The sequence below is a fragment of the Buteo buteo genome, chromosome 11, assembly GCF_964188355.1.
Source record: "Buteo buteo chromosome 11, bButBut1.hap1.1, whole genome shotgun sequence".
Lineage (NCBI taxonomy): Eukaryota > Metazoa > Chordata > Aves > Accipitriformes > Accipitridae > Buteo > Buteo buteo.
In genome coordinates this window covers 26007103-26129831 of record NC_134181.1, presented here as the reverse complement: position 1 = coordinate 26129831, position 122729 = coordinate 26007103, and the positions used below count along the sequence as shown (strand labels likewise).

The following is a 122729-nucleotide window of genomic DNA, read 5'->3' as shown; positions in this document are numbered from 1 at the left end:
AGAAAGCCCCAGGTCTCGGCTCCCTCCCCCCCGTACCTGCAGGTGGGGAGCGGGGTCCCCTCCGGTCCTCGACCTGCAGCCAGGGCTTTTGGGATAAGGATGGCGGGAGGGTGGTGGTAGTGGGTGTCCCGGGGGGGTCCCCACTGCTGGGGGGGGTGAGGGGGCGTGGTGGAGCGCGGGGTTAAGCCCCACTGGCATCTCCCCCAGATTCGGTGGTCGGTGGGGTCATGCACAGCCCAGGTGACCCCCGGGCCTGGGGGGGGGGGTTACCATGCCCCCAACTGCCCCTCTGCACCCAGGCATGAGCACAGCCAGGCCGGTGGGGCGGGGTGGGGGAAAAGGACGAGACTTCACCCTGGCAGAGGTGCCCCCAAAGGGGTAACAGCCTGCTGGGGTCATGGTCCTGCTCCCACCTTTGTGCCAGGCCGGGCTGGTTTTTTTTGGGGGGGGGGGGGGGGGGGAGAAGGATGTGTGTGTGAACAAGCGACTCCCTGTGGTCCTTGGATCCCCTGACCGATGAAAACTGAGTCCGTCACCCAGGTGTGGCTCTGTCCTCCAGTGTGTCTGGGTGGACAGCCCACCCATGACCCTTGTGGTGAAGGTGTCTGGGCTTGGCCCAGGAACAGGTCACAGCATATAGAAGCCCCTGACCCTCTGCTGCACTGGGCTGGGTGGGAGCACCTGGAAGATCCCCCCCCCCTCCAGCCCATCTCCCAGCTCCCCAGGGACAAGGGATGCACTGGGAGCAAACAGGGGTGGGGGGACACACACGGGGACAGCAGCTCAGCACACACCTGCAGACCACTGCAGAGAGGGAGCTGGGGGGGCTGGAAAGGACAAACTGTGCCCCATGCAAGCCCCTGCACTAGGTGTGGGGGTCTCTTATGGAGGGAGGGGTCTCTTAGGGCCCAGTGCTCTGGAGCAGCACCATCCCCTCACCCAGCAGGACCCATGGGAAGGAGCCTGGCAGCATGGGTGCTGGGGGGGGGGGGGGGGGGCAGCAGCACCCCCACCTGCTCCAGAGGGAAGGACCCCCAATCACCCGTATGCCCCCACGGGCCAGGAACCCCCACGCAGAGCGCCCCGCAAAGCCAGTCTCTCCATTGGGCGAGGGGGAGACCGGGAAGCGTGGGACGCCCGACACCCTCCACGCGTGGAGAAGCCCACAGCGGGGGCACACCACCTGCCCGGAACAGCCTAGCCGGACCGCCCGACGCTTTATATCAATGAGCGAGGGTGGGAACCGACCGGGCCCGCCCCCCCTCACGCTGCCCAATGGCGTGAGGCGCTCTCCTCCCGGCGCACGCCATTGGTCGGATTTAAATGGCTTGTTTTCCCTTAATGGAGAGGAGGGTTTGGGAGGGGCGATGGGGCGTGCCTGGCCAGGCCAGGCCGGTGGGATCCTGCCCTGTCTGAGCCCTGACGCAGCTCAGCCCATGTGTGTTAGGTCCCTTTGGGTCACCTCCCTGCCGCCGTGGTGCCCCATAAAGCCGAGGCACCAGGTAGGGGGTGTCCGGCAACATCCTCTCCACAGCATCCAGAAATGCATGGTCCAGGCTGAGCTCGGTGAGAGCCGCTGGGTGAGGAAGAAGGGAGGGAAAGGGCAGCCAGAGCTGTAAGCTGGAACACAGAGCTTGGGGCACCTCGGGAGGGACCCCCCACACACAGTCTGGCCAGCTTCTCCCTCCTTTTTTTATCAAGTGTCATAGCTCTCGTGGAGGAGCCCATCTAGGAGCCATCGTTGTGGTTCCTGCTCTGGGGTGCTCCACGCAGCTCAGCTCAGCTCAACCAGTGACCTTTGTCCAACCGTGTATTTTCCTACCTCTCAGCTGGGCTCCATGCTGCAGGTGTCACTGGGAAGCCCAGCTCCAGCCTATTCCCTGGGGTGGCTTGAGCAGCCTCAGGGCTGCTCCAGCTCTCTCTCTCTGTCTCCACCTACGAAATGGCAAGGAGACACAATGCTGCATCCTGCGCTGGCCGTGGAGACTTGAGGGAGGGGGATCCCAGTCTGTGCTGGTCCCCTGGGTCCTGGCACAGCTGGGGGGGGGGTCAGTGCCCCCCCTTTTTACATGGCTCAATGGGCTGTGTGAGTCACTGAAGCAGCCTTGAGGTATAACCTTGGGAGTGCAGGAGCTGTGGCCAAGTTTGGGACCTTGTGACCCAGCAGGGCTTGGGGATCGCTGCCGGGTATGGGCCCCCTCTGGTCTCCCTTCCCCCTGCAGCCAGCTGCCCTGGGCCGTCCTCTCGCTCCCGCTCCGACTCCAGGAGTGATTAATGGTCCCTCAGAGCTCATTCCTGGCCAGCTGGGGTTGCTGGAGCCTCCCTGCCATCTGGGAAAGGGCCGCATTGTTCCACCTTGTGATTTACAGGGATGGTCCCCTCCCTCTGCACCCTGCTCTCAGGACAGAAGAGCCTGCCCGGCTCTGCAAGGTGCCCAGCCCCATCCCATGTGGAGCACCTGGTATCAGCAGTGCACAAGGTGCTGGGTGCTTCCCATCCATCTCCTGGGGATGAAGGACTCCCAGAACCAGCTCTGTCTTGTCTTGTTCTTGGAAATTACCTTCTACAGAGCAGGGAAGACCCAGGGCCCTTGCAAAGTCCTCATACACCTCCCTGAGCAAAGTGGGGAGCAGTTATGTCCCCTCACACCTGCCAGACCCCTCTCCTTGCCCAGAGCTGACCCATCACCCTACACACTAACAACCGGACTCCAGACAGGTCCAACACCCATTGGTCCCAAGGTGTCACAGCTGGGCTTCCCGCTCTGCAGGGAGGGGGGCAGAGACTCTGGGCAGATAACTCTGGAGATTAGGAGTCCTAGAAAGCAGGGTGGCTAGCCTCTCCCTGCCCTGGGCTATGCAGGCTGCTGGTAATCTCACCAGACCCTCCTTGGCCCACTGGCCCTCGTCTCTCAGTGCCACGTGCTGCGGACCCTTGCTTGGGGTGGACGACGACTCACGGGTCCCAAACTGTCCCTGCTGCATGCTCTTGCCACGCTGCTGTCCCGACAGGCTCTTTATCTCTGCCATGCGATTGCTGGCACGAGGCATCTGATGGCTCATGAGCTCCTGCTCCATGTCTCGAAGGAAGGGATCAGATCCCACCGGCTTTACCTAGTGAGCAAGTCGGCCTGTTTGGGCCAGGGTCTGCCTCTCCCAGTTGCCTGTCTCTGATCAGCATCACAGCCTCAGGGGACCCTTGTGCTCTAAATCAAGCACGAAAGAGCATTTAAAACGATGGGTCATGGAAGATGCTTTTGGGATCGTCCCACATATGCGCATGGGTGCCTTTTTGCCTTTGTCCCTTGTGTCGGTCCCAGTCCCAGCCCTGCCTGAGAGCTTCAGTGGGGTTTGGGTCACTTTGCAGGGGACAGGGATGCTCTAGGGATGGGGTCCCCAGCCTGGGGAGTGACAGGGGTCTGGCATGAGCATGCAGGGCCCCGTCCCAGGGACCCAGCAGATGGCACTGCCGCCTCGTGTAGGCGAGCTGGGGACACAGCTGCTGCCCACGGTGACATCCCCTGGGGACCAGGGCACACGCAGGCAACCTGGCCCTGGGGCAGCAGGCTGAAACAAGGGGTGTCCTTCCCCTTTCCCAACCCGGGGGGTCACATCCTGTCCCGGCTACTCCTTTTTGGGGGGAGGAAGGGACGTGGAAGGGGCCTAGCAGTCGTCTCCACCTTGTTGTCCCCAGGGCAGGGACACAGAAATGCCACCGGGCAGAAGCAGCTGAGCAGTTTCATGCATGTCTCTCTATCTGCACCGTCAGGACTATTTTCCATGGGTATTTTTCAAATGAAAAGCTACTGTGAAACACTTTTCATGAACACACCTACATGTGCACTGGGACCGGTGTCCTCCAGCGGCCAGGGGAGGGATGGGGAGATGGAGCTGTGTATAGGGAAGGAGAGAGAGAGAAGGAAATAGCTGTGGGAATAGGGAAAGAGTTGTGAAGTGTCTAGCAAAATGCTCAGGGAGGTAGAGGAGAAGCCGAGCTGCCTGTTACCCTGCCTGCCCACAAGCACAAAGAACAGGCAAGGGACCCAATCTGTCGGAGATGACAGCAAGGCCAGAACCAGCATCTAAATTAGCATGAAGTGTTTCCATTGTGTGAGGCACAATGAGGACCATATGTCAGGGCCAGGGTTGGCAGCCGGGAACAACGGCCCCGCAGAGGTTTGGGAGCCGCCGCTGTGGAGCTTGTGCTGCCCTAACCCGATTACCACCTCCTGGAGAGTGGGTGGCCAGGGGTGGGATGGAGATGGCCGCCCCACACAAACCTCCGCGCTGGAGGCTGGTACCAGAGGGACTGGGAGAAGAGCTGAGTCTGGATGCAGGCGGCGGAGACACGGTGCATCCCAAGGGGTGAACACCGGAGAGAAATCCCTGAGCTGGGACAAAAAGGGGCCCTGGGAGGGCTGAGGTCTCCCAAGGTCCTCTCCTGTGCCCCACCAGCCACTATTGCCCCTGCAGCCTGGTGCAAAGTTTCCCCGCTTCCTTCCCCTGCTCCCTCCCCCATGTTTATTATTTCCCCTTTGACGCATCTCTGCTGAGCCGAGCTGCAGCCGAGGCCAATTGATTATATGAAGAAATTTGGAGCAAGTCGGCGAACAGCTGCAACCTGCCCCTAGGGACACGCGGGATCGGCGCAGACAAAAGAGACGAGCCGCAAACTTGCTTCCCCACGTAGCTCGGGGTGGGCCGAGGAAGTGGGGAGAGTGCTAGGGGCTCACAGGGGAGAGGGCTGGGGGACATGGAGAAGGGAATCCCAGGGGCTCTGGAGGCAGAGGTTCATGGTCAAGTGACGGGTGACTTTGGAGCCAGGGCTGTGCTGATTTCCCAGGGGTACGCAGGAGAGAGAAGGTGGTTTACTGGGTGTGTTTGGAGATGCTGATGTCTGAACCAGATGTCCTCATCCCTCTGCTGTCACCAGAGGGACTGGGCCATTTGGGGTCTGCTTGTCCCAGCAAGCCCAAGCTGGGCTCAAACGGCGACTGCAGACCTGGGGAAAGCCAAAGACACAGTGTGCGCCCTGGTTCTGAGCAAGCCCGAGCCCGGCTGGTGCTGGTAGGATTCTTCGAGTGCCAAGAGGACATGTCCTGGTCCCTTGGCCGGAGCGGTGGGTGATGGCCTCCCTCCCCCTGCCTCCTTTCACAGGCACGGCTGCAGCCATCAACTACTGCATGGGGAATCCACCACCACTGCCAAACAGCACAAGGAAGAGATGGTTAAAAACAAGATTAAAAAAAAAAAAAAAAAAAAAAGAAAGAAAAAGGGAAGCCGGGCACTCCAAGTTCAAGATCTCTCTTTTGCTGGCAGTTTAATTCATTTCCCCCTCCCCAACTTCCTTGTGAACTCATAAATAATAAATCCTTGCACAGTCTGAACAGCCAAGACAAACACACACTGGGGCACACTGTGTACAAGGGTGGGTTGGTTGGTTTTCTGCTGCGGTTATTATTTTTTGTTTGTTTGTTTTCTAGTTTTCCTTTCCCAAAAGTGCACAACACAGCAAATAAATAATAACATTTATCAATAAATTAATTCAATAAATATCCTTGTGGCACAGAGACATGGCTGGTGAGTGGAGGGGAAGGGTGGGCTGCCCTGCTCTGTTTTGCTCTGCCACTGCTCTGCTGAGCAGTGCAGTGACGGGGGAGCCGGCTGCGGGGTCCACTGCTCTGGCCCTCGGGGATCCCACATTCACTGGCGAGTCCTTGCGAGACAGAGGTAGCGATCATTCTCCCTGCTTTTATGGGGGGGGCGGGGAATGAGGTATGGAGCGAGGCATCGCTGGGAGCTGGCAGCAGACACAGGGGTGGGATGGAGCCAGGAGGTTTGCAAGGTCCAGGAAGCCCACCTGGGGCTCCCAGGGCTCGGACACCTGGCATGGGCAGTGGCCAACACCTGGGGAGGGCAAAAAGCAGAGGGTGGGACCCCGCAGGGCAGCGCTGCTGGGACCCTCTGCTCCAGCTCTGGGGGTTTGCTGGTGTTTGCAGGACATCGCACTGACCCTCTCACCACGACTGTTTCATCTCTGGCACACCAAGTCCATCTCCCCCAGTACCTACCCTGTGGGCCGGACCACTGCCCATCTCCCCTGAACGAGGAGCAGCCCCAACCCCTTCCCCGTGGGCCAGGCTGTGGCTCTGTTCCCGGCCTCGAGCGTTGGCTCTAAGCACAGCCAGTGGTTTCTGCAAGGTCCTGGTCCCCTGCCCGGGCTCTGCCTGTGCTCTTGCCACTGCCAGTGCAAAATTAACTCTTAAAACAAACACACACCCATAAAACAAGGCAAAACATTCACTCTTGCAATGAGCTTTACCCAGCCTCAGCATGCCCTTGCTGGAGAAAAGGCTGCTCGGCTCTGCTTTCCCTTCCCACTCCCCTCCCTCTCCCAAAGTGCTGATCCACATTAGGGGGGGCTGGGGAGAGCCCCAGCTGCTGGAAACTGGGCAAAGGGGCTGTGCCTGCCTCCTTCCCTTTCCAACCCCACTGCCCTGCGAGCTGCAGGTAAAGTGCAGTTTACCCCAGCAGAGCGCGTGCTGTGAAAGGTCATGCTGCACCAGTGCCGTACTGGTGTAAACCGGGGGACCTCTGGCACCCTGGGGGTAAGCCTCTCTGCACATGAGCCCCGCCAGCACCAGTTGCACTGCAGAGGTGGGGGAGCTGAGCGCTGGTGCCCACTTGTTCTGGGGCATGTGCCACGCTTGTGACCCACTCAGGCCTTTTTCACCAGGAGCACTGAACGGGAGACAGAGGAATAGTGGGGAGGAGGGATGAAGTGCTGCATGGGGACGTCTGGTGCCCCGGGGTTGTTGTGTCTGTCGGTGCAATGGGTCAGGCCAGGGGAGCTTCACACTCGTCGTGCACTAGTGCAAAGGAGGGTCAGGCAGCAAAGCCTGGGATGCACAGGTCTGGGGAGCAGAGTGCTGAGCTTCAGGGAGACCAGATGTGTGATGGAGGGGCTTGGAGAGACCCCGGGTGCTGCTCCAGCCTGGCCAGCTCTGCTCCGGGCACCTTGCGGGCAGCACAGTGAGTGAGAACACTTCTCTGCTCTGTCTCGAGGGGAACCAGCTGCTGTCATCTGTGGAAAGCGTGGCCAGGTCCTGCCAGGTCTGCAACACAATTTGTTCTTCTTTTTGGGGTGCGAAAAGCCTGGGCAAACACAGAAGAGCTGCTCTGTGCCCAAGGATGCTCCTGGGCTGTGCTCCCTCTGCGGAGAAGATAGTCCTGACGTGGGCCTTTAAGTGACCAGCACAATGCCAGGGGCAGAACAGCAGCAAACAGACAAAATGCCCAGACTGGCCGTGCCGGTGGGGCGGCCGGTGGCAGAAGGCGGAGGCAGACAGATGGACAAGAGTCCAGCGCTGCTTGGTGCTGCAGTGTTTCACAGGTCCATTTTTTTGTGGCTTGTATAAAAGAGGTGACACACACAGACTTGGGCTCAGTGGCTCCTGCTATGGGTAAGCGAGGGGACGCGGCAGACACACTGACGGATGCAGGCTCAGGATCCCTTAGGCAGCATCAGTGGGATGCGCAGCAGAAGGACAGACAGAAGTTGGGAGTGTACACGGCCAGCACAGGCTTCAGGCAGCAGATCCAGCAGGACAGACAGATGGCTGATGGACCAAACATCCAGCCTGTCTCAGGCAGGATGGAAAGACAGACAGATGTGGGCTTGGTGATGGGGAAATATAGAACATAGTTCAGATAGGGGGTAGAGCAGACAGCTGGGGACTTGGTCCATTTGAACAGATGGATGAACACAGGCACAGCATTTTGGATGCCCAACATGTGGTTCAGGTCGTAGATGGACAGACGGACTTGAGCTTTTGGCTCAGATGCCCAGCACATGGTTCAGGTAGGAGATGTGGCAGACAGACAGACGGACGCAGGTTGGGCGGCTCAGACATCCAGCACATGGTTCAGGTAGGAGATGTAGCAAATGGCCAGGCGGAGAATCTCAATCTTGGAGAGCTTCTTGTCCGGTGGCAGGGTGGGCAGCAGCTTCCGCAGCTCAGCAAAGGCCATGTTGAAGGCTTCAACGCGGATGCGCTCCCGCGTGGCGTGGGCTGTCCGGTATTTGGCCGTGGCACGCCGCCGGCGCCTACGCTCTTCCCGACTCAGGTGCTGCAGGTCTTTCTTCACAGCCTCACCCGGCTCAGCTATCCGGGACTGAGCACACAAGCCAACGCCACCGGCGTCCTCCACGCTGCCTGCGCGGCCGCCACCACAGTCGCTGAAGACAGATTCGGACTCGGAGTGTGTCGGGGGCAGGTCGATCTCTGTCTGGTCTGAATTGAGCATCATCTTCGCAGAAGAGGGGTGGACAGACAGATGGATGCTTCAGAGATATGGTATGTCAGGAGGACACACTGACCCAGGCAGTACGTCAAAGCAAAACTGCTCTACTTTAAAGGAAGGGTCTCTGGCTCACAGCAAGCCCCTGGTTATTCTCCTCCTCTTCCTCCTCATCACACACAGTCTCCGCAAGGGAATTTCAAAATTTTCCCTTTTCTCTGGAGAACCAGTTGGGCGGGCAACAACTTTCACAATAAATAATGTAAGAAAGATGGCAGGATGCATATAAATAAAATAAATAAATAAATAAATATCCTCTGCGTCCACGTGTGCACAGAGACTGTGGGCTCTTCCGTGCAGCTGTGGCAGGACCCAGTTTCAGAGCTGTCAGGTGTCAAAGCCGAACTCCTCCTGCGTGCTCTAGAAAACAGAAGCACAGGGGCTCTCAGTATTGCCCAGCTCCTGGCAGACACAAGAGACATAGCTAGAGAGCACGGCTGTTTGCTCCACCTGCCCTGCAGCGTTGGCCCCAGCCGGAGCAGGGCACAGCCTGTCCTCGATGGGATGGGCTGGGGCTCTGGGTCCCCAGTCATGGACAGTGGAGAGGGAGCCTTTGGGGTGGCTCCGGGAGAAGGTGGAAGCCATTTCTCCGGGCTCTCCAGAGAGATGACAGGTGGTGGATGAGCGAAGGGGAAAAACAGACTGCAGGGGCGAGAGAAAGGGGGGCTTATTGTATACTAAATGAGCCCGTATGTCATGGATCCTGGCACCCCCCAACATATGGAACCCAACACAGCTGCTTTGCTTGATGTGTCCAAATAGACGCTGGCTCCCCGCTCCCTCTGGGATGCTGTGCCACCGGCCAGGAAAGCTGCCTCTCCTCTCCCTTCTCCTCCCCCCCACTGCCTTCCCTGCGAGGCTCCGGCATGGGTGCCCCAGGCCTGCACAGATGCCTCCGGCACCCCAGGAGCAGGTCTGGGAAAGGCAGGTCTTGCCGAAGGCGCATCTTCCCCGCGGGCAGGGGAAGGGCTGGGGTGGAGCAGGGGAAGGGAAACAAACTTCAGATGGGGAAACGTTGCTGCTGGAAGAGTCGGCAGCCTGGCTGGGAAGCCAGCCAGCCAGAGATGTACAACATATTACCTCTCTCAGGCCTGACAAGCTTGTAATGAGCCATATGACTGAGAAACGGAAACTAAACGAATATGGACAGGCAACGACTGGGAAGAAATAGTCCACATCCCGTTTTAAAAGACTGGCGGGGGGCAGAGCCCTTGATGTGTGTTTGCAGAAACACTGCCCAAGAAAGACAAGGAACCCCTTAAGCATGTATAGCAATGTCTGCACAGTTCCTCTGACTCCCCCCTCCCCAACATAGGTGGCTGCTTCTTTGCATGCTTACACAAACACACATGTACACACGCAGATACACATATACACACAGACATATTTCCCAGCACATATGTGCAAATGTTCCCAGTCAAAAACTCCTCTGTGAGAATGCCACATCCATTTATGCACAGTAACTTACACCCACGCTCATAAATCTACCCTAAGTTAGGCATCTCTGTGTACACACACACTCACCCTTGCACTGCGATATTCAGATTTCACAAAAAAAAATAAATTAACCTGGACTTTTTTTGCTATAACACAAAACCTTTCAGCTATGCATGAGAGTACAAGTAAACCATTCAAATCCTAAATAAAAAGTTACTCCTGTGAAGCCCTTAGTCTGGAGATGATGGAAGGGCTGATGGAAACGTGGCTTTTAGGATCTGTGGAAATGCCCTCTCAAGGCTTTGAGCTTGCAATAAGCTGCACTGTCCTTAAGAGTACGGCTGAGTTTGGTTTTGTGTTTAACTTGCTCTCCCTGTGATCAGCTTCAGAGACAAACCATCCAGGGACCAAGAACCACAACCAACGCAAGAGAGTGTATCTCAAGTTCCTGAATTAGCCACATCTGCTGTAGCTGTCCTCTATAGCCTTGACTCCTGCACCTTGTTTAGCCTTCTCCGTTCCCCTCCTGCTCTAATTCTTTTTCCTTCTGCTCTTGTCCCCTTCCTGCACACCCGGGACCTCCTTTCTGGTGCTCGACGATGGAGGGAGCAGTCCTGCCCTGCTGGCTGCTCTGCCCTCAGGAGCAGCATGTCCGTGGGCAAACACCACCCAAAGCAAATCTGTGCATGGCTGGTGAGCCAGGGCAGCCCTTCATGGCCAGCTCGAGGCTTGTTGCCACAGCCCTGATGTTCCCCTGCATGCTGGTGGTGCCACCCTGCTCCCACTCACAATAGCCGTCCCTGGAGCGTTGCTCCCAGCCACAGCAGCTCCCCGCAGCAGGGCAGGACTGCTGCTCCAGCCATGAGTGCAAGCTCCGGAGACACTGCAGCCGGGCCGGGAGAAAGACGGAAGGTTGACTCTGGGGTTGGACATGTGCCACAGCAGCTCTGCACTTTCAGCATCTTGGCTGTGGTGAGAGGTGGGTGCATGGACATCCAGATCATGCTCAGGTGTGCAGCTCTGCACCTGTGTGCACAGCTTCTCTTTAAATACTCTTCCCCCCTGCTCTTAGGGATGGGGAACTGCATTTAATCTCTTGCACAGCTTCTCCGCTCTTCTGTCTCCCTCTTATCCAGGTGCTGCTGCTCTGAAAACAACGGGCCTGTTCTCCTCTTGCTCTGCAAACTCAGGTGCTGCCTCATCTGACTGGGGCTATGCCGGAGGTGCAGTCCATGTGCGGGTGAGCCACCCTGGCAAGAAACTGCAGAGCAGCTCTGCTGCCTCCTGGCCCCATTGCTTCAGCACAGGGCAGGGAAGGAGATAAACAATTGCCTTCTGTCCCCTCCTGGGACACCAGCACTGAGGCACAAGCGTGTTACTTCATCCTGCAGTAGGGGAAGCTGCAAAAACTCCTTCTCCTTGGGCAGATGGGGATGGCAACCTGGCTCAGGAACAGCCTGGGAACCGCTCACCAGTCTGCTGTGGTCTGCAGAGCGCACAGGCTGTGGGACACATTGCTGTCCCTGTCTCAGCATCCTTGTGAGTGAATTTAAGGTGTATCAAACATGGCAGGCAGGAGTCCTGCACGGGGGTCTGTATTCTCAGTTGCAGAAGGATGTCGGCAGGAGATGCCTGACCATTTGCATGAAGACAAGTTTCAGTACTGGACCCAAATAAACTCCTTATCCCACTCCTCCTTTGCTGGGTTAGTCCAGTCCTCAAAAAGCTTTTCCTTTGCATGGGTGACTTGTGCTCTGAGAGGCTCTTTTTCACTCTTTCCTTCAGATGAACTGTAAACTGCCATCTTCCTAAATTCATCTACTGCAAGGACCTCTGTTACACCTACACTTGCTCCAGTCCTACCTTCAGCAAAACCCCAGTAATGCTTAAACCCCCAATGGGAAGCAATGCTTCCCATCTCCTCGCTTGCCCTTCAGAGCAGTGGTCTAACCATTTTTGAAGACTCCCTGGCCATGCAAAGTGTGTCTGGGACCCACTTTCAGGCCATCTGAATGGAGGTTCCTTTTCTTTTTCCTGATCAGATATCCCCCATGCCACCGCTGAGCCCAAAGTGAAGGAAGCGCACGCAGGTTTGTGCGCTAAACCTTGCACCGAGGTCAAGCCCCCTGCCCGGGAGAGCCTGCGGCTTTGTGCGGAGGGCTATCCTCCCACACAGACCACTTGCCATCCCTCTCCCCACCTGCCACACTTCCATTTCAGCAGCATCAAACCTCGCAGCAGCATCCAGGAGCGCTGCTCACCCATCCCCAGGACAGCCACCTTACCCCCAAGCCGATGACCATTCCCGGGCTCCAGCTTTTCTCTTCCAGCAGAATGAAGCTCAAGTAATCCAGGGAGGGAGGAACCGCTTGGCTCATCCATCCATTGAGGAGGCAGAAAGTTTCCCTAGGTGTGCACGGTGTCCTGCTCTGCGGGATAGACCTGGGGGGTCAGGGGGAACCCTGGCAGCCTTGGGGCCCAGGCATGCTACTCCTTGGGCAGGAGCGCAAGCAGGCCACCGCACATTGAGATGGACACCCCAAGGAGGCATGTGCCCCATACGCTATATATACACCCCAGCCTCGCACGCCGGGTCCGACCCCGGCCGCCTCATTGGCCGCTCCGGTGCTCCCCCCCTCATAAATATTAAAGTCAAGAGAGGGGATGCCATTGGCTGTGCGGGAGGTTGGAGCCCCCGGGAGAGGAGGGAGGTGGAGGTTGGATGTGGTCCTGGAGGGTGGATGGAGGTGGTGGGCTGGGAGGGAGGGAGGGAGGGAGGGAGGGAGGAGGGTGGGGGTGCTCCGGGAGAAGGCGACATCTGTTCTCCATGCATATTTCATAAAGGAGAAATAGAGAGATGGGAGCGAACGTGGAAAGGGGAGAGGGAGAGACAGGCAGGCAGGCAAGTCCCTGCGCTGGGGGGGACGAAGAGCAGTGTCTGCAGAAGAAGTGGGACCAACAGCACAGCCTTCCCAGTGGCTCTCACCGGTGTGCAGCCCCCGCAGCCATGGCGTGGGTGTGTGTGGGAGCTGGCCTGTGTGTCCGTGCTGTGCTGGCATAGATGCGTGTCCGTGTGCACGCAGCTGCATGATGCACGGGTCTGCAGGCGCGTGTGTGGGGCGGGTGAGCACTGGTGGGTGCCCGGACCATGGACAGCCTCTCCCAGACAGGTTCTGCCAGCAGCAACAACTATCCCACAGGTCCTGCTTGTGAGCTGCTGTAAAATTCACCTGTAGTAAAGTTTGGTGAGGAAAGAGAAAGAAAGTGAAAGAAAGAGGTACCAAGAATACACAGGTATTGCTTTGAAACACTGATCCTCTATTTAATCATGAAACAATGATCTCCTTTGTGGGTTAGACTTGGTTTCTGCCTCTCACCCTTCTCCAATTTCAAATTATCTTGTTAAACTCTGTCCCGAGAAAATCAGCTCTAGTTTGTCCTCATTATCAGTAAACTCCCTGCTCTGAAATCCCCGCGTCCCCCACCCCATGCATACATATCTGTGTGTGTCCTCCCAGACCTTCCTGCAGCTTGCTTGCTGGAGTCTCCCACGTTCATCTTCTCCTTCCACCGAGTGCTGGAGGTTATAGCCCCCCCTCACCTCCCTCCCAGGCCCTGGGGTCTGGTTCCCCCTCCCCTGCATGGCAGGTGAAGCCCAGGTGATGGGCGTTTGCACCTGGGTGGACTCCAGCCCGTGGCACAGATCAGCAGATGGTCTCAGAGTTTGCAGGGCGAGTGGCGGATGAGGCAGAGGGATCAGGTGGCAGTGAGAAGCCTGCCTCACCATTGCTATGGCACCGATTATAAAACAATATTCGCCTAATGAGCTCGTGGCAATAGCCACATCCGCCCTGAGACTAACATGCGCACGATGCACAGCATGCCTGGATAATACACTGGATGCAATGCACGTCATGCATCTATCACATGCACGTCCTGTGCACACTTCTCACGCACAAATTACTCCTCTCTCACATGCGGACACACAAGCAGCACATAGACGTCCACACAGGCACGCACACCCTTCCCCAACCCCTTTCAGCCCCATTGTGTGCCCCCATATCCCCCTGCCCATGCACACGCGTCCCCCTCCTCCCTCGCTGCAGCGCTCCGCCTGGGCCCCCCATCTCCCCCGAGAAGCCTGATGGGCTGTTTGTATTTATTTCTCGCTCTGTGCTCCCTGCCCCTCCTCTGTTCCCATCTTGCCTGCCCACCCCCAGGGCCAGCTCCTCTCCCCCTGCCAGGACGCCAGCAGGGCCCCACCTCTCTCCGCAGCTGATGCTGCGCTGCTCCGGGCATCCTGCCGGGCCGGGCTCGGGGAGGAGGGGAGGGAAGGAGCGGAGCTGGCTGCCGGAGCCTCCCCACTGGGGATGCCAGGCCCGATCTGTGCTGGCCTCACAGCCATTGCAGCGTGCAGCATCCAGGCGAGCGGGCAGGTTTCGGCTCCCTTCAGCGGGCTTCCACTCAAGTTCTTCCCTCAAGTCGAGGCATTGGCAGATCCATCCTCCCACCCCGGATCCTTGCAGTTCTCTTGGGGAGTGATGCACAGCGCTCTGTGGGGACACGGACTGCCCCGCTTACCCCCAAGGCAGGGGACACTAACTGGGGACAGCCCTCTCTGCTCGGCTGCAGTGACACAAGCACAACGCCTGCTCCCAGCAGCCAAGGTCCCCTTCCCATAACACAGTCACCTTAACTCTGCCCTGGGATGAGGAAGACTTTCAGACTTCCTCCTCCTGCAGGTAAGAGCTGAGATTGCAAAGGCCCCTTCATCTGTCAGCATCCAAATTTTGCACTGCCAGGAGGGAGGATTTCATCTGGGGATGTCCCTCAGCTTAGAAAATGGTTGTTCTTTGTACCCGAGAAGTGTCAAGGGGCAGGACGCAGCCCTGATGCTGTGTTGCACGGCCTTGCAGAGCTGACTGGCTCATGGAGGACAAGACAAACACCAGCAGGGCTGTGCTGGGGAGCAGAGGAAGATGAAGCTATAGCCACAGGTCTCATGGGAGCGTGACGACAGACCAAGAAACTCAAGACCCTTCCCTTGCAATCGAAGCCAATATTCCCCCCCATAGCTGCAATCCTCCCTGGTGCCTGCTCAGAGCCTGCAGCCCATGGAAGCTGCCATGATCCCGGGGATTTTGGCTGCTGCCTCATTCTCTACCTCCTTGGCAAGAGCTTCTGAGCTTCAAATATCCTAAGGCTGGCAAAAAACTGATGAGATTTTGGGGAGGGAGAACAAGAGACCCTCTGGCTTTGTTCTTCACCTCTGAGTTTCCCGACTTCCTGGCTGGCAAAAACTGGTATTCCTTGTCAAAACCAACCAGGTTTCTTAATCGCAGGAGCCCACAAGCTGGAGCCTGCAGAAAACCCTTGTTTCCTCTGAATTCCTGGGCCTCCCTTTCAACACAGCGTTCAAGAAGAAAGAGGGTGGTGAACACCAGTGGGAGCACCGCCAACTTTTAAAAATCTCTTGATATCTTCAGCTTGACCTATGAGGCTGCTGGACCCAGGTGGGTCCATTGTGGCATTTCCATCCAAGGGGATGAAGCCCTCCAGGACTTGCCCACCTTGACCCACAAGGTTCAGGGATTGGCTGCAGAGAGAGGAGCTGTGGCACAGGGTCAGGGGGACCTGAGCTGGGCTTGCTGCTCCAGGCCTCCTGCGTGCGTGCAGGGAGGGCACGGCGAGGTATGAAAAGAGACTAGAAGAGGCAGCATTTGGCAGGAGATGAGGCGACATATTGTACAAAGCCACTGGGGACCACACTGGCCTGGGCTTGTCGGGGAAAACAGGCAGCTTTAACCCTTGTGCTGCTGGAGCAGAACCAGCTGGAGTTTTGTAACTTTTATACAGTGAGGGGCTGCATGTCCAAACAATGGGTTGGAGACCTGGAAGAAGATCCCAGCCACAACTCACAGATGCTGGAAAGACAGAGTCCCTGGGGGCATTACTACTCCTGCCCATCAACTGGTACCTTCAGGCACATGGTGGGACTGCGCCCCATCTCTCCAGCAAGGACCCTCTGCCGAACAAAAGGTGCTGGGCTCCGCTGTGTTCCTGTGACCACCCAGCTGCTCATTCATGGCAAAGTCTTCTCTGGCAGACCTGCCTTTTTGGACCATTCCCTGCAGCCAAGCCATCAGAGATCCTGTAGCATCCACAGTGTCGCCTTTGGTGCCATTATACTTTGTCCAGACATGCACAAGTGCAGTTTGTGGAGGGGGCAGGTGCCAGCTCCATCATGTCTGGTTTGCAGCATGCTCTTGCAACTAATGGCTGCAGCCCAGGCTGGCTGTGAAGGTTCAGACACTCTGCACAGATGGCGCAAGACCTCGCCGACCACACTGCAATGCTCAGCCGGGTGATGCTCCAGCTACCAGACTCTTTGCAGACAGTGAGAGGGAAGCAGAGCTATTTGGATCGATGCTACAGAAGCACCTGGGCAGCCTGTTAATCTTCACTCAGGGTGATGATGACCTGCAAAGCCAGGGCTCAAGGCCTTTTTGGGCAAGGATGTTAGAACACGCAAATGCATGTGCACGTGCAGGCTGTCTATGCAAGCTGTGTGTGCACAACTGTGCGTGCATGTGCAAACTTGGGCTGCAGAGTACACGTGCATGCGGGTAGGTGGCTGAGCAAGGTCCAGCACCCCTCAGCACATGTGTTTGCACACACCCCCATGTTTACTTGTGCATGTGCCTAACTAATAACAGAAGGCCCCTGATCTGCACAGCTCTCCCCACACCCTGGGCACGCTTGCCTGGCTAGTGACAGAAGCTCTCGGCTCCGATAGCCCCTCTCCTCGCCTTTGTCTCCCTGGCTTTTATGGAGTGCAGGTTTTGTGAGCGGTCGGTGACAGACGGCCCCGGTGCTCGATAACTAGACAATCTGTCACCACCACCACTGACAGCTTTCACAAGGAGCCCCTTTCCTTTCATCCTTCCCGGTTCCCTTCGCCTCTGCTTGTCCCCCTTCCACACGTGCTCTCTGGCTTTGTTCCCCCCTAAAAGCCAAATAGCGACAGAAGCTCCTGATCATAATATTGCTCTAATCGAGTCTGTCATAATCGGATCCAATCTAATTATGTCCAGATCCCTCTCTTCTCCTGACTCTCTATTGCCTGTCCATCTGTCCCTCTCTTCCCTTCCAGTCTTTGTGTCCATCCATCTGTTATCTGCAGGCCTTTCTCCCTTCCCATCATCTCCCTGGGCCCCTGCCCCATTCACAGCGTGGCCGCCCCAGACCTTTCCTCCAGTGGCTCCCTCTCCAATCCATCTCTCTTAAAGGCCTCTCCATCAATCCATTTAGCAGCAGCTCCCTGCCTCCTCTAGCCCATCTGCTTCTCCCTTTCTGCTGGCTGCAAGATGCAGAGATGCTGTTTTGTTTGTATGTCGATCTTGATTAGCCCCAGAAACCTCACTGTTAAAGCTGTGCTGGCACTGGGGAAAGATCACCTGGGTAGCAGAGAGCTGTAGGTCCTAAGCAGCATCCTCCATCCCTGCCTCACCCTCTACCTCCTCTGAGCAATTGCACCACACACAAGTGCTCAGGCTGGACAGGCCGGTGAACGAGGCTGGAGATAAAATGACAGGGCCCCAGGAACACAAGGCCACACAAGGCAGGCTGGGGAAGACCAAGCTTGAATCATTATCTCCCCAAACTACCCTCCTTTTTCTCTAGCTCTGGTATTTTTCCTCCAGGGATGCATGCAACTGACTGGATGACGGACAGACGGATGGACAGACATGCAGGCGCGGTGGTGGCGAGATTTGACTGGATGTTCTTGCTGCACGCAGAGAGAGGACAAGGTTGAGCAGAGCTGGGGCAGACAGCTGCAATGGTACCCAGTGTAGGATCCAGGTAGCCAGGTATCAGTGTGTCGTGGATTTGGGGCGTGGGGTCACTCCAGGGTCTTCTGTGCCTTTCCCAGCAGCAGTGGGTGCTGGTCTCTGTCAGAGACAAGGGAGGCGGCAGAGATGGACCCTGGGCATTATCCAGTCTGGCAATTCCCACACTCCTAGTTGTAGTAGTCAGACCCTGATTTTAAACACATGTTGGACTTGGATGCCTGCTGGGTGCCAGCCAATGGCCCTTGCTTGCTGCGATAGTTATCCTGAGGTAAGCTGACTTCCTTCCTTCAGCTGGACCTCATTGCTGCTCATAGGTAGGACACAGAAAGCAGTTGTCAATGATCATGGCAGCAGGACTACTGGAAAGGGACCATAGGCTACAGGACAGAGCACTGGACTGGGACACAGGACTCAATGTATCCTTTAGACAGCACCATCACACAAAGGCTCCATTACGTCTGTATCCACTTTATTGGTCCATGGACCAAAGACCTGCCAGTCTACATAGGCAAAGGATAGGCTCAGGCCCATTCCACAGACACTTGAGGCACAGGGCACACAAAGCTCAGATGTCTTTAAAGTATTCAGCACAGACAGATCTAGAGCAGTTTTGAATGCATGCAGAGGAGTAGCTCTTGGGGCAGGTAGCAGGTTTTCTCCACGTATTTATCTGGGAGTTAAAGCTAAATGCTCTCCCTTGAATAATCCATGCCTAAGCAATTGTCACTTGTGAAAACAGGGTCTGGTTGTTTGTATATGCCTTAAAGCAGTATGTAGAGCAAGACCTCAGTCTCTCTAAATCTTGAGCCAGATATCAGGCAGGCAATAGCCTGACTGGAAGCTGAACCCAGCCACACTGCAATACTGACTGTCAGGGAGAAGTGAAGGGGATGAACGACAGTCCTATCAAGGCCATCTGTGGGACAGCTCGACTCCAGCAAGCTGCAGCCACTGCTGCTGGGTTCCAGTGCTGGGAACAGGAGAGGCAGCAGAAGCTGGGAAGACTGGTGAGGAAAGGATGCTACATGGGGAGCAGAAGTGTTATCTCAAGTAAGAGAAAGAGCGACTTCTTAGAGAAGTGACAGAGAGCATGGCAGTACTAATACTGCTCTGCGATGTCTCAAGCTCTGGCCCAGCCTGAATAAGGCAATGGTAGCTATACCTATAGCTCACCCAACGAACTCTCCTGCCCTTTGTCAGAAAGCCTCTTTCTTTGGTCTCCAAAAATCAATCCTTTTACCCCCACAGTGGGCTTCATCTCTATTTTAGCTGCTGACAAAAGGTAGAAAACAACTTATTTAAGACACCAATTTTTTCTTCCCGTCTCCACTGCTTCCTTCTCCCAGAAGCCAAACAGCCCTGGCTTTGTTCTGGGTATTAATTAACTTTCCTGCCTCTTAATATTCCAGAGTCATAAAGTTCCCAGGAGCTGGAAGGCTGGGTGCTAAGAAAACACACATTTCCTCTCCTTTCTCCTTGTCTCATTGACTGTCACCCCCATATGCCTCCCCCCTCAGGGCACAAGGGCAGCTGCAAACCCTCCTCTCTGGGCTCAGCCCCAGCCCTCTGCCTCCTGGGAGGCAGCTGAGTTCAGAGGTCAAGAGAGTCAGTGGCATCTTCTTTTTGTGCAGAAATCCCTGGTAGAGTTGCATGGGGAGAGAGGAGAGGAAACTGATGCTTGCAAATTATGTGTGTGCATGAACGGGGGAGTGTGTGTCTCAGCAAGATGCCTGGGGGCTCTACAGCAGAGAGAGCATGTGCCAGCTGCCCTCCTCAGCAAGGGGAGTCAGGGGCTGCCCAAAAAACCTAGTCTGGGATTTGATATAGGCTGGAGGTGGTTTGGGGTAATTCAAGCACTATCTCAGTACCAGAGGCATGGGTGAGAGTGCCATGGAGAGGCTGCAGGGTTATCAGTAAGGACAGGACTTCTCATGGATCCATGCAAGGCAAGGTACAGGCATGAAGCTAATTTTGGAGGACAGTCACTGACAGTCAGGAGAAAAGTGAAGCAGAGATATCCCTGGGTTTCTACTCCTGGCTTGACACCTTGTAGCCAAAAGAGCCAGCAGCAGGTAGTGAATTACTTCTCTCCAAGTACAACAGGAAAGGTGGTTCCAGTGTCCGGTTGATCTTCTCCAGGGCTGTCCTGGCAGCACCAGACTCACTGCAGCTGGGTGTGGGGAGGAGATGGGAATAGGCTCAGAGCTGCAGCCTTTACCTCCAAGGGCAAAACACAGTGCAAGGTGCAGACAGGCAACTGCCCCTGGGAGCAGCTGCCCAAGCCTTCGCTGGCGTCAACGGCCTGTTTATTTTGAGGAGCAGTTCAGCAAGACTTGCTAGAAGTTGCATCACTTCTTTTTCCCCTGGCAGAGGGCTGCAGAACTTGCTTCTTCCAGGCTCCATCTCTTAAGGGTGAATCTGCCCTTGGCTGCTCAGCCACTTTCTCTTTTCTTCCCTCCTTCTTTGGCCAAGCATTGAGCAGGGGACAAAACTTGCAGAACCCCTGTCCCACTAAACTGGCAGAATAACTGACCTGCTGAACTCAGTGCCTAAAAGGTGCCAAAGATGCCAAGTGCTTGGACAGAACTCAAAGCTGTCCAGCATCTATAAGTGTCAGGAAAAACTGGTTAGACCAGGAATGATGTAAACAACCTCAAAATGTAGTAGTTCTGGAAGAAATTCAAGTACTCATGCTTTGGAGCAACAAGCCAAAGTGTTAAGAGTCAGAAAAGATCATTTTCCCAGTACCTGAACTTGATTGTGATGCTGAACTGAAATGGACTGAGCTTTTGTCTCCTCTGCTGACTGTGCTAGAGAGATGGTAACCTTTGTCAGCTGGGAGAGTATCTTAAATCAATGCAGCAAGGTTTGCCAGGAGAAATCTGTCAAAGCCAGAAAACAGCTATGTATCTCTAGAGCATTCCTGTGAATTGTTTCTCAGCTGGACTATGTCCTCCAGGACCAGCTACGACAGATGCAAGTGGTGCTTGCTGCATCCCTTCCCTAGACCAAGAGGCAGCCAGGGGTACTCTGCTGTGAGCTGCTGCTTCAAAGACAACCAGACACAGAGCAGGAAAGTTGTTTGCTTTCCATATGTTTTGCATAATTTCCCATGCAAACTTTTCTAATTATCAAAGCAAATGGGCTTTGAATGGGGGAATTCTCATTCATGTCAGCCTACCTCAAAGAAGGCCGTACCACCAGCTTTGCACTGTCACCCAGCACAACTTAGACTCTACCTTATTTAGCCAGCACACTTCAAAATACACACAGTTGTTCCTCAGAACTCAATAATTTTGCTTCTATCGCAAAGATAAAAGTAAATCTACATGTATGCCGATACTCAAACTATTTTGCACATTAATGTACTGAGAAGGCACTTATTCCCCATTGCTTATTAGCATTAGGGATGCTCTAATTAATGCATATAATGTCAGGAGTGATGGAGGAAAGTGTATCAGGGGAGTTATCAACTTTAAGGTTTGCGCAGCTGAGGACAGCTGCTGTTATACCAGGATAGCAAGGAGGAACTAGAGATACAACTCAGCCCCAAACCAAAGGCAGCTACTGTACATTATGAAGGAAGACACACAAGGGGTCAAGCCTGTTTCATTTTTGAACTGGGGGCATGTATCTGCTGCAGATAACTGTACTCTGAAGGTATGGAAAGGATGGCTTAAGAGTGAGCCTTTCCAGGGCTAAGACACTAACTCCGGGCTTAAAGCAGCAGACAGCAATTCCCTAAAGGGCAGCGATTGAGCAGTTGTACACAAAAGCAGCAAAGACTTTCCTGGTCCCAGCAGAGGTGAATGAGCACTCCCAAATCCACTGTCAGCTCTTTGTTTGAAGATCAGGAGTGAGACTAAACGACTGAATAGGTCACAGAAATCCCGATTCCTCCCATCTTGCCCTGTTTATGATCTGGAGAGGGATGCGAGTGAACATAAGACCTTTTTTGCATGGTCTTGTTTCTGTGTAAAATGAGATTTCATTCTCCATGTCACAAAAAGCAGCTTTCACCAACATTGGCTTACTTTAACAAAACACCTATGTATTTCAAATACCATTCACCTCAAGATCTCAAGAGCATCCCCTCACCCCTGTGAAACAGGGCAGTAGCGGGGTCCGCGTCACCGGTGAGATTCTCTCTCTGTGAGGGGAAGGGAAGCAGCTGGAGCCAGTCTGGGGCTGGACAGGGAAGAGAAACCTAGGGAGTAGGATTCACTCTCGTAGCTTATTTACTTCCCAGATGAATCCTGCAATCCTGACTATTTCTTCCCCACCCCCTTTCATCCAACAGTCAGGCCCAATTCCCCAGAGGAGGGAAGGCTCGGATCTGCACAGCGCAAGCCTTGTCATCAAAAGCCAGCTGAGCAAAACAAATTTACTGACCATGGCAAAACAAAATGAGGAGGGCTGGAAACACCGATGGCTACTGCCTTCCTTTTACCCCTCTGAGCAGCGAGCGACACTGCTGGCACCAAGAGAGTTTGAGGGACACGCAAACCTCCAGCTCAGGGTAAATTCTGGGCTGACAGTCAAGCGAAGACTTGCGGTGTTCTCCAGCATTGGCAGCAGGAGGGAAAATGTGTCTCTGCTGCAGCGCCTGCCAGCCTAGCCCCCTTGCTTCTCCCCTCCTTTTGTCAGCCACTGATAGGAGGGTTGCTCATTGCACTGTCCACAGGGGAGACCTGTTGGCCATCCAAGGAGCGGCGTAGGCACAGACAACAGAGGCAGCTGTTTGTTTGCCTCGCCAGAGAGCAGCTCTGAACAAAAAGCTGGGAGTGGAAAATGGGGCTGGGAGTGGTAAAAGGGTTTATTCCTGTTCGTATGGGGAAAACAAGGAGGGAAAAAAATTCCAACCAGAAACCTTCAGGGAAAGAAAAAGGAAAAAATTAAAAAAGCCCAAACCTGAGCACAGAATCTAGATTTGAAAGACAGGAGAGTGAGCAGTATGGGAAGGACAGATGCATTTTTAATTTGAAAATTATCAAGAACCCTGTGTATATTGACCCAATTTGCTGATTAGCCATCACCGACCCCAACATCTCTCCACACAGCACTGCTCCACCTTGATTTAAGCATTTGCATTTTGATATGTACAAAACCAGAATGAACTTACCTTAGGGAAGGAAAAACACATTCTGCAAAATTCTCTGCCAGACCACATGTTGTCTTGAGGTCCTCTGTCTCACCCCAAATAAGTTCATGCACAGAAATAGCTTACTTGCATAATTCTGGGGAACTGATTTTGTTCTGACAAAGTTGGAATGAGTCCAAAGATCAGGAGTTAGAGGCTATGAAAATCCTTATTGTAAAGACAAGATATCTCCATGCAAATTGAGATATGACTTTCTTCAGCATTGCTAGGAGAAACTAGAAGAAATCAGGCACAGAAACATTCCACCAAGTATCAGGAGCAGTTTCCTGATAGCAGGATGCATTAGCAAGTGGAAAAAGTCTCCCTCAGGGTAGCACTGAAAGTACAAGGTCTGAATTACTTTAAAACTCCAGAGTGTATGCCTCGTTGAGAAAAGACTTAAAAACAATAAGCCCTCGCTGTCCTCTAGGGAAGGGAAAGTGATGTCTGCTTTAGTGCTAGTCAGCTCTGATTTCTGGAATTAATCCTCTCTACCTATTTTTGAGCTCCTCGCTTTGGACAACAGCACTATTGCAACTTTAAATCACGACTGCTGAAGAACAAGTGAATTTTCATACAAAAGGAACAACCAGGAATATCCAAGTGCCTGGTCAGTCACAACTGCTAATGCTGAGAGCCCAGTCTTGCTGGACACTAAGCAATAGCATTGAAGGAAACAAAGTGTGTGAGCATGCTCATTAAAAAACATGTTTATTATACCAGTGCCTAGGGAACGACCAAGATCAAGGTACCATCGTACAAAGTGCTGTTTGGAGTGATCAGCCATCCCTGCCTTGGAGAGCTTACAGTCTAAACAACAGCAAGTTAATTCCCTGTCCTGTGTGAGGGCACAATGTCTTTCTTTTGTCCAGCTGTAGAAAGAATTAAAAGTTTCAATAAGAGTCAAAAACCAAATCAGACAAACTCTCTTTCTCCCAAGACCAAAATATATTGCAACACTCAGTGTTTTTGGTCCTTTTGGCAGCAACTAAGACAAAACAGGCAATGGGTTAATTTGTAAGTGGAGGGTTTTTGTTTTTTTTTTTTTTTTAATTAAACGGAACTATTTATATATATACGAAACCCAGAAAATATTGCACCATTAAAAAAGGACATTTTACACCTAATCATCTGTTAAACACATCTTGCCCTCCCTGCATTGTAGTATACACAGACTCACAGCAACTGCTGGACATTAACAGGCAACCTGTGCTGTCAGACACCACGGAAATCTGCTGGTCCACATACATCCCAGAGAAAATACCTTTACCCTTGCCTTCAGTTACGGAACAAATCCATCACATTGTCGTCTCAGTGGCATTCAGGACCAATCCTCTCAAGTTGCTCAGAAGTAAGGACAAATTAAAAAGAAAGGTTTTGGGAACTTCTCAGTCACAGTTTCTTTAGGGCTTGGTCGGCGTGGTTTTCTGGGAAAGTCTCTTAAGTTTTAGGGCTCAGTCCCCAGAACCCGAGCAGCGAAGCTCTGGAGAGAAACATTTGCATCCCTATCCAGAGAGAGGGGCACTCCAGTGTAGTTTTATCTTTGACAATTGTAATCCAAGGGCTAAGACTTCTCAAGCCCCGAGAGCATCTTCAGTAAGCCACAGCCCCAGGGTCCCGTGGGATGCTAAAAAGTACATCTGCTTTGGCATTGATAAAATACGTGGCGATGAGAGAGAAGATCAGAATGGCAATGCCCACAACCAAAGTGATTATCTAGGAAGGGATGAGAAACACTTAGCATTGTTGTTACAAACACAGACCTGCAGCACCTCACAATTTGCATCAAATGGGGGTCTCTGAGAGAAAGCTACAGAGAGCAGCTCACTACTGGGGCACTATGTACATTGAAATAAAAAGATACTCTGAGAACCTTCCAGCCTTAGACAAAAGCAACTGCCAGAGCAGGCCAGCTTTTGTAGTTATCAACAGAGCACACAAACTGATCTTTAAGAGAAAAAGGTAAGAAAGTTGTATCACAGATAAAGAATGTATTGCATTTCAGAGTGGTCAACGCAGTTTGCAAGGATTTTTAGCAAGCATTTAATGTGACACTTTGGCTACTCCTGCATGAACTGTCATCTCCTCCGGCGAGGACTGTAAATGCCTTCAACAAGCACAGTTGCCGGCAGAATCGACATCTGCCAATAGCCTTTGCATAGCCGAGATTACCTCCTGCTCAGCACCTTTCTGAAGCCTAAGTTCCAGACCAATCTAAGGCCTGTCAACCCTTCTCCTTGCATGCTAGGACTGCCATGCCCAGTCTCCCCTGGATATCTCAGAACAGTACCCATACAGCAGCCAGACACTCATGTGCCACTACAACTCTCTCAGTACATTTTCTATTGGGTCAACACTTCAGGGATGGCCGGGCTTAAACTGTGCCTCTCCAGGGCACCAGTATCTACTGGGCTGTAACAGGCTGACAGACACAGGCAGGGCATTGTGCTTGCCTGACAGTGTTAAAAAGGCCCAGCCCCACACAAATAAATTGTTCAGATTTCAACTATCTGAGAGATGCAACAATTGCCTGGGCTTGCATGGCCTTTGGGTGGCTTATTGCTAGCACATGATGACAACAGCACTGCGCACTCCTGAGTCTGTCCTGACAGGGTATGACATCATTAACAGCCAACCAGAGGGCATCAAGAGAGGCAGAGAGTCCCAAAGTGACTGTACACTTAACCCCTATTCTGCTGGCACTTAAGCCACATCACACCCAGCTAAGGAGTACATAGAATCTGAGACACTGAACCAACAGAAGCTTTCATTTGTGAAGGTTTGTGCAAAAGTTATTTCTGCACGGTTGAGAGGGGATTTGAACTGCAGGAAGGAAGATCCGGGTTGCACATCAGGCGAAACACCTTAACAGTCAGACTCATAGGCTTGGCTCCCTGCGCTTGGGGAAGGGGTTAAGACTCCTGTCACTTCTATCTTTTATTCACAGACCTCAGCCTGCTCATGGGACTTTTGATTATTCTGCACTGTCTCAGCTCCAGCAACTATATTATTAACCCACAAATGGCTGGAGGTGATAGGGTTATCACCAGTGATGCGTTCTTGGTTACCTTGTTTTCAAGGATCAAAGCCTGGCTGCTCTTAACTAGGGAGCTCACGCAGGATGATGGCACAAGATCTTGTAACAAACTCTGAACTGTTTCTCCAGCTGTCAGGAGATGTTATTCAAAGCTAGCCACACTTCTTTCTCTACTTTCTTTTTCAGACATGTACAAACTCACCTCTAGCTCCTTGCTGGCTACCAGAAATATTCGGGCATGGATCTCTTTCCACCGACTCTCTGTCCATGTGGAGTACTCTGTAGATCCCCATTGCCTCAGCTCAAAGGCAGGAGAGAGTGCTTTGCTTAGGTGAACAGTTGACCTAACACAGTAAGGGACTCGTGATGTTGAGTTTGGCTCCAGAGAACCCTGCACCCAGGCATATTCATACAGCTGCAAAGAAAACAGGAGAGTAAGAGACAGCAAACAGCCACTAGCAAATAACCAGACCATCCCTTGTTCTGGAACCTTTGGGGAGAGAGAGAGAGGGGCTTTACTGACTGTTGTCACTGTAAAGGGATCCTTTTGCCCACTCCTCCCCTGCCCTTGGGCATTAAGAGATGCCTCCTTGTTGGAGGAGTTTCCCAGTTCTCCCATGTGTTATTATGAGCAATAAAAAGCAATCCTAACCAGCTTTCCTCAAAAGCAGAAATCAGCAAATTGGACAGCAGATCTGTCCTTACCTATCACCCCACTCTAATGGATACATACTTCTTTCTCACTGCTGGGTGTTTTTTCAGGGTTCAGGCACTCTTCCTTGGTGAGGTTAACAACAGTGCCTGTAAGGTTGGCCAGGACATACTGTACAAGGTAGGTAGTGTTCACAGGGCTGGAAACAGCAACGTAATGTTGGGGAACATCACCTGGAACAGTCAGAGAAATGGGATTGACGGGGAGATAGCCAGAAGCAGACAATGCTAGTATGGCGCTTTAGAAAGCTGCCAGGTAACATATGGGGTCAAACCCATCCCCTTGTTCTTCTTCCCTATGTTGCTCTTACCCAGAATTGCTTTTATGTCTGGTTTAATGATGGACTGAAACCAGGAATTGTTCATTTTAATCAGAAATCCATACAGCATTCGAGAGACCTGGAAAGAGGTGGAAATTGGTTTATACAAAGAGGAGAGAAAATAGCATCTTAACAGCTATACCTCTCAAAATTATTTGGCTGACAGGTATTTCCCGCTACAGGGGCCAAGAGCACAGCAAAGGAGAGACTATATCTCACAACTGTATATAAGTCAGGACTGTGCTGTGAGAATTGGGTTTGATTCCAGCTCCACTGACTCCTTAGCTGATCCTTGTGGCACACACTGCCATTTCACCTCAGCTTCCTCTTCTGCTTTGTGGAACGAGGATAAAGGAGCTCTGTTTTGTAGAGTGCTCATGAAGCTTGATGTCTGCCCTGAGATCAAGAGGCAAGGAACTAGAGAAGGGTGAAACGTTTTTCATTCAGCTGTGGCAGGGAAAGAGAGAAGGGGGGGAGGCAAAGCCCTTATGGAAACAGACAGGACAGCATGCTGTGTAAACACACATAAACAGAGACAGAAGGGAAGTACGTGAGGGCTCATAAGAGATGCTAGGGACTCAATTCCATCTGCTCGTACCGTTTTTGGATCTGCCTGAATAGCAGAGGTGTTGTTGGCTCCCCCCGCAAGCCGGTAGAGAGCACGGGCGACCACTGTGGCAACTTCTGCCAGGGACTGCAAAAGAAGAGTGCTCTGTGTTAATCAAGATAGGCAGATCCAGCAAAACAAGCAATGAGAGCGAGCCAGAATCTACACATCCATCAAAACACTTACATCGTGCTAGCATTTGAGTGCCTATTGCCTTTGTCACTATACAAAGCACTCCCTCCTTCTTTCTGCCCTTTTTGGAAACAGCTTTCCCCCTCTTCCCATGACCCTGCTTCTATCTGCCCTTACCCAAAGCCCCATCCACCCCAGATACAGCAGCTAGAGAAAATGCAAAGTAGGAACCTTAGCTGTGTCTGTGACATACTCCAAGGTCTCCTCAGGGCTAAGCCCCTCGGGATATTGCATCCGGATGTTCTCTGGAGTATCATACATGCTCTGGTAGTATCTGAAAAGAAGGCAAACAGAGGTTGGGGAGGGGCAGAAAGAAACCACAGGGCATGGAATTAAATTCAGAGTATGCCTAAAGCAAACAGTGGGAGCAGTCTCCTGGGAGCAGAGATACAGCCCTGCCAAAGCACTGCCCTGCCACACGCTCCTTAAACCATTTAATGAGGCTTTATAATTAACTTGGCCCTTCCACAGCTTCTCCCATCTGAGGATCTCCAAGCAATTTACAAGCTGTGATTAGCTTTCAGGTGGACAACAGCCCAATCTATTAAATGGGTAGAGAAACTGAGGCAAGGACAACCCATGCAGAAGGTCTCCTGGGAAGAAGGCTTTTGATGCAAGTCATGCCAGTGGATTTTATTAATGCCTTATCTTGAAGGCGGCAAAGAATTCCAAGTGAACTCTATGAGAGATTTACACCAAGGCATCTGCAGCACATGCAGCTGAACTGGGAATTGGGCTGAAAGCCCACTGCATGGTCTTTGTGCCTGACATTCCCAGCCAGTCTGGGACTAATCCCCCCAGTCCAAAGATGGGTAACACCGCAGTGAGTTGCGCTTTCCTCCACCCCAGCTCTTCCCACCCCTTTACAGCAGTGCAGATTTAGAGGTGAAAGGAAAGCTACTTCCCCTTGATTACTACAGAGATCCTCAGAAATAGCAGAAAAGGATAGAAGGTGAAGGGAAAGAGACAATTTGAAGAGTTTAGGGAAGAGGGGAGAAACATATGTCTGTCCTCTACCCTACATTTCCACTTCCAAAGTTGCAGAGGAACAGGGGATACCCAAGGAACATGCTGCAGTAGGGTCATGTGGGGTAAATGAAAGTGCCCTTTCCAATGCCTGGGGCCTTCTGCCATCACAAATAGAAAGCTATACTAAAAAAAAAAAAGAAAAAAAAAAGTCAGCTAGCTTCTGGAAGAACAGATGAGGCTTAGGCACGCTTAGTTGCCATTTGCTCACCTCTGGCTTCCAGCCAGCTGTGGGGAACATTTTCTGTACAAAACTGGATTTCTTTTGGTTGTCAGAATAATTATGTTGCGCTTGTTCAATCCCATGGCACATGTTTGCTCCTCTGCTCCCCCGCGGGGACTACCGCTCTACATGTATGTTAGGCAGCACACCCCTGGCAGAGGTGTTGCAGGAGCTCAGATGCCCTCTGCCGGCTCTGCTGCCTTCGGCCATGGGCCAGCCTGCGTCCACTGACCCCGGAAAAGTACCTGTTCTGGAAGGCGGTCTTGTGGTCAGTTAGGACCACTCCAGGGATGTGCCGGGCCCGGAGGAAGCGCTGGAAGGAAGATGGGGGAAGAGGCTGCGAATATCCAGCTTCTTGCAAAGTCACGTTTGCTCCCACGCTGCTATTACTCAGAATATCTAGCAAGTTTCTAACCTGAAATAAGAGAAAATGGCACTGTTCTGCTATTCTTCTGGATGTGTAATTTCTCTGGAAAGGTTAACATCCTGATCATTTGCAGTGTGCTAAAGATCCCACAGCATTTTGGTTAGATGAATGACTACAGATTGCTTTCTATTACCTGCACTTCAACAGATTCATTCATCCGAGAGACAGGGTCTGTATGCATCCAGAGAATCGAGTCATTCCTTAGAGCCACCTTCACGAAAAAAAACCCACCATAAGTACATGATTGGACATCACTAAGTCTTGCAGAGCAGGGAGGTCCAGTCCAAGGGAAGAAATCAAAAACAGTGGAAGGCTAGCTGGGAAAACCACAGCTAAATTATCACAGAGAAACAGGGAATAAAAAGGTTCCCTAACTTATCCCACACCTGATTCAACTCCACAAATGAATGAATGTTGTCCAAGCGGAGAGGAAACTTGTCTTTTTCCATATCATACACCATTCGTGAGCTGCCAATATAATCAAAGGTCTCCTACAACAGAAAAAAAATTAATACATGAATCACATACGGAGAGCTGCTTGGCACAACTAACAGCAATATTTGAGGTGCTGAGGTGGAACAAAACCAGGAGTTCGAGGGCCAACTGCTGCACCAAGCATTTCTGAAGGTTCACATAGCCTGGCACACACCAAAAGACCAAAGTAAATATTACATTGTGCCTGGCTCCAAAGACAAAGATATTGTAGGAAAGGATGCAGCAAAGGACAAAAAGGAAGGCAAAGAGCAAAAAAACCCAGGGGACAGCTACTGAATTCCACACACAAGAAAGGCATGGAGGCAAAGTTAGACTTAAGTAAGCATTGATACCTAGCAAGATACTGTTTCTGTGAGTAACAGCAGAGAGGCATTAATACAGCCTTTACTCTGGCACAAGTCATCATCTTTGTTTTTTGGTAAGGAGGACAGCAAGTCAGGGAAAAGGGCAATTCTCTATTCCAGGAATTAAACATATGAAGCTTTCCTGAAAGGAGGGGTGTCTGTTTCCCTGGAAAAAAGGGAGGGAAGGCTAGATGACAGAAATGAGTTTGTCATGGGAGCTGCAAAAAGCTGAGCACTGCCTGGGGAAGAATAGGTGCCCCTAAGAAGAGAATCCCCACGACAAAGAAGGGCAGTGAAGTCAGCCAGCCACCAGACTTCCCCCTTGACTAATTTACAGCCAAGTCTTATCATTCCTCCTACATCCCGGGAGCATGACAGAGAATGTCCGCTCTGTAGCACTGTATGCCTGTCTCCCCCAGGGAAATCCTGACTAGGGATATCGGTGCTGAGGAGGGTGAATGAAGGGAATCACATGGCCACAGCATGGGGCTGTGGGAGCCAGTTTCACAAAGCTGCACAAAAGAAGCCATCAATGTAGATGCCTTGAGGGGAACATCAGCTGTTGGCCATCAGTCCCTCCTCTACACGCTTGTTCTGCTTTTCCACAGCTGCCAACCCCAGTGCTGGGCTCTCAGAAATGAGCTACATTTTGTTGCTGTCAACACATATATTTTTAATCTAGCCTTTTCTGGGCTTCATTTCAGAATTTAAAGCCTGGCCATTGCAGTTCATCCTGAACGGGGGTGAGGCAGAGAACAGACATAAAGACAGGCACAATGGGAGGAGACAGGAGGGAAAGCAAAGTTTGAATCATTCATCCAGAATGAACTGTGGGGCAGAATATGCGTTGCCCCAGTGGAAGCTCCATCTGCTGTTGTTATCCCAATGCAATTAAGATCCTGTTCTCACTGGGGGAGTGGAGAGAACTATGGTGTGGGGATGCAGACAAATGACTCCGCACAAAGAGTATGGAAAAAGTTCATCTGCAGGGAGCCAAGGGCTGATTTGCTATCTTAGAACAAGCCAAATGGTGGAGCGATGCTGCTGCTCTTACCCCTTGGAAGAAGGTGAACATTATATTCCTTTGCAGCAAATGAACATCTGATGCTTTATGAAGGGCTTCAGCAGCAGCCAAGTGGGTCACAAAAGAAGAGACAGCACTCTCTGCTCCAGGTGCAATGTTCCAGAAGAAGGAATGGCTGTCAATCTGTAAGCATGAACAGGAGGTGTAAGAAATGTGCAAATAGACAGAGGAATACTGTATTGGGAAATCAAATCTATTACCTCTCCCCTATCCCACTCATCCTACTTAGAAGGGAAGAATCAAAGCACCCCACCTAATGAAACTTAAAATACCAGTTGCATTGCCATGGCAGTCCTAAGGCCTCAGAGCCCTGCCACCGCCACCACCCCTCAGCACTGATCTGAAAACTGGGATTATCAAGCATGCCGTAATTTTAATGCTAGCATCACTGTTCAGCATGAGGCTCTGAGATGGTGACAAAATGGAGTTTTGAACTTGCACCTCTGGAGAGCGTAAAGTGACTGCAAAACAGACTGCTAGATGTGGAAGTGAACTTCTTTCTCAGCTCTGACACTGACTCACTGCTTGACACACAAGAAGATCTCCATGTGATCCAGCCTCTCCCCCCCAAAAAGATACAGATGAGCCAACCATGCCGTCTCCCTCTCTGGAATGCTTTTTAAGGATGTGAAGTATCTTAGGAAAGCATAACAGACACGCTAGCTATTTCTACTTGTCTGGTTCCATCAGTGAAGAAAATGCTGAAAAAATTCTCACATAACAAGACGGAAAGAAACAAAAGGCAAATGTCCTTATACTGAAAGAGCAGGTAAACCCACCAACTAAAAGGCTTGTACCTGTAGAAACACAATAGCCAGTCAGATCTAAAAGGTTTGGAATACAGGAAGAAATGAAAAACACATGAGAAGTCTATTCCCAAGAGACCCTAAGCCCACATCTTCCCAGAATCCTTCCAATCCATGCTCAACAAAGCAAGATTAAGAGGTACCTACTCGCGTAGCGACAATAATAACTTCCTTCTTGGGATCAACTTTTCCAGAGGAATTGATAGGTTGCAAGGTGCTCCACACATTGTAATCAAGAAGAGGATCACATACAACCTCTAGGAAGCAGAAGCAACATTACTTGAGACTACAGCAGTGATAAGTGAGAAATGAGCTTTCTGGTCAGCTGTAGCTCATCAGTGGGTCTATCAGGGTAAAGTCACTGGCAAAACATTCACCAAGACCAGGATTTCAATTCATGTACACACAGTCTAATGGAGCAGTAATCTCAGAGCCATTCTTGATGATCTATGTAGCAGGTATTGGGTACCCTTCTCAGCCAGCACCTCTTCTACATATTATTTTCTAAACTGATGACAAACATAGCCAAAAATTCCTTACCACTTGAATAGTTTATTTTGGAAAGGTTCAGTCGGCAAGGAAGCCTTTACAGAAACTCTAAATTTTCTTTCTTTTGCACAACTGTAAACCACTGGGATTTTTACCACCAGCCTTATCCCACATCACGACAAGGAAAGAGGAATCTGCTCACCTGGATTAATGCTGAAGGTGCTTTGGAGGGAGCTGCGTCTCATGCAGGTAACCGTGCTGGTGACAGCATGCATGTGGGAAAAAAGCTGCATGGCACAGAGAGGGTACTCGGGGCCAGATCCATCACGAGGAACATTATGGTCTTGATAACACTGGATGGAAATAAAAATCATTACAAAACTTAGCCTTTCTGTAACAGCATTGTATACTGCATATAAAATTGGACCATACATTTTTACTGTAGATTTCAACATCTAAGCTGAGAGAAAACAAAACTTCTGCCCCCTTTCCTGAATAGTGCAGCAGTTCCCCTCTCCTACTCACTGAGGAAGTGCAGTACCTGCTTAATAACTTGTGTCTCATTGGCATCTTCAAGAAGAAAAATAGGGAAGTCAAAATCCTCATACGAAAGCCCACTCCCCACAGGATTCCACACAGTCTTATTGCAGTGTGCAAACTGAGGGCCATAATCTTTGGAATAGACACCTGAAACCAGAAAGAAATGGGCAAATCTGAGCCTGCATGAGAATAACAGACTGCAGCAGAGGTAGGGCCTGCTGAGAAAATAGCAGCAAATACAGAATGAGCACTATTATGGGCTGAGGAACCAGCTGACAAAAGCTTGGAGAGATGGAGTTGGTCACTGTATGCGGCAGAGTGGCAGAGACAGAGCGCTGTGTCACACAGAGAGAATGAGAAACATGCATGCTCAAAGCCATCACATGCCAGGAGGCTGGCATGAGCACTCAATGAGCATTTATCACATGCTGAGAGAGTGGAGGAGGCACACAGAGAAACATTATATTTCAAAAGGAGGAACATACAAACCCGTATTTTTTGAGCTTATCATGTGCTGGAAGCACCCCTAAGGCATCCGTAATGTGCCAATCATTTTAACACCTAGATACCGTGCAAACAGCATGAAGGCAGACACAACAAATGCCAGCACACCAAACTCATCTCAGGAGCGTAAATGGCATCCTTCACAGCAGAAAGCTTTGTGCAAACTACAGAAGGTGTAGCAATTTCTCCCCTCAAAGTGCAATACAGTAAATTTACTGCATGAAAAAATAGTGAAATGAAAACCTAACTGAAACCACAAGGGGAGTTCAGGGAGGCAGAATGTAATTTTAAAAAGTAGCAATTGGCCCAGAGAGGTTAACACACACTCCACTCAATCTATGCAAACACAAGATGCTTTAATGATCACATGTGGACAAAGTACAACTTTCACATGTTAAAGAAAAAGAAGTTACAACAACCCTTGGTCAGGTTTAACACTTTAGTGACTTAATGCTGTTTTAGCCAGCTTATATAACAGTCTTCCCCTAAACACCTGTCCCAGCCTTTGCTGAGAAATGATGAGATTCCAGCTCAGGCCAGCTACTTTGAAAGAACATATTGAGCCTGTTATCTTAAACACCATTTTGACATTAAAGTGCAGCTGCAATTTCAGCTATCCTTTGCACTTCTTTCTTTGACCATACAATGCAAAGGCACTATTCCTCTTCCTCCTAACAAGGATAAAGACTTAACATTTCCTTACCAAACCCATCATTGGGGCACTTCAAACCAGGAGAGAATCCCTGGGGAGGGCTAGGTTTGGAAACGGCCACAGCAAGGCCTGACACTCGTGAGGTTCCCTTCAGCTGCAGCATTACCCTCCTGGAAGACAGAAAATACAACAGAAATTATGAATTAATTAATGAAGAGTTACAATTCCAAGACATGCTAATGCTAGCTTATTACAGTTGAGCATGTCATGATGCTTTTGATCAGAATAACCAACACGTCCATTTTTCTTCTCAGAACTGCATAAGATTATCCATACAGCAACAAGCAGAAAACTTCAGCTACTTCTTTCCTGCCCAGGAAGAGATGTGACCAATCTTAATCATGTTGCTTAATGAACTTTAGTAACTGCTACAGTGATGCACATAGCATGAGAATTTACACAGAGCAGAGCTCTTGTAACAGCAAAGCAGCCCATTTAAGAAGAAACAAATTCAGGCACTAAACCACAGTAAAATCACAAATGTTTCCACCTCACTATACTTCAGTGCAGTCAGGGCTGATTCTGCCATCTGTCACTTGAAAAATGACATTTTCATCACCAGATTTGGGACCCTTATTGGTCTTTGGGGCTTCAGTCAACCTGGGAAGATAAAAACTGATGATGACTGACCTGTTGAAGAGGTTCCCATCGAGTAATATCATATAGGGTGGGTGTGGGCCATCAACAAGCACCCAGTTCAGGTCCTCCTCCTTCTCAACCACGTGGATTACCCCCGTATCTCCGCTGATGGAGGCTGCAGAAAGAGAGCGTGCCCTTCCTGTTTCACAGTGATCTACTTCGTTCACACCCCCAAACCATCCCGGAATAGCAGAGCAGTATGTTACTGAGGGCTTTAGGGAAGAACACCTCATGGGATTAGAGGGCTGGAGGAAGCAATTTGGTGAAATGGCACCATTTAGCTAGAGCAGGACAGAAAAAGGAACAGTGGCTTTTAGTAGGGGAAAAAATTGCTGAACAGCATAGATTAAGAAATAAGCACTCAGGCTTTGAAAGCATCTTTTGTTTAAGCACATCAAAGCACTTAAGGCTCTTCAGCTAACTAAAGCACTAGGAGTTTCCTGTGACTGAAGAGAATAAGGAGGGACAGCAGGAAACTGAAGCCCTGAGAAGAAAGGCACACAGAGGAGACAGGACCTGCCTCAAGCACCACAGTCACAGAAGCAGTTCAGTGCTGCCCCTCAGCAAAGAGTAAAGATTGCAAATTCAGAAACTGAGAGCTCAAAGACAGCTCAGCACGAGGCCCAGAGGAGCACAAGGGGCAAAAGATTGTGCAGCAAAGGGGACTAGCAACAAAGCAGGTCCACCACTTTTCATTTTGTCCTGTCCCAAAGAAAACGGATGACAGACAAAGGACTTTCATAAGAAGCTACTGGTAAAAACAAGCATTTTGTCAACCCCCACAGTTAGTAACCGCTGTCACTGTCAGAAACCGCCTGTGACTGGGAAGGCAGGACTGCATACAGCTGTCTGACCAAACACTAGGCTCGCACAGAGGGTGGAAGAGGAGGCAGAGAACCTTGTACCCTCAGTTATCTGACACACTAAGTGCAGCTGTGCTGCCCTGTAGCGGCAGCTGACAACCTCTGCTGCAGGGAGTGGCTCACCGTGGAGGCAAAACTGAACTGGAAATGAGCAGAACACTGACTCACACTATCTTCAGCCAGCTTGAATGGGGTTCCCTTGCCTATCTTTTAATTTTACAGTCATGTGGTCCTGCCTTCCCCATTTCAACATGACAAAAACCCCTTACAAAGTTAACAAGCATTGTGCAAGCAGCTCAACCAAGCCCCCCACTCCCTTCAGCCATCACCTTCTCACTTCTTCACTTCCTGCTCCCTTCCTCTCATACTTTGTTATCCCCTAATTGCATTCTGCAGTGCTCACAGCTTTGCCTCGTACCCCTAGAAGCCGTGGCTTGGTTCTGCCCTGTGTATGCACTGACTGCAAAAGCTCAAAATGCTGCTCTCAGCCTTGGCAGAGATTTTTGAGGTCTGCAAGAACACAGTCTCTCTAAGGTCTCCACTCCTCAGTTTAGCAGAAACAGGTCAGCATTACTAGAGCAGGATTAGAAAAGAGGGAAAAGAGTGCTGAAAACAAGGGCTATACTGATCTAGGCAAGTCCAACAGGAGAGCTGCATTACACCCCATCACAACCATGCCAAGGAGCTGTGCCAGGGCCCCGCAGCTGTACTCACACTGGCAGCCGATCTGGTGGGTGGCATTCAGGAGGCGAACACACGGTGCCGTTTTGTTCAGGGGGATGTAGATCTTCCTCTCGACAGAATTCCCCTGGCAGGAGCCTAGGGAGAAGACACAGCCCCATCTCAGAGGGGGACAAACCAGGGGCTCTTCGCATCTCAAAAGGCTCTCCTCAACTCGGGGAGACAGAGGGAAGATGAGCCCCTCCCCAACTCAGAGGGCGACAGGCAAGGGCTCCCAGTGCCGCCACCTCAAAGGGGGCCAGGCGAGGCCGGCTGGCCCGCCCGCCTGCCCGCCCTCCCTCCGTGCGTCCGCCCGCCTCAGTCGCGGAGCAGCCACAAACCGGGGGAGGCCAGGCCTGCCCTGCTCCACCCCTCTCCCAGTCAGCCTCACCCGCTGCCAGCACGGCGAGAAGCAGCCCCCACCATGCCGGGAGCTGGGCTCGGCAGCTCCCCGCAGCAGCCTCCATCCCCCGGCTGCCCCAGGCTCTCCTCGCCGCCGCCATCTTCCCAGCCCTTCCGCTTCCTCCGCCGCGGCAAGCACAGGCACCGCCGGAAGCCGTTCTGCACCGGCGGGAGGACTGACACTCTATGGTGGGGAGGTGGCGGAAGCGGAAGTTAGCTGGGGCACTTCCGGGGCGCTGACGTGGAGGGCTGGGGAGGTGGCAGCGCCGTGGGCCGGGGCGGAGGGCGATGCTGACCAAGTTCGAGACTAAGTCGGCCCGGGTGAAAGGTAATAGCGGCACCGGGCTCGCGCCGTTCTGGGAGCCCCTGGGGACCTGGGGAGGCCGTGCCGGGAGCTCCCACCCGCCCCTGGAGTCCCTGAGCGGGACGGGGTGGGCGACGGGGCGAACGGCTCCACCGGGGCTGCTCCGGGCCTCTGGGCTCCCAAGTGCGCGGAGGCTTCGCTGTCACATCTCTGTACCTCCGCAGGGCTTAGCTTTCACCCCAAGCGGCCGTGGATCCTCACCAGCCTGCACAATGGCGTTATCCAGCTGTGGGATTATCGGATGTGCACCCTTATCGACAAATTCGATGAGCACGACGGTCAGTGTGCTGGGGGGAGGTCTTGAGACCTGTATGTGGAGGAAAATCGGGGTGCGAGAGGAGGAAGGGTGGCTCTGCTGAAGTGTTACTGAGGCCTCTGCGTGTTTGGCTTCAGAGCCTCTCAGTTTTAGCCTGTGTTTTTTTGTGGCCAGTTTGCTGGCTCTGAACATTGCTTGCACATGCATAAAGTGGGGTAGTAGTTTTATTTTTGGTATGAAAATGAACCTGTAAATACAGATCTGAAGGGCCTGGATGTTTTGCGGTGGGTTGCTGCAGGCATCTTGATGGAAAGGAATGGGTTTGGGGGTGAGATGTCAGACTGTTACATGAGTCTTTATTGTTGCTTTGAAGCTCTTAATTTATCAATAGCAACAGGAGCGAGGAGGAATGCAAGTTGTAGTCTTTAAGTGGTACAAGGGACTGCTTCAGCTGTCAGCCATCTTGCTGTGTCCAACCTGCTCTTCCTATTTGTAGGACCTGTTCGAGGTATTGATTTCCACAAACAGCAGCCTCTGTTTGTTTCTGGAGGTGATGATTACAAAATAAAGGTAAAATTTTACCCCTTTAGCACTTGTTCTCTAAAAGGCATCATTCAGGGAAGGGAATGTGCAAAGAAACCAGTTAAAAGATGAGAAAGAGTGTGTGTGTGAGGGAAACAGGGTTTGGCAATTGCGATTCTCCTGTTTCCGGAACCTTAGAGTTAACTGCAGCGAGTTGAAGTCTCGTTGTAGCTTGCATTAGAAACACATTTTAAAATGGAAGAGAGAGGCTTGTCGGTGAACTGAAATGTGAGAATGCACACAAAAAATCTAGCAGGCGGCAGCACCTACCGTCATTGTTCTACTTCTGTGTTGTGCAGGTCTGGAATTACAAATTGCGCCGTTGTCTCTTCACTCTGCTCGGGCACTTGGATTACATTCGCACTACCTTCTTCCACCATGTAAGCTCCTCTTGTCCTTACCCCAGTGATGGGTGTCTGCTCCCTTTGTGTGTGAAAGGGAATCTCTTTTGTTCCCCTGGTTGGGAACCTTTGCTAAAGAAGTTGTGCTGGTCTTGCTGGTATAAGGGCGCTCCAGATATGGTGGCCTTCTGTAGAGGTGTAAGAGGCATAAATTCTGCCTCCAAGATCTTAAATAAGATTTAAAAAGGGTCATACCTGGGGACAGTTGGAAAATACCATGTAGGGAGGGAATGTCTGGGGTGTGTATTACTTCATATACAGAATACTTTGTCTTTTTAGGAATATCCCTGGATCTTGAGTGCTTCTGATGACCAGACCATTCGGGTTTGGAACTGGCAGTCCAGAACTTGTGTTTGGTAAAATCAATGGTTGCTTTAAAAAATAACTGCATGGTTTGGGGACGAGCTGTCTGTTGTTTTCAAGCAGAAACTGTGCTTAGTTGAAGGAATAGAACTGATATCAGTTATGAATATTTCCGTCAGTCTTGTCTTTTGCTTGTTTATTCTGATGCCACTAGACTTGTATTCATAAATTCACGTGTTTGGTTGAAAGATTTTTGAGGTTAAAATCATACATGTCAGTGCTGAGCCTTTGAAGTTATTGACATCAGAATTTGACCCTTGAATGTAAAAACAGATGTGCTCAGTGTTCAGTCATGCTAACTTGTGAAGAGTAGCTTTTATTTAGCAATCCTGTATTCCTCATCATCCTACCCGAGACTGAGCTTACTGCTGTTGGTGCAGATTGGAATGTGTATTAATATATCTTATATTCATATGGTATTTTCTGTCCTTTCTGTTGTAGTGTGCTGACAGGACACAACCACTATGTGATGTGTGCCCAGTTTCACCCCTCTGAGGACCTGGTAGTGTCAGCCAGTTTGGATCAGACTGTGCGCGTTTGGGATATTTCTGGTGAGCTGCCCAGATCAAGGGGGTACCCAGTGGCAAAGCCCACTTCAAAACTGCAATTGCTGAAAGCCAACTGAGGCAGGAAAGAGGGGTTTGGATCTGAGAGCAGGAAGAGAGCCTGTTGACTGGAGAAGCCTCAGGAGAAAATTAAGATTTCTCTATTGATGGGGACCTATTCCCCTCAGCTGCCATGAAGTCATAGGATATTGGCTGGGAGGGAGCTCTGGGCATCATCTAGTCCACCCTTTTGCTGAAGCAAGTCTTCTGCAACAGTAGATGAGGTGAGCTGTAGTTTTGTGCAGCCAAAAAACCCTCTAAAGATGGAGATTCTGCAACCTAATCTCCCAGTCTGGTTTTATAGCCAATATAGGCAACAAGTATTGCTGTCAGAAGGGAAATAGTGTTGTCAACTGACCAGCTTTGCAGATGTGACAGACTTGTAGGAGGATTTTAGAAATTTCTGGACCACCTATATCCCCTTGAAAAACTCTTGGAGACAGCAATATGTCATTCATTCTGAGAGAAGGATAAAAAGGCCTCTGTTGGGTTTTGGTTTTTTGGGGTTTGGATTTTTTTTTTTTTTTGTAGCCTAGTTGTGGGTGGTGACAGGAAGTTAATATTATTAGGGATTCTTTCAGCTTTTTCAGTCTGCTTGTCAATTTCATAAAATGAAGTGTGGCCTAAAGATCAGGGCAGGAGTTGCAAGTCAAAACTCCAAAGTACTTTGCTGATATCTTAGCTGTTTCTTAGTTATAGAAAGGCCTAGTCACCTAGGCCACAAGGTGACTTAATGGAATGAAATATAATCCCTAAATGAAAAGCTAGAAATGGAGAAAATATTAGATGGAGATAAGGGATGGGTGGGAGGCTGGCAGGGGCAATACTGGTGGTGTTACTGCATAAACTATTCTAGAGACAGGCTTCATCCGACCTGCCGCTCTCACCATTGCAGTTTTGGTTGGGCACACTGTGTTGTTTGTAGTACACGCTCAGACATGGCCAGCTGTGTCAACAGTGGGGGCTGGGGACAGGACATCCTGGTTATTTAAAACCTGTCCCCCTGTCTGTACTGCCAGCATGGGGAGTTTAACAGCTATTCTGCCACTAAGCTTTGCTGCTGCATTCTCCCACAAACACTCTCTCTCAGCAGAGTTCCAGCTGCGAAATTGGTTTGGAGATAGTACAGATCTTTTTTTCTCAGCTGATATGTGATGAGGGGTTTTAGAGACATGGTGAATTATTGACTCAGCTGTCACTCCAGTCAGACATGACACTGTGAGAATACTAGTGTGTGGAAAAACCTACAGAGAGTCGAGAAGCGGATTCAAAATACAATTCCACTCCCCAGTTTTTCCCCCAAATGACTTATGTCCTTAGCAGGATTCTGTTCTGGCTCTAGCAGTCTCCTGGGAAGGGTTATTCCCCCATTTTGTCTGATGTCTGTTGTGCACATAATCCTAGTCATAGAGAGCATCATTTGGTGTTGAGCTTTAACTCCATTTCTAAGTGCTGCTATTAACTTGCAGCTTCTGCTGACATCAGTGGGGATTTTTTTCAGCAGGTTTTGGGATTATGAGCACTGGTTCTTTGATGCCCTCAGTTAAGTGAGTTTAAAGGTCACATTGCAAAATCCTCCTCCCCAAACTGTGACCCTCAGCAGAGAGTGTGAGGGATGAGGAGCATGACCCAGACTGGGCACCAGAATGTGAAGATGGCCCTGTTGCTTTGAATTCCTATACAGATAGTGCTCCTTGGTTTGAAACCTGCTGCAAAAGGATCTTCAATGCAAAACAAGTATGCTCAAGGTTAAAGGGTCTGTTTCCTGCTAATCTCCTGAGAGAGACTGTGTGAATGCAGTCAGAATAAGCTTGTTTAGATATATTAAAATGCATGAACGTTTGTGTTGTGTTATTCACCTATGCTGTGGAATGAAGTCCTTGCTCATGACGCTGATATTAACCTGCAGAAACTACAAAATAATCTTCTGTTTTTCCTCTGTCTCTTTATAAGTATTAACCCCCAAGGAGGGTCTTAGTGGTCTTACCCTGATCAGACTGCTTTTGTGTGTGCTCTAACATCACACACCAACTCCTGTTTAACCTTACTCATGGTTGGCAAATGTTGACGTCTGATGCTTGGCAGGAAACTCCCTTGTTCTGTCAGGGCTCTGTTTAGTCGATCTGGATGACCAGCTTAAGTGAGGATCACCTGAAGGTTTGGGCTGGCAATGTTGAGAAGCCCTGGGACTGGGAGGACCTGAGCTGAGAGTCCCCAGATAGCATCTGTAGACCTAGACTGCCTCTCTCTGAGCACCCTCAGTGGATATATGGTGATGGCTGGCAAAACCTTTGGTACAACTTCAGCTTCCACTGCACTTCTCTGATTACCCACTGAATGTGGATGGATTACAGGGGCAGGAAAGAATCTGAGCCCAGCAATGAAAGAGTCTGCACCCGAGAGCCCTCTTTAAGAGTTTCCATTGAATAAGAGAATAGACCAAAAGAATTTGCAAAGCACTGTCTGCTTTCTTTCTCTCCTAACTTGCAACTTGTCATTCACAGTGAGCATGTTGCCCCTTCACTCTGGTTATTTTAATACCTGTTCTCCTGAGTGCTTGTGTGCATGAGCTGAGTCTCCTTTTCAGATTTTTTTTTTTTAACAGTTGACCTCAGAATGCCTAATATCTGCCTTTCTGCCACAAGTCCTTTTTCTGTCCCTGCTCCCTCCCCAGAGCAACACAGGAGGCTGGTGTGTTCTGTGAGTGTCCTGCTTTTCCTCTCAATTTGTGCAGTTATGCCAGAAATTTTTCACTTGTGTCCCAGTCCTGTTTCACTGGCTTGTCAAAGGCTCAAGTGTTTTCCCTTCCAAAAGTCTGGTGTTTCTTCACTCATCTTTTTTGGATTATGGATGTTTTATTCCTCCTTTCTGGGGTACTTTGTGTCAGCTTTGTAGAAGTATCTACTCAGCCATTCAAGTCTTTCACTGTTACCTGGGCCATCTGTGTGTGCACCTCACTCAGTGCGCTGAGCATCTGTGCTTTGCTGTGAGACACTGCTTAACATGTTGGTTTCATTAGACTAACTTTGCCAGAGAGGCTGTTGAGATGTTGAGCTGTTAATCCATGAGGAGTTTGGGAATCAGAATTGCAACAAGAAAATAATAATTTTTTGTCTTCAGTATTGTTTGTTTTCTTCTTACATTTCCCTCTTTCTTGGGATCCACACCAGTGCAATTCTCCTTTTATCCTAAACAATTTTTTCTTATCCTTGATAAATTTCATGGTAGCATCCTTGGGCCAAGTACTTAAATGGAAAAGTACATTTTCTAAGTTTTGTTTTAGAGTGTTACATGTACAGTCTTTTCCCTGTGCACTGTTGGAGGAGAAGCTTTTCCCGATTCTCAGTTTCCCTATTGTGTTCTGTTGGGTTTTAATGAAGGACAGCACATACAGGTCTGTTTTAACTTGGATGACTTAGTTTTCTTCAGAATTGGGAACAGTCTTTATTTCATACAGTTTTAGCTCCAGAAAATATTTTGTGTCCAGGCAGATTGTTCAAATCCATAACCAAGAGGTCATCAAAGTGGCATGGGTGAAAGTGTCCTGAAAGTTGCAAGCTTAGATTAGCAAAGGGGTCAGAGGGAGAAAAATCGGAATGCGTTGGTCCTCCTTTGCTGAGGTGCTGCTGTCTGTGTCCCAGTGAGCTGAGGTGATCCTTTGTACGATTTGCTGCATTGCAAACTTTCTTTTTGGTGTGTCTAATCAGAGCTTGAGCTTTTGGAGGAAGTGGAAGGGAGTCCTGGATGTTTCTCACCCTCTTTCAAGTTCCCAGCACAGGGAGAGCGCTCAACTTGTTGCTAAATTAGAAACATTGTCTTGATAATATGATTTTTGCTTCCTCCACCCCTGCTTCTCCTTCCTCTTTGTTCCACAAGGCCTAAGGAAGAAGAACCTGTCCCCTGGAGCTGTGGAATCGGATGTCAGGGGAATAACAGGGGTGGATTTGTTTGGAACAACGGATGCGGTTGTGAAGCACGTTCTTGAGGTACAGTGTCAATGTGTGTGTGCAGTACAACCTTTTCAGATTTATTTAGCAAAATCTCTGTAACACAAATGGTCCTCTAAAAGCCCAGGAAAACAGCAGAGGAAGAAAAGAGTTGAAACACCTGACTCAGCTCTGTAGAGTTATATGCTCTTTAGATTACAGCATTACTTTTTCTGAGTTTAAAATCTGAAATCTGGAGATGTTTGCACTGTAACCAAACAGATACAGTTTTCTCTGTACAGCCAAAAGCACGGTTAAATAGCAGATGTTATTGCCTTGTGTTACTGGAAGCAACAGAGGAGATTATGGTAGAGACAGCCTTCTGTAATGGCTTGTTAAAGCTAGGAAGCAGTGCTGCTCTGCTGCTGAGCATCAGCTTTGCTCTACTGGTGAAGAACGGTATCCACAAAGCTTATTATTGTGGGCATCTATAATCTTACTATCTGTAAGCATTTGGTATGAGCAACATGGTGTATAAAAACAGTGAAAGCTGTGTCTTGGCAAGCCTGTCTGCAGTCTTTGTTGCTTTGTCCTTCCTTTGCTCATTCCATTCAGTCACCAGATTGCTTCGAGTGACTGTTTTCTTTTTGCCTGTAGGGCCACGATCGTGGGGTGAACTGGGCTGCCTTCCACCCTACAATGCCACTTATTGTGTCGGGAGCTGATGATCGGCAAGTGAAGATCTGGCGGATGAATGGTAAGAGGATTCTCCAGGGGGAGCCCACAGGGAGAAGGGGGTTAAGAGTTGAAATTTATGTTTGAATATCTGTAGGCTGAACCTGGAGGTAATTTACACTTTGCAAATGTGTCTGTATGATAGAGTGGTAAATAATCCCAAGCAGCGTTGGCTTTTGCAATTTGAGGAGAGCTCAGTTCTCTAGCGAACACTTCTAGCTTCTTCTGGTTTGCATGCACTGCTGAGCAGAAGTTTGTAGGAGTACAAAAACTTGACTGTGAAGTTTTTTGAATATGTAAGACATGGAGATTATTCGAGAGCCAGAAGCCCTCCATCAGGACCGGTTGTGCTTTTGTCAGCTCAGTCCAACTAAACTATATACAATTCTTATCACCTCTTTAGTAATCTAGCTTATCTGTCTCTCTTAGGTGAGCTGTGGTAGTGGTTAGGGAGAGGTGATAAATGTAATAATAATAATAATAAAATTGTATGATAGAGTGGTAAATAATCCCAAGCAGCGTTGGTGATGATTGCAGAGAATGGTATAGTAACTAGTGGCCGATGCAGTTTGCTTTATAATAAAGCACTTGCTCTGCTTCCGCTATGGCAGAGCTTAACCTGCTTAAGTGTTATTTTCCTCATTCTTTTCCACTTCTTGTTAGAATCGAAGGCCTGGGAGGTTGACACTTGCCGGGGGCATTACAACAATGTCTCGTGCGCTGTCTTTCACCCACGGCAGGAGCTAATACTCAGCAATTCAGAAGACAAGAGTATCCGTGTCTGGGATATGTCTAAACGGTTAGTGCTTGTCAAGCATCTGACTCAATCTTATTACAAAAGTTTTTACATGTATGAAAGACCTACAGTTATTCTTAGAGAAACCGAACACTAGCAGTTCTTATAGTGTTTGATAATTCATGAATGAGAAGCCGTGTTTTTCACATTCTCTGTCCCTTTGAGACACATGTTAAGAGCAAGGCTTTTAATTGTCTGAAAGCAAGTGGAAGAGGGCTGACTTGTCTAGTGATACTGCTGCTGCAAATATGTTAAATGAGAATATATTATTTGACAGAAGGCTTTGAATGCAGTATTTTTATGCTCTGTGGACGACTTGTGCTGAATGCTGGAGATGGTCTGGATGGCAAAACTTAGGATCTTCATTTTGGAAACTGAAGTTTACGCCAAGGTTTCCATTTTGTTTATATTCTTTATTCCTTTTATTGCACATTTAGCACAGGTGTCCAGACCTTTCGGCGTGATCATGATCGCTTTTGGGTATTGGCTGCTCACCCCAACCTCAACCTCTTTGCTGCAGGTAAAAAAAGCTCCTACTCAGTGTCTGATAGGTTGCTGTGAAGAGAAAACGTTTTCCATATAGGAAATCCATATAGGATTTGTTTTTCTTAGCACACTTTGCAGAACACACTGACTTGCAGATGCTTTTGTTAAATGTATTGTGGGGAAAAAGATCCTTATTTACTAGAGCACAATCTCATTGTATCAGCTGTAGTTCAAAGCTAGAACAAGATAGGCTCTGCATTAACTAGCTAAATGTTCTAAGGCTAAGAAGGGTTGGGATAGATCCTAGGGGAACCCATGCTGGACTATTAACGCTTAAAGAAATGCGTGACAGCAAGGCAAAGTGTTTCTAGAAGAGCGTCAGATCTTAGATTTATTAAGAAGCCTAAAGGGGTGTGGGCCTTTAGGAGGAATTACTTAATTCAGTCAGGCTGAGGTGTAGCAGACATGGCTCCAGTCATTGGTTATGATTTTTGTTGGCTCTTTCTTGGTTTGAAGGGCTTGGTAGTGTCATCTTCATAATGAGAAAAAAACCCACAGGATTTAATTCACGTTTGAATTCTTGCACGCCTTTTCTCAGGCCATGACGGTGGCATGATTGTATTCAAACTGGAGCGTGAGAGGCCTGCTTATGCTGTGCATGGGAACATGCTGTATTATGTGAAGGACCGTTTCCTCCGCCAGCTTGATTTCAACAGTTCAAAAGATGTTGCTGTCATGCAGCTGCGAAGGTAGGAGATGGTGCTCGTTGTTTTACAAGAGGTGTTGCCAGTATCCTGAATCCCTTGTTAGTTTCTTGCTTACAGATAGGTTGTATTATTGTATTCGCATACTTCAGTTTCAGCTGACTCTTCTGTCAGATGAACTTCCAAAGCCTACAAAAAGTTTTTTAGGTCAATTTTTATCTGTGCATAGATATAATTTTATTTTTTTTAATTAGTTTTAAGTCTCAAGCTGAAGGGCCAGCTCTTTCATTCAGGAAATGCTCAAGCTCTTAGAGTGTTTCCAAATGATTTTGATTCAGGAAATTAATCAAAATGGAGCTTTTCTGGTAGTTGGTATATTTCAGAGAATGAAGAGCATTTACCAGAAGATGACTTTAGTAGAAACAATCTTGGTCCACTCTAACTTTCTCTTTTCTTCATGACTCTTCTTTTCTTCAGTGGTTCCAAGTTCCCTGTGTTCAATATGTCATACAACCCAGCTGAGAACGCCGTCCTTCTCTGCACAGTAAGTCAGTTTTGCTGCATAATATGCTAAAGAACTTTCCATGAGGCTGTGAATGTTGGTTCTGTGAAATCCTATCTCAAAATGGGTTTTTCCCCTTCTCTGCAGAGAGCCAGTAACTTAGAGAACAGTACTTATGACCTATACACCATTCCCAAGGATGCAGACTCCCAGAATCCGGATGGTAGGCATTTCTTATTTCACATTAGTCCTTGTGCATGTTTATTACTATGTAGCTGTCCCCTCCTCCGCTCTCCAACTGTGTGTGTTTATATATAAAAAAAGCTTCTTTTCTCTAAGCCTCTCTTGTTGGACTCTTTCTCTGTGTTTCCCAATGCCCCTGCAGCACACATCATTTGGCAGGCTTCCTGCTCACTATATCACACTACACTGACTTGAAAAATTCATGTTCATCTCAAACTTTTACTGCTACAAATATATATTTTATAATTTTGTTATTAGGAACTTTCTGTTTTCCCTTTCAACGCAGCAGGCAGCCTTCCTGGCTTGTCGACAGAGATGGATTTTAACCAGATATGTTTTGTTCTAAGAGGTTTTATACTCTGAAAAGTGGCTGTAAAAATGACAATGCCAGGGTGCCAGTAGTCATTCTTTCTCTCGGCAAATTCCAGATCAGTTTTGTGCAATTTACAAATCAGAACATGATTTAGGAAAAAAAAAATAATTCTTTCTCCTAACTATGAATTCCATTTGGGATCTGAAACTCCAGCTGGTTCCTCCTGCCTCTGTCGTCACAGCAGTAAAGATTTTGAAATGAGTGGGAGTGATGAATGAGTTAGACTGGAATCCAGCTCACTTATTCATCGATTTATTGATTTCTGTGGGTCTAATGAAGGGAGGATTTCTTTGCTGAGTACAGTCAGCAGGTGTATTTGGAGAGAGAAAGAGAAAGGGAGCTTTATGGTAACTTTACATAGATTAAATGTTACTGAATGTTTTTCAAATATTTAGTTTGATTGAGATGTTCAATGCTGACTTGTCTGGGGACACCCAGCTTGTGACCCTTTAAATGAGGAAAAGGGGATATTCTTCTTGCAGAGGAAGAAATGTCTAGGCCTCATGAAAACCATGCACTTTTAGTGCATTTTCAAGAATAGCATAAAATTCTACTGGTTGGTAGGTATCTTCTCCAACAAGCTGTTATGTGTGCAACCTTCTGATGATCTCCCAGGACTATAATGTAGGTATTTAACACGTGCCTTGGAGTTGTCATCCTCATGTCCTTCAGCTTATTTACCTGACCTACAAGGGAAGCTTTCTTGTCACTCTTTAACAGTCTTCTGGGTAGTATATTTCAATCATTTTCTGCCTGATCTACAGTCGGCGTTAAAGACTTAAAGCCAGTAAAAATGTTGCATTGTGGAAGTTCAGAAAAACAGTTGAAGTTGCCATCAGAAAACCCCAGGCAGAGCTGGGAATTGAATTCGGACAAGTCTTTCTTGTGTTGGGTACTAAATGAGGGCTGAGGGGCAAGCCAGTCAGGTTTAAATCATCATTTGTTAGGATGTAGATCTGCCACAAATGGCACTATGCTTGGTGAAGTAGTGCTTGGTCTAGCGCGTGAATCTCCAAAAACACTTGGGTTGAGCAGCAGGACTGGTGAGAAAAGGGGCTGAGAGCTAAAGAAAATTTTATTTTACCAAAACCAGCAGCAGCTCTCTCACTCTGTTCCCTTCCGCTGCTGCAAAAAGCCCTCTCCACATCTGATACACATCCTGCAGTACTGTTCTTCCTGTGCTGTCTGACATGCAGAGTGCTGTGTTTGTATTAGCATTTTAAAACTGGGAGAACAGCTGCGTGCTGGGGAGAGTGCAGCCTTTCTCCTCCAGCTCGTTATATCAGTTTGTGGGGGGGAGAGAGAGGGGGGCTTACGTTGAAGCCGGGACCCTCGCTGCTCAGTTCGTTTGGCCAGCAAGGCTCTGCTCGTTAGCTTGACAGACGGTGCTGTCGCCCAGGATGGCCTGCTTCAGCGCCAAGCAGTGGCATTGGCGGTACAGACAGCCACTTGTCTTGTGCCTTGGCTGGAGAGAAGGGCTGGCGCTGGCCACACTGAGATCTGAAAGGACATCAGGGGAGGAAATGAGTCTTTTGAATAGCCTCAGGTTAAACATGAATTACTAGGAAGCAGCTACAACAGCCAAGATGGGATCAAACAAGACTGACTAATGTGTTGCCATAAGAGCCTGCCAGAGGTTTTATTCACTGCCTTCGTTTTGCTCTCCCTAGCCCCTGAAGGGAAGCGTTCCTCCGGGCTAACAGCTGTGTGGGTAGCTCGTAACCGCTTTGCAGTCCTGGATCGCATGCATTCGGTAAGGGGACAAGCTTAATAGGGTCATCTTTTTAACAGGGTATGTTGTCATTTGGAAGCATGCAGATGGAAAGTGGGGAGATTGGGTTAACAGAATTATTGGAGATCCAAGTAGACTGGCAAAGCATTGTCAGTAGAGAGTGGGCTGCAGACGTACATGAAGAAATATAATACAGTGAAAATGTATTTGAAATATTATTTAACTTCTTTGACAGTACATCTTAGCTCAGTTGCTGGAAGCCTGCTAGAGCAGGTGAGTTCAGGAATAAAAGCTGACCAGAACAGGACTGTGAAGCCACCCAGGTCACTTTCACAGAATGAAAGTAATGGGGAAATGGTAAAAATACAGGTTAGATTTTTAATAAAGCTCTTTGTTCTCACTTGTGGAGTGCAATAGGAGAAAGAAGGGGGAAAGACAGTCATGGAAAGTTTTCTCTGCTTGAATTTACTTGATGTGAAGGGGAAGAAAAGTCTTGCTCTTTGCCCCTTGCAGGAATTGTATTTTTTCTTTTTTTTTTTCTTTTTCTTTTTTTTTTAAAATAATTCAGGGTGTTTTTTGCCTTAGTAAATTCAAATTTATTTCATGCCTTTTCTGTTACTCCTCCCTGCCTTTCCCTCCTCCACTTGCCGTTCACCCCTCTCAACTTCATCATTTCCTTTTTCTATCTACACTGTGTTCTCTCTCGCTTTTCCCTAATATTACTTTGTTCATATACTCATTGTAGAGGGGGTTTGCAAACTGTATCAGCCAGCTAGTAATGACAGCAGTGGGGCTGAAAAGGAAGGATACACTGTGTATGCACCCTGGCAAACTTGAGGTTGGGTTTTCTAGCAGGATAAAGTCTGATCCTGCTTTGAGAAAAGCTGCAGCTCTTATTTTGCCTCTTGTCACTGAGATTCAGCTATACAAAATTTCTGAGTTAAAATAAACCTAAATTTCTTTGTTGAATCTACCTAACTGTCCTGTGCTGTTACATTTCCTCTTATCAAATGGCAGATCCTAATCAAAAACCTGAAGAATGAGATCACGAAGAAGGTGCAGGTGCCGAACTGTGATGAGATTTTCTACGCTGGCACAGGGAACCTGTTACTGAGAGATGCAGACTCCATCACCCTCTTTGACGTGCAACAGAAGCGGTAAGATCCAGTCTGCAGGGAGAAGTTTTAATATTGTAATCCTGCTGGTGTATGCCCTCTGGGGACAAGTAATAGCTATTAATGCACTCCAGAATTTAGCATCAGCTGCAGGCTCTGTCAGACTGATCCAAACCACGGCTAACAACTGTTATGAAGAGCAGAGTGTAAACATAGCCAAGGTGCAATTTATGCTGCAGGCATCGTGCCATTGATCACAGGGAGATGTGTGCCATACCCTTGTAAATCCCGTGACTACAGAATTGGGTGCTATAAAAGTGGAGAGAAATCAAAAACCCCAAACTCAATCAAGCTAAGCTTGCCTGATGTCTTGTCCCTTAGGTTTTATATCTGCTCAGAATGCTCTTTTAGCAGCATGTTTGTGCTGGTGTATGTGTTGCTAGCCACAAAGAAACAGGCAAGGAGCTGGTGCTTTTGGCCATCTTGGTAGGCTTGAGAAGGTTCTGGATTATCTACAGATAGATACGGTCTATGTTGATTGCTTATGTCCCAGAACTTGTCTCATTTCCTTATTTGTATGCCTTTGTCTTACTAGAATTGTTGGGAAAGTTACAAGTAAATCAAACAATGCAAATGCTGCTTGGAAATACCTTATTTCCCTCGTTTGGTTAAATCTATCCCTAAAACCCCCTCAGAAATCCAGGTTTTGAAGTCAATTGTCATACAAATATATTTGTTTTTGCACAGGTATGGGGAGAGGTTTGTTTTGCTGTACTGGACTGCAGAGACACTCAGTTCTGCCTCATGATTTTATAGCTCCAGAGTGGCAAAAAGGGGCTTCAGCGCACCTGCAAATTGGGTTCAGGGTGTTGAGCACTGGTAGTTATCATACAGCTTGATCATAGAGCTTGCTGTTGGAGGGATATTGTTCAACTCTCTGATGTCAGTGCTGTCCTTTCCCAGAACTCTGGCCTCAGTGAAGATCTCCAAGGTGAAATACGTCATCTGGTCAGCTGACATGTCCCATGTAGCTCTGCTGGCTAAGCATGGTAAGTGGTGGTGGGGTGCAGTGTTTCACGTGGATCCTAGAGCACACTAGCTCCTTCCTTGGTTGGGAGCAGTGTCCCTGCAATCATGGCCTGCTAGAGAAACCATTCAATGCCATGGCTAGCAGTGAAGGTGCAGCTGAAGACATTCACAGTGTGAGCCCTGCCACTTTGTCTCTTCAGCAAAACCTTTCCACAAGTTTGTAAAACAGAGGGCTTCTTGTGCTCTTCAGAATGATCCAGCTAATCTCTTTCATAAAGCAAAGGCAGATAGTGACAATTTAGTTGTGGTTGCTGTCATATCCTTATTGTCTGACACTCTGAATATAGTCTCTGTTGCTGGGACTATGGAAGAGAGAAGCCATAATTCAGAGGCAGGTGTTTAACCTTAGAGGGTTCCCTAGCCTTATTTCTTTTGGCTTTCCTCTCCAGCCATCATGATCTGCAACAGAAAGCTGGAGTCACTGTGTAACATCCATGAAAACATCCGTGTCAAGAGCGGTGCCTGGGATGAAAGTGGTGTTTTCATCTATACTACCAGCAATCACATCAAATACGCTGTCACCACCGGGTGAGTCTGGGAGTCATGCGCTGAGTCCTTGAACTGGCAGGCCTTGTGCAGACTACCATGGGGTTTTTTTGGCAGACTCCAAAGCTGGTGCTTGTGAAACAGCACTTCTGTTACAGCATGGACGTACCCAAATACAGCTAGAGCTAAATACTCATGTTTGGTTGCTCACCCTGTGCGCTGGTATTTTTATCGCTGGGCTGGATGGCTGCACTGTTCCTCTGACTGGGGCTTGCTTTTATAATGCAGGCTAAAATAACATACAGAGTGTTGAGACTTCTTTGAGGTAGGGAATGTAGTCATGCACGTGTTGTGTTGGTGTGCATGTTATGTGTGTGCTGTGTTGGCATAGGGATCATGGAATTATCCGCACCCTGGACCTGCCTATCTATGTTACCCGTGTGAAGGGGAACAACGTGTACTGCCTGGACAGAGAGTGCCGCCCCAGGGTCCTCACGATTGATCCCACAGAATTCAAATTCAAGCTGGCATTGATCAACAGAAAGTATGATGAGGTGAGGAGATGTAAGAAACCCTGCACTCTTCCTTGATATATACCTGAGGGTAAAGGAAGTTGTTGACGGCTTCAGTGCCTGGGCCTTTTCTTTGCAGGTGCTGCACATGGTGAGAAATGCTAAGCTTGTGGGCCAGTCCATCATTGCCTACCTGCAGAAAAAGGGCTACCCAGAGGTGGCCTTGCACTTTGTCAAGGATGAGAAGACCCGTTTCAGCCTGGCACTGGAGTGTGGCAACATTGAGGTGAGGCAGCAGGTGGTGCTGTGAGAAAGGCACGTCTTTTGGGGCATTGCTTCCAAACCTTACTTTTTGCTGCAAAGAGGAGGAATATTGGGAAGAAGAAGTGTTAGCCGAGGGTGATAGAGTTGAGGATGACAGCAGCCTTACTAAGGTGCAGGCCTTCGGATAGGGGCATGATTTAGTGCGGTGATCCTTGTAATCCCATGCTTTCCATCGCGGGCATTATCAACAGAAGCCTGCAGATAAAGTTGCTTTCTGCAAAGCCTTTGTAACCACATCAGTTCTCTTGTTAGATTGCTCTGGAAGCAGCCAAAGCTCTGGATGACAAGAATTGCTGGGAGAAACTGGGAGAAGTGGCGTTGCTGCAGGGAAATCATCAGATTGTGGAGATGTGCTACCAGCGCACCAAGAACTTTGATAAGCTTTCCTTCCTCTATCTCATCACTGGCAATCTGGAGAAGCTTCGGAAGATGATGAAGATAGGTGAGTGGCAAGATGGTGGCAAAGAAGGATGAGATAAAGAGGATCTGAGTGTCATTCCCAGAGGGAGTGAGTGGCATCACAGTGGAGGCTAAGAACAGCAAAGCTATTGTGACTTTTTTTTTCCTTTTGGTTTAGCTGAGATCCGTAAAGATATGAGTGGCCACTATCAGAATGCCTTGTATCTAGGAGATGTGGCAGAGAGAGTGAGGATCCTGAAGAACTGTGGGCAAAGTGAGTAATATCAGACTAACATGTGTCCCTGTTGTCTGGGGAGAAGCTGGGGAGGTTGTTGGGATGAACAGTAATCTCTGGAGACAGATCATCATAATCTTTTACCTGAGAAACTGAATCGGATGAGCAGAAAGTAACCCAAGAGCTAGAATACCATCCAGGAAACCTGAATCAACTGTAGAGCATATTCAAATGATCAGTTGTTGCCTACACATTCTAGTCCTAAATCCAGTAACAGCCCCAAAGGTGTGATTCTACACTTTGGTATGCTGCTAATCTTTCCTTTGTGACAGTGTGGCCATGCATGCAGGTATGAGAAATTTTCTTTCTCTAGGCAATGAAGAACCCGCACTCACGTTAGCTGTATCTCATTTCAGAGTCCCTGGCCTATCTCACGGCTGCAACTCATGGTCTGGATGAGGAAGCTGAAAGTCTGAAGGAAACATTTGATACTGAAAAGGAAACGGTTAGCAAACTGACTTAATGCTTTCTACTTCAAGAGCTCTGGAGTTTGGGAAGAGGATGACAGTGGGATCTGGTGTTAGTGTGACTGGCTAGGCAGCTTCTTTCTGGGAGGGAGGAACCATCTCCATTCCAGTTGCCACTTATCAGGCTTGAGACTGTCTGTGCTGCTTGGAGGCGGGTAGGTCAAAGAATGGGATTTTCCTTATGTGGCCTTTAACTGTTTTTTGCTCCTCTCTGCTCAGATTCCAGACATTGATCACAATGCAAAGCTGCTGCAGCCTCCTGCTCCTGTCATGCCTCTGGATACCAACTGGCCATTGCTGACTGTCTCCAAGGGGTTCTTCGAAGGAACAATTGCTAGCAAAGGTATTGCTTTGTATTTGGAAAGTTGCATTAAGCTGGGATATGCAAAATGGAGATGTTTGTCCCCGTGGTTCCTGAACTGTTGCTGTTAACCTCAGGTTTGTTGTGTGTTACCAGCAGATGTTGGAATTGAGCTTGGCATTTACACCGTCTTTAGCAAATCTCTCAAATCTTTGGCCTTTTAGCACAAGACAGGACTTGACAATTGGAGGGGAGGGTGCTGGCCTAATGTAATTCTTTGCTTAACACCTGACCCACTTGGAGATTTGTCAATGAAGGATCCTACCCTTTTTGTAGGCAAAGGGGGTGCCTTAGCTGCCGATATTGATATTGACACTGTTGGCACCGAAGGCTGGGGAGAAGATGCAGAGTTGCAGCTGGATGAAGGTGGGTGAATCCAAGAGTTTTTCTTGCAGAAGTGTAAGTCTGTGCCTGTGTAAGAGCTCTGACTGTTTCCCCCCTGCCCCCTCTGTGCAGATGGCTTTGTGGATGCTGGAGAAGGCTTTGGAGAGGAAGGTTTAGGTAAAGGCCAGGAAGAAGGAGGTGGATGGGAAGTTGAAGAAGATTTGGATCTTCCCCCTGAACTGGTAGGAGGCTTCTAGGAGGCTTCTTAAGTAGCACAGTTGTAGTTACTTGGGAAGGCAATGACAGCTTGTGGTGGTGGTTGTGGTGGGGGAAATGTGTTACGGGCTTCTTCAGTGACTTGGTCACCACAGCTGTGGCCAGCTCTCATTGCATCTGGGTGCTGGAAACTTCCACACTAATCACTGCTCTGTGTGTTCCCCCAGGATGTTCCTGCTGGTCCAGCAGGAGCAGCAGAGGATGGATTCTTTGTGCCACCCACCAAGGGCACCAGCCCAGCTCAGGTAGTGGCACAAGTCTTTGACTGTCTTTCTCAGAAACTTTCTACTTTGGCGCTTGTTTTTTTGGGTTCAGTCCTTCTTGTTAACACTCATCTGTGAGCACAGCATAGGGACTTTCTTAAGGGGGGTTACGGATGATAAAGGATAGATAAGACAAATCTGTGTGTATACACAATTTCTCTTGTATATGTTCCCCTTCCATTCTTGTAGGTGTGGTGTAACAATTCTCAGCTTCCTGTTGACCACATTCTGGCAGGCTCCTTTGAGACAGCAATGAGAGTAAGTTTTCCCTGGAGTTTCTAGGGAAAAGATTGTGCCCTTGTCCCCATATACTTTTGTCTCTGATCCAGTCTGAAGCTTCATTTTGTGTCCTTTTGTGAATCATTTTGTGCATTTTTTTTTCTCTGGGTATAAAATAAGAGGTGCTGTGAGCCTGAGTGATGTCTGTGTGACCTTTGTACAGCCCTGGACAAGATTTACTCAGCAGACCAATGTGTCTATTTCAGCTCCTCCATGACCAGGTAGGAGTAACAAACTTTGGACCCTACAAGCAGCTGTTCCTGCAGACCTATGCCCGTGGCCGTACAACCTACCAAGCCCTGCCATGTCTCCCTACCATGTATGGATACCCACATCGCAACTGGTAAGCAATTGGGTTAGCTCTTTTTCTGTGCTTTTTAACTTGTGCCATATACCTCCCAGACTCCTTGACAGTTGTAGCCAGAAATGTCTCCTCCCTGTGTTGTGATCGGAGGAGCCTTCCTGTTTGCTGGATATAAATAGGGAGCATTCTGTCTGTAGTGGGATTTTTCTGCTGTTTGATGTAAAGATTTTAAAGAACTGCTTTCATGTTTTTTTAGAGACTAAATCCAGGGTGAGGCAGTTGGGATGCTGTGTTTTCTAGCACTAATGCTCTGGCTCTGACAAAGCTGGTCTGAAGTATCTAGAGAACCACAGGTTTGTTTTTACAGTGGTGCCTGGAAGCCACTGTAGAAAAATGAGCCAGACTTTCCAGCCTGCGCTAATGCAGAGAGGGCTGGGCATTGTGGGTGGCAGAATTATGGAAGCACATATGTCTTTTGTGCTAAGCTAATGGCAAAGAAAAACAGCGTGGCCCTAGGTCAAAACATCTCAGTCGAGCTGACAATATGAGTGTTCCTGCTGGCCACTGTAGTGGTCCCATTTGTACACCCAACCCCTCTTTGGTGCCCCCAGGAAAGAAGCTGGCTTGAAGAATGCCCTCCCTGCCATTGGACTGAAACTCAATGACCTGATCCAGCGCTTGCAGCTGTGCTACCAGCTCACTACGGCTGGCAAATTTGAGGAGGCCGTGGAGAAGTTCCGTTCCATCTTGCTCAGTGTGCCCTTGCTGGTGGTGGACAACAAGCAGGAGATTGCTGAGGTGAGATGCATACTCTTCGGTCTGTTATCTGTGTGCCTGTGGGGCAGGAGGCCAAATGCCTGACTCTGTCTCCCTCTCTGAAAGGCCCAGCAGCTGATAGCCATTTGCCGGGAGTATATTGTAGGACTCTCAATGGAGATTGAGCGAAAGAAGCTGCCCAAAGAGACCCTGGAACAGCAGAAGCGAATCTGTGAGGTACAGAAACTCTGTAAATTTCTTCACCATGAGGGGGAAGTAGCCTTTAGGTTTAAAAAGGCATTGGAAATCCCGAATTCGGCCATTTCCTCCTTTAAAGTGGATGTGGCAGTGATTACTTGGGAGGGGTTTCTTGCAGCATTTTCAGGGTATCCAGTTATTTACGTGTTTGGTAGTGATTGTATCCCTACTTTCCCTCCTTCTCCCTAATGCAGATGGCTGCCTATTTCACCCACTCCAACCTGCAGCCTGTCCACATGATCTTGGTGCTCCGTACTGCTCTCAACCTCTTTTTCAAACTCAAAAACTTCAAGACAGCTGCTGCTTTTGCTCGTCGGCTGCTGGAGCTGGGTCCAAAGCCTGAGGTGGCCCAGCAGGTATGTCTGTGAGGTGCATGTGTAGAAATACCTGCTGTGGCAGACCCTATTTGGACTGCTTCCTAGCTGCCTCTCTGGTCGATGTGGTTGCTTTTTGCAGACTCGCAAGATCTTGTCAGCATGTGAGAAGAATCTCACTGACACCTACCAGCTCAACTATGACATGCACAACCCCTTTGACATCTGTGCTGCCTCTTACCGACCCATCTATCGTGGCAAACCCGTGGAGAAGTGTCCACTCAGCGGAGCCTGCTACTGCCCTGAGTTCCATGGGCAGATCTGCCGCATCACTACAGTAAGAGAGTCTCAACGTCTATTACCACCCACTCCTAACCTGTGATGTTTCCCTTGAGAGTCCCCTCCAGCAGCTTCCCCCATGCTTGCCCCTAACTTGGCATAGGTTTTGGGTGAAGTTGAATGTTGGAGGGCTTGGCATGTGCGGTGGAACAGTTTGGGAATTGTGAAATACTGTGTAGTTTAAATGCTACCTTCAGGGACCGACATTGCAGTGATCAGCAGCATGTGTTCTTGAGAACTGTCTAGGCTCTGAACGCTGCACACGGGGTTGGGCTGTTGAGTTGCTTTTAAGCATTAATCATCTCCCTTTTATTCCTCAGGTGACGGAGATTGGCAAAGATGTCATCGGGCTGCGGATCAGCCCACTCCAGTTCCGCTAGGGCATGCCTGTCCTGGGGAGGTGTGAGATCAGAGGGAAATGGTCTCGTTTCACAGCACAGTGCAGAAACTTTCACCTCCCATCATTCCAGCTTTAGTCTAGTCTCTTCACCATAGCCATGCCTGTGCTGTGTCTTACCTGCTCTTCCCCACCCAGGAATGCTGTAGTGACACTCTTAGCTGCTTCCAAGTAGTAGCAACTTGCACTTCTGTTTCCAGATCCAGCTGATGTTGAAGTTTCTATGTACCATCATCTCAAGAAAAATCTTTTCAGAGGTTAAAGGGTGGCTCTTGCTGAGCCCTGGTTACCACACATCATGCTCTGTAGAAACTGCTTGAGAGGCAGCAACTGCCTCTTGTATCCTTTTGTGTTAGGCTCCTGAAAGAAGAGCTCAAAAACCCTGCTGCAACCTGGACAGCAGGAAGAGCCAAGCCTGGTTCTCACAGGAATGTGGCACTGTCTGGAACCAGGGCCAGCACAGAGCCTGTCCCTGCTCCGGGGCAGCTCTGCTCCCATTGGAAGTGGCAGGAGAACAGCTCAGCATCCAAGTGCTAGTGTTGACTTTTTGTTTTGTTGTCCTAGCAATGTTTCTCAAAATAATCAGCTTCTCTCATGAATAAAGTACATTGACCATCTTGATCTTCCTGTTCTGTAGCTCAGTTGGCCTTGCTGAGACAGAAGAGACGTTAGACTTTTCAGCCCCTCCTCCTCCCTCTTTTGTGCTCTTAAGCTACCAGACTTGGTGGGTTTTGAAGTTTCCAGAAAATGGAGGCTGTAGTCCTGAAATAATTTATCATGCCAGCAGAGGCTGCTTCCGCCAATTATTAATGTGTAATTGCTGTTGCCAGTGCTCAAATTATCCTTATTGGTAATGCTTCTGTCTTTGCATTTACCTTGTGTAGTTGTACCCTTTAGTATTACTGTACCTTTCCCCACGGTACTTAACAGGCTGGAGGATCTCCAAAGCCAGGCAGGTTGTAGTTTCTGGCAGTGACAAGGATGAGAACATGCATGACCTAGAGATCCTGCTCCCTTTGTGGCTGGACTGCTTTCCTAGTGGTTTCTCTTCACTGATGATGCTGAAATAAAACCATGCCTTACGCTAGGATTTTAAACCTTTTATTTTATACATAAAAATGAGGACTGGGGATGTCCCCATCTTAAGGGCACTGCTTCCAGCTTTGCATTGGTCTTTTTTGAGGAATGTTCACAGTGGTGGGGGAGACACAGGAGCCAGGTCTAGGGGCGAGGGGTGTTAACAAGCAGGGAATTGTGGCAGGCCACCGCAATGCCCCCGATGAGGTTCAGGAACTCCTGGAAATCCAGCTGCCCGTCACTATTCAAATCGAGTTTCTTCATCATCCTGTCCACGACACCTGGGTCCTTCTGATTCTGCAAAAGACCAAAGAGATGGGAATCGATGTCTGCCTCGAGGCAAAGATGCCCCTCTGCAAAGAACCCCCCTGCCCTCACCAGTGGAGAGGGACTGGCAGAGGAAGGCAGAATTCAGTCAGGCCAACTCTTGTCAGGCCACGCTCTGGCTTCTGATGGGAGTGAGCTCTTCCCATCGCCTACCCCATGGTGCTTGTGGGGGTAGAGGCTTTAATAGCTGTCCCGGGGGCTGAAGTGCATGCCAGGGGAGACTCTATTTTTGCTCACCTTTGTGAAGGCAGCCAGCTCAGTGTTCATGAAGGCCAGGAACTCCTTCTTGGAGAGTGTGCAGCTGTCCCCTTCACGCCCTGCGTACCGCTGGAAGACTGCTAGCAGGGACTCGATGCAGCGTTCAGTTTCCGTGGGCTGCAGGAGCCAAGAGCAAGTTCAGGTGAGTGTTGCAGGGAGCTCTGGGCTTGCAGAAGAGGAACCTGACTCTATTTCTGGAGGAAGGTTGGGCTGAGCGGGGCCTCCTGCAATTGCTTTCCTCGAGGAGTCTCCTATGCCCAACCTGTCCAGCTGCATTTTTCTTTGGTATTAATTTCTCTGATGCCTTGACACAGCACTGTGGTGCAGGAAGGACCCAGAGGTTTGGGGAGTGGTTCATGGAAAATCCCCTGGGGAGATGTCAGTTCCCATCGGAGGAGCGTCCTGGACTGGGAAGAGCTTGCGCTGCAACCACAGCGATGTGCTAGTTTTTTCCGTGCTCTCCATCACGGCTTTGCTGGGGCTGCTTTTCTGGAAAGATAAGCCTGCCTCCTGCTTTCCCTCCCCCTGTCCTGTCTGGACAGAGGAGAAACTCTGAGTCATGAGAGAAAAATTTGAGCAGAGTTGGCTTGCCAAACTACTGCCTCCGGGCAGGAACAGATCTGGGCTGGCCTATGGGCTTCTCCAGTGGGGATGGATAGGGCAAGGTGAGGGAGGTGTGGGGGATGTGGGGCTCTTTCCCCTCCCCCTGGCTCTAGACTTTGGGGAAGGGCAGTGGAGGGAGAGCTGGGGGAGGAATCCACCCTTCCCTGCCTAACCTCAGCATCCAGGGGACTCCCTGCCCCATCCTGTACTGCATGAGGCTCAGTTCAACCTTTTTTGGTTAATGGGAGAGGAACTGAGTTGCTTCCGCCCTCAGCCACAGGTCCTCGGCTCTTGGCTCCTCTGCAACCCCCTACCCTGGTGCTGGGGGCGGGGGGACGGGACAGTGGAGGCAGAACTGTAGCCCCGAATTGGATAATGGGCATCAGAAACATCAGTAGGAAAAAAGGAGGGGAGGGGGTGTCAGGAAACAACCACGTATACAACCCCCTAGTCCCCCACCCCTGTAGGGACCCTCTGCCCTCCCTCTCTAGCTTGGCACCCTCTTCTCGTGCCCAGGCCCCCTCCCTGGCAGAGATTTAGCTCAGCCCTTGGCACCATTTCCTCTTTCTCAGGCCAAAGTATGTTTCGCCTTCGGCTCTGGGGCCGCTTGTGGGAAATGCTTCTCTCCCATCGCCCTCCTGCCCTTACAGAGCTGCCTCTCCCTCCCTGTCCCGATTCACTCACCATGGCTGGGGTGCAAGGAGGGGGCTCGGTCCTCAGCACAGCCTCGGTGCGATGTGGCAAAGCAGGAGCCGGGGTGGTTATGAACCTCACCCCGCAGCCACCGCCCTTCCCAGTGCAGCCAGTGCCTAGCCCTGACTCAGCCCCCTGGGCTGCGTTGGGCAATAGTCAGCTCTAACGGCAAATCTGGACATGCCTGCGGTCCCCAGCTCAGGCTCAGAAATGTGCTGGGCCCCTCCCCTAGACTCTCTGTCCTTTTCTCTCCCGAGTTTTATTCTTTACAGTTATTTACACTTCCATTTTTTCCTTGTCTGTGTTCTCCCCTTGGTCCTTTGCTACTCGTCCCTTTATGGCTCCCTTCATTTCTTCCCCAGGGTCAGGGCTAAGCTCCCCTCAGGGCTGCCTTGCTACTACCTGGAGCATGCTCAGTGTTTCCCCTTGCTGGGGCAAAATTTGGGCTTCCCCAGCTTTTCTAATGAGGCTGGCAAAGGCAGATCAGGCATAGGGGAGCAGGCGGTGTTCCGCTGCCCACAGCCAGGGCTGCCCACCCCTGGGGGGCAATTGCTGCCTGTCCCCTTCAACCCTGACCGGTCCCACCTGCTGAGCTTTGCTGATAACACCTTGTAACCTTCTTGTGGTGTAAAAGGAGGGGGAAAGGCAACCCTATGGGTTTGGGGTGCTGCACTGGGAGCTGGCTGCAGCCAGGATTTGTCTGCAGCAGTGCTGGTCTGAGCTCTTTACCGGGGCTGGCCCCCCTTGTGCTGCTGCAGAGCGAGAGACCCTGGAGGGCTGAAACAGAGGAGGGAGACATGGAGGTGGAGGAGGGACAGGAGGCACCTAAAAGGCACCCAGAAAAGCAAGTGATGTGCCCAAATAGCTCAGAGCAGGGAGGATGGGGGCTGCGGGGCTTGCGATGCTCAGAAACCAGCACGTGGGGCTGTGATGGCCGGCTGCTCCCCATCCATCAAGAGCTGGGGAAGCTGCTCGGACCTGTGTTTATCTGTGTTTGTACAGTCCTGTGGTTATGGCACCCAGCTCCACGCCTTTGCAACCAGCGCTGATACAGAATCGCCTGCCCAGGGCCAGATTTCCCTGTGACACCCAGCCCTGGGTGCTGCCGCGTTTCCCCAAAAGCTTTGGGAGGAGCCTGGAGCGGAGAGGTCCGGGTAACATGGGCTGTCCCGGTGGTGTGGGGAAGCCGGGATGTGCTCTGGGACCTGGGACAGCTTCCAGGGATGGGTTCTTCAGGAAATCCTGGTGGAGGCTGTGACTCAGCGTAGAGCAGGAGAAAGGGAAGCCATAAATCAAGGGGACAGCTGTCCCCAATGTACTTCCTTTCTTGCCCCAGTTTCCTGCCCCCAAACTTCTCCTTTTTTCTCATGTATTGGGGAAAAAGTACTCCCCCCCCCCCCCCCAACTCCTCCCAAACTGGAAGCAGTTCAGTCCATGTAAATCAAAAGGACTTTCCAAACCTGGGAGCTGAGGGAAGGAAACCTGCTGCTCTTCTCAGATTTTGCACTTCCACCTGCATTTTGCAAACTCCTCTTTGTGATCCCTTTACAATAAAATATGAGCTGGTTAGAAGGACAAGTGTTATTTCCCCCTTTGCAAGAGGAAATCCTGGAGGGGGTCATGGCTCCGCCCCATCCTGGCTGCGGTGGGGGATTTCAAGAGGTTTCTGTTTCTTGCTGCTGCTGCTGCGTGTGTTTGCAGTCAAGGCTTTGGCCCCGTTTGCAGACAGACCATCTGTGCTGCCATGTGTTTGTCACCAAGATGTGCGACTGTCATGTGCATGAAGGGGGCATTGCCGAGAGCATTGCCCCGTGCATCTGCCTGCCCCTGGCTGGGGCAGACCCTTCCGAGTCCCTCTGGCACCAGGTTCCAAACTTCACAGGATGGTGGCCATGGCTAGGTGAGTGAGAAGCCCTGGGTGCTGCCTGCTGAGGCTGCATCAGGCTACGGTGGACTTGAGATGCCCTTATTCCTCCTGGCCAGCCTCATTACCAGCCAGCGGGCTCTGGTTGCATTTAAGAGAAAGACACAGATGGTGCTGGGGTTGCCCTCGCTTCTCTCTCGACTTGCAGCCCCATCTGCTGCTGAGGGAATTGGTTCGCTCTTGCTCAAGGGAAAGAAAAAAATAAAATCTGGTTTTCTCCAGGGAGGGTCATGGATGTCTCCATCTCCAGCCTCATGCACCATGTGTGAGATCTGGTGCATTTTCCTTGCCGTGCTGCTGCCTCTCTCCTGCCCAAGGATCCAGGAGTGGTCCCAGGTACGGGGCAGCCCAGGGGAAAAGGCAGATGGATGCATGTGGCCAGGAAAATGTGTCTGGATGGCTTCTAACCAGCAGTGGCTTTGCACTGCTGGCTGTCCCTGTAGTGCACATCTGCCATGAAAGCTGGAGCACACAGGCACATCCGTGTGTCCCCATGTGGGTGTCAGATCACAGCATGTGTAAGCTGTGCTGGGAGCCCCCAAAATCATGCAGATCAGTAGTGAGGGCCAGAGTTTTAGAGGGATGTGGGCTCCTAGACATGTAGTAGGGGGGATTTGGTGGGATTTTCAGCAGCCCCTGTCTGGATTAAGTGCCTGGGATTAGGAGGAACGTGTGATCTGAACTGGGACACCCTCCCACCAGGCTGAGGCCCTTGTAGAAATTAGATGCAAGGATGAAGGATGGCAGCAGTCAGTGCAGTCATCAGCTATTTATTCTGGTTTCTCATGCAATACATCAGTGTGAAGAAGAAAGAGACCCCCCACCCTCCACCGTTACCCTGCAGTAACCACAGCATAACTCAGCTGCTTTAAAGCCTCTGTGAGGCTGGAGCTGGGATTCTGCTCATCTGTTAGGGGAGCAGAAAGGTGTAACCAAAAGGATTGAGTCTACAAAAGTGTGGGTTTGGGTTTTTTTTTTTTTTTTTTCCCCCAGCCTCAAGGATTTTCAGGCACAGCTGACAGGAGAGCCAGTCACGGGGCTAGGGAGATGTGAGTGCAGAGAGATACAGAACAGTCATGCCACAGGGTAGAAGAGATGACAGGGACATAAAAGACAGAGAGACCCAAGGAATCCTATTAGAGCAGAAAAGTGAATAAATAGTGCATTAAGGTGGATAGACATAATGCAGGAAGACAGAAGCTGCAGATCCCGGGTTAACTATCTGCCTACCTACTTGCTGAGGATTTGTTACATGGAAAACCCCCAAACCCACTTGACACCCTCTCAGAGCACCCCATTAACCCTTTTGTGTTGAACACTTCTATGCCACCACACGGTGACACCCTAAGTTGAAAGCAGAGAGCAGAAGTGATCCTCAAAGAGACTTGGAGAAGCCCCACCAGCTCCAGGGAGAGGACTTCCCCTTAAGATGCCTTGGCTTCATCCCTGGCAGGACGGCTCGGTGCCTCCTCTGAGACTGGGGGGCTAGGGGGGCCCTGGCTCTGCTTGCTGCAAAGCTGTGGTTCTTCCTCCTGTTGAGGCTGGGCATTGCTCACTTGCTGGCTGCTCCCCTTGCTGTTCTCCTGCCGTGGCTGGCGGCTCTTCTCTGGCAGGGAAACCTCTGCATCCTCATGGCAGTGACTGGCTTCATCTCTCCAGGGTGGCTGGGAACGGCTCTCCTTGGTGGCTCGCTGGCCTGGCTCACAAGCTTCCTGTGGCTCTGTAGCCTGGGGCAGAAATGGGCAGCTGTTGGCCTCCCTGTCCTCATGCTTGCTGACTGGGCAGCTGGATTCGCGCTCTTGCAGGACCTGCTCCCTGGCAGGTTTTGATCCATCTCCCTGGGGCTGATGCTCCTTCTCTTCTGCATCAGGCATCGTGGGGTTCTGGCTGTCCCTCCTTTCCACCTTGGGCTTTGCCTGACAAGGGTCACCCTTAACACCATCTGGCTTAGAGGCAGAAGCCTGGTGAGCCCCTTCTTTCACCCCTGTTTCAGACCTCTCCTGTGGCTCATTGAGATCCCCTGTGTTTTCCTGGGAGCCAAAAGCTGGTGTGCTCCCATGCTGTGGTGTTTCGGGCTCCCCTGTTTCTTGCTCATCCCTTTGAGGTCGTGGCTCTGGATGGTTGCTCCTGTCACATGGGACTGCTGGCAGCTGGGGTGACATGTAGCACTTCTTCACGTAGATGGGCTGCCCGAGGTTGGGGGGCTGGTGACAGACAATCTCGTAGGTGGTAGTTTCAGGATCATTCAAATTCTGAATCACGTGGATCAAGCACGCAATGGTCTGAGGCTCACAGGTCTGAGGGGCGACCTGCACCTCTGGCTGTACATCAGGCTCAGCGGGGATATAACAGACCCTCATGTCAGTGACAGATACCTGCTCCCCTGGAGGAGACGGGTGTCTGTTATCCACCTCTATGGTTTGGTAGAGGCTCCTCTTGTGCCTTTGTTCTTCATCCTCATGCGTAGGGCACCCATTTGGCTCATGTCCTTCTTCCTCATGTAAAAGCCTGTGGTTCTGCCATTCTTGGTCTTCTGAAGACTGAGAGGCAGTGCACTCAGAAGGCTCACATTGTAATTTGTTTGCCTGATAGTGCTGCAGAATCTCTCCCTCTTGTTTTTCTTCGAGTAGATGGAGGCTGCTTCTCTTGCGTGTATCTCTGCGGGATCCCATAAGACCTTGCTCTTCTGTTTCCCGCGTCAGGCGGCTGCGGCGATCATAGACATCCAGGTCCAGCTCCCGTTGGCGATCGATCCTCCTGTCGCGCACGGGCTCTTCCCTCTCTCTTCCTCGGCAAATCCTCCTCTCATCCTCTGGTTCATTGCGTTCACGGGGACGGTCCCTCCTTTCCCTGTCCTCACGTGGCTCCAGTTCCCGGGACACGCGCTGGATCTCAACGTCGGCTTCTGCTTCTACCTCTGCTGTCTCTCGTGTCCTTTCGTACCTCACCGACTCACGTTGTCTCCTTCCATCGTCTTCGGGCTCGCGTGTTTGACGGTCACGTCTCTCGCGTGTCTCTCTCTGGTCGGTCGTGGCACCTTGCTCTTCCGTTTCCCGCGTCAGGCGGCTGCGGCGATCATAGACATCCAGGTCCAGCTCCCGTTGGCGATCGATCCTCCTGTCGCGCACAGGCTCTTCCCTCTCTCTTCCTCGGCAAATCCTCCTCTCATCCTCTGGTTCATTGCGTTCACGGGGACGGTCCCTCCTTTCCCTGTCCTCACGTGGCTCCAGTTCCCGGGACACGCGCTGGATCTCAACGTCGGCTTCTGCTTCTACCTCTGCTGTCTCTCGTGTCCTTTCGTACCTCACCGACTCACGTTGTCTCCTTCCATCGTCTTCGGGCTCGCGTGTTTGACGGTCACGTCTCTCGTGTGTCTCTCTCTGGTCGGTCGTGGCACCTTGCTCTTCCGTTTCCCGCGTCAGGCGGCTGCGGCGATCATAGACATCCAGGTCCAGCTCCTGTTGGCGATCGATCCTCCTGTCGCGCACGGGCTCTTCCCTCTCTCTTCCTCGGCAAATCCTCCTCTCATCCTCTGGTTCATTGCGTTCACGGGGACGGTCCCTCCTTTCCCTGTCCTCACGTGGCTCCAGTTCCCGGGACACGCGCTGGATCTCAACGTCGGCTTCTGCTTCTACCTCTGCTGTCTCTCGTGTCCTTTCGTACCTCACCGACTCACGTTGTCTCCTTCCATCGTCTTCGGGCTCGCGTGTTTGACGGTCACGTCTCTCGTGTGTCTCTCTCTGGTCGGTCGTGGCACCTTGCTCTTCCGTTTCCCGCGTCAGGCGGCTGCGGCGATCATAGACATCCAGGTCCAGCTCCCGTTGGCGATCGATCCTCCTGTCGCGCACGGGCTCTTCCCTCTCTCTTCCTCGGCAAATCCTCCTCTCATCCTCTGGTTCATTGCGTTCACGGGGACGGTCCCTCCTTTCCCTGTCCTCACGTGGCTCCAGTTCCCGGGACACGCGCTGGATCTCAACGTTGGCTTCTGCTTCTACCTCTGCTGTCTCTCGTGCCCTTTCGTACCTCACCGACTCACGTTGTCTCCTTCCATCGTCTTCGGGCTCGCGTGTTTGACGGTCACGTCTCTCGCGTGTCTCTCTCTGGTCGGTCGTGGCACCTTGCTCTTCCGTTTCCCGCGTCAGGCAGCTGCGGCGATCATAGACATCCAGGTCCAGCTCCCGTTGGCGATCGATCCTCCTGTCGCGCACGGGCTCTTCCCTCTCTCTTCCTCGGCAAATCCTCCTCTCATCCTCTGGTTCATTGCGTTCACGGGGACGGTCCCTCCTTTCCCTGTCCTCACGTGGCTCCAGTTCCCGGGACACGCGCTGGATCTCAACGTCGGCTTCTGCTTCTACCTCTGCTGTCTCTCGTGTCCTTTCGTACCTCACCGACTCACGTTGTCTCCTTCCATCGTCTTCGGGCTCGCGTGTTTGACGGTCACGTCTCTCGCGTGTCTCTCTCTGGTCGGTCGTGGCACCTTGCTCTTCCGTTTCCCGCGTCAGGCGGCTGCGGCGATCATAGACATCCAGGTCCAGCTCCCGTTGGCGATCGATCCTCCTGTCGCGCACGGGCTCTTCCCTCTCTCTTCCTCGGCAAATCCTCCTCTCATCCTCTGGTTCATTGCGTTCACGGGGACGGTCCCTCCTTTCCCTGTCCTCACGTGGCTCCAGTTCCCGGGACACACGCTGGATCTCAACGTCGGCTTCTGCTTCTACCTCTGCTGTCTCTCGTGTCCTTTCGTACCTCACCGACTCACGTTGTCTCCTTCCATCGTCTTCGGGCTCGCGTGTTTGACGGTCACGTCTCTCGCGTGTCTCTCTCTGGTCGGTCGTGGCACCTTGCTCTTCCGTTTCCCGCGTCAGGCGGCTGCGGCGATCATAGACATCCAGGTCCAGCTCCCGTTGGCGATCGATCCTCCTGTCGCGCACGGGCTCTTCCCTCTCTCTTCCTCGGCAAATCCTCCTCTCATCCTCTGGTTCATTGCGTTCACGGGGACGGTCCCTCCTTTCCCTGTCCTCACGTGGCTCCAGTTCCCGGGACACGCGCTGGATCTCAACGTCGGCTTCTGCTTCTACCTCTGCTGTCTCTCGTGTCCTTTCGTACCTCACCGACTCACGTTGTCTCCTTCCATCGTCTTTGGGCTCGCGTGTTTGACGGTCACGTCTCTCGCGTGTCTCTCTCTGGTCGGTCGTGGCACCTTGCTCTTCCGTTTCCCGCGTCAGGCGGCTGCGGCGATCATAGACATCCAGGTCCAGCTCCCGTTGGCGATCGATCCTCCTGTCGCGCACGGGCTCTTCCCTCTCTCTTCCTCGGCAAATCCTCCTCTCATCCTCTGGTTCATTGCGTTCACGGGGACGGTCCCTCCTTTCCCTGTCCTCACGTGGCTCCAGTTCCCGGGACACGCGCTGGATCTCAACGTCAGCTTCTGCTTCTACCTCTGCTGTCTCTCGTGTCCTTTCGTACCTCACCGACTCACGTTGTCTCCTTCCATCGTCTTCGGGCTCGCGTGTTTGACGGTCACGTCTCTCGCGTGTCTCTCTCTGGTCGGTCGTGGCACCTTGCTCTTCCGTTTCCCGCGTCAGGCGGCTGCGGCGATCATAGACATCCAGGTCCAGCTCCCGTTGGCGATCGATCCTCCTGTCGCGCACGGGCTCTTCCCTCTCTCTTCCTCGGCAAATCCTCCTCTCATCCTCTGGTTCATTGCGTTCACGGGGACGGTCCCTCCTTTCCCTGTCCTCACGTGGCTCCAGTTCCCGGGACACGCGCTGGATCTCAACGTCGGCTTCTGCTTCTACCTCTGCTGTCTCTCGTGTCCTTTCGTACCTCACCGACTCACGTTGTCTCCTTCCATCGTCTTCGGGCTCGCGTGTTTGACGGTCACGTCTCTCGCGTGTCTCTCTCTGGTCGGTCGTGGCACCTTGCTCTTCCGTTTCCCGCGTCAGGCGGCTGCGGCGATCATAGACATCCAGGTCCAGCTCCCGTTGGCGATCGATCCTCCTGTCGCGCACGGGCTCTTCCCTCTCTCTTCCTCGGCAAATCCTCCTCTCATCCTCTGGTTCATTGCGTTCACGGGGACGGTCCCTCCTTTCCCTGTCCTCACGTGGCTCCAGTTCCCGGGACACGCGCTGGATCTCAACGTCGGCTTCTGCTTCTACCTCTGCTGTCTCTCGTGCCCTTTCGTACCTCACCGACTCACGTTGTCTCCTTCCATCGTCTTCGGGCTCGCGTGTTTGACGGTCACGTCTCTCGCGTGTCTCTCTCTGGTCGGTCGTGGCACCTTGCTCTTCCGTTTCCCGCGTCAGGCGGCTGCGGCGATCATAGACATCCAGGTCCAGCTCCCGTTGGCGATCGATCCTCCTGTCGCGCACGGGCTCTTCCCTCTCTCTTCCTCGGCAAATCCTCCTCTCATCCTCTGGTTCATTGCGTTCACGGGGACGGTCCCTCCTTTCCCTGTCCTCACGTGGCTCCAGTTCCCGGGACACGCGCTGGATCTCAACGTCGGCTTCTGCTTCTACCTCTGCTGTCTCTCGTGCCCTTTCGTACCTCACCGACTCACGTTGTCTCCTTCCATCGTCTTCGGGCTCGCGTGTTTGACGGTCACGTCTCTCGCGTGTCTCTCTCTGGTCGGTCGTGGCACCTTGCTCTTCCGTTTCCCGCGTCAGGCGGCTGCGGCGATCATAGACATCCAGGTCCAGCTCCCATTGGCGATCGATCCTCCTGTCGCGCACGGGCTCTTCCCTCTCTCTTCCTCGGCAAATCCTCCTCTCATCCTCTGGTTCATTGCGTTCATGGGGACGGTCCCTCCTTTCCCTGTCCTCACGTGGCTCCAGTTCCCGGGACACGCGCTGGATCTCAACGTCGGCTTCTGCTTCTACCTCTGCTGTCTCTCGTGTCCTTTCGTACCTCACCGACTCACGTTGTCTCCTTCCATCGTCTTCGGGCTCGCGTGTTTGACGGTCACGTCTCTCGCGTGTCTCTCTCTGGTCGGTCGTGGCACCTTGCTCTTCCGTTTCCCGCGTCAGGCGGCTGCGGCGATCATAGACATCCAGGTCCAGCTCCCGTTGGCGATCGATCCTCCTGTCGCGCACGGGCTCTTCCCTCTCTCTTCCTCGGCAAATCCTCCTCTCATCCTCTGGTTCATTGCGTTCACGGGGACGGTCCCTCCTTTCCCTGTCCTCACGTGGCTCCAGTTCCCGGGACACGCGCTGGATCTCAACGTCGGCTTCTGCTTCTACCTCTGCTGTCTCTCGTGTCCTTTCGTACCTCACCGACTCACGTTGTCTCCTTCCATCGTCTTCGGGCTCGCGTGTTTGACGGTCACGTCTCTCGCGTGTCTCTCTCTGGTCGGTCGTGGCACCTTGCTCTTCCGTTTCCCGCGTCAGGCGGCTGCGGCGATCATAGACATCCAGGTCCAGCTCCCGTTGGCGATCGATCCTCCTGTCGCGCACGGGCTCTTCCCTCTCTCTTCCTCGGCAAATCCTCCTCTCATCCTCTGGTTCATTGCGTTCACGGGGACGGTCCCTCCTTTCCCTGTCCTCACGTGGCTCCAGTTCCCGGGACACGCGCTGGATCTCAACGTCGGCTTCTGCTTCTACCTCTGCTGTCTCTCGTGTCCTTTCGTACCTCACCGACTCACGTTGTCTCCTTCCATCGTCTTCGGGCTCGCGTGTTTGACGGTCACGTCTCTCGCGTGTCTCTCTCTGGTCGGTCGTGGCACCTTGCTCTTCCGTTTCCCGCATCAGGCGGCTGCGGCGATCATAGACATCCAGGTCCAGCTCCCGTTGGCGATCGATCCTCCTGTCGCGCACGGGCTCTTCCCTCTCTCTTCCTCGGCAAATCCTCCTCTCATCCTCTGGTTCATTGCGTTCACGGGGACGGTCCCTCCTTTCCCTGTCCTCACGTGGCTCCAGTTCCCGGGACACGCGCTGGATCTCAACGTCGGCTTCTGCTTCTACCTCTGCTGTCTCTCGTGCCCTTTCGTACCTCACCGACTCACGTTGTCTCCTTCCATCGTCTTCGGGCTCGCGTGTTTGACGGTCACGTCTCTCGCGTGTCTCTCTCTGGTCGGTCGTGGCACCTCGCTCTTCCGTTTCCCGCGTCAGGCGGCTGCGGCGATCATAGACATCCAGGTCCAGCTCCCGTTGGCGATCGATCCTCCTGTCGCGCACGGGCTCTTCCCTCTCTCTTCCTCGGCAAATCCTCCTCTCATCCTCTGGTTCATTGCGTTCACGGGGACGGTCCCTCCTTTCCCTGTCCTCACGTGGCTCCAGTTCCCGGGACACGCGCTGGATCTCAACGTCGGCTTCTGCTTCTACCTCTGCTGTCTCTCGTGTCCTTTCGTACCTCACCGACTCACGTTGTCTCCTTCCATCGTCTTCGGGCTCGCGTGTTTGACGGTCACGTCTCTCGCGTGTCTCTCTCTGGTCGGTCGTGGCACCTTGCTCTTCCGTTTCCCGCGTCAGGCGGCTGCGGCGATCATAGACATCCAGGTCCAGCTCCCGTTGGCGATCGATCCTCCTGTCGCGCACGGGCTCTTCCCTCTCTCTTCCTCGGCAAATCCTCCTCTCATCCTCTGGTTCATTGCGTTCACGGGGACGGTCCCTCCTTTCCCTGTCCTCACGTGGCTCCAGTTCCCGGGACACGCGCTGGATCTCAACGTCGGCTTCTGCTTCTACCTCTGCTGTCTCTCGTGCCCTTTCGTACCTCACCGACTCACGTTGTCTCCTTCCATCGTCTTCGGGCTCGCGTGTTTGACGGTCACGTCTCTCGCGTGTCTCTCTCTGGTCGGTCGTGGCACCTCGCTCTTCCGTTTCCCGCGTCAGGCGGCTGCGGCGATCATAGACATCCAGGTCCAGCTCCCGTTGGCGATCGATCCTCCTGTCGCGCACGGGCTCTTCCCTCTCTCTTCCTCGGCAAATCCTCCTCTCATCCTCTGGTTCATTGCGTTCACGGGGACGGTCCCTCCTTTCCCTGTCCTCACGTGGCTCCAGTTCCCGGGACACGCGCTGGATCTCAACGTCGGCTTCTGCTTCTACCTCTGCTGTCTCTCGTGTCCTTTCGTACCTCACCGACTCACGTTGTCTCCTTCCATCGTCTTCGGGCTCGCGTGTTTGACGGTCACGTCTCTCGCGTGTCTCTCTCTGGTCGGTCGTGGCACCTTGCTCTTCCGTTTCCCGCGTCAGGCGGCTGCGGCGATCATAGACATCCAGGTCCAGCTCCCGTTGGCGATCGATCCTCCTGTCGCGCACGGGCTCTTCCCTCTCTCTTCCTCGGCAAATCCTCCTCTCATCCTCTGGTTCATTGCGTTCACGGGGACGGTCCCTCCTTTCCCTGTCCTCACGTGGCTCCAGTTCCCGGGACACGCGCTGGATCTCAACGTCGGCTTCTGCTTCTACCTCTGCTGTCTCTCGTGCCCTTTCGTACCTCACCGACTCACGTTGTCTCCTTCCATCGTCTTCGGGCTCGCGTGTTTGACGGTCACGTCTCTCGCGTGTCTCTCTCTGGTCGGTCGTGGCACCTTGCTCTTCCGTTTCCCGCGTCAGGCGGCTGCGGCGATCATAGACATCCAGGTCCAGCTCCCGTTGGCGATCGATCCTCCTGTCGCGCACGGGCTCTTCCCTCTCTCTTCCTCGGCAAATCCTCCTCTCATCCTCTGGTTCATTGCGTTCACGGGGACGGTCCCTCCTTTCCCTGTCCTCACGTGGCTCCAGTTCCCGGGACACGCGCTGGATCTCAACGTCGGCTTCTGCTTCTACCTCTGCTGTCTCTCGTGCCCTTTCGTACCTCACCGACTCACGTTGTCTCCTTCCATCGTCTTCGGGCTCGCGTGTTTGACGGTCACGTCTCTCGCGTGTCTCTCTCTGGTCGGTCGTGGCACCTTGCTCTTCCGTTTCCCGCGTCAGGCGGCTGCGGCGATCATAGACATCCAGGTCCAGCTCCCGTTGGCGATCGATCCTCCTGTCGCGCACGGGCTCTTCCCTCTCTCTTCCTCGGCAAATCCTCCTCTCATCCTCTGGTTCATTGCGTTCACGGGGACGGTCCCTCCTTTCCCTGTCCTCACGTGGCTCCAGTTCCCGGGACACGCGCTGGATCTCAACGTCGGCTTCTGCTTCTACCTCTGCTGTCTCTCGTGCCCTTTCGTACCTCACCGACTCACGTTGTCTCCTTCCATCGTCTTCGGGCTCGCGTGTTTGACGGTCACGTCTCTCGCGTGTCTCTCTCTGGTCGGTCGTGGCACCTTGCTCTTCCGTTTCCCGCGTCAGGCGGCTGCGGCGATCATAGACATCCAGGTCCAGCTCCCGTTGGCGATCGATCCTCCTGTCGCGCACGGGCTCTTCCCTCTCTCTTCCTCGGCAAATCCTCCTCTCATCCTCTGGTTCATTGCGTTCACGGGGACGGTCCCTCCTTTCCCTGTCCTCACGTGGCTCCAGTTCCCGGGACACGCGCTGGATCTCAACGTCGGCTTCTGCTTCTACCTCTGCTGTCTCTCGTGTCCTTTCGTACCTCACCGACTCACGTTGTCTCCTTCCATCGTCTTCGGGCTCGCGTGTTTGACGGTCACGTCTCTCGCGTGTCTCTCTCTGGTCGGTCGTGGCACCTTGCTCTTCCGTTTCCCGCGTCAGGCGGCTGCGGCGATCATAGACATCCAGGTCCAGCTCCCGTTGGCGATCGATCCTCCTGTCGCGCACGGGCTCTTCCCTCTCTCTTCCTCGGCAAATCCTCCTCTCATCCTCTGGTTCATTGCGTTCACGAGGACGGTCCCTCCTTTCCCTGTCCTCACGTGGCTCCAGTTCCCGGGACACGCGCTGGATCTCAACGTCGGCTTCTGCTTCTACCTCTGCTGTCTCTCGTGTCCTTTCGTACCTCACCGACTCACGTTGTCTCCTTCCATCGTCTTCGGGCTCGCGTGTTTGACGGTCACGTCTCTCGCGTGTCTCTCTCTGGTCGGTCGTGGCACCTTGCTCTTCCGTTTCCCGCGTCAGGCGGCTGCGGCGATCATAGACATCCAATTCCTGTTCCTGTTGGAGATCAGTCCTCTTGTCCTGTATTTGTTCTTTTCTCCTTGTATCTTGTTGTTTTTCCCACTCTTGATTCAGATGGATGTCTCTCTCACCTTCTTGATATTCAAACTCATGTTCCTCTTTTTTCCCTTTTTCAGAGTTTTGTTTTTTTGGCTTACAAGTCTCATAGTATCTGTGGTCGAGTTGTAGCGGTTTCTGTATATATGTTTGATGTGTGTTTTTTGAGTCCCGGCATTCAGGCTCATGTGGCTCGTGGCTGCTGTGTTCAAGTGCTTTTTGTTCCAGCTCACGTACGTGGTAGCGGCTCCTCTTTTTTGTGCATAATTCAGGTTTACGTGGCTGATTGTGACTTCCTATATCTGCTCTTTGTGGCTGCTGGGTTTTTTGATCATATGCTGGTAGTGCTGTCTCATGTGGCTGATGGCTACTCCACCGGTTTGGCAGTGCTTGAGGTTCACAGCTCTGGCTGTGACTCCTCACGTCTGCCAGTTGTTCTGGCTGCAGCACCTCTTGATTTTGCCTCTCATCTTCTTTCAGTCTGGCCTCTTGTGCTTGCAAGCTGCTGCACTTGCGGTGTTGTACATCTCCTTGTCTGTCTGTCTGTAGTGGCTGATGTCTATTTTGGCTCTTCTGTTGGTCACGTGGCTTTTGGTGTCGTTCTTCATATTCCTGAGGGGTTGACTCCCCTGGCTTGCTACTTCGCTTTGCATCGTTTCTGCTTTGCGTGTTATGTTGCTGGTGATGACTCCCCATTTCCTCTAGTGTTTCAAGCTCATTGATCCTGGTGTCTCGTTGCAACTCAGGTTCACAGGGGGGATGATACTTACTCTCACAAGTTTGTTGTTCCTCCTCCTGGAGCTGCTGACGGCTCCCTCTGTTCTTAATGTCAGGCTCTTGGAGTGACTTGCCACTGGTTGTCAGCTTTGTTCTTTGCAGAAGGCATGGTCCCTTTGGCAGGTACCAGTAGCAGGCCTTAGCTACTCTGAACACCAAAAGCAGGAACTCATTAAAATCTATTTCCCTATCACCATCCCACTCCAGAAACTGCAGAATCTTGTCAATTGTCTGAGGGTCATGCGGCTTCTGCAGGGAAAACACACACAGGGAAACAAAAAAGGGAGTTTAGTCTTCCTGCTCCTTGTTAGAGAAATGCAAAGGCAGGGACAACTGCAATCTTTTCTCCTTCCCTCTCTAACACCTTCACTTTCATAGCTGAACAGGAACTCCATGTCTTTGTTCTCCATTTTCCTGGTTGTTCCCTGGCTGCAGCCAACCAGCTGTCTTCTCTTTGGGATATGCTGTATCCCTCTATTGGATACATTTCCTTCCTACCTTTGAAAGAACACGATACCTCCCCACAGTTCATTCTCCAGCTTTTGCCCATTTGTACATGGCAAAATGGGTTGGGAGAACTGTTGAAGCTGTCAGTGCAAAGGAACGCAACTGCTGCTCCCCTTTGAAAGCCTCCCCATCCCACCGTCATAAGAATCATCCCCTCTCCAGAAGGAGATTTTGCAGTCTCTTGCACTCCAGTCTCAGCCTAAAGCCCTCCCCCTTGCAGCAGCACTCACATCTATGATATCTGCAAACTCCCTCTGGATGAACTCCTTCATCTTCCTTTGGCTGAGGTTGGAGCAGTCTCCATCTTCCTTTGCATGTTTGTGAAAGACGCTGATGATGGTGGAAATGCTGTCTAAGAAGCGAGACATCTTCCTGCAGATTCAAGCAAGCTTGCAAGAAAAGGAGCAGACCGAAGGATGGGAGATTGGCTTGCCTCTGAGCCTGAAAAGAGGAGGGAGAATTGCTGGGGTCAGGCTGTGCGCGTTAACGGGATGCTGGCTGCCATGTTCTGTGTGTTCGCTCCTGTGCCATGGCGAGCTCTTTCACCAGAGCACTGGGAAGACACTCAAATGCTTACGAGTTTTAGTGGGATGGGGAGTGTCCTCCAACTTGCCTACTGAGGTATTTGAATGATGGTTGATAGGGGATGGCAGGATGCCTGCATTTTTGGATCGCAGGGAGGGAACTGGGGATGGTGACTCAAGAGATGCCCCAAGAACCCATCCCCATGGGGCTATACCAGGTACTTATGTTTCCAGGACCCGCGCTGCTATCTCTGCCTGGCACCAAGAGAGATACACTGGCTTCTGTGAAGCGGGTTAGAGGATGTCTAACACAGCACTGGCACAGCCTGAGACAAGATCTAGCTGGGTCAGAGACAGGTAGAGTGCTTACAGAGAGTTAAAACAAGCCCTGTGGCTGGTGCTCCTGTGACCAGTAGTAATGCAAAACAATTGATAAAGCTTTCATTACAGCATCAGTTCATTGGCAAATAGATTTTGGCCAGAGGAGAACTGTCAGTTCACCCAGGTCAGAACTGCTTATTTAATTTTACTGAGATCTGCTTGGCAGAAAGCAGAGGTCCTGTTGGAGCTTTGTGTCTGGAAACCTCAAAAGCCACCTCCTTCCTTCCTCCTCACAGGATCCCCAAGCCTGTTATCAGGTACATCGGTGCTGAGAACAGCTTGCAGCTGGGGAAGCTGTGCCGTGTCTGCCTTGCCGCCTCTATAACGTGCACATATGCATGAACACATGTGCACAGCTCTGCATATGAAATCCTGGGTTTTGCTATTTCTGTAGAAAACAGAAAATGTCTCCAATTTGTTCATTCTGGGTGGGAGCTGACTCCAGACCAAAGTAAAGCATGAAACCTGGCTCCCTCTCTTGTTTTCTTTTGGAGAAAAACTGCATCTACACATGGACACACAACAACAGCATGCAGGTATCTGAATAACACTAAACAACACTTCACTGGATATAAACACAGAAGACTCAGAAAATACTGCAGCAGGAACAACGCTGCCACCCAACATGAATCCTATAGAAATAACATGTCCTTGCCTAGCAAAGTGCACGTTTCAGAAGGAGTGACTTACCCAAATCACCAATGGGATCAAGTGGGATTCCTGTGAAGCCGTGCGGAGTGATCGGAGGACCGGAGTGCTTTTATAGGGTCCTTGACGGAGCTACAGAAAGGAGACACCCTTTGTGGATGTTGTCCTGATTCATCTTCGGCCAAGCCCAGCTGCACCTTGACGTCCTCAAACGGGTTATTTAACTTATCATCCCCTTACCTATCATTTTAACCCAGAAATAGCAGTTGCCATGTGGCAATTCAGGCACTGGCTGGTTCCACCTAATCCAGACTGTAAAGTTATTTTATGGGCTGATTGTATTTCAGATTTTAAAAAAACTAGAGTAGCTATAAAGCGTGTATATGTATTAATGGGAGGGTGTATTTTCATATAAATGTGCATCTGCATAGGTATGAATTTATATATGTACAATACACACACACACATAAAACCAGTATGAAATGAAATAGAATAAAATTCTGAGGATGGGAGCAGAAGTATTGATGGTAGCAGAGCTGACTATGAGCAGATTTGGGACAGCTGCGATCTGTATGGCCCATGAGCTCAGTACCACGATACCAGAGATTATTTTTGTTTGCTTTTTGTGCAGTTCCTTTGGCACCTTGGGCCTGAGGTCAGTGGGGTTCGGGTCTGGCTTTTGCTCGCAGAAGGACAGAAGACCTAAGCACTACAAAAATGGTGGAATGCAAGTGCGCAGCAGTGAGATCCCCAAATCCTCCAGATCTTGGCTTGTGTGGCATCCTTGTAGAGTGTTTTATTTTTGGTAACTTCTTATTAAGGAGCCTTTTTGTATATTATCCAGGTTTTTGTTGGGAAAAACCCAACCACAAACAGAATATTTTTAAATGGTGAAGTTTGCAAAATGAATTTTCATACAAGAAAATATCTGTTCGATAAGCAATGACTTTTCATTGAGAAAAATAATGACAAAACGTTTTTCATATTAACTGTCTTCCATGAATGACTTTCATTTCAACTTTCCTTGATCTTTAATTAAAAATAAAAGCAGGAACGTCTCTGCTGAGAGGTCAATTCATGTTGAATCTTCATCTAGTTGCCCTAGGCAGCTTTTGCTGTAATTACCTCTACAATCTTCTTTTTTTTTTTAATGTTTTAACAATAAATTAGTTAGAGACCAACTGATTCCTTTATTCATCCTGAACTCTCACAGCACACAGATCAAATAAGGAAGATACCAGCCATGCCACCTGGGCCCCTGCTTTTGGAAGTAGGATGCTGCCTTGACAAGCATGACGGAGACATTGCAGAAAGCCTTCAGAGCATGAACTTGTCACGCAGCCTTGGGTGAGTGGCTCATCTGGCCCATCTGTAAGGTAAGATCATACTGGGTGTAGGAGCCTAATTAATTAGTGCTGGTAACACCTTGGGGATACTCATACAAGTGCGTACGAAGATTTGTTACTAACCATACTTCATTTTTGAGCTTTTTTTCAAGATTAAATTATACTTGTGCAAATTATACCCCACCTGTGGGATAATAACACCCTTGGGAAACTGTAATTTTATGGTAGATTGGAGTTGTTATTAGAATTAGAGTATTACAGTGCGGCTTGGTGTCCTGTAACAGTCTGTAATCCCCCTGCAGGGGCTGGGACAGTGCGGGATGGTCGAGTGCCACGTGAGCCACCAGGCAGAGTTGGCGTATCAATGCAGGAAAAGGTATGTCGCGTTTCGGCCACGTGCATGCTGGCAGGCTCGTCTACTTTCCCGTGCTTTGCTGCCATTCCCAGGTCAAAGCAATGAGTTGCAAAGCACGTTCTTGGCAGCACTGAAACCCCCTTTTCTCCAACAGCTTGGTTTTCCCCAAAGATGCTTTCATAAGACAGGACTTGGGTAGGTTTTTAAAAGCTATTACCAAAAAGGGTGGGCTCTGTCCTCCTGCTTCTTACCCAAGTCTGTGCCCATCCACGTCACTGTTTATACAGGGTGACTGAACTTCTATTGCATTTAATCTTAGAGGAAGTGGGCTTCTTGTGTGGTGTATAAAAGACCTTTTCTCTTCCAACACCTCCCAGGCTTGCAGGACTCTTAGACAGGTTTTTGTGTCAGTGGCATAATTTTCATGTTCTCCTTAAAATGAACCAACCCCCCCCCCCCCTTAACTTCAAATATGATACCCCTGATGGCAAAGGTAGTGTTGTTTAGGATAGAGCATATAATTAACGCAACCCTAACAGGGCTTGGTGCCTACCTGAACTGGGAGGTCAGTTTTTTACTGATGCTGCAAAAGGTGGCAGCTGATGGACAGACAGACTGCAGGGGGATGGTTGGGTCTAGTGATTTTAGACCCTAAGCCAGAACTAATAAGAAGCAAAGAGCCATTGGACAAACCTCTAAGACCTATTTTACAAGAAAAATGGAGTTCTCTGTAAAATAAAATGTTTTGAGGAATGACTCAGATGGAATGGGGTTTTGACAGATAGGTGGTGAAAGTCTTGACTGTCCCATTTCATGTCCACAGCTGTCATGAGGTAAGTCAGAACTTATTTTTGCTAATATGTTTTATCAGAAGTAGAGCATACTGGCGTACTTTGTGTCTAATGCATCAGCACTTTTAAACTAAATCATTTTTGCGATGTATGTTCTGGGGATAGTTTTGAAATGCTGGTTTTTCTGATTCAGCACTTAGCAAATTGTGAAATTCTGGGGTGTCCCAGAGGAATGACGTTTTATTTTCCAGTGAGGTCTCTGTGTGCTGCTTGTCACCAGCCACAGAGCAGGAGGTGCGGGTGCATTTATCATGTGCTGATTTTGCTGATAGGTCACAAGTGAAAGATAGCATGGTGAAAAACAGGCTGAGCATCACCCTCCCTGCGGGATGCCGAGTCCTGGGCCTGCCTGGTGGTCCAGCACGTCTGAACCCCCTAATAAACCCCACTGACTTCACCAGACTGCTCATGCCCTCAGCATTATCCACATTCCTATGTGCATGCTTGGACAAGTGCCCAAAGACCTGGTACCCCAAACTGCTTGAACTGAATCTGAGTTTGAGATTGGCTCCGTTTGTGCATGAGTTGCATGTCAGCTTTTTATCTCTGGCCTCTCAGTTGTTGCTGGGACTGGATGTACCCGAATAATAATTTTTCCTGTGTTTAATATATCTCCACTCCTTCCTTTGGAGACTTCTATAGCTAATAGGGATTTTTGATCTTCATAGCATGCTCCACATTCCCCTTGCGTCTGAGATTATTAATAAAGTGAGGTTAAATAGGACAAATCCCTCCCATTCAGTGTTAAGCAGCTGTTTATTTTTTTCGTGACAGACATGAAAAACACCCGGAGCAGATGGATGCTGTGAAGGATCTGTTCAGGTCAGCTGTGCTGTTGTGTTAAGCCAGACTTCCACCCTCTCTGAAGACATCTCTCGCAGGGATGTCACATCCCTGCCCGTAGGGAGCAATTGATTCACCTCAGCTAAATTGCAAAGGCAGCTGAGCAGCAGTTCCTTTAGGCTATCCACCCCCAAGACACACCTGCCTCTCTGCAGCCATCCCTCCATCTGCACCCTGGAGCAGTCTGGCCATATGTCATGCAAGGGACGGACGCTCAGGTCCTCTGCACCTCATCATGTCAACCTGGCTGTTTGCTCAGGCTGAGGGCATGCTTGCAACACCACACTGGGACACTGTGCCCTTTTGCCTTCAGTTTTATTGCTTTGCTTACACAGGCAGAGGCAGCCTAACACAGAGTAAGAGGGAAGGGCTCTGGTCATGCATAGCTCAGTACAAACCAGGGGTGTGAAGCCCAGGTTTAACAAGGAATTGGACAAGACATGACAACTAGAAATACAAAAAACAGAGCGGGATTGGACAAAATGTACCTCCATGCAGGGGGCAACAGCCTCACTTAGATGGGGGCTTGTTTCAGCCTTTACTGCTGTGGTAGCCACTGATACAGAGACTGCAGGAGCTGATGCTCTGTAGTGGGTTGTCTTTGGTGAGGAGCGTCTTGTTGCTGTTGTGCTGGACAAGATGGAGCATCTGCCCTGCTGTGCTTCTGCTCCAGCACCTTGGATTCAGGGAGCTGATGGCAAGTTGGGTTATGGCATGTTTCCTGGGGCTTGGGATCCCAATGGGGGCTTGCACCCCACTGTGGGGGCAGCAGCTTCTGGGTCTTGCTGGGATTGGGGTCCTGCCAAAGGGCCTTGCAGACCTGGATCTTGTTGTTTGGGTCTGTTCCTCATGTCTCTGAGGGACAATTCAGGTTCTGCTCTGCTGACTCTGTCTCTGGGCTCTGATGGTGGTTTGAACCCTGCCCTGGTGCCTCAGTTTCTTGGGCCTGGTGGGTTTTTGGGTCCTGTTTTGGTGCCTCAGTCTCTTCAGCCTTATGGGTATTCTTGTCCTGCTCTGGGGTTGCAGTGTCCAGGATCTCAGCTCTCTCTGGATCCCCTTCTGGTCCTTCAGTCCCATCATCTTGGTGGGTGTCCTGGTCCTGCTCTGGTGTCTCATGCTCCTGGGTTTGATCAGTGTCCTGGTCCTGCTCCTGTGTCTCACCGTCCTGGATTTGATGGTTGTCTGGGTGCTGTGTCTCAGTGTCCCGGACCTTGGTTGTTCACACCCTGCTCACGGACCTGCTGGTTGCAGGAGACCCTCCTCGCTGCATGCAGCCTTGGCTGCTGCTCCCTACCTGCCTTCTCTTGCACTGTCAGCTCTTGACTATCTTCTGGTGCCTAGTGCTGCTGGAGTGGCTTTCAACAAGCCTTGGTCACTTGGAAAACCAGGCTGAGCAACTCACTGAAGTCAACCCTGCAGTTGCTGTTATCATCCAGGAAGCACAGCACCTTCTTGATGGTTTTGGGGTCCTGGAGGGTTCTGTAAAGAGACAAATGGTGTTGGCGAAGCCTGTGAACCATTTGTGCCATCTCTCTAGGAGCACTGGAGCAGTCTCAGGGCAGAAATCCAGCCCCATGCCCCCACTCCCCCATGCCTTGTGTTGCTCCCTGCACTGAGCTCCACAAGCTGCTGGCTCTGGGAGAACGGACAGCCTCTCCTCTTCCCTGCAGATCCTGGGCTTTGAAGGCATCTGTGCCTTTCCCAGGGAGCCAGGTGTCCTGTACACCCGCATGGGAGTGCACAGCTTTACCCACCCTGCCGGCCCTGCAGCCAGAAGGCACACGCGTGGCAGGCGCCAGCTGTGGGGCTGGATCCTCACCTCCATCGCATCCGTGAACTGCTCAGTGAGCTGCTTCAGCTCCTCCCTGCTCAGAGGGCTGCAGTTGCCGTCGCTTCTGGCACACGTGTAGAAAGCAGCAGTGATGCCATTGATGTTTTCCTGGAGCTGGGCCATCTTGCTGCAAATTTGAGGCAGCCTGTGAGAAAAACCCAGACAAAAAGGAGCTTTTTTTTGGTTCATTTGTTTGGGTTTCAGATAAGTTACTCTTAAACAACACAGCTGGACAGAGAGAGAGAAAGAAGAGCCAGAGGAGGGCACAGATGAAATGAAATGGTATAAAGGAAGGGAAAGAGAGAGCAAGAAGGATGACACAGGAAAACAAATCTGAAAAATGAAACTCAGCTGCAGAAGTGGCTAGATGTGAGGACCAGCAGGTGATGGCTGGAGAGGTAAGGGACCGTGAGAGCCAAAAGGCTGGGGACACACAGTAAGAGAAGAGAGAAAAAAAATCCCATTTGGCTTTCTCTGGCGCAGAACAGAGCTGTGAATGGAGGTTGTCTCTAACAAACCATGGAATAGTTTAATTCCAGATCTCCTTTATTACTATTTTTTTCCTTCAGGAGAGCTCAGCAGTGGCAGCTCCAGGGACATCCTTATGGCCAGAAGCTCCTGCTTTCCTGCTGGTAGCAAAGTCAGACAACGTGAAAAGTATGTCCAGGCTTATCTGGGCGAGGAGGAGGAGCGCTGAGCTTCAGGAGCGCAGTCTGGAGCAGATCAGCTCTTGGCCATCTTATATACAGTTCAGGATCACAGCTTGCATCTTCCAGAGGAGACACCCCTTCAGCAGGGTGACCTGAAACATCTCACACCCAATTATGGTGGCATGCCCCTGTCTTCAGTTGTCTCTTTCTCATTAACTTCTGCTCTGATGCTTTTCTCTGGAGTTAATGCACGATCCTTCCTTCCTAAGCTTGCCCCACCTGCAGACACATTTCAGAGGAATTTAACAGAAAAGGCTATTTTTACCACTGGAGAATTTAGTTTGAGGTGATCCCTGAGCAATGCCTGGGACTCTTGTGGTTGGCAAACGTGTTTTGTGAGAAGGAGGTCCCCAGTGACTGACACGCAGGGGAGGAGACCAGCCAGGCGTGCTTGCATGGTAAATAAAGAGAAAAGAAAACAAAGGAAGAAAAATTATATTGTGATGCTAAGATTAATGTGATTCCTTCCAGATACTCCCTCTTCTGGATCCCAATCAAGCAAAGAAATCTTTTCAAACAGTGCCACCAAGTGGCACTTGGAGTAGGACAGAGGTGTGACATGGTGTGTCCCAGAGCCAGCGAGCAGCTGGGGACTATGGGCATGGTGGGCTGCAATCACCTATTTACCAGAAGGGGAAACTGAGGCACATGGCAAGGAAGGGACTTAACCTCCTCGTGCTGTCCAGCACCAGTTCCCACTGCAACCCTGTGTCCTGTGGGTGACGCCACCATACTGAGGTCCAGTGGGTTAACAGGGAGCCTCGCAGACCTAAATGCAGTTATTGCTGTTTGCTCAGGAAAGTAAATTTTGTATCTCTCTATGCTGTCTTATTGCTCCCCCGGCTGCTCCAAATGCAGTCTGACATGACAGTTGTTTCCTAGGCACTTTGAGTAAGACTTTTAGGTGTCCTTTAGCTTTCTCTTTTTTAGAGTCCTTTTCTTGGCCAATATGTGGTTAATAAGAAAGACTGGAAAAAAATGGTATCAGAAATCCATGTGGCTTTTAAAGTGCAATGTGTTTTAGGCACAGAAAATAATATACATCCAGTTTTGTACTAAAAAAAGGACTTTCAGGAAAATGCTCTGGCTTGCTCCGTGCCTGGCACGGGGGAAGGTTAATGGGTCCTATTTTGTTTATGTGAAATCCTTGCAGGTGTGCATGGAAGGGCTTGGAGAGAATAACTATGGGAGGCTGGAGGGTCAGGAGGGCTTTGCAGGCTGTCCTGTCCTGTCCTTTGGTTATGTGCTGAGTCCTCTTGAGCTCAGGGTTCCTTTTTCTCTGGCTGCTTCTGTCTGAAACCATGTCCTTTCTTTAAGCTAATATATCACAGTTTTAATCCCAGGTGCCATCAAGCAGCTCTTCTGTCAGCCTGAGTAGGCAGTGCCCAGGGAGGAGCTGCGATCTCCTAAACAGTACCCTTTTATTTCTATTTATCAACCTTTCTATCATACCTGCATGGAAATGCACCACTTTCCTCTAACATGTGGCATGTTCGCTGCTAATCTTCTCATTAAGCTGCAGTGAGAGTGGGGGGCAATTACTGGGGCACCTTGGAGAGGCAGAAGTGTTTAGGGTGTTCTTGCTGAAGTTATTTCTAGTTGAACCACCCAGACCTTGAGCAGGGCGGTTTCTCCTCTTGTAGACAACTGTAGACAATAACAGGTTTATGTTGTATGGGATTTCATGCATGCTTTATGAAGCAGAAAAGGTTAGAGGACCAAATTATATCTTAAGAAATTAAAAGTGCTGCAACAAAAAAGAGAAAACCATCACTTTTAGCAGAGCTTGCAATAAATTATGTTGAATCCAGGGAGTGGAGGGCAGGTGCTTCTGAAACTTGTGCTAACCTAATCACCTGAAACTTCAGTGGTGCTGCCTTGAGAACTGTGAAACAGGAGGGGAGGCTTTGCACAAGCTCACACCTGGTTTGCAATGATGCTGGGGGGTTTTGAAGAGGATTGGGGTGGGGCTGGGAGGGCTTGCTCTCTGAAAAGGTCTGGAAAGAAGCTGATCTTCCTAGGAACACCTCTACAACAGAAGAACAGCATTTGTGCTGCTTTTTACTGTGAAAACTGCGCTTGCAGCAGAGCCAAATTGCTTAATACAATTAGCTGGTAATGCCTTTGGCTGAAATAAAGCTTAGGTTCCAATTTCTCTGTTTTCACCCAATATCAAAAGGAGCCAGTAGCTTCCAAGGTGGTGTCCTGTGTGGTTAGAGATTCCTGGGCACCCCAAGACCTTTAAGCCATGCTGGTGCTAGAAAAGCATCATTAGCCTAAATTTTGGGGCAGGAGGGGTAGCTCTTTCCGCTGTGATGCCACCTGCACTTCAGAGAAGAATAGATAGTTTGGGAGTTTGCATTCAAAGCAGTCAAAATGGACTTTAATTAGGGATGGCTTTCCAAGGTGGATTTCCTGCAGAGGTAAGGTGCATGGTGTGGCAGAGGAGGGAACAAGTCTGCAGCATATTGTTTACTTGGCAAACTCACTCCACTAAAATTAGCAAATCTTTCAGGTGTATTTGCTGAAGGAGCTCCATTTTCTGAGCTCACCAGCAGAAAATGTGTTGGGGCACTGGGTAAACCAGCTTCTCTGGATAGGCAGAGTGTGTATTCAAGCTTATGCTGCTGGTAAAATGCTCTCTGGTTGCTTCCTTTAAGGAGTTTGATTACCTAATTTTGTGCACATCTGTCCAGTTCATCTTTCTTTCTGTTTCTTGGGCAAAAAGATATTCTAAGCATGCTGGTACTGTGTGTTCACACGAGGGGCAGCTGTGGTTCCCTGGGCTCTGGACTGCACCACTGGCATGGGTTTGGAGGAGTGATGCACACCGGGGCTGGGTGAAGTTGGAGGTGACACCTGGCTCACAGCAGCACTGGGACTCTAGCGTGATCATTTGGAGCAAGATTTGTGTCAGAAGTGTAGAAAAAAAAAAGGAAAGCCATGGAAAATCTAAGTGTTCATGCTTACACAAGAGCTTTAAAATAATATAGGAGCTGTTATTACCACTGTGGTGATTGCTGAAGATCTACAACTTAGGTCATGCTTAAATTTCTCCTGCTGTATTTTAATGTGTAAAACTTCAGCCATCTCACCTAAAATTCTTCTCTTTGAAAAAAGAACTAGAAAACCGGTGCCTCCTCAGACAGCCCAGGGTTATTTTCCTCTCTTCTGCCCAAAGACCTTGTGGATCTGGGAAATTGCTCAGCTTCTTGGTTAATGGGGAGGAAAGGAAGAAGCAGAGGAAGGAGGCATCGGGAGGGAAGGGGGCACAGAAAAAGCATTGCCAGCAATTGGGGCTGTGTCATGAGCGCATGTCAGGCAGTAATGGCAGGGACTGGTATTGAGCTGGTGTTGGGTGTCAGGCTTTGGGTGTGTTTAAGGTCTGGGGCTCAAGGGGGTGGGAGTTAGGTCAGAGCGGTCAGGTTCCTCAACAAAAACTAAAGCAGGAAATTACTGTTTATTCCTGCATGACTCTGATTATTCCTGCTCAGCAGGGAAGAGCAGAAGTGTAGGTTAGTGCTGATGAAGGAGGGAAAGTGCTGCACTGAAGGTTTAATGTGAGAAAGCATTTAAATATGGGTTTTAGAGAGCTGGAAGTCTTTGGGGCTTGAATGGATGGGGCTTGCTTTAGGGGGGAGGTTAGAAGAAAAAGCAAATGCCTGGTTAGTGCTTGCACTCTGTGCAGCCATGGGACCCAGAGGTTTTATCTGGGGTTATTGCCTTCCTCACATGCCTCCTTTGCCTTTTCTTCCTGTTGTTTCCTTCTTTCTTTTGCCTGCTGAGAGCTGAGGGCAGTTTACACTGAGGTTCAGGCTTACCTCGTTCCACACATGAAGTACATTTCCTAAACTTTCCTGGGGCTGGAGCCCATTATACAGAGAATTTTATCGCTACATCTATGTTATTATCAGGAATTAAGCTAATTGGAATAAAATGCTGTGTTTTCCTGTGCTGCCTAGGCATTTCAGCAAGTTATTTCTGTTGCAACCTTCTTTATTGCTAATTCATTGTGACATTAAGAAGTGTAATACATCAGCTTTTCTCTAATAGATGTTTCCACTTTTTTACATGTTAATGAGCATATTTAACATATTTCTTCAGAGATAATTGGATTCTAAGTCTCCCTGTGGTAATGCACTGAAAGCCAGCTAGCAATGCCTTTAATATCTAAAAGACTCTTTCTGCATTTGAATAATCCCACAATTAAAATTAGGAATTAATCTCTTGGCTGAAACAAGGCTTTTGAGGATACTTTTCTTGTTTTGAGACAGTTTTAATACATATGTTAATTACACTTATGGAGAAGTTAATTAAGCCCTTCCTTTGCATTTGTACCCTAGAACTCATAAAGGGGCATGGGTATCTCAGATTATCTTGTTCCTCTCACCCATTGATCCTCCTTGTGAAGGCAGGATTCTTCTGTGCTTCGTTTGCTCGTAACTTATCCAGCCGTCTCTTTCAATTCAAAACATAGAAGCTGTCATGGAGTAAATTATGTTTTCTGAAGGTGCAAAGGAACTCACAAGTTTACTTAAAGAGCTCTAGGTCTGGAAAAGGAAAGGAAATGATGATATGTAGCTAGCCAGCGCATAGAGAGCACGGATGAAATTCTGTGTCTCATTTTAAACAAATATTTAGCAATTAGAGACTAAGAATAAATCTAACAAGGAAAAAGGGTAGGGAGGAAGGTGAGATGAGAATATCCCACATTTACTGCTATGAGGAATTATTTCACCTCCCTCTGAAGGCACCTGTTTTTCACTGTAGGGAGGCAGACCGCGGGTAAGGCAGCATGCTGTGTGGCAGTCCTTCACCCCAGATGTTTGGGAATGCTGTTAACTGGCAGACGATGAAGACAAAATTAATCATGCTGCCACTACTCTTTACGTCCAGCCCAGAAGACTCCAAATCCTACTTTTTATCTGTCATCAGAAAATGAGCTTTGACACTGCCTGTATGTTCCTCGCCTTTCAACTTCTCCAAGCTCCAGCAGGACACGTCCTCCTGCCTTCCCATGCTGTACATCACCAGGGGACGCTGTGTGTGTGCATGCATGGTCACACGTGTGCATGTTTGCTGTGGGTGCCGGGGCCAAGTGTGTGCCGGGGCCAAGTGTGTGCATGCACAGACACACCTCTGTGCATTTGGTGTGAGCAGCTGGGATGCCGTCCCTCCCATCAGGTCTGCTGCCTGCACCCAGACCTCGCTCAGACGCACTCCCTGAGCTGGCCACAGAGTTTAGCTTTGGAAAATCAGCTTCTGGGCAGAGCTCTTACCATGAACCAGCTTTTTGTGCTAGTGCTCAGAGGCTGGGCAGGTATAGCAGCTGGGCTGTGAGCACTCCTCTTCAATTTTCTTCCCGTACTGTATCATCCTGAGCCCAGAACCATCGCTCCTGCTGTGTGCGGGGACCCTGGCTGGGGATGGAGGCAGCGGCAGTTTGCTCCTGCCACCTGTGCACCCATGGAGCTCGCTGCCTTCTCCCAGGGCTGTCAGCGGAGGAGATGGGCTGGGACGGGACGGGGCACTTGCCTTGGCTGTGGTCTCTGCTAGCTTGTTCCACTCGAAAGCTGAGGGTTTGGTGGATACCTGAGTCACCTCTTGTGGCCACAGTGGAAGTGAGTCACGGGCTGCACTCATTTCAGCTGCTCCCCTTGGTGGTAGGGACAATTTCGGTGTCTCTGCCCGTTAGCTTCCTCACTGTCCAGCACATCAGCGGGAGAATTTCAGTTCCTTTTGCTAGCTCATTTTTGGAGGAAGCTGCAGTTTTGGGCAATGGCTTAAAGTCTCAGGTTTAGTGTCTTCTCTGGTTGGGGTGGAAAGCTGCTTTCTGCTGTCTTGAAAAGCAGCTCTGGTCACCAGGGAGTGACTGCAGGAGCATTGAGGGCAGGTGGAGAGGAAGCAGCTAAGAATTGCTCAGGGGTGGCTGTGCTGCAACAACAGGAGTGTCATCTAGAGCAGAGGGTGGAAGGGGGCAGAGAGGATGTGTTGGGAAACACAACCTGATAGAAACCCCACCAAAGCCTGGCTGGCAGTGTGGTGGATCTGGCTGGGCAAGGTGCCGCTGGGGAGGAGCAAGGCGTTGTGTCGGGCCGGCAGCTGAGCACCGGAGCGGGTGCTCTGGGGAGAGATGGAGCTTGCCTGGCAGGGACGCATATCTGGCAGCGGTGTGGCAGCACTCAATGAGGCGAACAGTGCAGGTCTGGAAGCTGCTTGCACAAGGCTTGTGGGCTGGCAGCAGGGGGGAAAGCCAGGCAGTAAGCAGGCTGATGCACCTTGTCCTGCATTGTGCTACCTGTGCTGCTTGCAGGAATGCAACTTCTGCTTGCCCTGCCCACTCCTCTCCTTTTTTTTCCGGAGATATACAGACAGGGAAATCACCTGCTTTCTTTTTTTCACGGGGGTTCATCTTTCTTTCACCTGGCTTTCCCAAGAAGTAAAGCTTCTACGCTCCCGTGTTTAATATCCTAACCTATTATTTGCAAGCAAATTTTACGCAGTGGCATGGTTCAAACAAATGTTAAATCTTTACTAGTTTCATGAAAATTGGTAGAGGCTTGGTTCATGCTGCTGTAGTAGAAAGGACTAATCAGTTCTCCCTTCATCAGGCTGTTGGACACAGGACAGATGGTGGAAACCAGGCGCTACCAGTTCTGCCTGTGGCCTGCCTTGTTTAAAAACAACATTTCTGTTTGTTTACACTGGAAAGGCGAGCACAGAGGAAGGTGTGCTGGGCTCTGGCAGGCTCCCAGCTTTTCTCAGAAACTTCTTGCCCAGGTGTACATTTGTGCTGAAGTTTAGAACTGTGCCCTGCTTGAAACGGAGCCAGTTGCAGCCCACGGGCAAAAGTCACCGGGCCCTGAACCCAGCAAGATGCTGGATGGGAACCTGAAAACCAGAGGGGAGAAAACAGGGTGAAGAAATAGGGAATTTGGAGCTGATGTGGCAATGGCTGAACTTGTTATTTTTGTTAAATGCTTCACTTAGTGCAGCTCCTGTGTGTTTTGAAGAGTTACTTGGATGTGCTAAGGGGTGCTGACCTCTCTGGCTTTAGTAAAGAGTGGGAGATGCCTGTTTTAACTGGACTTGTCAGTCTCCTCCCTGTGCCTGGAAGACCCTCTGGAGCTGGTGACTCAGGCTAGGAGAATGTGGACTCCAGACTGGCAGGGCTCACAAGTGCAGACGTGTAGCAGTTGACCTGCTTGGAAGGATCAGCTTCCTAAAATGACTCACCAGGCGCCATGAAATAAGCAGTACCAGCCCTGAGGTACTGCTTATAGTCCTTCATCTCAGTACCAGCTGAAATGTCCGTAAGCAAGCTCTCAGCCTTGTCGGCCATGTCTGAGAAATGAGGTCCTCGACTTTTGTTTGCAAACAAAGTTTGGCCAAACCCAGGTTGGATGGCATTTTGTCCTTTCCTTCCTCTCTGTAGGAAAGGTATAAATTACTAGCTGATATGTTAGGAATGCCACAATCACACCTGATGCCTTTTTTCCAGCTGTACCAATTACACTCCACCCTGATGATGATGAGGTGTCACAAGGCAGGAATAATGGCAGATGAGTGAGGGGAGGAGATTATGGTGAGGGGAACATGAGAACCATCAAAGGAATGAAGAGCTGGGAGAAGGCAATGAACAGGCTGCTCTTGAGTTTAGAGATGGAAACACAGTACATCCTCAGATAACATGGACCAGTGAAAGGATCTAGCTGGATCTAGTCCTTCCTTCCTGCTTTGCTGCTTTACCACCAGCACTGCAGGCCTGGGACTAGGATCAGGGCACTGCAGTCCAGCCACAAAGACCATCCCCGCCCCACATTGCTTGAATGAAGAAACGCTTGCTGAAGTTACAATCAATACACCCAACAGAAAGGACAAGTTTTTCTAGGTTTAGTTTTCATATAAAACATGACATACTTATGGCCCCGGGTGGACTGTGGAGTCCTTCAAAGAGCTAAATGTGGAGGAATGGTTAATGGAGCAAGGTCACGAGTCTATGGAGACATTGTGCTGAGACAAGAAGATGTGTGCTAAGATAAGAAGATATGTGCTGAGATAAGGAGATTTGTGCTGAGACAGGACAGTTTTAGCTGGAATACGTCAACGGCGACCAATGACATTTGAGGACACAGTGAAAGAAGGGACTTTTAAAAGAGAAGTTGTGGTTGAAGAAATATAAAAATAAGTAGTCTGTAACTGCAAGTCTATAAAATATGTAAATGTAACTTTTTAGCATATAACCAATAAGAGAATGACTAGTAGGCATATGTTATAGAAATCATATAAAAGAACCCTGATAGAAATAAAGTTTGAAGACATTTGCAGGATCTCATATTGAGTGTTCTGTGTCTTCCCTGCTCGAAAACTCTCCGCAGCTAAAGAAACCTTCACCTTGGTCTTGATGAACACTTAGTGACACTTGAGGAAAGGAAACCCACTTCCTCGCCTGCTGAGCAGCTGCTGTGCTGGAGGAAATGGCTCAGCCTCCAGGTTGTTGTTGGTAAGCACTTAGAAGCACCCAGGATGATGCCAACAAACTCTTGAGTATCAGTAAATGGGTGTGTGAATGTCGAATGTGCTGGGATGGATGGAGCATGCTGTGTTGGCATAACCATAAATGTTGGGGTTGCGAGGGGAAGTGCCAGCCAGGGCAATGCAAATGTGTAATGAGAAGTTATTTTTGTAACTAACTGAGATGATGTGGGACAGCACGACAATTTGTAAAGGACAGCCAGTAATAGGATGTCAAAAGAGTGTCTTGTAACAATGAGCTGAGTTGATTTAACTTTGCAAGGGCATATTTGGTACTACAGTAAACAGTATTCCTCTGCTTATCATCTTTGCTTGTTCATCTTTAGTTGTCATTTTTACATTACTATAGGCTAACTTCACTAATGTTTGATTTATAGGTGTTTACAAAGTCTAATACTGCAGATGTAATCTAACTCACTGAAGAGTCTTATTACATAATGGGTGATATATGTAGTTTCAGGCATGGTAATCTGACATAGTGTCTTGAGAATGATATCTGTTGATTTATTTACTGGGGAAAAAAATGGAAACAGCTGTCAAACTTTTCAGATTCATCAAGATTTATTCCCTCAATCCAATAAACTGCAATTATTGCTACACTATAAGGACTTGTTTCATCTCTTTGCAAATACACAGAGAGCACTAACACATAGAGTTATTTTATATGATGTGCGTACGGAGACAGGAAAATCCTTTCTAGCAGAGAATGTTAAAGACCCAGCAAGCAAAGTGCCATAATGCAATAAAAATGGCTTTCATTGAGCAGCTGTTTATGGATGCCTAGGCTGGTTCTCATCACTTTTCCAGGCTACCCTGAGCTGCATTGGGCTCTTCTTGCAGCAGAAGCAAACTGCCATATCAGCAAACAGCAGCTCATGACCAAGTGCCACTGGGAGTACAGACAGCCTTGGATGCTAGCCCTGAGTCTGGTAGGGCTGCTGGGCAAGAAATATCAGGTGATACATCAATTACACAGCAGGCAGCTGCAGGAATAATTGGCATATCCTTCTCCCCCTGGTCTTTCTATAACTTTTCAAAAGCTTTATCCATCTACTGCATCAGGTTGCTGCTAATAGAGATCTAACTCCAGTTCTGGGGAAAGCTGTTACATGACAAAACCTTTTAATTACGCAGAGTTTTACCCAGCCTTCAACTGAACATTGTGCAACAAAACTCCCATTTCTCAGCATTGCTCTTCTCCTGGTGTTTTCTGCAACTTTTTTCTGTTCAGTGTTTGCTCTTACTTCATCCTAAATGCTGTCTGTCATTTTATATCTCCTTAAAAGACCTTTCTCAGGTTATGTTAAAATGATGCCTTTGAGCTACTTTTCTCAATATTCTCATAATAATTGCAATCTAAAAGACCATTAAAAAAGAGGATAGAAAACCCAAAGGCAAAATCATAACTGAATTTAAGACAGACTATGAAAGTAGTTATTTGTACGTGGGAAGTAAAAAGGTTGAAGATGATGAAACAGGTCTCTCTGAATGCAATTAATACTTGCATTGCACTTTTGCCATTACTATTGCAGTTAACATTAGGCAATAAAAATAAGAGACATAATTAACAGATGATTGAAAAGTATTTTTTATTTAACATGAAGCAATTGTCTCGCTTGTTGTTACACATGAGAAACCAAGAGACTCACCAGAGGAAGTCTCATTTATGCAGGGAAACTTCTTACTGTGTGCCCACTGATGCCACTCTTAGTTCTTGCCTCGCAGCCAGTTTTGACACCTGGAAAGGCACCGCTCCACGATGGTGGCGGTGCGGGTGTTCAGGTGGAAAGGTGCTTGTGGGGATGGGTGGGCACCGGCACCCTTGGTTGTGCCCTTGGTAGAACTGGTGTCTGTGGGTCCTGCAGTGCCCTGGGGCGTGCACAGCACCGCAGTGCTCTGGGGTGTGCATGTTCCCATGGGTTCTGCGGCGCTCTGGGACACGCATGGCTCCGTAAAAATCACACTTGGGGATGTGGAGGGATCCATGCATGCAACCAAGCTCTGATGGAGGCAGGGATCACCAATGGTCGCACCCTGAGCACAGCAGGGCTCTTCTGTGCAGGTCTCGAGCACCTCGAGGGTGCAGGGCTCCACAGCTGAGACTGGGTGCTGCAAGGGGTTGTTCCCCATGCAAGTCCCAACTGTCTCAGTGCTGCAAGGCTCCACTGGTGAGGTTCCTTGCTGGAGGAGGAGGGTCTCCATGCACGTCCCAGCTGTGTCAGGAAGGCAGAGCTCCACCGTTGGGATTGCATGCTGGAGGGGGAAGGTCTTCGCACAGGTCCCAACTGTCTTGAGGGTGCAGGGATCCATTTCTGAAGTTGGGTGCTGCATGGAGAAGGTTTCTACGCAGCTCCCAGCTGTCTCAGGGATGCAGGGATCCACTGGCGAGATTGCATGCTGGAGGGGGAAGGTTTCCATGCACATCCCAACTGTCTCAGGCGTGCAGGGCACCATTGGTGAGACTGTGGGCTGGAATGGGAAGCTGGTCCCTCCCTTGCTTTGAGGGGCGTCACAGGGGATCGCTGCTGGGCACGCACAGGCACCTACACATGGAGGTGTGCAGGAGTCCCAGGCAGATGTGTGGTCAGGGCAGCAGCTGTCCCTGGGCACGGGGACAGCAGGAGGTGGGCAGGGGGACCCAACCTGAGGGCAAGCATCCAGACAGGTGGCTGCACACTGACATGGGCAGGGGTCCACCTGGAAAATCTGCTCAGGACAGGGTTGCATGTCCTGCACAGGGCACAGAGCATCCAGGTCCATCATGGCACAATGTGATGGGCAAGTGTCAGTGTGTGCAGCCTCCCCTGTGCAGGCAGAAGGGGGCAGGCAGGGCAGCTTGCACTGGGAAGACATCTTGCTGCACTGCAGGCAAGCCTGAAAGAAAAAGAGCAATTTGGTGCCTACTAACCCAAAGCGTCAGACATTTAATTTTCTTGGCTGGTGAATTCTTCAGCAAGATGGTTGCTGTATGTGCCACAATTTGTTTGTGAAATAAGGAATAGAGAGAAAATTTGCTGTGGTTTTTTTTTTTCTCCCCAAAATTTAGCAAGCATTCCTTATGAAAAGAAGTTTGGTCATTCTGTTTTTCTGTATAAACTTCCAAACCCAGCTTTTCTTATTAAAATCTCTTTCCAGCCAAACAATTTCACCCTAGCACCATTTTCTTGCACAGATAGCAGTGGACCGAGTAACAATTTCAGCAGGTTTATAAACTTCAAGTTAATCCCCTCTCTTTTCCAGATGTTTTCTCCTTGTCCTGAAACTCCCTTGCAGGCAAATACCTATCTCGCAGCAGCTGCAAGAGATGCAGCTATCACTGTCCTACTTTTACCATGGCTAAAAGCAGCAATAGGCTAGACAGGTAAAAGAAAGATGTAGTTCAGTTTTACCATGAGGCTAAGAACTCTTACCTGGGACTTTGGCCGCTGCCTTACGTGATGCTGCAGTCACTTCACTGCTTAGATGATAACTACATGCACAGCATTTTCAGCTCCTGCCTGCCGTGTAGGTGTTCAGCGAGCAAGATGATGTTTTATCCCTCCAAATCCAGTGCTGAGACAACAGGAAGCATTTTGCAGAACATTCATGGGAATTACAGCAAAGTAAGTATGAAGGAAGAAGATTATTACTGTTTCAAACCCTTATCACCAAAGAGGTGTGAGAGCCAATAAACAATTTCCCATACACAGCTGGTAGCAGTAATCTATTTCAGCACATAGTACAAAATTAACACCAGCAATAGGCTTAGATCTGTACAATCCCAAAGGTACTTACCTGGCTCAGTACCAGCAAATAAAGACGGCGAGCAGACACGGCAACTTTAACCTAGGATCTGCCTTGTATATTCAAGAGCCTGGCCTCCAGAGATGAGGTGCCCCAGGCACACAGACAAGCTACCCTTTGCTAACCCAGACCTGCTCCGCCTCTGTGCTGTGATGGGTTATTTGACTAATTATTTTTAATGGAAACCAGCTATTTCCGTGGCTGTAGCATAAACTTGAGTGAGCGAAGATGGCTTGCAAATTCATGTGGCCTTTCAGCGGGGCTGACGCCAGAGAAGAATTTGGGAAATGAATGGACTCTCAGCTTGCTCTCAAATAGTCGTCCAGTCATGGGTCAGTTTTTCTGTGACGGTAAAACATCCTCCAGCCTAACACATCATTTGGGCCATTAGAGACAGGATGGGATGTGGGATCTGGGGGATTCTTTTATTTTTAGCCACATCTGACCTCTTTCTGCCACTGTCCTGTTCAGATGTGGTGCTGCTGGTGGCAGTGTCCTGACGTGCTTCTGGAACCTCTTATATCGTCACTAGTTGCATGATGTTTTGCATTTTCTCCTAAAGCTCTGACTCAAATAACATAGCACTACTCCATCGCCATGATGTTGCCTTTATCCTCATGCAGGTACACCCTTGAAAAGCAGATGGGTGATAGGAGGAGTGACCACCACCCTTTTCCCTTCAGTCCACTGGTTTGCCAAAGTCACGTGAATTGTACTCAGGGCTAATTCAAATCACTGTGGTCAGCAGCGGACTGGCAACCCAAGTGGTCACGCATCCCAAATTTATTTATTTCAACTTAAATAACCAAAAGCCACTAACTTGGACACCACCGTGCTCAGCAGTATGGACATGCACATTTAAAGGGAGAACAGCATGCAGACACAAGAACACACCTTCGTCTCCAGATGATATATGCCCTTGTCTCTGTGTGCAAGTAATACTGGTTCGATGCTTGTGTCACCAAGTGACTTAAGGCTAGTTTGGAGTGAGCAGAGAAGGAAGTCTCAGAGTCTTTGATCTCTCACAGGCAATGCACTTGTTGGCTCTCCCTTTTCTCTTGTAACGAGGGATCTTCAGACAAGAACATCTTTACTTGACCACAGTTGTGGCAGGCAGAAAGCAGCGACTCTGTGCTGTGGCAGTCATGTACAGTTAGGTGTCTTTCGTGAATGGTGTATCTCAGTCTTGGTTTAGCCTGCTATATGAAGAAAATGTGCACAGCAAACTGAAAAGGGCCACTACCATGGACACTGTGGTCAGAGCACCAAATACAGATGGTTCATCACCCTGGAGTGTCACTGCATAGAGATGGGCAGCTGCAGGAGAAGTCCTAGAAGGAGCCTAAGTGACATTGAAGATCTTAACACAGTGTGAAGCCTTCCCTGGCTGCCTAACTGCGAAAATCATAACAATTTTTGGTTATGCTGCCTTACTGCACCTGATTGAGGAGCAGAGATGTCATGAAGCTGCTTGGAAAACTTGGGTGCTCCCGTGTACTGTGCTACACTCTCCAGCGTAAACCAGCAGTTACGGGGGGTGAGTGGTCCTCTCCATCTGACACATGTGAGACCACATCTGGATGCTGTGTTCTATTTGGGGCCCACAGTGCAAGACAGTCTCCAACAAACTGGAGTGAGTCCAGTGGAAACCACCAAGATGGTCCAGGGGCCTTGAGGAGATGATGGTTGGGAAGAGGCTGAAGGACCCGCTCACCCTGGAAAGGAAAAGGCTTAGGGGACATCCTGGGGCCCCTTTCAGCTATCTAAAAGGTATTAATGGAGAGGCTCTTTTCAGAGGTGCCCAGAGAGAGGGTGAGAGCCAATGACTGCAAGTTGCAACAAGGGAAATTCTGACCAGATTATCGAGAATAAAATTCTCAGTAGGAGGGATATTGTGCACTAGTAAGAGCAAGCAAACTTGCACAGTAGAGCAGAACAAAGCTGCTTAGAGCCCTACCCCATCCATAATCCTGGTCTGTATGGCTGTCTTGGGGAAGAGGCAAGAAAATGTACCAAATTAACTTTTATCAAAACAAAGTTTAATCCTGAGGGGGATTGTTTCCAGGTTGTATCATCAATTCTTTGTTCTCCATCCACCATAGAAAATACGTGGATCAGGAATTCAGGCTGCAGGCAGCAGTTGCAGTGTCATATGTACCACCTCAGTGGCTAGGTTTCATTAAAAATTATAATGTAAGCAAGTAATTTAAGGATTGGAGGTGGAGCAGGTCTGGATTATTAAAAATTTTATTTCCATACCCCTGACGTGTCTCACTTCCGGAGACATGGACACTGAAATCATATAAAAGGATTCATATTGTAGTGTTTCTCAAACCATTTTGGTTTCATTTGCTAGTTGCTGGTGGAGAATTGGGTAAGTCTCTCTTGGCTTACTGGGAAGTAATGTAGTGGCTGGGGTTATTTAATTTTTAAATATTATCTGCAGAAGCAATTTAGAAGACTTATGAGTGCTTCTGCTTAGCAAGTTTTGTGTATGGTACTTACCAAGCAGCTGAGCTAAGGGTAAATATTCATTCCATCTTCTACCAGTCTTTATTTGCTGTATGTTTTGCAATTGCTTTGCTTTCTCCATCAAGATACATCTCAGGGTAGTTGAGAGTGGACTAACCTCTCTCTTTCCCCAGTGACATTGCTACCCTGTTTTAACCAGGAAATTACTGGGTTTGAGAGAGATCAAAAGGCAAGGCTAGGACTTCAAAGGAAAAAAGTGGGAGGGAAGATAAGAAGTGGAGACTTGCAGGCTGCAAGGGTAAGCAATGCCTGGAAGGAAGTCTGGATCAGAAGAGCTAGGAGGACTTCTGTGGGAGAAGTGGAAAAGCAGCTGCACTGTGAGCATCAGATCCTTTCCCTGTGGAAGTTTTCCAGCATAAAGCCTCCACTCATGTCCTCTAGCTAAGGACCTGCATGTGGACAGGGCACTATCAGAAGCCTAGTAGTCTCCTTTTCAGGTGGAAATAAGGAAGTAGTGTCAAAGAGTTAATCCCAAACCAAGGGGAGCTGTGGAGAGGTGGGGACTGTCATGACTTCAGACCCTGCAATATAATCTAGTCCAAATAACACCACTTTTCTTTCCTGTTTTGAGAAGAAGTTGTTTGAAATGTATGTGCAAGCAGTAGCTACAAACTTGTGTAAAATGCTTTCATGTGGAGTTAATGTCCTGCTATGGATTTCAGGCTGTTTTCCCAGTATATTGTTCAGTATTCTGCTGGAAAAAGTATAGTTTAACTCTGTGTAAAATAGCCTTGTGAAAGCTGAATGTCTCCGTTTTCCACAAAGTATATTCCTTTCCTGCTTTCAGACATTACCCCTCCCTCAAAGATGCGTTGCCAAAATGATTGCCAACTGAGACAGCTCTGCCTTCCACCTCCCACCATCTTGGTGAAGAGTTTCCCCATGAAAAAATATGTGGATCCCTGTGGTGCTGTCTGTAACATCCAGAGCTTGCCTCGATGTCTGGATCCCTGCTGCTATGCTAGGATTCCTCAGGGCACCACCACTTATGTGAACCTGGGTAGTCTTGATGCGACACAGGTTGCGGGGTGCGTGGATCCGTGCTGCCTTGGAGTCACCACATGTGTTCGTCCGTGCTGTGAGGACCTGACCAAGTGCACCACCACATGTGTGGATCCCTGCTGCAAGGAAGTGTCCAAATGCACCACCACGTGTGTGGAGCCCTGCTGCAAGGAAGTGACCAAGTGCACCACCACGTGTGTGGATCCATGCTGTGAGGAAGTGTCCAAGTGCACCACCACGTGTGTGGAGCCCTGCTGCAAGCAAGTGACCAAGTGCACCACCACGTGTGTGGATCCATGCTGTGAGGAAGTGTCCAAGTGCACCACCACGTGTGTGGAGCCCTGCTGCAAGGAAGTGACCAAGTGCACCACCAGATGTGTAGATCCATGCTGTGAGGAAGTGTCCAAGTGCACCACCACGTGTGTGGAGCCCTGCTGTGAGGAAGTGACCAAGTGCGCCACCAGATGTGTAGATCCATGCTGTGAGGAAGTGTCCAAGTGCACCACCACGTGTGTGGAGCCCTGCTGCAAGGAAGTGACCAAGTGCACCACCAGATGCGTAGATCCGTGCTGCAGACCTGTGACCAGATGTGCCACCACATGCGTGGAACCATGCTGTGGGCAAGTGAGAAAGTGCACCACCACATGTGTTGATCCATGTTGTGGGGATGTGACCAAATGCACCACCAGGTGCATAGATCCATGCTGTGGAGGTGTCACCAGATGCACCACTAAGTGTGTGGATCCATGCTGTGACAGAGTGACCCAGTGCACCACCAGGTGCATAGATCCATGCTGTGGAGGTGTCACCAGATGCACCACTAAGTGTGTGGATCCATGCTGCAGCAGAGTGACCCAGTGCACCACCAGATGCGTAGATCCATGCTGTGGAGGTGTCACCAGATGCACCACTAAGTGTGTGGATCCATGCTGCAGCAGAGTGACCCAGTGCACCACCAGATGCGTAGATCCATGCTGTAGAGAGGTGACCAAGTGCACCACGAGGTGTGTGGATCCCTGCTGTGGAGAAGTGATGAAGTGTGCCACCAGGTGTGTGGCTCCGTGTTGCGGAGGAGTGACGAAGTGTGCTACCAGGTGTGTGGATCCCTGCTGTGGACATGTGACCAGATGCACTACTAAGTGTGTGGAGCCATGCTGTGAGCAAGTGACCAAGTGCACCACCAGATGCGTGGACCCCTGCTGTGGCGGAGTGACCAAGTGCACCACCAGATGCGTGGATCCCTGTTGTAGTGAGATGACCAAGTGCACCACCACATGTGTGGAGCCCTGCTGCAAGGAAGTGACCAAGTGCACCACCATGTGCGTGGATCCCTGTTGTGAGGAAGTGACCAAATGCACCACCACGTGTGTGGAGCCCTGCTGTGAGGAAGTGACCAAGTGCGCCACCACATGCATGGATCCATGCTGTGGGGATGTTCAGGCTGTTACGAAGTGTGTGGATTCCTGTCCCACCACCTGCGTTGCACAAGGCCCCCCGCTGTGTACAGGTGTATGCACCTCTGGCTGTGGCCGGCACTACGCCATCACATGCGCAGATGTCTGCTGTCATAAATGCATGGCTCCTTGAGGGGCTGCATGAGGGGCTTCTGTGGTAGGAGCTGCAAGGGGATCCCACTCTGCAGTGCCATTGCCCTGGGGAGTCTCCAAAGGCTAAGGAATGAAAATGGTTTGCAGATCCCTGCACCTGCCAACATCTTCCTCCCGTCCTTGCTTCCCTAGTGCCCTTCCTGTCCTAGGAAGAGTAAATCCTCAAATGGTTTTCTTTATGTTCTGCATCATTTCTGCTATATTTACCTCAAGAACAATGCCTTTCCTTGTAACATGTAACTAATTGATTTTGTGCCCCCAGGAATATTGCCTGGGAGAAAGATTCTGTAATTCTTTGCACTGATGTGGATGGATGAATTTCCCCATTTGTTCTTTCTTGTGAGCTTCTCCTTTTCTTGTATGAAGCAATAAAAAAAAAAAAAAAAAAAAGATCTTGGCATCAGCTGTCTGCAAGTGTTTCCTTCACTTTTGCATTCCCCCAGACTCACATGTTCTCCTTTTAATTTCTTCCAAAAAGCCTGACCTCTGTAGATTGGCAGCTCCTACTAGAATGCATGGGGAGGTCTAAGGCAATGGCTGGAGACCTGGGACTCATCTGGAATATCCCAGATCATTGCTGGGAGAGGGGATGCTGTACATCACGAGGAAGCACCACTCTCCCATGGTTTTGAAAAGACTTTGAAAACCCAACCATTTGCTGAAGTGCTCCTCCAAAGCTGGAGGAGCTCAGGGCCAGCTGTGTCTGCATCCCACAGGCAGAGATGAAATGTTCCATTATGAGCAATGGGTAAATAAGCCACTAACGAGGGGAAAATGAGCAGGTCTGCGAGACTGTGCCTCATGACCATCACCCATGTGTAAGAGGTCCTATCTGAGCTTTTTGCAATTGACTTCTATTTCCATGTCTCGGGTGGCAATTGGGCAAGCCTCATCAGTTAGGGAGATCGACACAGATTCACTCACTGCTGAATTCTGCAGAAGTGTTATTAGTATTAGCAAGGTGTCTTGGACAATTTTGGTAACCCTCCATGAATATCTGCTAACAGGATCCCAGTGCTTCCTCCTTAGCACCAAATTTGTTTGCAGATTGCTCACCCAGGAGTAAAGCAATGTTCTCAGGGACTCAAAGTCACCCTGTTACACAGGCCAAGGGTAGTGCCCTGCAGGTATTCAGGACAGAGATGGTGCAGAGTTGGACTGGGCTTAGCAGCAACTGCCGAAGGGAGGAGAGACAGGGGAAGCAGACTGCAGGGGAAGCCAGACCAGCTGCTGGAGCAGCAGACATGGGTGCAGCTCTGTCTGCGCGCACCCACTGGCTCGTTCTTTAATGATGCCCCAGGACATGTGGCTGGTGACTAACCTGCAATTATCACTGTGTCACTTTTTCTAGTAGAGGAGTCTGACCAATAGTAGGACATGAAAAATCATACCCAATGGACATGGCATGGCACGTGGGTTGGGGAGATCTGGCCTCAGACAAATCGTTCCACCCTCACGGCTCTTCTGTTTCTGTCCTTCTCTCTCAAGAGGTTGTGGCAGACCCTGGCTCTCACCACTGGTTGTATAGCACCCACCACAGCCTGTGTCTGGACTTCGGCAAGTGCTCTAGGCATTAAGCACAAATGCTACACAATAGAAGCACCAAACCAATTGAGGCTTCCTAATCATCCCTTCTGTGGAGGTCTGATTTGACTCCAAACCTCCTTTAAAACTCATTAAAAGGTTCTGTGCAAGCAATGATTTCCTTTGCTCCTGCTCCCAAATCAACAATCTTCAGGGAAATAAGAAACTGTAGGTGGAAAAAATGGCATTCAGATAAGATTTTCCCTTAAACTGTTTCTCTGTAGCAATCTTCTGATGGCATGATGCTTGCATTATATTTAATCCTTCATATGAACATGGAAATTCAGATTTTAAAAGGCTGGGACCATTAGCAGAGAGCAGAGACTTCATTTCTGGGTGAACAACACAAGATTGTGCCATAGGAAGAGAAACAGATCCTTCCTCCCTGAAAACAGGGATGTTTATACTACATCTATGAAACTGTTATAACAGGGAGAAAATTGCTGTTCAGCATAAGCAACTGTAGTAGGCCCACAGTTCTTGCTCTTTCAGGCAATGTGCTCTGAGCTTTAAAATGTATTCCTCAGACATCAGGACACAGTTTTATTCAGTAATGTAAAAAATCCTAAGGAAAGATAGATTCCCATTCTAAAATATTGGGAAAATCAAAGCAAATATCTGCAATAGTCAGGAGGCAAAAGATAAAACAGATGAGAGATTTTTTCATAATCACAGCTAGTTCCTCTTTTTCAGATTTAATTGCATTCAGATGCTCACTTATCATTCTTCATGGAGTACTCACCTTCCTGAGTAAACAGGAAAAGAGGCAGATAGTGCCATATTTGGGTTCCTCTCAGCCCCAGAAGTAATGATCTAATTACTTGATCAAATACTCCCTAGGGCATGGACTAGACAAGCCACTTGTTTTCATGTGAGGCTAATTGCATTCTACACTCAGCCTCCTGGCATCTCAGCTATGTGATGATTTCCAAAGCTGGAGCAAGTCATGGACCAGCAGCCTGGAGACCAGCCTCTCACCTAGAAGCTGCCCTCGGTGCTGGATCACACCCTCGCACCTTCCCTGGGTAGTTGTGGTAGGCAATGATGAGAAGGGAAAGTCAGGTGTAATGAAGCCCCAGACTTTAAGATTTAATTGCAACAAAGTGCAGGAGAGTGGGCTGGGAAGGCCTTGCTGTGCTGAGAATATGGGGAGAATCCTTGATTCCTATGAAAAATGCTTTGGTCACCAAAATGTGGGTAGTGTACTATATGGGATGCTGCACATAAGCAAAATGAAATCCCTGATGCTGACCAGTGTTGAGTGCCACAGAGGAAGAAAGCTTACTTTGGAGGCTTTTAGGTAAACCAAGGGATGCAAAGAAGTCCAGAGGTATCATATTTTTAAAGCAAAGTGTTCAGCAGTTTATGAAATAGTTTGGTTTTTTTTTTTCTAGCAGGAATCCAGCTGGAAAGCCCTAAATGGTGCATATCCAAACAGCTGCACAGGGAAAAAATTCAGTTTGAGATGTTTCCATCAAAAATGATGACATCTGCACATCCTGAAGTTTTGTATTTATGTTAACAATCATGTGTCCGTGACTATGCGGTGTTTCATGTCTGCAGGGAAAATTTTTATGACTGTAAGAAAATGGCTCCAATCTTGATATGGCTCCATCTTTGGTAGGTCTTGGTGGTGAAATATGAAGTCTCTCTTGGATTAATGGAAGCCAAAAGTGTTGACCATGTTCTTTTTTACTGAGTTTTTCAAAAATATTCTCCTGAGCACCAGAATACAGTGCTCAGGGGGCTCCTCTTCTGCAGCACCACACAAACCTCTGGGTAGGGGAGTCTGTCTCCGTCTGGGCTCCAGGAACCTCTTCTGCTTCAGGTTTGTGCTCTGTTGTGCTCTTTTCATCAAAGCACTACCCATCACACCAGCCTCTGGTTCTGCAAGAGACCTCAACATATGCCATTTAATTAAATAGATCCCAGAAGTGTCAGATTTGGAAAAAAAAAATCACCTCTTTTTGGCACTTCTGCCAAAGGAGGATGGCCATGAAGGGATGTTGCTGTAGGGTCCTGACTCACTGAAATTAATGTGACTAGTAAAATCACCAAATTGCTCATAAATGTAATAGAAATCCACAAATAAGTATCAATTAAGAATAATAATCCAGCCCTCTGATGTTCTCATGTATTACAAATGCAGATCAATTTATATCTCCTAAAATGTCTATTTGTCTTAGAAGTCATTACTATTTCTTGCTAATCAAATATAACAATAGGGTATACAATAACCCACTGTAGTAAGGGAGACGTAGGACCGGTCCTCAACATTGGTTTTAGAGGTGAGCCTGGAGCCCTAGGAAGGCATGAGGAACTGTACAAACCGGACTGTGAGAAACTCCTCAGCACGATAAGTGTTGGAGGCTGCTGCTCTGAGGGGACCTAAAAGTACTGGTGGATAATTCCTTGCTCAGCATCACCCAGCAGGGTTAGCTCTAGGAGGAGAAGATGGGGAGAGATTAATCTGTCGAAGTATTAGACACCTAAATCTGAGCTAGTTGCTCTCTGTTTTACAATCTGCAGGGTCTATTTGATGCAGTCATGGATGTTTCTCCTCACAACGAAGCTGATGTCTAGACCACACTGTAGAAGTCCCTATTCCTTCCTATCTATAAAAGCCGCCAGTGCAGCAGTATGAGTTTTAGGGGGGAGAAATTGCACGTGATGCACTGACTTTGTCCAGCAAAGGAAGAGGAATGGAAAGAGTGAATGAACCATGAGGTGCTGCTGGGAGGATGTCAAGAGCACTGCAAATCCATTAGCTTACATGAGCTTAGGACAGGAATTCTGGTTTCCCCATGTAAACACTAGAAAGGAACCAGTGCTGATGCCTGCAATTCTCTGGCAGGACTCCTGGTTTCCAGTGTAAACAGGATGCACTGCTCATGCTGAACAGGTTGGGGTTTGGTGGTTTTTGGTTTTTTGGGGTTTTTTTCCCATTTAGCATTTGTGTAAATTATCTCATTGGGGAATTTGGTCACCTAAATCCTAAATGTAGTCTGATTCCACCTCTGTGATTGGAATATCCCAGAGAAATAAAGATTTTCTATGCTGCAGAGCTGAGTGAGATCTCACGATCAGCAAAAGGCTTCGATACACTAATATGGAGTCCTGGGCCTAAATCCCACTTAAACTGAAGCCCTTTACACTGCTCTGGCTGTGAAAAATGCCTTTAAAATGAGTGCTGCTTTACTTTGCCCTGAATGGCTTGAAGAGGTCCTCAAGGTAACAGGAGTTGTGTCCCTATTGGCATTGCCAAGCATGAATATTGTTAATAGAAGGTGGATAGGAATGGGTTGGGTGTATTTAATGATTAAAAAGGTATTAGAGAAACTGATACCTCAACAGTTTGTGGAAGTGCTGATGGCCCACTGTAGGATTAGCTGTTTCTTACCATGAGAATTAGGACATGATATTTCTCATAGTAAATCAGATCAATTGTTCATCTTCCCTAATAACAGCTATCCATTCTTACTGCACTGGAAAGAACCTAAGGTATCATTCAGACATTTATGGAAATAAGGAGATGAAAATATCCAAGTGTATTAAATCTTTTTTGAAAAGCAATTAATCTGGTACCTGATTTTTAAAAATTACTATGTCATTCCTGTTGGGAACCACATGACTCGGGTATTATGTGGAAGCAGAATTTGCTCAGGATCACATGTTTTTCCTGGAAGACCTTTTCCATCAAAAATTAGGATGTAAACAAATATGTAAAGCATGTATAGGTGGAGCCTGTTCAGGTAGTTAGTGGTCAGGTGTCCATACCCCTGGGCTCCCTTGTTTCCGGAGCTGACGCCATGCAAGCCATATAAAAAGGTTTGCATTTTGATGTGCACACCAGTTCATTTGACTTCTCCCTCACTCACCTGCATTGGTGAACTGGTAAGTCTTTCTTGGATTTATCAGAGAATAATGTGATGGCTGCGTTACTTGGTTGTTCTGGTCAAGAGAATGTATTACTGATCACAGGAGAGCTTTGCTTCTGGTGTTTCTGTTCCAGGATTTGTCCTGGAATGGGAGAGAGGATGTTTGACTCTAAAAAAGAGTTTGCTCTTCCTTAAGTAGCTTGCAAATGTCCTGCCACCTCTTCAGAAACTGTGACTGTCTCTCATCCTCCTTTGTATTCTATCTTCATTAATTTTTTCTTACCTCCTTAAGTCTGGAAATTAAATAAATTAGTGGATGCTGCAGAGTAAGTCTTGGGACTTCAAAAGAGATAGGTGGGAAGAAGCATTATCTGGAAGAAGGAAGCTGGAAAATACCTGAGGGCAAAGCTGCAGGAGATATCTGGGAGAAGTCAAGATGAGGAAATGAATTGGAAATAGGAGCTGCAACCTCTGGGCCAACCCTTCTCTTATGAAAGGATGAGCCCAGGAATTTTGATACAACTCCAATGACGTACCATGATATATCACTGGAGGATTTGGGATAGTGTCTGAATTTGTGGTCTTTTGGCTTTATCCTCGGGCATTAGCAGTTCAGCATCTACACAAAGGGAGATATGTGCTGTGGTGTGCATGAGGAATGAAGAAATGATAAGCAAAAGATGGGCCCTGGAACATTTGCTGATTTAATTAAGAAAATAAGGAAATGAACTGTTTTCATGCTACAGCTTCTACAAAGTTTAACTGTGGGCAATTTTATAAAATTCAGGGTTTATGGCTCTAGTCTCCATAACAGTGATGCTTGCAGGTTCCCAAGAAAGGAAGGAATAATCTGGTAGTGTTAGTTGCATGTGTCTCAATCCAGAAATCATTCACAAATGCAATTTTTTCTAACAGTTCTTTTCTCGGTCCAACAACTAACTGCTATATATGTTTCAAGAGCTCAGGTTGTGAAATGTGGCTTAAGAAGAAAAGATGAGTGTCCTGATTTTGTATCTCTCTTTTTATCTTTTTCTTTAGCTTTATCAGCAGCTCAGAAGGATGTCTTGCTACGAGCAGTGCAAACAGCCCTGCCTGCCCCCTCCCATTTGTGTGCAGAAATGCACCAAATGTGTGGAGCCCTGCAAGACGGTGTGCGTGGAGCCCTGCGGCAGCGTCTGTGTGAAGCCATGCTCCACACCGTGCGTGGAGGTCTGCACAACACCCTGTGCCACCCAGTGCACCACATCCTGCACCACCCAGTGTGTAGAGCCTTGTGCCACCCAGTGCACCACGTCCTGCAGCACCCAGTGCGTGGAGCCCTGCAGCACCCAGTGTGTGGACATCTGCCCCCCTAAGTGCATCGACGTCTGCATAAAGCCATGTGCCACCCAGTGCACCACCCAGTGTGTGGAGCCCTGCGTCACCCAGTGCTGCACCAAGTGCGTGGAGCCCTGCCCACCCCCATGCGTGGAGGTGTGTGCCACCAAGTGCGTTGATTCCTGCGAGACGGTGTGCCTGGAACCATGCAGCACGGTCTGCTCTCACCCATGCTGATTGCTTTAATGCATGAGCCTTGCATGCAGCCCTGGTGTGTCAGTGCATTGCAATATCCATAGGCTCATGAGCACCTGCGGAATGAAAAACAAGTTACAGACCCATCTGCAACATACTGAGACCTCTCGTGATCTGGTTACCCCATGCTCTCTTTGTCTTGGAAAATATTTCTCTGAATGTTTCCAGCCTGTATCTTTGCTTCCTATGATACTCTGCTACTGTTATCTCAGCACCTTTTCCTTGGTAACTGCAGTTGGCCAATATTATACTGCTGGGCATCTTGGGAAGTTATTTAGCAATGGCTATGCTGTAAGCATTTGATGTTGGAAGATGTCTCCCCTTCTATAATTCTCATCTTGTCTTTTAACATATGTCCTTTTGTCTTTTAATGTCTATGTGTAGCAATAAAAATTGACCATTGATGGCATCATGTGTCTTCTGTCTTTCTTTCATCTCCCCATTTCCATGTCTTTGAACCCAAGAACATCTTCCTTTAATCTTCATTTTAAAAAGCTGCTATGGTTGTGGAGGACTTGTGCCTGAAATGCAGTGCTGTAAACACAGAGAGCATGCATTATAATGTGGAGCAATGTCTTCTAATGCTATAAGCAAAACATCGTCTGGTCAATATTTTTCTGACAGATACAAAAAAATGAGTTTTATCCTACTTGAAAATAATGATAGAAATTAATTTTCACCTTCATTAATGATATAATTTTGATCTTTATCTCTCTGGATCGTGGAGGCAAGTCTTAGAAACTGATAAAAGGTAAATTTAAGTGGAAGAAAGCCCCAAATCCAAGAAAGAAGGAATTGAAACATTCTTGCTGGGGTTTTAATTATTTCTTAAAAACATTCTGATGGAGACAAAAATGGTATTTTTGATTAATTCTTCCTGTGATCCTCACTGACTAAATATAGAAAGTAAGGGATTTGGCTTCAGGAGATGAATCTTTTTGTGGTTTAGGAACAGGTCTGAGCCCTGCAAGATTGCAGTTTTGTTCCCAGGTTTGCTGCAGATACTTTGTGTGGCTTTGGGCAGGTCTCACTCTTGTTACCTATCCGTTCCCCATCTGCAACGAGGAGAAGTCACATCCCTGACTGATAGAGTGGTTGGCATTTTGGGTTCATTAACATCTGGCAGGTGCAATAATATTTTAATTCACTTATAAATGCATCTTCTTTATTTGAAGTCATAATTTTGAAACTGAAGGAGGCCCATTATCTGGCAGGATATTATACCCATTTAAATGCTGAGTTTCAGAGGTAATGCTCCCATTGTCTTCCATACTGTGCATGTGACTTGATTACCTGTCTCTGTGATGGCCACACAATTTCCATGTCTGGGATGTAGAGAATTGCTATCCACCTACCATATCATTACAGTAAGGGTGGAGGATATCTAATCTAGAAAAGAAAAGAGTTATATTTAGGTGTGTGTAAACACTGTTACCAAATCAGCTTTTAATGAAACCTTGTGTGCAGGTGTAGAGAGTTTGACAGTAGATTCCTTTTTGTGTTATTTCTGTCAACACCAAAAGGTGACACCATCAAACAGGAATAATGATAGGCAAAATATGTCTCAGTAAGGCAAACAAATTCTACATCTGAACACACCTTTCAGCTGAGATAGACAAAGCAGGGGTAGGTGGACCAGATGTTCAACAGTATGAAAATGGAGGGGGAGACTAGGAACGTGCACATCTAATTCCTACTGTTGAATGCAAACCTTTGGGGGTTCAGCAGTGAACCCTGCCTCGCTAATAACTGCTTACTGCTGCCGCATGTGTAGTGTCAGTGCACCCTTTCAGGCATGGAAAAAGTCTTAGTCAGGAAGTCATATGCAGCTAATAATGAGATCCATCCCAGAGGTTCGTCACCTATGCCTGATTTCCAAGCATCTTCATCCAGCTCTACCAGCTGTGTTAGTAATGTAAAATTCTTTCTTCTCTCCCTCTCTGCTGCGAGCATTTCACCAGGCACAGTAATCATAGATGGGACCACACAGCTCTAAGAACCCCAGAGGAAGCGGCAGAAGAGACCTGTTGGTTTGTGCTCATCATGCTTCCTGTGCCTGTAGGAAAATATGTTGCAAAAGCCCTGACACACTGCTCACCTATGCATCTGTGGTTAGTTCTGAGCATTGCTAAGATTCCCCTGTATATTTACAACAAATTCATGACATTTGGTCTATGTCAACCTTGGGGTCATTAAGACCCCTGGTAAATCAGGCATGAGTGAGGGATGTTAAGATATGGAATGATGTTGTTTCCATTAGCACCTTCTGCTCCTCTACACCCAGTGGAAGCCATGTGCATCATCTCTCCATGTATCACACACCTGTAATGGAGACTGGGCTGTAATTCCTAGGGCTGAATATGACCCCACAGGGCATAGCATTAAGGAATACTCAAGGGAGGCTTGAACTACCTTTTCCATTAGCGCTAAAGACAATGTTTCCACTGAAACATTTTCTCTGTTCCTTCCTTCCTTGAAAAATTTCAAGGGGATCGACATTTTTCTGAAACATCGATCCATCCCTAGAAAAAAAATTCTGCCACAACTGCAGCAAGCCAAACCCAGTGTTTGTGAAAAAGAAGTTTTAGTTGCTTCAGTGAAAAGCTACTTGAAAGTGCAAGGAAAAAGCAAGGTGAAAGCTTTCTAATTTCGTGGCAACATAAAATGTTTCATTCCCCTTTTGGGGAAGGAAAATGGAGAAGGACAGGAGCAAAACCCCAAACTACAGACTGCCATACACAGACCTGCTGCCCTTCCCAGGAGCTGGGATGCAGCACACAGCCCTCCCCCCCTGACCTCACTCAGATTTATGCCAGCTGGAGATCTGTCCTGGTGATCACAGGCAGAACTATCAGGAAACACCTAAACATTATGCAAACATGTTCTGCTAGCTCCAGAGCGGATCTGAGCCGTCTCTCAAATCTGAGTTTGGTTGTGGGATCTTTGCCCAAGGTCAGGACAAGATGAATTATTAATAAATTAGCCAGTTATTACCAGATTGGGTGTGCCTTGCATTAAAAACAACAAATCCCCCGCACCTGAAAGAGGAGGCATCTCTCACAGACCTTGACTGAAGTCCAGGTGTATGGAGGTGTCAGTGGAGCAGGTTCTGGTTGTGAAAGATTCTGGTCATCAAGTTAATCTGTTGTCATCAGCTCCCAGGGCTGACTTCTGAAAGCATATAAAAGCCTCCCATATGGGAGGCTTATTAATCTGAGTGGCCTCTTCTTCCCTTCCTCCAGCAGCAGGAGACACCAGGTGAGTCCCTCTATGCACTTCTAACTATATAGGTGGGGGTTTCTGGTGCCCTGTTCTTGGGAGACAGGGTGATTTTTCTTTATTTTGTGTGTCTAGTAACAGTTTCAGCTCATCTTCCTGGCAATTTCACCTCCATACAGGTGAAAGATGTATTGTTATTTTGAGACTTTCTGAGGCTCCAGACAGTGGCTTGCTGACTCTTTGGACCAGTAAACCCTCATAACTCTTTCCCAATTGATAAGAATCCTTGTGGATAACCACTGGGTATTAAGTATTGGCTACCAAAGGCTGGCATCTGCTGGCAGCTTGTTTTGCATCTGTTGAGCAGCCATGGGCTGATCCCTGCAGTCTCCTGGATCTCTAGGGCTATGAGTTTCAGTTCTTTGTATAACATCACATCCTCACTGAGCAGGAGGACAGTTCACCTGTGTTTAACAGCCGGAGACATGGCTCCTGCTTTGAGGCACTCAATGAACTGAGCAGAGACATGGCTGTTGCTGGAAGGAATTGTTATCAAATGATTTTTCTCTTTCAATATATTTGCAATACTGAGCAGTCACTGGCTTTCTGCTCCTCTTTGACTAGTTTTAAATATTGCTCTGAGGTTCTCCTTGAACTAAGCATGCTTTCATTAAAATTTGTATTGCTTCTTAGCTTGTCAAAGTTGAAATGTTCAGAAAACAGTGAACGGGGGGGGAACCCCTCTCATTGTTTCTCTTCCCTCTGCCGCCATTTACCTGTTTGGATCACAACTTTGTTAGGATGGTGCTTGCCTCATATTAATTTATGCTTATATATAATTATGCCCTGAGGCCTCAGCAGAGTGGCTGATCTCCATAGAGGCTAACCATGACCGGAGCCCAAAAAAGCAATATGGAGCAGCTACAGCAAATTAGAGTCACCAACACAAATTTGGTCTGAACAGCAGCATCCTCAGGGATTTCCAAGGGGTTTTTTTTGTGATTTTGCTGGGAGGATTAACTTCTAAAGGCTCTTCACTGTTGGTTTGGTGTCAAAGCACTGACTGAAACTGTAATATCCAGAAAGGAGAAGTGTGTAAGGCTTAAAATAACTGAAATGGCACCTTGGTTTTCTTCCAGGCTTAGCAAAGATGTCTTCCCACCAGCAGAAACAGCAGCAGCAAATACCTTCAAAATGCCAGGAAAAGTGTCCTCCAAAGAGTGTGGAGCAATGCCAGCCCCCAAAAGGGCAGGCTAAGTGTCCTGTGAAGAGCATCCCGCAGCAGCAGCAGCAGCAGCAATGCCCAAAGCAGAAGTAGCACTAACAGTAATGGCCACAAAGTGCCATGGAAGATGCAATGCTTATTGCCAAGCTCTCCTTCTGTCTGCTGGCTCTGCCAGAATAGCTAGAAATTTGCAGCATGCCTTTGTTTGCAAGCAGAAATTACAAAGAGATGCAATTCATTAACTTGGACTGATTCATCTTCTACTATATAAAAAAAATAATTGTGGGGTGTTTTCTTCTGATCTTTAATTTGGGACATACTACAATAAAATTATAAGTAACCTCATTACTTGCTTCCTGATATTTTTTGTTTTCACTTTACTAGTGTCATTCATTCTGTTGCTTTCTCTTATCAGCCAAAGAATTACCTTTAAACATAGACTTGTATACAAGGCATGCATACCCAGGGACCCACACACATTTGCCTTCCAGATTTCCCAAGGAATGATTTGTTCATAATTTTTATTTCCAATAGATCCAGAAACCTACAGCTGTTAATATGATGACCAAGTGAACAAGGAATGTGAATTGTCTAGTGCAAACAGGACACAAAATGACTGCAATTTCTAGAAAGACCATTTAAATTTGTGGTCCTTTGGGGAGAGCTGCTGCCTGGGTGTCAAAACTGGCTCAGGATCGATGTGCTTCCCATCTCAGGGCAATCATCCTGAACAAACAACCTGAGAAAACTGGGGAAACTCAGTTTTCTGCAGGATATAATAATCTAAAGTATATTCTTGTGGATCTATCAAAACTATTAATTGTGGTTTTAGAGTCTCAACTCTACTGTAGGAAAACAGTCTTTGGAAGTCTTTAACACTGAAAGGAAGCTTTTGGTTGCTCAGAATGAATAGTTTCCATTTAAAAAGGACCAGAAAGAGGATTCAGAATGTTTTGGTTTCTCAGCAGGATGTATGGGCTTGGCTAATTGATTTCTAGTCAGCTGTATGGCAGAGTAGGGGAGGAAAATTATAAATACAGAAACTGTTGAATGATATGATATTGGTGTCTGGCAGACAGACATAAGCTTGCTCTGCAAACCAGAAGCCATGTGTCTTGGTGTGATTCTGTGATCAGACGGTGAGGTTGGATGTATCTAACACCCATCTAACAGGTACAGGGCCAAACTAGTGAGATTACATCGCTCCTGGCTCATCCGAAGCGTGGGAAAAACTCATTTGCTTGTGCTTGCAACCTGCCTTGTAGACATGCCCATGCCTTATGTCTGTTGAAGGTCACAGAGTAGCTGTAAGTATGTTTAAATTGGGCAGACTGAACACAGGGCAGCTTGGTGTGAGCAGAGGCCATGTACCATGCTCTTGGATGGGGTGTCTTGCTGAGAGGTATTTCGGTGCTATTGGTCAGCCCAATGGACTAACGCAGTGCAGGGGCTCTTGTAGATTCTCTAACCTGGGCACGTGGGTCCCCTGCAAGCACCCAAGTTTCTGAGTCCTGATTCACCCAGCTTTGAGCCTAAAAATGACTGACTGTTGCAAGCTGAGGCTCCTTTTCATCTTTTTAAGCAGAAGCTATTAAAAAATATTCACAACTTGGTATTCAAAGTAATTTTTATTGTCAATTTTCACAGTGAAATAAATCCTGGATACAATATCAGCCTAAAATAGTTAAAGATAAGTACCAAATACATACGCAACAACACTGTGTGGTGAAACAAGTTCCAGGGTGTAATTGAGACAGCACTGTGTATGCTTCCTCCTTTATCCTCTCTAAGAGATGGGAGCCATGCCTGAGGTTAATCTATTTCAAAACATGTCTAGATTGGATTTAATTATCTATATATTTTCCATAAATAATCTCAGCTCGAGCTGTTCTTTTACACATCCTAGAAAATCCAGGGTGAGCCCTCTGAGGAAAGCGCTGATTACTACCAGTTCAGCTAAGCAGATAATTAAGAGGTGATGGCTCTTTTGTAAAAATCTTTCTATTTCCTCTAGCCCAATGGACTTTTTTAATTGCATAAAATATTCAGCACTATGGATTCATGATTCAGAAAGTCTTGTTGCCATTGACAAGAACCCCTTAGCAGCAGGTCCTGCACAAACCTCAAATCCTATTATTAATAGGCAAAACCCCTAAATGCAAAGTGGGAGATGGCATTTGCGAACAGGGAGCTGGGGAGGAAGGCATGAAAACCAGGAGGCAGTGTGTGGGTCTGGACGATGAGCTCTAGGTCCCTAACTGCATTTGGGTTAAGTTTGAATATTTAGCTTAATGAACTCTGACTCGTGCGTGCCATCATGCTCTTTGGTCTCTCTCTGGGCCTTTAAAAGCCAGTGGGATGATTGGGAGAGGGCAGAAATTCAGGCCGCTGGAAAGCTGAACGCACATGCCTACAACACTGCTTGAAGCCTTATTATCTGTCGACAGTCCTGACGTGTCAGTTAGCTTATGGCTGTTAGTACAGGGTAACGCTAGCGTTAGCTGGGGGGGGAGAGTTGGAAGCTGGGCTTCTTAACAGAAATTCTACAGTGAGTAAAAGGGTGTTGGAAAATGACCTCTGATTGTGAGACACGGGGAGAGGAGGTCTGGGTTTGCAATCTTCTCTCTTCAGGGCTTCCCTTGTCAGCTGCAAGTTACTTCTGCATGGGTGGCCACTGGCTGGGCTGCTTCAACTGCTGCTGCTCAATGGGAGGACAATCCTCTGGAAGGGAGCACTTCCCTGGCTCAGGGCAGGGAGCAGGGATTGGCATGGGGATCTCCTTGCACTCCTGCTTCTCCTGGGGACATGGTGCAGGTTCAGGGCACGGAACAGGGATTTGCACAGGGATCTCCTTGCATTCCTGTTTCTCCTGGGGACAAGGTGCAGGTTCAGGGCATGGAACAGGGATTGGCACGGGGATCTCCTTGCATTCCTGCTTCTCCTGAGGACATGGTGCAGATTCAGGGCATGGAATAGGGATTGGCACAGGGGTCTCCTTGCACTGCTGCTTTTCTTGGGCACATGGTGTGGGTTCAGGGCATGGAACAGGGATTGGCACAGGGGTCTCCTTGCACTCCTGCTTCTCTAGAGGGCATGGGGTGGGCACAGGGATCTCCTTGCACTCCTGCTTCTCCTGGGGACATTGTGCAGGTTCGGGGCATGGAACAGGGATTGGTACAGGAATCTCCTTGCATTGCTGCTTCTCTTGGGGACACGGTGCATCCTCTGAGCAGGTAACAGGAACTGGCGCAGGGATCTCCTTGCACTCCTGCTTCTCCAGCACGCATGGAGTTGGTTCAGAGCAGGAAACAGGGGCTGGCACAGGCAGCTCTTTACACACTGGTTTCTCTTCAGGGCATGGAACAGGCTCAGGGCATGACACAGGTGGGAAAGTTGGTGGTAGCTTGCATTGCTGTTGCTGCTGCTGCTCCTGGGGTGGACAGCTGGGTATTTCAACCACTGGTGTTTCTCCCTTGCATGGTTCCAGCACTGGTGCTGGCAATGGCACTGTTTTTTCTGAGCATGGTACCACTACTACTGGGGCTGGTTCTGGGCAAGGTGTTGGGGCTTGGACTTCAGTTTGCTGCTGTGGACATGGGACTGGCTCAGTGCACGGCTCAGGCTCTTGACTTTGCTTTGAAATAGTTTTGCTCAGGCCAGGTGGGAGGGTGATTTCCTGCTTGATTTGCATTTGATTCAAAGACATCTTTGCAGGAAACAAGATTATCTGAAAGAAATGTCAGAGTGTTATTGTGTCTGCTAAATGAACTGCATTGGGATAGGGGTGAAATGATTATAAGAAACATGAATCAACTGCAAGAGTAAAGTTCTCTTAGCTTGCCCTTGGTTTCCCAAGGCAGGTTGGCTCAGAAAGAATTATGAATTGCTCATTCTTTTTCATCCTGCCTTTCTGCTTCTGCTCTGACTCTGTCTTATCTTGTTCCTTTCCATTCTGCAATGTGGGACAGCCCTGTCAGGTCTAACTGAGGTAGAGCCACTCCTTTGAACTTGGAGCTGATTTACACTTCAGAGACCTTCCTCCTGTTGCTTAGCTCTTCCCAATGTGTTAACTCCCTTTCATTTCTGTCCTGGGGAATTGATGAGAGGAGCTGGCAAATAACAGATCTGCTGGTTTGATAGCGGTTTCAGAAAGTCAAAATAATAATAAAAAAATAATGAATGCTGAAGACAAACCTTTAAAAACATTTGGTGTATCAAAAAGTAGAAGAATATAAATCTGGGCCCAACAGGATATTTTATGTTGACAAAACTGAAATACTTCATTTGATTTTGCCCCTTTTAAAATGGTTTCCAGATTTTACTTGGGATTAGAAACCTGAGGTGCTAAGGCCTCAAGGTGGACCTCACCAGTAAGCTGAGATGTCTCTGTAGTATTAAGAGTCTTTACAGTAACAATAGGCCAACTCTTCTTGTTCTGGTTTCACTCTGACTTCATTGATGATGTAATGGATTGAGGTTACCTGTGGCACAGTCCTTCCAACTGTCATGGAAAGAATTAGCAGTGGTAATGCGTCCCTATGTTTCTGGATTATCATGGCCACTAATAATACATGTAGGTCGCATGAATCAGAATAATCAGGAGGGATTTATTCTCCCAAGGCTAGTAATGTGCAACAGGCCAAATGGGTTTTCCTAACAATTTATGAAACACTCTGTTTTGTGGGCTGCTGAAGGCAGGCACCAGGCTCAGCTGGACTGGTGCTGTGTCTTTGGTAAAGCCTGTGCTGTTGTTTTTCTAAAGACAATCTAAGGGCACAAATAAAAGGTTAGAATCACAGAAGCGTTGGTTGGAAGGGGCATTTTTAAGTCCCCTCACTGCAGGACTAACACCAACACAGCTCATGTGAGAGTGTGCAAATTTGTTCTCTCTTCCCCATGTTGTCTACTCCTCTCAGCACATCTTCAAAGTAAATTCATTCCTCGCTTCTACATCCTCCTAGATCCTCCAGATCAATATCACTTGTCTCTTGCTATTTTCTTTATAAGGACCTGATAAGATCTTAAGCCAAATTAATATATTGCTCTTGACATGGTTAGCATAAATGAGACAGCACACTAGGAATACTTTCACCCTTCTGCTCCCTACAGCCCCTCACACTCACAAATCTATCTTTTGCAAAATAATTCTTCAATGAAATTGAAGGTTAAAATTTTTTTTTGTTATGAATAGCAGAATCACACAAAATAGATTTGGAGGGAGCTTTAGGAGGCCATTTAGACCTTCTCCTTCCCTGGAGGCAGGATCAGTTATAGTTAAACCAATATAATTTTATCTAATCTCTTCTTCAGAAAGGGTCTAATTTAGCACTTGACTATCCTCAGATTTACGCACAATCTGAATTTGCCTTGTAGAGTCATTCCAAGACTGCTTGTCCTACCCCAATGCCCACAATTTCTCTTCTTTGCAGAAATCTTTTGCATATTCAAAGGTATCAAATAAAACACTTCTTTACAGAGTCTGCCTACATTAAGCCAAGCAATAAAATTATAGACATCACAAAAAAGTATCAGTATTCTCTGACTTACCCAACCAGTCAACAGGGAGAAGCACGAAGTCGAGTGGATGGTGGAGCACAGAGATTTGAGAACTTTTATATGGTTTCAAAGCCCTGCCTTCTGGGAACGAGTCCTCCTAGGTAATGAGGTCATTCTTTCACAACTGATGTTGTGCATTTCCTCCACAGACTTGTTTTACACGTAGGCATTGTAAAGAGAGGCTTTTGATGCAGAATGCGTTTTATTCCCCTTTCTGACTAATCCAATTTAACAAAAAACTTGCTATGTGAATAAAGGTCATTCATACCCTCAGGTTAATACATTCATTGCAGACCCCATCCAGATCAGGGGTCTTGGTGCAGTGTCAGTCAACGTGGTTCCACTTCAACCCATGCATGAGTCATTTCATGTCAGCTAATGCCCTCACTTCTTAGGATGTATTTGTAGAGGGGCTAATCTGTACGTCTCTGTATTGGGTCTGGCTGAGATGGAGTCAACCTACCACAGTCTCTCACCTGCTTTTCATCAATGAATTCTCTAAAGTGACTTTCTTGTCATTCTATAAACTCATGATGGATGGGTTTATTTTTTTTTCCCATGAAGATCTTAATAGATTTCATTCTTCTTTCATTTCAGAACACAATTTTGATTGCATATTATTTTCCATGGTACAGGAGATGCAGCTCTCAGCCTTCTAAATGTGACAGAAGAGGGAACTGAGTTTATCTCCATGTATCATGTGAAAAGTAAAGTGTTTTTTTAATAATATACAAGATTTATCACATCCAAATGGAATTTGGACACTGGTCTTATTTAGGTGCCAGGATGGCATTTGAAAAGATGTTTCAATCTACATGTGAAATAAAGGGAGCTTGTAGCGTATACAGTTTATTCCCTACAGTTTATTTCCATGTAAAAAAAGTTTACTGAGTGAAAATAGCTCACTGATTATTACCCTCAAAATCTCAGGGAGCTATCAGGAGACAAGTCAAACAGTCCTAATTTCTGATGGTAGGATTATTTTCAGCAGCGGAGACAACTCGTCACAGAGGTGACTTTCATCATATTTGGTTGTCTTGGGACTATCTTTGTCTTGTCTCCACCATTTTACCAGAGCCCTTATCAGAGCATGCACTAGAGATACAATCGTTGCAACAGGCTGAGCTGGTACCTGTCACCAGTTGGGATTCCTGGGCTGCAAGTGTAAGAAGCTGTTTCTAGCTGTGGTGTAACTTCCTCTGTTAATAATCGTTTGGCAACTGAAGGACAGAACACCTGAATTTTAGACCACATCTTCTTCTCCTATAGCGTGACTTCATCCATGCAACTTCCTTTCTTACCTCATGGCAGGTAGGGCCCAGCCTTGCTGCCTGCCTGGCTGGCTCTGGAAGCTGCTTAGTTTTAGTCGCCAGCCTTTCCTAGCGAGGATAATATCCCAGCCCAAGACCTAACCCTGACTCAGGCCTCACCTACTGCTCTGCTGGTACAAATTGCAGCTGCAGCTCTGCTGAAGGCAGGAACTAGGACACTTTCCAGCAGTGGAGAACCTGCCTGTCTGCTTTCTAGGTAGCATCATGCTTCATGGTTATCAAAGTAGCCCTTCTGCTGAGATATGCTCCTGGAATATAGCCCATCAAATCAGGAAGAGAGAGGGAATAAGCTCAGACTCATAAAAAAAAGCGGGTTTTATCATTGTACTTGTTGGCCTGAAGAGGACAGAGCAGCTGGGTTCGAAATGAGACAGCGCATTTCATTAGATCAAACATTGCATTTGAATATTTGTGCAATATTCACAAGTGAATATGCATCTTGAGGTCAGAGCTTCAGTAACCTTTGTTACATCCATCAATTAGAGCACCTGAGAGAAACAGGGCACGTAGCACTTGTGGAGCAGTGTTGAGGCAAAGACTGTTACAGGGTGTATAGCCACGGCTCTGTGTTGAGACATTGCTTTTATTTAAGCAAGCAGTGAGATTTCTGGAATATTTAGGTGTCAAATTTCCAGCCTCAACTTGCAACATCGAGTGATTAAAGAAAATCACTTTCCATAGCTGGAAGGGAGATGACCTGAACTCTGTCTGGAGATCAGAAGGTGGGGCTGTCCTGACCGCAAACACTGGTTTGGATCCAGGTCTGGAGAGGCTCGGGGAGGTCACTTCACCTCCATGTCAGCAACCTCAGCAGAAAAATGATGGTAATTATCACTGAAGAGGCTCTGAAGTCAGCTCGTGGAAAGGGAGTGAATGTTTTTCCCATAGTAGAGGTGTAATTGCTTTCCCCTTCCATGTGAATTGCACGAAGACTATTTTTAGAGGCAAATGCCATATGCAGTGAAACCTGCCTTACTGAAATATTTGGCAAACTATGGGAGAAACGTGCATTGAGTAAGGTGGCTTTACAGTGAACGTGGAGCTAAGCAGCTCCTCAGCTCTCACCTGCTGGAGCCTGGCTCAGCTCCCAGTCAATACTGAAGTTGTACCACTAATTCCAGGGAACATAACCCACAAGTGAGATAAATACTGGCCCGAGCCCATCCTTCCTAGACAGAAGATGCTACTCCAGCTCCCACACAGCTTGGGTAGGTGCTGTGCTGCTATCAGCCCAACAGTGGCCTTGCAAATGCTGATCAGGTAATTAAGTCCCCAAAAGTAAGATGTCTTGGGAGGTATGCAGCAGTTATGCTAGCAGCTCCAAATGAAGGTCTGTAGCTGTCAACTTTATCTGGTTTATCATTGAGATGAGTGTCTCAATATCTCTAAGGGTCCTGAAGCTGTATTGCTTCACTCTGAAAAAAAAGGATCAGCTTTTTTAGAAGTGAAGACCACTGCAGAGAAACTCAGCTCAAGATGTGAAATGCTTGCTGTGATCCTCACGTCTGTATGGATGCTCTTTGATTTTTCTCCGTCCAGTACTTTGAAACTTTGTGCACAGAGAAAACGTTCTGAGGGAACTATTGCACTCTTGGATTTCATGTCTTGGTGTGATTCAGAAGTTGCTGAACTGGATCTCCCAAGACACGGATCGCCCTGATGGCTTAATTAGACACTGTTTCGTTAACAGCCCATCTTGTTCTTTATTATTGTGTCTGTCATCATTTCAGGGTGGACATCTTGATTAACTCATCTCAGGAGACAAAAGACATAATTACCTGTTACTGAATTTCCTAGTATCGGTTTGTCTGCCTGTGAATCCAGTCACTAAAGCATCTTCTCTCCTAGTGCTGAAGTCTGGGTGTCAGGTCATGCTACAGAAGACGAGAAGCTGGTCACCCACAGGGATGGCCAAATGCTGTAATATCCAAGTACTGGATATGAAGTATCCATGCTTCAGTATTTTTTTTTCCTGCCTGTTATTTCATGAGTGATTTCTGTTTGTTTTTGCCAAAATACAGCACCTGAGCTTCCCAGGAACCAGAGGATTTCCTATTAAACCTATATCAATGGATTAGTTTAACAACTCTCAAGAGGCACACATGGCTGAATCACTGAGTTAAGTCTGTGACACTGCATTCATAGTTATAAAACTTCTTCCATAAATTCAACAACCTCCATCATAAAGCTTGTTCCATATTTTGATTCCAATTTTCTGATTTGGCAGCCTATTCCAGAGTCTCCTTGCACTGCTTCTTGAAAATCTTCTCCTAATGCCCTGCTTAAATGTATTCCTAACTGCTTCTGCAGAATTACTGTGCTTCTTGAGTACAACAGGTTGCCTCGCTGTAAACCCAATGGGCATAACAGGAACACTTTCCAGTCAGCTATCACATCAAAGAGCCTAATTCGCAGTTGCTTCATTCACGTACTCACGGTCAGGAATGAACTTGTTGGAGTTTAGCCTGTCATCAGCTTTTTCTAGCCCATACACCAGGATGTGCGATTGTAAAGTAGAGCAGCCTGGGGGTCACGCTAGCTTTGTGCTCATCTTTGCAGTGCTGCTGCTGCTGGAGAACAGTGAGCTGGGGTACAGTGCCACATTTCAGGCTTCCCTGCCCTCTTGGAAGGGGATGAATTACTAGCTTGCTGGAGTATCAGCTGCACAGTGGTCAGGCAGGTGCCTGGTGCAACAGGGAGGTTCTCAGGGCACTGCTTGCATTTGGATTAAGCTTGCTTTATGCTCCTAAAGAAGTCAGAAAAGACCTTGAATGTCCCTGAGGTTCAGGCTGCACATATAGAATTTCTGTGTGAATTTGCTGCCTGAGTTATTTTTTTTGTTGTTTCTGGCAGGGCTGAAGCCATGGGGCTTTAGAGCAGAGCATTTGGAAAACATCTGAGTAAGAACAAGATTTCATGCTTCAGATGTGGCCAAAACAACAGCCTTCTGCTGCTAAAATAGAAAATGCCTAAGAATGGGGAGTTTTCTCTCCTAAAGGTCAGGAAAAATCACCTGTTTCTGCAAATGGGGCCATTCTGGAGCTGTGAAAAAAAAGTACAGCATGTACAGCACAGGCCCTTCTCTCCGGGAGGTAGGGCTCCTGGGGTATATAAGGACCTGTCTGACTCCCAAGTCTGTTAGACTGTCTTTGCACTGATTAATTGCTTCACTGGAGAGTTGGGTAAGTTTGATTCTGGTGACTCTATTAAATACTGTTAATTAGACTTGCCATAATATGACTTACTGTAGGATTAGAGTTTGGTGATAGCAATTTCAGACTCTTCCATTTGCAAATGGAATTAATTGAGATTAAATTTTGGGAGCTGCAGGCTCTAGGATTTAAACTGTTTCTTCTCCAGCTGTTTCTGCATGCTATGTAATGCCACAGATCAATGGAGATAATCTTGGTTATACCTATGCCATTCTTGTAACTTTGATGGCATTACACCATTGCACAAGGTGATTATAGGAAGAGAATCAGGCCCAGAGGACTCAGAGATTATACAAACATGCCTTGCATTATAATCCTGAAACTGCTCTGTTAGCTGAATTGCTATGGAAAGAAGAAATTTTAAAAGCTTAGTGTGTCCTGAGCATCTGATTTAATAACATGTTCTGGGCGATAGAACAAACTCCTTGGGGAGGAAAAGGAAAGAGTAAATCCCAGAGCAGCTGGGAAGATTTTGAGGAGTCTCACAGCTTTGCACGAATGCTGTGTCTGACAAAACAGGCTCTGACCCGACATGGGTGTCCTCAGAGGTGTTTGGACTGCAAACCAATACTAAAACGGTTGAGTGCTGGAAAAGGGATCATCTGACAAGGTCTGAGTAATGAAAGGGACATTGAGCAGATGAATATACAGCAGGAAGATAGCTTGGGAGGGGCATTTATTAGTCTTCAGGCTTAAGAGAGAGACTTATCTTGGATCTTCTCCTTTCCATTGCTCTGAGTTAGTCATAACAATTTTGAGCTCTCACAGTTTGCTTCATTCTAACACCTGTATGCAGATGAAGGTGAAGCTACTAGTGTTCCTAATGGAAAAGTGCTGATTTTGCTGCTGCTTTTCTTTCCTCTCTTGGTTTGTTGTTTTACAACAAGAAAAAAAGTGCAATTTTAATTTCTTTAAAAACATTGGATTTTCTTTTTTCCTATACTGTTTTTCTCAGTCCCCGGCTTGCAAGGAGGATGTCCTCCCAGCTAAACCAGCAGCAGTGCAAGCAAGTAGCCCCTCTGCCACCTGCAGTAAGCAAAGCCATGCTGGAACCAGCACCAGTCACCCAGCAGCGGCAGAGACAGACACAGCAACAGCCAAAAAGAAAAGAAACCTGAGGAGCTTTTTACATCAAAACCAGCAGCCAAGGAATGCCCACCACCAGCCAAGGCACTACAAGCTCTTGTTTCTGTGCCAAACCCGGAAAAACAGCAAACCAGAACGCGAGTCAATGGCCTCCCAGGCCAAAGTAGCTCCTGCATATGAAAAAGTGATGTCAGAGGAACAAAATCTGGGACATGCCATGGTAACTTCACGTTCTCATTGCTGGTGTGATAGAGGCTCCACTAGATACATTTCACAGCTTCATCTTTGGCAGCTGGGTGCCTTGACGACCACATGCT

The 122729-nt window shown here is 48.9% G+C and overlaps 7 protein-coding genes, 3 long non-coding RNA genes and 1 pseudogene across 11 annotated transcripts; 4 read left to right on the top strand and 7 right to left on the bottom strand.

The window, feature by feature from the left end:
- Positions 1-7689: 7689 nt before the first annotated feature.
- Positions 7690-8309, bottom strand: NHLH1 (nescient helix-loop-helix 1). The gene has a single exon (XM_075039508.1). It carries the CDS (start codon positions 8307-8309, stop codon positions 7905-7907), a length of 405 nt encoding a protein of 134 aa, XP_074895609.1. The 3' UTR covers positions 7690-7904.
- A 15510-nt stretch (positions 8310-23819) lies between these two features.
- Positions 23820-37083, bottom strand: NCSTN (nicastrin). The gene is made up of 17 exons (XM_075040875.1): positions 36921-37083; positions 36524-36628; positions 34938-35061; positions 34299-34417; positions 33093-33238; positions 32754-32904; positions 32210-32319; positions 31227-31379; positions 29720-29824; positions 29467-29544; positions 29152-29321; positions 27829-27931; positions 27457-27552; positions 26850-26937; positions 26561-26712; positions 26030-26242; positions 23820-24506 (listed from the first exon to the last, which is right to left on the bottom strand). Exons 1-17 carry the CDS (start codon positions 37030-37032, stop codon positions 24384-24386), a joined length of 2148 nt encoding a protein of 715 aa, XP_074896976.1. The 5' UTR covers positions 37033-37083; the 3' UTR covers positions 23820-24383.
- A 50-nt stretch (positions 37084-37133) lies between these two features.
- On the top strand, positions 37134-58178 carry COPA (COPI coat complex subunit alpha). Its single transcript, XM_075040873.1, has 33 exons — positions 37134-37259; positions 37460-37573; positions 38048-38121; positions 38433-38513; positions 38814-38890; positions 39339-39448; positions 43379-43488; positions 44086-44185; positions 44827-44962; positions 45397-45479; positions 46044-46194; positions 46627-46693; positions 46799-46874; positions 48938-49020; positions 50017-50156; positions 51078-51163; positions 51593-51731; positions 52081-52243; positions 52341-52487; positions 52778-52967; positions 53103-53198; positions 53576-53664; positions 53906-54029; positions 54324-54413; positions 54504-54613; positions 54815-54892; positions 55100-55168; positions 55396-55532; positions 56105-56291; positions 56376-56486; positions 56702-56863; positions 56964-57158; positions 57481-58178. Exons 1-33 carry the CDS (start codon positions 37220-37222, stop codon positions 57538-57540), a joined length of 3675 nt encoding a protein of 1224 aa, XP_074896974.1. The 5' UTR covers positions 37134-37219; the 3' UTR covers positions 57541-58178.
- Positions 58179-58642: 464 nt separating this feature from the next.
- On the bottom strand, positions 58643-60768 carry S100A11 (S100 calcium binding protein A11). The gene is made up of 3 exons (XM_075040874.1): positions 60507-60768; positions 59199-59336; positions 58643-58931 (listed from the first exon to the last, which is right to left on the bottom strand). The coding sequence occupies exons 1-3, from the start codon at positions 60507-60509 to the stop codon at positions 58779-58781; spliced, it is 294 nt and encodes a 97-aa protein (XP_074896975.1). The 5' UTR covers positions 60510-60768; the 3' UTR covers positions 58643-58778.
- Positions 60769-63062: 2294 nt separating this feature from the next.
- TCHH (trichohyalin) lies at positions 63063-76440 on the bottom strand. Its single transcript, XM_075040869.1, has 7 exons — positions 76397-76440; positions 75032-75242; positions 73570-74543; positions 73316-73377; positions 70517-72052; positions 66917-68716; positions 63063-66196 (listed from the first exon to the last, which is right to left on the bottom strand). Exons 2-7 carry the CDS (start codon positions 75167-75169, stop codon positions 63864-63866), a joined length of 6843 nt encoding a protein of 2280 aa, XP_074896970.1. The 5' UTR covers positions 75170-75242; positions 76397-76440; the 3' UTR covers positions 63063-63863.
- Positions 76441-77570: 1130 nt separating this feature from the next.
- LOC142037010 (uncharacterized) lies at positions 77571-79722 on the top strand. Its single transcript, XR_012652267.1, has 3 exons — positions 77571-77730; positions 78003-78076; positions 79681-79722. It is a non-coding gene; the product is annotated as an uncharacterized LOC142037010 (long non-coding RNA).
- Positions 79723-79745: 23 nt separating this feature from the next.
- On the bottom strand, positions 79746-81713 carry LOC142037008 (uncharacterized; annotated as a pseudogene).
- A 7102-nt stretch (positions 81714-88815) lies between these two features.
- LOC142037007 (uncharacterized) lies at positions 88816-100350 on the top strand. 2 transcript variants are annotated; one of them, XM_075040870.1, is made up of 4 exons: positions 88816-90793; positions 94334-94427; positions 95232-96378; positions 97928-100350. In XM_075040870.1, exons 3-4 carry the CDS (start codon positions 96288-96290, stop codon positions 99727-99729), a joined length of 1893 nt encoding a protein of 630 aa, XP_074896971.1. In that variant the 5' UTR covers positions 88816-90793; positions 94334-94427; positions 95232-96287; the 3' UTR covers positions 99730-100350. The 2 variants fall into 2 exon arrangements, with proteins under 2 accessions (XP_074896971.1, XP_074896972.1); XM_075040871.1 differs by lacking the exons at positions 94334-94427; positions 95232-96378 and having other exon boundaries at positions 88817-90793; positions 97928-100347.
- On the bottom strand, positions 92441-95192 carry LOC142037009 (uncharacterized). Its single transcript, XR_012652266.1, has 3 exons — positions 94600-95192; positions 94236-94377; positions 92441-93699 (listed from the first exon to the last, which is right to left on the bottom strand). It is a non-coding gene; the product is annotated as an uncharacterized LOC142037009 (long non-coding RNA).
- Positions 100351-109805: 9455 nt separating the features above from the next.
- Positions 109806-111572, top strand: LOC142036378 (uncharacterized). The gene is made up of 2 exons (XR_012652144.1): positions 109806-110041; positions 111142-111572. It is a non-coding gene; the product is annotated as an uncharacterized LOC142036378 (long non-coding RNA).
- Positions 111573-112836: 1264 nt separating this feature from the next.
- LOC142036377 (uncharacterized) lies at positions 112837-116889 on the bottom strand. The gene is made up of 2 exons (XM_075039507.1): positions 116775-116889; positions 112837-114954 (listed from the first exon to the last, which is right to left on the bottom strand). Exon 2 carries the CDS (start codon positions 114931-114933, stop codon positions 113881-113883), a length of 1053 nt encoding a protein of 350 aa, XP_074895608.1. The 5' UTR covers positions 114934-114954; positions 116775-116889; the 3' UTR covers positions 112837-113880.
- Between the last annotated feature and the right edge of the window lie 5840 nt (positions 116890-122729).

Coding starts and splice junctions, on each gene's coding strand:
- NCSTN (XM_075040875.1), bottom strand. CDS start 37,032: ATGGCGGCGGCGAGGAGAGCCTGGGGCAGCCGGGGGATGGAGGCTGCT. Junction 32,905..33,092: donor AGACACAAGTTATTAAGCAG/GTACTGCACTTC, acceptor ATTTCCATCCAG/TGTTATCAAGACCATAATGT. Junction 26,243..26,560: donor CACCCAGCAGTGAGAAAGAA/GTATGTATCCAT, acceptor TTTTCTTTGCAG/CTGTATGAATATGCCTGGGT.
- S100A11 (XM_075040874.1), bottom strand. Junction 58,932..59,198: donor AGCTGGCTGCCTTCACAAAG/GTGAGCAAAAAT, acceptor GGTCTTTTGCAG/AATCAGAAGGACCCAGGTGT.
- COPA (XM_075040873.1), top strand. CDS start 37,220: ATGCTGACCAAGTTCGAGACTAAGTCGGCCCGGGTGAAAG. Junction 39,449..43,378: donor GCGCGTTTGGGATATTTCTG/GTGAGCTGCCCA, acceptor TTGTTCCACAAG/GCCTAAGGAAGAAGAACCTG. Junction 44,186..44,826: donor GAAGATCTGGCGGATGAATG/GTAAGAGGATTC, acceptor ACTTCTTGTTAG/AATCGAAGGCCTGGGAGGTT.
- LOC142037007 (XM_075040870.1), top strand. CDS start 96,288: ATGATGGTTGGGAAGAGGCTGAAGGACCCGCTCACCCTGGAAAGGAAA. Junction 96,379..97,927: donor CCCTTTCAGCTATCTAAAAG/GTATTAATGGAG, acceptor TCCTGCTTTCAG/ACATTACCCCTCCCTCAAAG.
- NHLH1 (XM_075039508.1), bottom strand. CDS start 8,309: ATGATGCTCAATTCAGACCAGACAGAGATCGACCTGCCCCCGACACAC.
- LOC142036377 (XM_075039507.1), bottom strand. CDS start 114,933: ATGTCTTTGAATCAAATGCAAATCAAGCAGGAAATCACCCTCCCACCT.
- TCHH (XM_075040869.1), bottom strand. CDS start 75,169: ATGTCTCGCTTCTTAGACAGCATTTCCACCATCATCAGCGTCTTTCAC. Junction 73,378..73,569: donor GGGAAAAAAGAGGAACATGA/GTTTGAATATCA, acceptor GACCGACCAGAG/AGAGACACGCGAGAGACGTG. Junction 68,717..70,516: donor GCGGGAAACGGAAGAGCGAG/GTGCCACGACCG, acceptor CGGAAGAGCAAG/GTGCCACGACCGACCAGAGA.